Source organism: Oncorhynchus masou, chromosome 21, assembly GCF_036934945.1.
Source record: "Oncorhynchus masou masou isolate Uvic2021 chromosome 21, UVic_Omas_1.1, whole genome shotgun sequence".
NCBI lineage: Eukaryota > Metazoa > Chordata > Actinopteri > Salmoniformes > Salmonidae > Oncorhynchus > Oncorhynchus masou.
This window is the reverse complement of record NC_088232.1, coordinates 8,272,164-8,416,342: the sequence shown is the minus strand read 5'-3', so window position 1 is coordinate 8,416,342 and position 144,179 is coordinate 8,272,164. Positions and strand designations below refer to the sequence as shown.

At 44.0% G+C, this 144,179-nt stretch overlaps 4 protein-coding genes and 1 pseudogene across 6 annotated transcripts; 4 read left to right on the top strand and 1 right to left on the bottom strand.

The window, feature by feature from the left end:
- The first annotated feature begins 32,016 nt into the window (after positions 1–32,016).
- On the top strand, positions 32,017–87,550 carry LOC135508574 (sorbin and SH3 domain-containing protein 2-like). Its single transcript, XM_064928848.1, has 27 exons — positions 32,017–32,334; positions 32,675–32,994; positions 38,804–38,859; positions 40,515–40,604; positions 46,455–46,481; positions 46,721–46,842; positions 47,516–48,160; positions 48,547–48,975; positions 49,780–49,909; positions 53,022–53,182; positions 54,254–54,320; positions 56,722–56,775; positions 57,049–57,259; positions 57,540–57,654; positions 63,803–63,886; positions 65,686–65,742; positions 67,684–67,736; positions 68,914–69,062; positions 71,313–73,150; positions 76,617–76,697; positions 77,148–77,245; positions 78,080–78,194; positions 78,715–78,843; positions 79,018–79,218; positions 82,874–82,911; positions 83,604–83,710; positions 85,091–87,550. The coding sequence occupies exons 1-27, from the start codon at positions 32,017–32,019 to the stop codon at positions 85,150–85,152; spliced, it is 5,757 nt and encodes a 1,918-aa protein (XP_064784920.1). The 3' UTR covers positions 85,153–87,550.
- On the top strand, positions 79,234–82,858 carry LOC135507771 (histone-lysine N-methyltransferase 2D-like). The gene has a single exon (XM_064927407.1). The coding sequence runs from the start codon at positions 79,746–79,748 to the stop codon at positions 80,955–80,957; it is 1,212 nt and encodes a 403-aa protein (XP_064783479.1). The 5' UTR covers positions 79,234–79,745; the 3' UTR covers positions 80,958–82,858.
- Positions 87,551–88,959: 1,409 nt separating the features above from the next.
- Positions 88,960–111,212, top strand: LOC135507770 (PDZ and LIM domain protein 3-like). 3 transcript variants are annotated; one of them, XM_064927405.1, is made up of 8 exons: positions 88,960–89,928; positions 94,263–94,414; positions 95,256–95,340; positions 95,494–95,681; positions 105,651–105,778; positions 109,122–109,233; positions 109,405–109,438; positions 110,826–110,988. In XM_064927405.1, the coding sequence occupies exons 1-8, from the start codon at positions 89,836–89,838 to the stop codon at positions 110,889–110,891; spliced, it is 858 nt and encodes a 285-aa protein (XP_064783477.1). In that variant the 5' UTR covers positions 88,960–89,835; the 3' UTR covers positions 110,892–110,988. The 3 variants fall into 3 exon arrangements, with proteins under 3 accessions (XP_064783477.1, XP_064783476.1, XP_064783478.1); XM_064927404.1 differs by lacking the exon at positions 109,405–109,438 and having other exon boundaries at positions 88,963–89,928; positions 110,826–111,212; XM_064927406.1 differs by lacking the exons at positions 88,960–89,928; positions 109,405–109,438 and adding an exon at positions 92,442–92,548 and having other exon boundaries at positions 110,826–111,212.
- On the top strand, positions 106,999–107,709 carry LOC135508559 (4-galactosyl-N-acetylglucosaminide 3-alpha-L-fucosyltransferase 9-like; annotated as a pseudogene).
- A 20,299-nt stretch (positions 111,213–131,511) lies between the features above and the next one.
- On the bottom strand, positions 131,512–132,615 carry LOC135507321 (neuropeptide Y receptor type 2-like). The gene has a single exon (XM_064926885.1). The coding sequence runs from the start codon at positions 132,613–132,615 to the stop codon at positions 131,512–131,514; it is 1,104 nt and encodes a 367-aa protein (XP_064782957.1).
- Between the last annotated feature and the right edge of the window lie 11,564 nt (positions 132,616–144,179).

Sequence of the window (144,179 nt, the reverse complement as noted above, 5' to 3'; positions counted from 1 at the left end):
ACCTCATGCCTTTTGCACACATTGTATATAGACTCTCCTTTTTTTGTCTACTGTGTTATTGACTTGTTAATTGTTTACTCCATGTGTAACGCTGTGTTGTCTGTTCACACTGCTATGCTTTATCTTGGCCAGGTCGCAGTTGTAAATGAGAACTTGTTCTCAACTAGCCTACCTGGTTAAATAAAGGTGAAATAAAATAAATAAAAAATGAGTTAACAAGTTGAATTTATATGCGGTAGCACAAAAGAAATGACTTGTTTGACGTTGATGGCCTATTCAGTTGGTGAAATGAATGCTGTCACATAGAACAGCTGGACTGGCATGTAGGCTATTTACGTCCGCTGTAATACTGTAGTCTCTTGTCACAGCCGCTGTGTCACAGACATACGGTAGCTCAGTGAGCTCACTCATGCCCAGAGTTGACATCCCAGATCTGACGGGAAATGTTCCAGGCTTGAATCCCTTTTTTTTTACTGTAACTCGGTCCCACCCACAAATAACGGGATGATGTAATGAGGAAAAGTGAAAGGCCGGTAGTAACTTCCTGTTGTCTGTCTCGTCAATTAGTTAGACACGCACGTACAAGCACACACTCATTTCAATGCCTCTCTTCCGGCTCAATTAAAAAAAAAGAATATTGTGTAATGTTTGGTAGCAGGTTAGAGCGTTGGTCCTGTAACCGAAAGGTTGCTGAATCGAATCCCCGAGCTGACAAGGTAAAAATATGACGTTCTGCACTTGATCAAGGCTGTTCCTCGAGCGCCGACGATGTGCAGGTCGATTTAAGGCAGGCCCCCGCACATCTCTGATTCAGAGGGGTTGGTTTAAATGCAGAAGACACATTTCAGTTTAGGGCATTCAGTTGTACAACTGACTAGGTATCCCTCCTTTTCTTTCCTAATGCTATCACTACGGGGAACCGCATACCGTGTCTGAGTGTACCTGAGAGAAAGTCTAGGGTGTGTGTGTGTGTGTGTGTGTTTGCAGAAGTGTTAGTGTGTGGGTTTGTGTGTAATTCTGGAAGTAGTTGTGTGCAATTTGGAAACTACTTTGTAACATGTGTGAACAAGAGATAAATCCAACCGTGTCCAATGAAACTCATAATGGGAATCAACAGTTGGCAACTTGGCATTTGAATGGATGTCACTGAGACGAGCCAATATACATTCCGGAGGGACGGCTTAAATGTTACCATACGTTAATGGGACAATCATCGCATTTTCACTTGATTGATGGTGTTACGGTGTCCTGCCTCTACAGCTATGTGGCTGCACCTGCTTACCTGCTAGTTCGAGTTACTGAGTGAGAGCAGAGGGGAGTGGTGCAGGATCTTGGCGGGCCATCTGGGATTTGGAGAATGCCATACGGTTTCTGTCGACAGTACTGAACGGGCCGCACAGTCGCTCTCGCTCTTGTTTTCGCTCACTCTGTTTTGTTCCCCCGTCTCTCCAGCTCTCTTCCTTTTCTATTTAACCTGCTTGCCCATTCACTCTTCCTTTGTCTCTCTCTCTTTCTCTCTCTTTCTCTCTCTCTCGCGCTTTAGAAGAAGAGCTGATGGCGTGGCTCAAGTGGTCTGTCTTTGAAATGCTTGCCTGGACTGTTTCTCAAGAACCCTTTTTTGATAAAAAGGCTGTGGAGCATATTTGCTGATCTCCAATACAGCAACTGGATGACCTTTTATTCAGGTGCACTGTAGTATTCCCATGCCAGTTTTCCACAGAAACGTTCATCTTAGTAAACCCTTCCAACTATCTACCGTGTTTGCCATCAGTTTACATTTTAATTTGAGTCGTTCTGCGGACGCTCCTACTTACAATGATTTACTCAGTGAATTTAACTTAAAGTAAGTAAAACGACTACATGTCGCGGTAATTGCGAATTCTTCAAAATGATGGAGAAGTTGGAAGGTTGCATGCCATGGACTCTATGGCTTCCCTCAGAGTAAGCAGCTCAGAGTTGCCCTTTTGCCCTGAGCCTGATTAGCTATAGTGGGATTACATAGTCACACAAGGCTAGATCAGTGGAGAATGGCCTCTTGTATGTTTTTTAAATAGTCATAGTGTTCTTAGTTTGAATTTGTGTCGCTGTTTTCCATTTAATGTTCAGTGTTTTTGACGTGGACCCCAGGAAGAATGGCTGCTGCTTCCTCAACAGCTAATGGGAATCCAAATAAGAATCCTAACGGGCTGCATTCTGTTCCAAAAGGAGATGGGATGCAATTTGAGAGCCTATAGTGTGACAGAGGAAGCAGGAAGAAGGGATCCGTCCAATCAGCTGTAGACATCTGCAGTGTGTATCCAATGGAGGGCAATTCCACGGAAATAGAATTGCGCTGAAACTCAGATTGTTCACTTAAAATCTATGCCAACCCATTAATGTCAAAGTTTAACACACCATACAACTCAATGCAATTTTTTAAACAATTTCCCCAACATTTTATAAAAACACATTTACTTGAAGGACTGTGCAGATGCAAAGAATTTAATTAAATCTCTGTTTTATTTGTACGTGTTTTCCAAAAACGTTACGAAATATCTTCTCTGATTTAAAGATTCAAAGATGTCTGCAGAAAGAATGCGTTGTCAGTTATGACATGACACCTTGACTTTGAAAAAAATCTCTTTTTGATTATTGAACTACAGTAAGTGAAGTGGATTTACACCCGGTAACAGAATTATGGTAACGGAATTTCATCATGGGTTCCTGATCTGTGCTACACAGAAATGCATAATTATGAATGTCTTTCTCTTCATGGTGATGTATCCTAAATAGACGCACAAATGTGTAAATGTGCAATATCTTCCTTTTCATATTTGGGTATTATTCAACACAATCGCTATTATTTTAATGAGCCCTGCCCCTAAACAAGACCAACTTTGATTGATCCGGGTCGGACCAAATCTGAAACTAACATCGATGTCTATGTCTGGACATCAAAGTACATCACAGTAGAATACAGTACATTAGTGTACTCGACTCTAGTGTGGTCTACTGTGTACTTAACTGTACTGTACTATACTCTACTTTTTTGTACTTTAACGAGCTGAAAGACGATGGACAGAGTTTACCAATGATGATGCGCAACGATATGTCAAGTGGGGAGGGTGTGTTCTACTAAGCTATATCGCCTTACTGCTAATAGCCCATAGAAACGCTTTGAATAACATTCACTACATGGAACAACAGATGGTCTCCCTCCCCAAAAAATATTTGAAAGGAAGTTTGTTCAGAAAACATATTTTTTGGCATGTATTTAACCCCCTATTTTTGGCACTAAATAGTCTCCATATATTCTTCCATTCACTTTTTTCAGCTGTTACCGAGGGAGGGGCCTTCTACGACGGCCTGTGCGTGTCCTAGAGCGAAACAACAGTATGTACAGTACCAGTCAAATGTTGACACACCTACTCAGTCCAAGGTTTTTCTTTATTTTTACTATTTTCTGCATTGTAGAATAAACCCCATGGGACCGCGTAGCCGTCATACCGCTCAGAAAGGAGATGCGTTCGGTCTCCTCGATTTGTTCTGTCTCCTTGATATTACGTACTTTGGTGTGAAAAGTGCAAATCAATCCCAGAACGACAGCAAAGGACCTTTTTGGAGAAATGTCCTCTGGTCTGGTGAAACAAAAATATAACTGTTTGGCCATAATGACCATTGTTATGTTTGGAGGAAAAAGGGGGATGCTTGCAAGCCTAAGAACACCATCCTAACCGTGACGCACGGGGGTGGCAGCATCATGTTGTGGGGGTGCTTTGCTGTAGGAGGGACTGGTGCACTTCACAAAATAGATGGCATCATGAGGAAGAAAAATTATGTGGATATATTGAAGCAACATCTCAAGACCTCAGTCAGGAAGTTAAAGCTTGGTCACAAATGGGTCTTCCAAATGGACCATGACCCCAAGCATACTTCCAAAGTTATGGCTTAAGGACAACAAAGTCAAGGTATTGGAGTGGCCATCACAAAGCCCTGACCTCAATCCTGTAGAAGTTTTGTGGGCAGAACTGAAAAAGCGTGTGCGAGCAAGGAGGCCTACAAACCAGACTGTTACATCAGCTCTGTCCAGAAGGAATGGGCCGAGATTCACCCAACATATTGTGGGAAGCTTGTGGAAGGCTACCTGAAAAGTTTGACCCAAGTTAAACAATTTTAAATGCAATGCTACCAAATGCTAATTGAGTGTATGTAAACTTCTGACCCCAATGGGAATGTGATGAAAGACATAAAAGCTGAAATAAATGATTCTCTCTCTTATTCTAACATTTCACATTCTTAAAATAAAGTGGTGATCCTAACTGACCTAAGACGCATCATTTTTTTACGAGGATTAAATGTCAGGAATTGTGAAACTGAGTTTAAATGCATTTGGCTAAGGTTTATGTAAACTTCCGACTTCAACTGTTCAATCAATCAGATGTGTTTATGAAGCCCTTTTTACGTCAGCAGATGTCAAAGTGCTACACAGAAACCCAGCCTAAAACCCCAAACAGCAAGCAATGCAGATGTACAATAGAAGCACGGTGACTAGGAAAAGATTCCCTAGAAAGGCAGGAACCTAGGAAGAAACCTAGAGAGGAACCAGGCTCTGACGGGTAGAGATTATAAATATACATAGCTATTAAGGCCAGATTGTTCTTCAAGATGTTCATAGATGACCAGCAGGGTCAATAATAGTCACAGTGGTTGTCGAGGGTGAAACGGGTAAGAACCTCAGGAGTAAATGTCAGGTGGCTTTTCATAGCCAAGCATTCAGAGGTCGAGATGGTAGAGAGGGAGTCGAAAACAACGGGTCCGGGACACGGTAGCACGTCTGGTGAACAGGTCAGGCTTCCCTAGCTGCAGGTAGAACAGTTGAAACTGAAGCAGAAGCACGACCAGGTGGGCTGGGGACAACCAGGGGTCGTCAGGCCAGGTAGTCCTGAGGCATTCTTGGGCTCAGGTTCTCCCGGAGAGGAGGGGGAGAGAATTAGAGCGAGCGTACTTAAATTCACACAGGACACCGGATAAGACATGATAGTTCACCAGATATAACAGACTGACCTAGCCCCCCGACACAGACTATTGCAGCATAGATACTGGAGTCTGAGACAGGGGTGGGTCGGGGGACACGGTGGCCCCGTCTGACGATACCCCCGGACAAGGCCAACCAGGCGGGATGTAAACCTACCCACCTTGCCAAGGCACAGCTTCCACACCACAAGAAGGATATCAACAGACCACCGACTTACTACACTGAGACAAGGCTGAGTATAGCCCACAAAGATCTCCTCCACTGCACGAGCCTGATAGGGGCACAAACCTGGACCGGAAGATCATGTCTGTTACTCAACCCACTCAAGTGACGTACCCCTCCAAGGGACTTGCATAGAAGAGCACTAGAAAGCCAGTGACTCAGCCCCTGTAATGGGGTCAGAAGCAGAGAATCCCAGAGGGGAGCCAGCCAGACAGAGACCGCAAGGGCAGTTCGTCGCCATTCACCTTCTCACCCCTGGGCCAGATTACACTTACTCATCAGACCTACTGAAGAGATGAGTTTTCAGTAAAGATTTAAAGGTCGAGACAGAGTCTGCGTGTCTCACATGGATAGGCAGATCATTCCGTAAAAATGTAGTTCTATCGGAGAAAGCCTGCCCTGCCTCCAGCTGTTTGCTTATAAATTCTAGGGACCATAAGGCCTGTGTCTTTTGACCATGGCATACGTGGAGGTATGTACTGCAGGACCAAATCAGAGAGAAGATAGGTAGGAGCAAGCCCGTGTAATGCTTTGTAGGTTAGCAATAAAACCTTGATATCAGCCCTTGCCTTAATTAATTAACAGGAAGCCAATGTAGAGAGGCTAGTACTCAAATATTTGGTTCTACTCAAATATTTTGGTTCTAGTCAGGATTCTAGCAGCCGTGTGTAGCTCTAATTGATTTTTTTTTTGTGCTTTATCCGGGTAGCCAGAGATTAGAGCATTGCAGTAGTCTAATCTGGAAGTGACAAAAGCATGGACTAGGTTTTATGCATCATTTTTTTAAGCTGACCTTAGAATAGTTTTGATATGTTTGTCAAAAGAGGGTCCAGAGTAGTTTTATTTGAGATGACTGTACAACCATTAATTGTCAGATCCAACAGCAGATCTCTTTGTTTCTTGGGACCTGGAACTAGCATCTCTGTTTTGTCTTTTAAAGTAAAACATTTGCAGCCATCCACTTACTTATGTCTGAAACACAGGCGTCCAGGGTAGACCTAAACTGTGTTGTCTGCATAGCAATGAAAGTTGACATTGTGTTTCCGAATGACATCCCCAAGAAGTAGAATATATAGTGAAACAGTTGTCCTAAAACGGAGCCTTGAGGAACACAAACTTACAATTGATTTGTCAATGGACAAACAATCCACAGAGAGAAACCGATATCTTTCTGACAGATAAGATCTAAACCAGGCAAGAACTTGTCTGTGTAGACCAATTAGGGCTTCTAATCTCTCCCCCCAAAATTGGTGATCAATGCTAACCTACAAAGCATTACATGGGCTTGCTCCTACCCATCTCTCAGAGCAGCACAAAGGTCTAGGAGCATGTGAACAGATGCAGAGCCTTGGTCTGACACCATTAAAAGGTAATTTACCACCTTCACGAGTGCAGTCTCAGTGCTATGATGGGGTCTAAAACCAGACTGACTTTTTTTGTATACATTATTTGTCTTCAGGAAGGCAGTGAGTTTCTGCTTTGAAAACATTTTTTTGAGAGGAATGGGAGATTTAATATAGGCCTATTTTTAATTTTATTTTTTTAATTCATATTAAAAATTCAAAAAACAGTTTTATTATACATTTTCTGGGCTTTTTCAAGAGAGGCTTTATTACTGCCGCTTTTCGTGAGTTTGGTACACATCCGGTGGATAGAGAGCCATTTATTATGTTCAACATAGGAGGGCCAAACACAGGAAGTATCTTTTTCAGTAGTTTAGTTGGATTAGGGTCCAGTATGCAGCTTGATGGTTTAGAGGCCATGACTTTTTTTTCATGAATGTGTCAAGCAATACAGGATTTTAAAAAACGTGAGTGTCCGTAATCTGCTTTCTAATGATCATGATGATTTCCGTTGAAGAAGTTCATGAATTTATCACTGCTGAAGTGAAAGCAATCCTCTCTTGTTGAATTCTGCTTTTTAGTTAGCTTTGCAACAGTATTCTCATTCTCCTCAATTAGTTTGGAAAAATAGGATGATGGAGCAGCAGTGAGGGCTCTTCGATACTGCACGGTACTGTCTTTCCAAGTTAGTAGGAAGACTTCCAGTTTGGTGTGGCGTCATTTCCCTTCCAATTTCCTGGACGTTCGCTTCAGGGCTCGGGTATTTTCTGTATACCAGGGACCAAATGTCTTTGTTTTTAAGGGTGCTTCTGCATCTAGAGTATTACACAAGGTTAAAGTAAGATCCTCAATTAGTTTGTTAAATGAGTTTTGTACTCTGACGTCCTTGGGTAGGTGGAGGGAGTCTGGAAGGGCATCTTGGAATCTTTGGGTTGTCCGAGAATTGATGATCCTTGGTTGGGGTCTGAGCAGATTATTTGTTTATGATTGCAAACGTAATAGAATGGTGGTCTGAGGCCAGGATTATGAGGATAAACATTTACATCCAGAATATTTCTTCCACGGGACAAAACTAGATCCAGGGTATGTCTGGAAATGATTCCATCCAGAGACATGTTGGACAAAGCCCGCTGAGTTGATGATAGCTCCGAAATCCTTTTGGAGTGGGTCTGTGGACTTTTCCACGTGAATATTAGTCACCAAAAATTACAATATTATCTGCCAAGGCTACAAGGTCCGATTTGAAAACTCTGTGAACTCTGTGGGGAACGCTGTATATGGGCCAGGAGGCCTGTAAACAGTAGCTTTAAAAAGTATACACACACACACACACACACTGAGTGTACAAAACACTAGGAACTCCTTCCTAATAAAGGGTCCTGTGTGGCTCAGTCGGTAGAGCATGGCGCTTGCAACGCCAAGCGTCGTGGGTTCGATTCCCACTGGGGCCACCCATATGCAAAGTAGTGGCCCCAGCCGATTTGTAAGTCGCTTTGGACAAAAGCGTCTGCTAATTGGGATATATATTGCGTTGCACCGCTTTTTGACCTCAAATCTTATTTTCACTAGGCAAGTCAGTTAAGAACAAATTCTTATTTTCAATGACAGCCTAGGAACAGTGGGTTAACTGCCTGTTCAGGGGCAGAACGACAGATTTGTACCTTGTCAGCTCGGGGAATTGAACTTGCAACCTTTCGGTTACTAGTCCAACACTCTAACCACTAGCCTACCCTGCCGCCCCAACAGCCTCAATTCATCGGGCGTGGACTCTACAAGGTGTTGAAAGCATTCCACAAGGATGCTGGCCGATGTTGACTCCAATGCTTCCCACAGTTCTGTCAAGTTGGCTGGATGTCCTTTGGGTGGTGGACCATTCTCGATACAAACGGGAAACTGTTGTGAGTGTGATACCCAGCAGCGTTGCAGTTCTTGACACACTCAAACCGGTGTGCCTGGCACCTACTACTATACCCTGTTTTAAAGACACTTAAGTCTTTTGTTTTTCCCCATTCACCCTCTGAATGGCACACACACACACAATCCATGGCTCAATTGTCTCGAGGCTTAAAAATCCTTTAACTCGTCTCCTCCACTTCATCTACACTGATTTGAAGTGAATTTAACAGGTGACACCAATAATGGGTTACAGCTCAGTGTGCCTCAGTGTATATGCCTTCATTAAAAAATATAAAAAATATATGTATATACTCTTAGCTTTCATTCGGGCCCAATTTCATATGCTCCTATGATCTTCAAGTTGGTGCTCATGGGTCCTTTTACATGGACTTGACCTGTATAAGGAAGTCCCACCTCTGAGTTTCTTGTGACAAAGGACCCAATTGACCTTTACCCTCAGGCAGCGGGATATGACACGTTGTGTGTGTCCCCCAAATGGCACACTATTCATCAGGCTATGGTCGAAAGTAGTACACTATATAGGGGTTATGGTGTCATTTGGGAGCCGGGCGCTATTTTCACAGCTTCAAGAGGGGTCGATTTCACCGGAAGACCAAGCAGATTTTCTCTGTGTGAAAGAGGGCACACAATAGCTTTTTCTCTCTACATGTAGCAGGACTATTGTGCTTTCCTGAAGTGCTACAGTGGGATTACAGTTGGTTTCATTTGCCCCCCCCCCTCTCTAGAAACAGCTATTGCTGAGTCAAGAAAATCCTCTAACGCTTTAGGCAGCTGTAGAATATTCTAGATATCAACACAAAGTACTGAAAGCTTAAGCCTGCAGTGTTTCAATTGTCTGAGTTCTTTCTGAGGTTATTGAATGTACGAAGCCTAAGTTTCTTTTATAAGACCGTTTTCAAAGTGTCAAACCAGCTACTCCCTTTCCGGGTCTCGTTTGTTTATGTCCCGTTTTGTTGCATGCAGATGAAAAGTGCAGTGATTCATGGGGGTCAAAGGTCAAGCTCTCTCTGAAAAGGCACGGTGGTGGTGCCCCTCTAGCCCCGGTCCAAGGCTTGTTCCTCTGACCTTTCTGTGGGCACGGGGTAGGCGGCGAAAGTGAGCCGTAAAGATTACGGAGGAGGAAAGTATTAATGATAATCCGACATCCGTTTCGCTCTTCTTCTCGCTCTTTCTCTCTCGCTTTCTTTCTCTCTCCTCTCCTCTTTCTCTCTGTGTATTCTATTTCTGCGATGACACACACTACTGGACGGTGTACCAGCTGCGAGAGTAGTTTGCGCCAACGCCTCTGCAATAGGTGCCGGTATGGCGGAACTGGCATTTGGCGGAACTACCATATGTAGAGGAAGTAAGTGCTACACACACCACCCGTGCCACACCCATCCTAAATGTCATGCCACCCTCCCTCTCTCTGGCTTTTCCTCTTTCCCTTCCTTGCTTCTGTCTCTCCCGGGTTTGATGAGAGGTGTAGCGCTAAAGAAAGCCTCCCGTCTCTAAACCCTGCACCAGTCAAGTATGTGTAAATCCCGGGGTTGACACGTCCTAAGCCAAAATGCCAGAGCGCCCCCGCCAACAGTTTGGATCCTGTTACCGGGCAGAATGCGAGGGAAGTAGTGAGCGTGGGTGCCCGATTGGCTGCCGGGCGAGGAGAATAATGTTCCCACTTATGACATCCATCTCCCAACACTTCAAGTCCCAAAACTTTGAAGGTTCAGGCTCAACAGTGAGATGCAGTTTATTTTATATGTGAAGGGTATGTCAACTTTAGCCATAGCCTATGTTGAATTCTATTTGGGGCCATTAATCTTATAGTGCTGTATCTAACCTTCACATGGCAAAGGTCACACAGCCTACTACTGTATACTGTAGCTCTATATGTGATTTAACTTAGGCCTAGTTTATGTTCTGTTAACCATGGCAACTCATTAACAGGCTATTATAACAGGTTTTATATAAGCAGCCTACCAGGTCAGTGTTCCTCGTTATCCATAGATGACATATATTAAGCCAACCATAGAGTAATTATATTTGTATGAAGCAAACCACCCGAAAATAAACATGTCACTGGCTTAAGGTTATTTTCTGGGATGTTTGCTAGTGGGGTGAAATATAGGCCTAGGGCCCTGTTTAAAAAAATATATTTTTGGTCCATCCCTAAACCGAGGTTGTATGTGCCCCAAATGGCACTCTATTCCAAGGAGAATGCATTACTTTGACCAGAGCCCTATAGGAAGTACACTCTCTATAGGGAATAGTGTCATTTGGTCCACAGACATCGTGTCACTGTAATTTGTGTTTACCCTGCTCCTCTGCTTTTTATAACTTGTCACTTACTTAGCTGGGAATGGCTGGACCCATATTGGTGCTGATAATGGATTGAGTGTTGAAATCAGGCCAGTGGGACGATGTTGACGTGCCCAGTCGAGTCCTGATTGGCTCGTGTGTGCGCGTGTGTGCGCCAGCTTCTCGTCTCTGGTACTTTAATGAGATAATTCCAGAGGTGTTTGTGCACCATAGTTGGTTAATACTCTATTAATTTATCAATATCTGTATTACTGAAGTCTCTACCTAAACAGCAATCAGCGAAAAGGCCCAATTTGTGTTTAAATGCTGTAAGACGAGTCAGTACCAGGGTGGATGAAAACATCCCATTTATCTCTCTTTGTGACTAGATCTGAAATGGAACAGACTGGAAATCACTCTCCTTCTGGCCCTCAGAATAACAGACAGAATGACAGACCGCACATTTTTAGGTCCATGATCGGTCTGAATATCCCCCCCCCCCCAAGGTTACATCATTAGCACATGTCAATTCTCAGCTGGTGAGATACCGCAGCTATCCCCGGCACGTGTTCGATCGCCGGTTTTTAGCGCTGCCAGTTGCCGCTTAATCATGACAGCTGACGCCCCAATCGCTGTGGTCCTCAAAGTCTCCGGCTTAGAAGGGGACTACCTCAGTGGCAGGAGACGTTATCATGTCGTCAGCGCTGCTTGTTTCCATGGTGGCCGTCAGTACCTTTTTAGAGGGGATTTGAGCGTTACCACTTCATCATTGGCAGGGTGACAGAGGGACTCAGACTGTGCTGATCCGGGACGGGCAGCTGGCTGAATCGATGCTCCATTTACCATTTCGTCACACTGCATTGTTGCTGGACATGCAGTTGGATGAGAGTTTCTCTGGGCCTTCTTGTTAGCACTGCGCTAGCGGTTCAACTGTTGCTAGCTCTATTGCTAGGACTTAGTTTGTTGTTAGAATCAGTTAGCATCAGGTTGTTGTTGTTGTCACAGTTTGCGGTTGACTTGTTGCTAGCTCCATTGCAAGGAGTTAGCTCGATGCTAATGGATACTAACAACAAGCTAACTAGTTGAAAGTATTGGCAAAGACGGCACAGTATGAAGACAGGCAGAAACTGCTTCTCGTGACATTGGCTAGCTAAGCTCATGTACAGAAACACGTCATCAGGTCTAACGGTCGTTTCGCGCTCCGAACCGCGCTTGTTCATGCCATCTAATCAAATGCACTCCTTTTGATATGAAGTTGTTTTGGACTAAAATGAAAGTGTCCGTTTGTCACTTTCACAAAGTTGGAGTAATAACACGTTCAATTACTTGAAGACGTTGGCTCCAATCTAGGTTGTGCCTTTTTTAGATTTTGAGAAAATGAACAACTTAAGAACTTTCAAACCACAAACTCCATCTGTTTGGTTTGCTTGACAAATGTTCCCGGAAGTCTTGAGTTGTTGCGCAACTGGTATTAGTTAGCATCACGTCAGTTTGTTAGCATCAGAATCATTTAAACACCTATTCGATTAACAGTGAGTTCTGTGTCTCAAAGCATGTGGATGACCAAAATACTTCAGGTTGCATGACCGTAACTTTATAATTATGCAAATATACCTTTTGTGAAATGAAGTTAGTCCATGTTTTGTACGGTACCTTGACATGCGAGTCGTCATATTTATAGCTCAATAATACATATGTTAAGTAATGTTCGGAAGTTATCTATACAGACCGTTGGCCATATTTTTAATGCAAGAAAAACTTATAGCAGTGGATGGAGCTCAACATGTTTTTTCTCTCACATCACAGATAGGGAAAGCATTGTCCTCATCTCTCTAACAACATGAGAAACTCCATTTATCTTAGCAACGTTCAGTGGGAACCACGGAATAGGCACTGTGCTGTATGTCAATGTGCCTTTCTGTAAACCGCAGACCTCACAACCAAAGTAGCTCTTGTGGTTGGCAATTATAGGAGTCACCCAAGATCCACAAGAAAAGGGAGTGGTTGTCCACAGCAGTTTCTGTAGGCATGTATGCTATGGAAGCAAAATGGCAACAAGTGAAACATCTCTCTCTCCATTCGGCTATTTCCTTGAAAGCTTCCTCATTTCCTTCATGGCCACCGATTTTGAAATTACTTATCTTGATGAAAGCAATTAATTGAAAAACCTATCCAGTCTTGTCATCTATCTGTTTTGATTGGAAGGTAGGAAATGAAGCCATGTGTTATATTGGCACGAAGCCCATGAGAGAGCACTTTAGTGTGAGCTGGTGGAGTTTACCGAAGTTGAGGTAATGAATTGAGGCTCGTCCACGATGGCGAACTCCTTTTTCTTAAATATGTTGAATAATTTATCAGTATTGGTTACCGCATCAGTGACCACCAGTGAGTTTTTAATTTGACTCATCCATTCGGGTTCATTAAAGGAACTTAATAAACATCTCGGGGACCAAGCGGATGAAGCTTATGTTATGTTGTGTGTATGTCCCTTGCTGCATCTATTTGTGTCTGTCTGGTTTACCGCTGCGTTTAGAGAGGTGGAAGTTGTCCAGTAGCTAGCTGTGTTACAGCATGGTACGACCAGCCTCTAAATGCAAGGTGAATATAGCTCTGGTTACATCACTTGCCTGCGACGAGCTGGTCGGGATAGGGTGGAAGGGAGGGTGTGTCTGTGTGTGAGCTTAATGTTTATGCCCGCGCGGATCATCACACTGAGCCTGGCCAACTTTTCTGACAGATGATCAAACTGTCAACAGCAGAGAGCAAAAGCTTGTGAACGGCATGTTCCATCAACCATTCAGAGACTGCACGGACTATATCAAATGTGGCTTGTTGCTCAACTTCATTTCTGTACAGAAACTCCACTTTTAAATGGCCCTCAACAAGTGAATGGCACGGACGTAGCCGTTCAAATGGCGACGCTGGGGAGAGATGGTTACCGCTGACGCCTCGTTCCACGCAGTCTACCCATTCCGGCCCCCTTCTCCTCCTATCCATTTTTCTTTTTTTACTGTGCTGCTGATCTGGCCAGAGGAATTCCTGTCTGCTACAGCACTGCTGGTGTAGCTCATGCCTGGGATGGGGAGGTGTGTGTGTGTGTGTGTGTGTGTGTGTGTGTGTGTGTGTGTGTGTGTGGGGAGGCTGTACATGCGTGGTATTTATCTATGTATGTATATTCAGAAGCAGGTTCTGTCACTTTATCCACCCCCCATACACATTCCCACACACTCTGACCCCCCCCCTACTCTAGGGGTAACTTTCCAGTCCTGTAGTTGCAGCATGTCTGTGTCTCAAAATAGGGCTATCTCATCACTGCTTCACCTAAACAGGGGGCTCTCTCTCTTTAACTCTGTTTTCTCTTCTCTCTGTTGCATCTGTGTGCTTCCCAGGAACGAACAGACTAGACTCTGGATTTAAAGCCTGAGGTGGAGTGTGGAATTGTGATCGCCGATGTCCGTCTAACCCAAATAAGTCTCCCTGCTTTTTGATTTTTATGACGGTAAGATTTGTTTTTGGGGCACTCTTGCACTTGCTGTCTGTAAATGAAAGGTCATGGGTTTTGCTGTGTTTGCAGGTGTAATGTCAGTCAGAGTAGGCTTTGTTTGAATGGACATGCCTCACAAAACATAGGCAGTCAAGCACTTGCATATTAGTGGACTGGATGTATGATATTGATAACAATAAGTTGTCATCAAATCAACAATGAGGGGCAAATGTGAATGGAATAGTCCAGCAGTAATTATTTGCACTCCAAAAGTATGAATAATTAATTAAGGAGTGATAAACAAGTGTTTATTTTACTTTTTTTATAAAGTTTATTTGCTTTGTTTAGTTTTGCGTTATAGTATTTGATTTGGGTAATTTATTGTTTTTGATTGAGAACTTGTACCTTTTTTTTCTTCTTTTTTTGTGATATGATTAGATTGGCTACTATTTGTCTGTTGGAACAGAACAGTACCACTACATCGCAGCACTACACCATAGCCAAACCCAACAGTGGACAGGACAAAAATGGTTTCAATGAGTTTTTTTTTCTCCCTAACCTCAAAAAAACAGTATTCCGCTTTCATTTGGAACACGGAAACGTCAAACCCAAACCAGGCTCTTCAAATAACCTACAATACAGGCACAAAGACAATACGTTGCTTGCATTTTCACTTCTAACATCTTGGCTGCCTGTCAAAATGATGTATGGCCTTTAGTGCTTTTGCCTCTGCAATCTTGTCAATGCTCATCATGTTTACACAGCCTCACTGGTCCTGTGCCACTTGGCTGTCTTGAACCCTGATGTGTCATCATATTGCAAATGCAACATGGCTAAAATAATGAAAGAGAGGGACAATGGGGGGGAAGATGGAGGTAGTGGGATGGATTTAATTTTGTGTCGTACCAGGAAGACTTCCATAACTCTCCAATTTGAACCCATATTGAAAGCGAACCCAAACCAACCAATTCCCCAAACCCTCCCCTGCTTTTCTCTCCATCTCCTCTCTCCCTCTCCTACTTCATTCTACCCTTAACTTCCACAGAGTGCATAAACACCAGATCCTTTTAATTTTTCCCTCCCTCTACAATGATCTGTCCATTAGGCTAGTCTCTGAGGTGTTGTGGAATGCCACCTTGATCTCCCCCACCACCACCACCACCACTTGAGTCCACACACACATGCAAAGCGTGAGAGAGAGCATGCAGCTCGCTTGGCCCTTGTTTCCCCTGACCTCACACACACACACACCCACACACACACACACACAGACAGGGACACTTTGTTGCATGCCCAATGGCAAATGGGAGGGAGACATTTTTACCCCTGCAGGGTTGTGTACGCACAGTGATCAATCGATATGGCGTTAATGGATGGAATGTGGTTCAGTTTTATTTAGAGGCAAAGGATGTCAGTTTAGTTCAGGAAGAAGAGGGCTTGACTGACAAATAGCCAAGAGGGCTCAGTTGAAGTATTTGCAGATGTATCATTAGTTAGGTTGAAAAATGTAGAAGATAAATGTGTCTGGTTTGGCAACTCATGTTTCTTTTTTTCATCTTCCTCATACCATCCAGTTTAGGGTAATTTGTTAAAAAGGCCCTGTCGTACGCAAGGACAAAAGATCTTCCAAAGATTGCTTTGCAGCGAGCAGTGAAAAACAAGCCTCTTGAGTTACAATGCCGTGTAAGAATGTGAAACTCGGCAATCACGAATGCAAAGATACAATTATGCGTGCATACCGAACCACACGCGTACAAACACATGCACGCTCACACACAAGCACGCACACGGAGGTTAGCAAAAACACCCACAAGTGCAACAGCACACACAATAACACACACATTTTCAGGACTATGTAATGTCTGCCATTGCTTACCCGTTAGCTGGGAGAGTAGTGTGTCAGGGTTGTGTCACAGCTAAACTCTTTAGGCCTGTTGCTATTTGATGACGGCGATGAAAATAGACGTAGGTTTGTCTGTAACAAGAGCCCAAATCACCAGGAGGGCACTTAAAAGTATTATTCTGGTACACGGAATAAAAAGATTGAGACTGCTACCAAAACAAGGGCTCTCCAATCCAACTCCACACACCAAGAGTTTGTCTTTGACATTCTTTACATTTCAAACCTTTTGACTTTGTCACCTTTCCAAGATACTTTGACCTCTGGGTCTATAAACTTTGTTTGCACCGGTGACCTTTTTTGATCCATGTGCCCTACGACCTCACTGTGAAATGTTGAAGTGGGAGGAAGTTGCCTAATTGCTCCTGGATAAGACCATTTACTAACGGACTAGAATGTAAACGCAAATAGTTCTCTCCCTGCTCCAGACCCCCTCCGGAGCCCCCTGGAAGGCAAAAGACCCTGTCTAAGGGTCACTCGCCCTTGTATAAATACCCCCTTATCATCCTACTACCCGTAGTTCACCCTGCTCTTGTGTAATTCAGTAGATCTATGGGGAGTTAATACCATTGTTAGCTACAGCTCATCGAATAATTAAATAATGGTCTGTTGTCATCTACTTTTTAAAATCGTGCCTGTCTAGTAGCCTGATGGTAGGCTAGGTCAATATCAATGTTATATCCAACATGTATTCATTGAGTGGTGTAATTCCTTAGACACTCCGCTAAATTTTTCCTTTGCAAGGATGCAGGGGACGCTGTCCCCCTTTTGCAGTTGAAGGACAATTGTCTTAGCATGACATCACCCCTCCTGGTTCGTTCCTGCAGATAGACGCATTCACCTTCAAAAACCTTTAGCATTAGCGATGTACCATTAGCATTCTCTGCACTGGAAGGGAAATTCTCTTTGCGATAGCTGCTTCACCCCTCATTCCACTTTCTTGCAGATGGCCATCTTCACCTTCAAAACAATTAGCAGTTAGCTATTATCATTATTATTCAGCATTAGCATTGAGCCTGCCTGAATAATGATCCTCTCTACACCGAAAGGGCATTTCCTTCAGCACGAGGCTAGCTGCTTCACTCTTACCACCACATTCTCTCTGCCTTCAAACTCATTAGCAGTTAGTGTTAGCATTAGCATAGGAGTGGTTTTAGAACAATGAGGCTCTCTCGCCTGCTGTCCAAAGACTCTGCAAGTCCCCTGTGGGGCTTTTCAGCTCTTCGCACGTCACGAAAGGTCTTCTTTCCAAGGCTAAACACCCAATTAACAGACGGTGCACTCGCTCCCAACTCCCCCGCAACGTCTGTCTCCTCCGCCCCGCCTAGCCGCGAATAGGAAAGGTCAAGCCTATTAAATGGATGTCAGGTCGGATTCACAGAGATTGAAAGACAGTATAGAGGCCCTCGCCAAGGCTTTTTTAGTTGCAGAGCTGAAGTACTGCGGTTTTCTTTTCTACCTAGTTGCTCACCACAATGGATTGATTCATGTCACGATTAGAAGTGTGGAGAAGGAACACCGGCAGTGTTTGGGGCTCGGCCCTCCAATCATGGAGTCGAAAAGCTCTGCGCCCTATGCCCTCCTAGAACTTTAGAACCTAGTATCCTTCTTAGCAGTGGCCCGTTTTTAGGACCCTTCTCAGATGCTTAGCAGTGACTTTTCACTGATTTGACTTACCAACCGTGGCCTGTCAGTGGCCTGCTGTTTTACAGAGAAAGTCTCCATAAAGGGACTGTCTGGCAGGGCAGATAACGAAACTGCTTTAACAGTTAGTCAGCCCTGCACTGTGTCGCACAGAGGGATCGAAGGTCCTGTCGCATTACACAAGATGGCTTGAAAATGAAAAGTGTGGCTTTGGCTATTGTATCTGAAATCAACTGTTTTTGCCATGTCTACAGCATTCCGGTAGACGATTCCACGAGACTCCATAGTGATGTCACATGGTGCCACGTCTGCCAGGTCTATTCATCAGGTTATGCAATATGGACGTGGTGGCCTGTGGACAGACAGTCCTTCAGTAGAATAAAGATGTGTGCTGAAATACCGCCGCTGACGAGGCTCCTCCACCGTGGCCACACAGACATGCACGCACACACCCAAACACACACACACACACACACACAGTCCTGCCAGACTGCAGACTTTGTAGATCTATAGAGATTGAGAAACTGACAGGACCACAGATAGACAGGTGAACAGAATGACAGAGATGGGCAGACAGAACAACAGAAAGAGTGCCAAATTGAGCCAGACCTATAGGCAGTCCTTTCACTCCAGGCTACCTTGACTTGTTTACCACCATCTACATTTCCACACAATGGTAGAGAACCGCATTTTGAATTCAGACAAATTACTCATGTGATAAATACCTACTTTTCTGATGAACCGGTTCTGTCTTGTTTTGGATAGCGGTCCATCTCTACACTGCAATTGCTTCCCATTAGCGCTGACAGTTAATCGCTATGGCCGTGTCCCAGTGGTGTAGAGGAGACAGCTGCAGCAACTCTTGAGGTATTGTTCACTGCTATAGGACCTTCCTGCCGTACAGCTTACACAACGCTACCATGCTAATCGTAGCTGGCGCGAATACCGTCGCCAATGCTAATTCCCTTTCTCTGTTTCTCCCTGTCTCTATTTCCGTCTCTCGTTCTGTCTTTTACTCTGTCGCTTTGCCCCCTCTCCCCCTTTCCTGCCTCACTCTGTCTCCCTCTTCACTCTTCTAATCCTCATCCTGCTCCTCCACAGTTTTCTACTGCTGCCCTATAACAATAACAGTAGCACAGTGACCCACACTGGACAGAAGCAACATCGCAGGTTGTCACATCATATTGCCCCCCCCCCCCCAGCCACAACGCACAGAGCAGGGCCTTGTGTTGCATTAGCTTACATTAGCGCTCTCAGGGCAGTGGCTATTGCTCAATGATCTGACACAACCCTGCTGGACAACACAGGGCTCTGTTGTTGCCTCGGACCCAGTATGGGTAGTGGGCACGAGGGGGTCAGCGTATTGTGTGTGTGTCCCCCCAATCCCGGGAACATTTGTTCACACAGAGGGGGGTTCACTAATGGGTGGAGAGGTTGAAGAAACAGATGCCAGGTAACAGGGAGATATTATTATGATTTACAACTGTTAAGTCCAGTGGAGGGCCTGTTGGGGATCAAATGTGATATGGGGTCTACTTTAGTACTGTACAACAGTACTAAAAGCCTTCTAAATAATATGATAATTCTGGGAAAAGGTACTCTAGAGTTGCCTATCAGGCCAGGAAAAATACTGGGGCATCTGTACTTTACTATTTATATTTTTGACAACTTTTACTTCACTACATTCCTAAAGAAAAATTATGTACTTTTTACTCCATACATTTTCCCTGACACCCAAAAGTACTCTTAAATTCAACCAATTGGACATGATTTGGAAAGGCGCACACCTGTCTATATAAGGTCCCACATTGCATGTCAAAGCAAAAACCAAGGCATGAGGACGAAGGGATTGTCAGTAGAGCTCTGGGACAGAATACTGTCGAGGCACAGATGGGGAAGGGTAGCAAAAAATGTCTGCAGCATTGAAGGTCCCCAAGAACACAGGTGCCTCCATCATTCATAAATGGAAAAGGTTTGAAACCACCAAGACTCTTCCTAGAGCTGGCTGCCCGGGCAAACTGAGCAATTGGGGAAGAGTGGCCTTGGTCAGGGAGGTGACCAAGAACCCAATGGTCACTGACAGAGCTGCAGAGTTCCTATGTGGAAATGGGAGAACCTTCCAGAAGGACAACCATGTCTGCAGCACTCCACCAGTCAGGTCTTCATGGTAGATCGGCCAGACGGAAGCCACTCCTCAGTAAAAGGCACATGAGAGCCCTCTTGGAGTTTGCCAGAAGGCACATAAAGGTCTATCAGACCATGAGAAACAAGATTCTCTGGTCTGATGAAACCAAGATTGAACTCCTTTTAGCCAGAATGTCAAGCGTTTTGTCTGGAGGAAACCTGGCACCGTCCCTATGGTGAATCATGGTGGTGGCAGCATCATATTGTGGGGATGTTTTTCAGGGGCTGGGAGACTAGTCAGGATCGAGGGAAAGATGAACCTGCTCTAGATCGCTCAGGATCTCGGACTGGGGCGACGGTTTACCTTCCAACGGGACAACGACCCTGAGCACACAGCCAAGACAACGCAGGAATGGCTTTGGGACAAGTCTCTGAATGTCCTTGAGTGGCTCAGCCAGAGCCCGGACTTGAACCTGATCGAACATCTCTGGAGAGACCAGAAATAGCTGTGCAGCGATGCTCCCATCCAACCTGACAGACCTAGAGAGGATCTACAGAGAACAATGGGATAAACTCCCCAAATACAGGGGTGCCAAGCTTGTAGTGTCATACCCAAGAAGACTCTTGGCTGTAATCACTGCCAAAGGTGCTTCAACAAAGTATTGATTTAAAGGCTCTGAATACCTATGTAAATGTTCTATTTCTGTAAAAAAATAAAAATATTGACCTGTTTTTCCTTTTATAATTTATTTTTTTAAATCAGTTTTCATAACAAGGCTGTAATGTAACAAAATATGGAAAAAGTCAAGGGGTCTGAATACTTTCCGAATGCACTGTATCTGATATATATGAAGGAAATCCACTGGCAGCCATTTGAATGACATGCTTTAATTGATGGGCACATTTTAATTTACAAATTGCGCGACTGCTTTGTCCTGCTGTTACGGTCACTGGTCCTAGATAAGATGTTACTCTTAGCGAATGTGTTCAATGTGTGGACAACAGTGGGTTTTACTGACCTTGGATCAGTTAATAAGAAACTGTTATAATCCCAGATTACAACCCACATTTTCATCCATTTCCTTCTCAGCAGTTGTTCTGTACAGCAGTGGAGCTTTTGTGTTTTACTTTGTTTATTGTTTTGGGTTTATCTGATTTCATTTCAAAGCTTAATGGGAATCGTGCTTTTGCTCGGACAATACCACTTAGAAGTGCCGGACCAAAATACCCACATCTAAAACCACAATTAGAGCTTTTAAAAGTATTGTGTTTTGTTCATTGTTTTGGGTTTATTGGATTTTGTTTCAAAGTTGAATGCAAATCATGCTTTTGCTCCAGACAACACTGCTTTGAAGTAACGCACCTAAATACCCGCAGCTAAAACCCCAAGCAACCCATAAAATGGACCGTATCCACCAATGGCATACCAGCCTTCTCAAGCTCTTATTTTGTTTCCCAGGCGTCTCTCTTCCTCTGCCACCGGCCGTAGCTCCCCACATATTTCCCAGAAAAATACACTATAAAATAACTTGGCCCCAATTCTGTTAATTGTGGGAGAGTGTAATTGTGGATTGTATCCTTTTTTTCCGCGGCGTTGAAGTGTCCCGTCGGCATTCGGTCAATTTTAAGGGGAGACTCAGACTCCATGTCTTGACTGAGATGAACTCTGGACTTGACAGACATTCCTTTGCTTTTACATGTCTTTTACATTTACCTCAGGATATTGCACTAAGTCAAACTCTATTATTGTCCAAACATTTTTCACAGACAGTTTAAGTAATTCTTTATGCGTGCTTAAAAATAGACCAAACCAAAAAAAAAAAAGTCTATCGGCTGCATTTTTTGGCGTGCGTCTTTAAATAGCCCTTCCCCCCGCATCCTTAGGACTTGCTTACATCTTGCTAGAGTGTGTGTCTGAGTGGGCACTGTGGGGTCATGACCCCTTGTAGATGAGAACATAGTCAGCTTATCTAACACCGGCTGTCCGAGTCGCTCATGTGTCTGCGTACACACACACTCATGCATGCTGTATGAATTCAAACAGTCAGGCCATGTTCACCAACTAACCTGAACTGACACACACACACAAACAGGAACCTTCCATGTACACTAACCAACCTGAAAACACACACACTCCTCTTTTAAAACACTATGTTTGAATGTGTGTGTACGTGCATGTGACCGCGTGTGTATCAAGGAACACAGAGATCGAAACCACTATCTGTGCCTGGTATTTTTCAATGGCAAACATTCTGCTTGCCTGTTTTTATATGAACATTTCACTGAGCGTAACTGCAGTGTTATTACCTTGGTCACGGACAGTGACGAACGTCAAACCGCATATAGCATGTCTCTTTTGCATCCATTATTTAATCAGGCCTTTCCACTAAAATACACCAACCAGCTCCTTTGAGATATAACCATAGCTTCTAATACGATTTAGATCTTCAATCTGAAAAATCTGTATGAGGGAGAAGTTGGAGACTCTTCCCCCCCTGAGATCTTCCTTGGCGTATAAGGGTACGTCCCAAATGGCGCCCTAGTTGCTGTTAGTGCAGGACTTTTGACCAGGGCCAATAGGTGGTATTTGGGACATACCCCAAGTCTGTTTCCAGTGTACTTCCCTTTATATTTACTGTCACTGAGTGATGCTCGCGGATGGCGCTTAGTGTCATTTTCTGCTCTGCTATGATTTTTTTTTACCTCTGGGCTTCAGCCAAGTCCATTATATCCCACTCTGTCATATTAGCTGTGACAAGAGGGCCTGTCTTGATTTCCATTAAAGTCAGCTATTTTAAAAACTGCATTCCGCTCGCTTAAATGCGTTTCAGAGGGGCCGTCTAAAGCATCTGCGATCGCTCTCTCTTACTCAAATAAATTGTGTGGCCACTTAAGTTTTGTTGAGGTCATCATTATTATAGCACTAGCTCCGACGGTTTGGAAAAGTGCCAAGTCATCGGGGGAGGAGGAGGAGAGGGAGAACCACAAATGGCCACAGAGAACGCTTTAATAGTCACCTCTCTCTCCCAGGTTATCAGCATACGCTGACGAAGACTCTCTAAAGTGGAGAATGTTGAGAGGACGCTCTTTGTTTACATCCCTGTTAGGGAGCATTTCTCCTTCGCCAAGATAATCCATCCACCTGACAGGTGTGGCATATCAAGATGCTGATTTAAACAGCATGGTCATTACACAGGTACACTGTGTGCTGGGGACAATAAATTGCCACTCTGAAATGTACAATTTTGTCACGCAATGCCATAGATGTCTCAAGTTTTGAGGGAGCGTGCAATTGGTATGTTGACTGCAGGAATGTCCACCAAGATGTTACCAGATAATTTAATGTTAATTTCTCTACCATAAGCCACATCTAACGACGTTTTAGAGAATTCGGTAGTACGTCAAACCGGCCCCACAAGCACAGTGTCACCACGCCAGCCCAGGAACTCCACATTTGGCTTCTTTACCTGTAGGATTGTCTGAGACCAGCCTTCCGGACAGCTGATGAAACTGAGGTGCTGGGCTGGGCCTTGCTCCCAAGTGGGTTGGGCCTATGCCCTCACAGGCCCACCCATTGCTGCGCCCCTGCCCAGTCATGTGAAATCCATAGATTATGCCTAATGAGTTTTTCAGTTGACGGATTTCCTTACATGAGCTGTAACTCAGTAAACCATTGGAATTGTTTGAAAAAAATACTGAACAAAATGTATTTTTAGTGATTATATTCCAGAGGTCTCCACCAACACCTAAATTACAATCTACGGATAAACCACAGTGACCCAATAAAATACACTGCTCAAAAAAATAAAGGGAACACTTAAACAACACAATGTAACTCCAAGTCAATCACACTTCTGTGAAATCAAACTGTCCACTTAGGAAGCAACACTGACAATAAATGTCACATGCTGTTGTGCAAATGGCATAGACAACAGGTGGCAATTATAGGCAATTAGCAAGACACTCCCAATAAAGGAGTGGTTCTTACAGGTGGGGACCACAGACCACTTCTCAGTTCCTATGCTTCCTGGCTGATGTTTTGGTCACTTTTGAATGCTGGTGGTGCTTTCACCATAGTGGTAGCATGAGACGGAGTCTACAACTCACAAGTGGCTCAGGTAGTGCAGCTCATCCAGGATGGCACATCAATGCGAGCTGTGGCAAGAAGGTTTGCTGTGTCTGTCAGCGTAGTGTCCAGAGCATGGAGGCGCTACCAGGAGACAGGCCAGTACAGCAGGAGACGTGGAGGAGGCCGTAGGAGGGCAACAACCCAGCAGCAGGACCGCTACCTCCACCTTTGTGCAAGGAGGAGCAATGCCATAGCCCTGCAAAATGACCTCCAGCAGGCCAGAAATGTGCATGTGTCTGCTCAAAAAGTCAGAAACAGACTCCATGAGGGTGGTATGAGGGCCCAGGTGTCCACAGGTGGGGGTTGTGCTTACAGCCCAACACTGTGCAGGACGTTTGGCATTTGCCAAAGAACACCAAGATTGGCAAATTCGCCACTGGCGCCCTGTGCTCTTCACAGATGAAAGCAGGTTCACACTGAGCACGTGACAGATGTGACAGAGTCTGGAGACGCCGTGGAGAACGTTCTGCTGCCTGCAACATCCTCCAGCATGACCGGTTTGGCGGTGGGTCGGTCATTGTGTTGGTTGGCATTTCTTTGGGGGGCTGCACAGCCCTCCATGTGCTCGCCAGAGGTAGCCTGACTGCCATTAGGTACCGAGATGAGATCCTCAGACCCCTTGTGAGACTATATGCTGGTGCGGTTGGCCCTGGGTTCCTCCTAATGCAAGACAATGCTAGACCTCGTGGCTGGAGTGTGTCAGCAGTTCCTGCAAGAGGACGGCATTGATGCTATGGACTGGCCCGCCCGTTCCCCAGACCTGAATCCAATTGAGCACATCTGGGACATCATGTCTCGCTCCATCCACCAACGCCACGTTGCACCACAGACTGTCCAGGAGTTGGCGGATGCTTTAGTCCAGGTCTGGGAGGAGATCCCTCAGCAGACCATCCGCCACCTCATCAGGAGCATGCCCAGGGGTTGTAGGGAGGTCATACAGGCACGTGGAGGCCACACACACTACTGAGCCTCATTTGGACTTGTTTTAAGGACATTACATCAAAGTTGGATCAGCCTGTAGTGTGGTTTTCCACTTTTAATTTTGAGTGTGACTCCAAATCCAGACCTCCATGGGTTGATAAATTTTGATTTCCATTGATAATTTGTTGTCAGCACATTCAACTATGTAAAGAAAAAAGTATGTAATAAGAATATTTCATTCATTCAGATCTAGGATGTTATTTTAGTGTTCCCTTTATTTTTTTGAGCAGTGTATAACAGCTCTAGGCAAATCTCAACATGTTTTTAGGGCTTGAAAATGGAGAGGTAGAAGGGAATACTACTACTTTGAGATTTCGAGTTCCTCCTCTCCAGGCTTTCTGTTCGGTATTACCCACAGATTCTGCCGTTAGCTCAGTTTACTTTGACTCTTGGGGGAGGATTCAATAAATTGCAAAGCCGAGAACTGAATAAAGTATGGAAAAAGTATTTTCCCACATGGAGTTTAAGGAAATGCATAATTTATCTGTACTGAGCTTCTACATCAGGCTCAGATAGAATTGCCTTTTATATCATTCTAAACATCTGTGGTATAAAAAGAGTGGCGTTACGCTCATAACATACTCGGTGGTACCAGAAGTGTCAGCTGGATATGATTCGTAGGCCTACCCCAGACGTTTTAGTCGAAATTAGATTTTACTCTGTCCTCTAAGGGCACGGGGGTATGGGAGTTGCGCATAGTGCTGCTATACCAATAGACTTCTGAATGTTATGAGTTTTCCCTCAAGAACAAGCCAACAGAATAACCAGAGAAATTAAAAAAATTGACTAATATTTATGAGCTGGAGTCTGGCATTTTATGTCTGAACTTTGGGAAGGAACTACAGTCCCATTGCTTGCCCCGATGCACAATTGGAAGTTATTATGGACATTAATTTTAGTTGTCAACATTTTGATAGTGGCTCGTTGTGCACAGCAGGTCCCTTGATAGGAGGTTTACTGATTTTATTGGTGTCCCTAGGACTGGTGCTGTGAATCTTTATAGAAATATAACATTGTGCCATAACCTTCAGTAAATCATAAACCAAAACTTAATCCCCCATCTTGATTCAGAGCATCTATTTTCTTAAGGCTACAAAAGGTCACTCAAATTTTAAAACTGAAGTAAGTCCCACTTTAACTGAAAACTGTGCAGTGTCAATCAGCTGATATTGTGCCATCCTAGACTCATGACTAATCCACTGTTTTAATACCATTAATCATATTACATTATGGAACAGGCATCATTTCTTATCAGATCATAATTTTGTGTATTCCCCCCCCCCCCCTCAGATTCCTTATGGACTTTATCTAGATCTGTAAGAGTCTGATGGTTATCCGACTGAAATAAACCACCTGCTCTGAGGGTCTTCTTAATCCAGGATGATTCACAATGGTTTCATGCTCACAATGCCTAATTACCATCTCTAATGGCTTGTTTCACATCCACTTTTGTAAGTGTGAAATGCCTTCTAAGCAATGTTCCCTCTAAGCTGTGCAGCTCCCCCGGGACTGAAGAAGCAGAAGAAATATCATCCCGCACAGAGAAGTACGAGATTCAACTTTCTAGAGTTTTCCCCATTTTTAGTTAACACTATCAACTTTTCCCTTGACTGTGGGAATTGTGATAGAATCAACGCAATATTAGCCACTTTCAATGCAACATACAGAAACGAAACAAACTAGGCAAGACAATTTCTTCCCAATTTTGTGATATCCAATTGTCCCATCACTGCAACTCCCGTAGGACTCGGGAGAGGCCAAGGTAGAGAGCTGTACGTCCTCTGAAACACAACCCTGCCAAGCCGCACTGCTTTTTGACAAACTGCTCGGTTAACCCGGAAGCCAGCCACCCCAATGTTAATTGTTTCCTTTGACACAACTGGCGACCATGTCAGCGTACATGTGCCCAGCCCGTCACAGGAGTCGCTAGAGCACGATGGGGTAAGGAAGTCCAGACCGGCCAAACCCTCCTTTAACCCGAATGACGCTGGGCCAATTGTGCACCGCCTCACGGATCTCCAGGTCGCGGCCCGGCCGCAACGCAGCCCAGGTTCAAACCCAGGTCTGCAGTGACGCAGACCGCAGCGCCACTCGGGAGGCATGCAATTCTTATTAGTATGCAAAACTAACTATGCAAGAGATTTTGCTGGAGGCAGACTACATCGGAGTAGGATTCTATTGCATTGACAGGCACCACTCAGGCCCGTACTCTACACAGACCAGTGCGCCATAACCAATCAGAGCTGTAGTAGGCCTATATGCATCTGTGCCATTCACTTTGAACTGGACTGTGTTTACAGCATGAGCGGTTGTGAGTAGATGTGCTTGTTTTGAGATCAGAGCAAGAGCTGTGTGTAGCCACGTGCGTTCATATCCTTTGCTAGTTAGTGAGTTATTAGCCCAGTAATAGATAATTTGTAGTCCGTAATGGGGGAATGATTTGCTTCTTACAAGAGCACAAAACGTGTACATTTCTAGACATCTTTGAAAAGTGAGTCAGCTGAAGAGCTTTTTTTGTCTTTAAAAGGGCAGTGTTGTATTTTGAGACAGGCTTGAATAAGCTAAGTAGCCAATAGGCAAAGGGTGGCATTTGTCTGATACTCTGTAATAATGGTATGGGAATAATAATGCGTTTTATTTTGTAAAGGGGTTTCTTGCATCAAACGAGAACATTTTCGGTCACCTCCTTGTCTGAAGGATAAGAGGATAAACAGGTTAATTTCAAGCCCCTGCATGTGTTTTTTTTTTCATTGAACACCACACATTGTTTGCTACTGTAGGCTGAATGAACAGCTTTTTACATGTTATGGGATGCATTTTCTCCATTGTTTTTGACGGTAGGCCACTCTGGTAAGCCTACATTATGATCATCCACGGTAGCGTACTTGAATTAAAGCGGGTACAGCCTCAGTGTTCGTAAGTAAACGCACACTGAAAGTTGCACAGAATTTTCACAACGTTCAAGTTTGCGCTCAGCAGGCACAGATTAAGCCTAGTCCAGGACAACAAAAAAACAACATTATTATTGATGGAATTTCGATGCCCTAGCATTACGCAGATGATTCAAATAGTCAAAGTTTAATGAGTTGGTTATCTGAAACAGCTGTGTCGTGCTAGGACAGAAAAACTAGACATGCACCCAGGGGGGTCCTCAGGGCTAAGGGGCCGGTTTCACAGATCAAGTCTAGTCCTGGAAATTCCATTTAGAATGTATTATTTATGTTGTCCTGGACTAGGCATAATCTGTGTCTCGGGAAACCGGACCAAAACATTCAGAGTAATAGAGTAAGGGGTCCATTTTGAAATTGGGTAGGAAACTGCAAAAGCTGTGCGTTTTGTCAAGACCTACTAGCGTATGTAGTCAAATGCGCGCATCACCTTGGACGAAGGCGTCTTGTGTAATGAAATCCCCCGCCACCCTCAGGAGGCCAAACGGAGAGGGCTAGGATGTTCTAAACTTCACGCAGTCTTTTTCTGAATGTCACCGTGTTTCATTGGGATGTTTTTGTTTCTCTCAGCAATGTCGCGAGTGGTGTCAGAATTACGTCTCGAGACACGCAACGCCACCTTTTTTACAATCCCAGGATCTCAAATAGACCTCTCGTCCTCACTCTAAACTCATCCCAGCTATAGACCACTGATACCTAACACTACGGCTAATCCTGTGCTCCAACTTCTTCACGTGTGTGCGTGTGTGTGTGTGACTGCGTACGCCGACGCTCCGAGCGGTGTGATGCATTGGGCATCCAAGAAGCTCGGAGGTTCACAAAATGTTGCAGTGAGCTCCATCACATTGTTTGTTGGGGCGTCAAAGATCAGCGGCGTGCTGGAGTGTCTTCCTCTTCATGAGAAGTGCACAGAAGAACTGCACGGGTGCTCGTCGACGCAAAGTGAAGAGATTGTATAGTGATGACCCAGCAGAAATGTAACACCGAGGCTGAGCATAACTTTTCACTGCATTGATTCAAAGTTAAGTGGCCATTGCAGTGGCATAGATAGGCACAATTCAACCATGGTAGTCTCATGATATGGATGTAATAGTTTAGACATTGTATGCATTCATACATGTAATAAGGAGCTCTGGTGAGAGCGTCAAGCAGTGACCGGCCATTCACTCTCCAATTGTATTCTCCCTTATCCGACCTCTTTTTATCCTCTCATCCGCCTTCCTCGTTTCCTGTTCTATAAATTATTATTCCGTTGATATGCGGCAACTGGCTTGTCTGGGGATTCATCAGGTGCTGGCAACTAATACCTCGTAAACAGCGCCGCTGCACCTGCTGATTTTTTAATCACAGCAGTACGTGCCAGGCTTCAATATTTACAGCCGCTGTCACAACCGTCCCCATGACCATCTGATACGAGGACTGACTTGTTTTTATAGGCATTAAAGCTTCAGACATTCGAATGGCTCCATGCTGATTCTCTGGTCAGGGGGACTCGGTGGAATTGCAGTTGGAGATGGAGCTCGGTGTGGAAAGAAATTTTAGGTGTACCTGCGTATTCCCAGATTCCAATTGGACACAAGTTGTGAATTATAATTGTTCTCTCAGTCAACTTGCTTTGTGAAATAATATAGGACCCAAGTTTCTAAAGTGTTATTTGGTTTTTGCTGAACAAGTTTGAATATCACTCATTTGAAAGGGAGGATCCAGTGTCCCACCATAACACTTCCCCCGTGGGCCGTGGTGGCCACAGCTGCTGTGTCGCCGCTGGTCTGTCCCCCGGAAACATGATCCTTTCTGCCCCTGGCCCTGGTTTGGATGGCGACAAGCCATGACGCCAGCCCCGGGATTTACCCCAATGTATGTAGCTGTGTGAGATTACTAAATGGACAGACAACTAGCCATTGTATAGCAGAATTTAGCATCTATCGTTGGCGCTCTATAGAAACCCTTCAGAGTGTTGGCCCCTTGACTAACACCACCAACACTGGCTGTTGGCAAGACGTACGGCTTGTGTTTTTAAAAGTCAATAGAGTCCTAAGTGCTTCTCTTGCACATTCTTTAAAACGGAGAGATGAATATTCCAGTTCGCCGTCCAATTAGAGGTGGCCCCGGTTGTTCGATGGGCTTTATCGGCTGCCTGTCAGCCTTCTAAAAGGACCCACAAACGGTACATTCTGTTTTTTAGGCATTAAATGATTTGAGTCTACCCTTTTTTGTTTGAATCCATCCATGATGGTGCATTTGGGATGAATGCTTAAGATCGTTCTATTTCCTGTCCCGTCCATGTGAGATACGTGTCTCGATGGCAGACCTGGCATGGTGTGTCCACTAAGCTGTAGGCGTGTCTACACATGGCTTCATCCCGTGTGTCATGTGGGTTTGGTTACCTGACGACAACCATGTCAGAGGAGACGCTGTTTCGGTAGCTTTTAGTTAAACGTCACTTGTGGGAGCAGCAAACAAGCGGTGTGTGTGTGTGTGTGTGGACATGTCACTTTAGAAAAAGGTTATCTCCTCACCCTCTGCGACGTTCTGAAAACACAGGAACGTGAAGGCAATGTGGAGGATGCCTGCTATAGTAAGTTGCTTTCACCTGTCCAGTTCTTTAATGCCAGTGCAGATATGGAGGCCATCTTTGGTGTATTGAGATGCAAACCATGTCCTCCTGGCTCCTGCCTCCTGCCATAACCAGAATGCAACATAGTCCTCAGCTTCCTGCTGTTCTCAACCTCCCAGTTCCATTTTCACCTGCTGTATATTTATCCACCCTTGCCTATTTTCAATGCTGCATAGGAGACTAAGTGGTTTTCCATGTACTGGCTGCCAGGAAAGGATTGTGGGTAATGGGTAGTGGTGTAACGGACCGTAGTTGATCTGTGCGGATCACCCCCACATGGTTCACGCATGTGAACCGCAGATCAATTGCATAGTTTAACCATCATAGTGTGAAATGGTCTTACTGCCGCTGATACTTTTTAAAGGGATTGTTCCCTAAATCTCGACTCCGAGTTGCAGTGAAAAGGTAAAGACAAGACCGATGCTGTGTTTTACTCTGAAGGTTGATTTTTATTATTATTATTTTTAAAGCAGTTGAATCCCAATGAATCAATCCTGGATGCTCACGTTGGAAAAAGCTTAAGGAGAAAAAAGTAGTGACGGCCATGGCTGGCGGAGGAGCTGAAGAACTGGAAAAAGCCTCCCGCTTCATTTAAGTCTCATGCATGAGAGCATTTCGGCTTCCTTGTCAAATATAATGATGGAGGAAGGGTGGTGGACAACACCATTACGGTGTGTAGTCATTCTGCCACAAGAAAGCAGCGTGATCATGGATATACATCGAGCGTGGCCACACATTTTTAAAGCATCATCACTTTGCTGCAGAATCAGACCGGGCTGAAGCCATCACCAAATCTATTGGGATGTTTATCGCTGCAGACATGAGGCCATACTCTGTTGTGGAAAACGAAAGGGTTTCAAAATATGGTTGAAAGTGCTTGAGCCACGCTACGAAATCACCTCGCCTACCCACTTCAGTATGGAGATCGTGCCAGAACTTTATGAACAGGAAAATATCATAAATTGTCAAACTATCCCAGGCATCCTCTACATGACTGTGACTACTCACTACACCACAGAGGAGGTGGGAGATGCGAAGTCCGGTGCTGCAGACACTCCCCCCTCGGAGTCACACAGGCACAAATCTGGTGGAGGTACTGCTAGGAGAGCAGTAGCAGAGTGGAAGCTAGAGAAGTCCAATATCAATATCCCAATCACCACAGATACTGCCAAGAACCAAGTAAAGGCAGTGATAGAGGCTGGACTGGGGCCACAGATAGCTTGCTTTGCACATGTGATCAATGTAGCATCCCAAAGGGGAATCTCAGGTAACCAGAAGGACCGCCTCCTTGGGAGGATCAGGAAGGTGGTTTCCTTTTTCCACCGAAGCACAACAGCCGCTCATGTGCTTTAAGACCAAGCAAGAAATGTTAGAGCTACCGACCCACAAGCTCATACACAATGTCACAACAGCATGGAACTCCATGTGGAGAGCTATCTTGAGCAGCAGGCAGCTGTATACTCTGCATTGATAGACGAGACCCTGGAGAAATATCAAGACATTGTCATCTTGTCTGATGATGACGCCAAAGTGGCAGAGGAGGTCCTCCAGGTGCTCAAACGCCTCAAAACGGTTACAAGCCTGTTGAGCACTGAAACTGCACTGTCTGCGATCCTACCTCTGAAAACAAGGATTCTACAATCCAAGGCCCCAAGTGAGGACGACAGCACCATCACTAGAGATGTCAAGGCTGCCATTAGAGAGGACCTGAACCCCAGATACCCCCCTAACGTACAGGACTACATTCATAGATCTACTGCACTGGATCCAAGGTTCAAGTCCCTGTCTCACCTAGACCCTGCCCTATACCGGAGGACATAGTGATCTCACCACTGAGATTGTGGCCACTGAATAGGTAAAGAAAAAGTAAGAGTGTTACTCTTTTTACTTAAAATATATTAAAATGAAAATGACTTAAAATATACTGCAGTCTAATCTTAGTCTATGCTATTGCTATTAGAATCATTTTTTAAATTTGTAATAATAATGGCTTTTTATTAAATGTTATTTCCACAATTAGAATTCTATGAACATAAATAGTTTAGTTAGATCAAGTCATTTCTTTCTGCAGGGTCAAGCCACAGAGCCGACAGGAGCAGACTCGGAGGCATGTCCCCCACAAAATAATTTGTCCATGAAGGAGCTTTGCCGGGAGACCTTTGTGTGCAAGGACACTGGCAAGACGTTTGCCAACACCATCAAAGAGGAGGCATCCTACAAGGCAGCAAGCGGCATTCCAGTGGACGGTGATCCACTGGCATGGTGGAAAAGCAATGAGTGTAAATACACTCACATTGCCATGATGGCTAGAGGCTACCTGGCTGTGCCTGGCACTTCAGCTCCCAGCGAGAGGGTGTTCTCCACGGCAGGGGACATAGTGACTGCAAAGAGGTCGACCCTCTCCCCAGAGAATGTAGACATTAAAAAAAATATATATATAATTTGAAGTTATAAGCTCAGGTCTGCTTTGCTTGGCCTTTTTTAATATATTTTTTAATGATGTGGACACAGGCAATTTTTGCATTCACAATTGTTCAAAGGAAGGTTACGTGCCTCATATTGCACTTTAATTTAACAATTGAGTATTGAATTTTTTATTTTAAGATTTTATTTAAACATTGAAAAGTTCCTTGCTTTGTTTTCTTTATTAAGTAATAAAAGGAAAGCAAAGTTATTTGTCTCCCTTTTTTTTGTTTTTTCATGCTGATCCCGAAAAATGATCCGATCTGTGACTCAAAACTGTGATCCGAACCGTGAGTTTTGTGATCCGTTGCTCCACTAGTAATGGGCATTTCCATCTAAAAGGACCCATGAGCACCAATGTGTCAAATGAAAGCTAAGAGTCATTATATTTTAGAAATTAAGGCATATACTGTGTGTATACATACATACATACATACATACATACATACATACATACAGTTGAAGTCGGAAGTTTACATACACTTAGGTTGGAGTCATTAAAACTTGTAAACTTCTGACATACTGTACATAGAGTTGAAGTTAACAAACTATAGATTTGGCAAGTCGGTTAGGTCATCTACTTTGTATGGCACAAGTCATTTTTCCAACCATTGTTTACAGACAGATTATTTCACTTAATTCACTGTATCACAATTCCAGTGGGTCAGAATTTTTACATACACTAAGTTGACTGCCTTTAAACAGCTTGGAAAATACCAGAAAATTATGTCATGGCTTTAGAAGATTCTGATATGCTAATTGACATAATCTGAGTCAATTGGAGGTGTACCTGTGGATGTATTTCAAGGTCTACCTTCAAACTCGCTTTGCTTGACATCATGGGAAATCAAAACAAATCAGCCAAGACCTCAGAAAAAAATTGTAGACCTCCACAAGTCTGGATCATCCTTGGGAGCAATTTCCAAATGCCTGAAGCTACCACGTTCATCTGTACAAACAATAGTACGCAAGTATAAACACCATGGGACCACGCAGCCGTCATACTGCTCAGGAAGGAGACGCGTTCTGTCCTAGATATGAACGTACTTTGGTGCGAAAAGTGCAAATCAATCCCAGAACAACAGCGAAGGACCTTGTGAAGATGCTGGAGGAAACCGGTACAACAGTATCTATATCCACAGTAAAACGAGTCCTATATCGACACAACCTGAAAGCCCGCTCGGCAAGGAAGAAGCCACTGCTCCAAATCCGCCATAAAAAAGCCAGACTACGGTTTGCAACTGTACATGGGGACAAAGATCATACTTTTTGGAGAAATGTCCTCTGGTCAGATGAAACAAAAATAGAAATGTTTGGCCATAATGACCATCGTCATGGAGGAAAAAGAGGGAGGCTTGCAAGCCAAAGAACACATTCCCAACTGTGAAGCACGGGGGTGGCAGCATCATGTTGTGGGGGTGCTTTGCTGCAGGAGGGACTGGTGCACTTCACAAAATAGATGGCATCATGAGGATGTAAAATTATGTGGATATATTGAAGCAACAACTCAAGACATCAGTCAGGATGTTAAAGCTTGGTGGGAAATGGGTCTTCCAAATGGACAATGACCCCAAGCATACTTCCAAAGTTGTGCAAAATGGCTTAAGGACAACAAAGTCAAGGTATTGGAGTGGCCATCACAAAGCCCTGACCTCAATCCTATAGAAAATGTGTGGGCAGAACTGAAAAAGCTTGTGCGAGCAAGGAGGCCTACAAACCAGACTCCGCTACACCAGCTTTGTCAGGAGGAATGGGCCAAAATTCACCCAACCAAAATGTTTTGCGGCCTTGCTGTAGGTTGTAGAGGGAGGAATCCACTGAATCCCCCTGAACAAAAGGCTCTGTGTGTGTCTGAGGGAAGCTTGTGGAAGGCTACCCGTAACGTTTGACCCCATTTAAACTATTTAAAGGCAATGCTACCAAATGCTAATTGAGTGTATGTAAACTTCTGACCCACTAGGAATGTGATGAAAGAAATAAAAGCTGGAATAAATCATTCTCTACTATTATTCTGACATTTTCACATTCTTAAAATAAAGTGTTGATCCTAAATGACCTAAGACAGTAAAAATCCCCAATGATAAAATGTAAGGAATTGTGAAAAACTGAGTTTAAATGTATTTGGCTAAGGTGTATGTAATCTTCTGACTTCAACTGTACTTGTCAAACGTTTGGACACCTACTCATTCCAGGGTTTTTCTTTGTTTGTACTGTTTTCTACATTGAAGAATAATAGTGAAGACATCAACTATGAAATAACACATATGGAATTGTGTAGTAACCAAAAAAGTGTTAAACAAATGAAAATATATTCGTTCAAATAGCCACCCTTTGCCTTGATGACAGCTTTGCACACTTGGTATTCTCTCAACCAGTTTCATGAGGTAGTCATCTGGAATGCATGTTAAGTTAATTTGTGGAATTTCTTTCCTTATTGTGTTTAAGCTAATCTGTTGTGTTGTGGGGAGGGGGGGTATACAGAAGATAGCCCTATTTGGTAAAAGACCAAGTCCAAATTTTGTCAAGAACAGCTCAAATAAGCAAAGAGAAACGACAGACCATTCATTACTTTAAGACATGATGGTCAGTCAATCCGGAAAATTTCAAGAACTTTGAAAGTTTCTTCAAATGCAGTCGCAAAAACCATCAAGCGTTATGATGAAATTGGCTCTCATGAGGACCGCCACAGGAATGGAATACCCAGAGTTACCTCTGCTTCAGAGGATACGTTCATTAGAGTTACCAACCAGAAGTTGCAGCCCAAATAATATCTTCCCAGAGTTCAAGTAACAGACATCTCAACATCAACTGTTCAGAGGAGACTGCGTGAATCAGAACTTCATGGTCGAATTGCTGCAAAGAAACTACTATAGAAGGACACTAATAAGAAGAGACTTGCTTGGGCCAAGAAACATGAGCAATGGTGTCCTTTAGAGTATGCAAAGCTGTCTAGGAAAAGGGTAGCTATTTCAAGGAAATAAATCAAATATATTTTGATTTGTTTAACACAATTCTGTGCCCTCTGCCTAGTAACATCTCTCTGTGGCTAACCTAATCATTTGTGTCACAACTGCTAACTTGTGCATTTGTAAACAAACCGTTTACAAGGCTTGTAACTTAATGTATTACTGTGCGTTGCCTTTTGTTTAGCTTCTGTGTGACCATGTTTTATTGTAAATGGTTGGCTAGAAATAATGGTGTGATGGTGTTTTCTAGTAGTACTTCTCAACTCTGGTTTAGGGGTACCCTCGACGTTGCAAATTTTTGTTCTAACCCAGCACTAACACGTTCTCATTTAAACTAATAGAGGGTCTGGGTGAATAGTTAAGTCGCTGAATTATGCGTTTGTCATAAAGCATTTACAAATTATATTCTTCCAGAATCAATTGGTAAACAGGCCTATCATTATAGGCCCGTATATATATTTAAAAAAAAATGTATTACAGAAATCTAATTTCATTAAGTATTCACACCCCTGAGTCAATACTTTGTAGAAGCACCTTTGGCAGCGATTGCAGCTGTGAGTCTTTCTGGGAAAGAGCTTTGCATGCCTAGATTGTACAATATTAGCCCATTTTTGTTATTTTTGAAAATTCTTCAAGCTCTGTCAAGTTAATTTGTTAATCATTGCTAGACAACCATTTACAAGTCTTTAACTTGAGATTTTCAAGCAGATTTTCAATCAACATTTTTAACTAGTGAATTTCAAGCATTCAATGTCGTTTCCTCTCCAGCAACTCAGTTAGGAAGAATGCCTGCATATTTGTAGTGACTGGGTGGATTGATACACCATCCAAAGCCTACAGTAATGAATAACTTCACCATGCTCAAAGGGATATTCAGCGTCTTATTAAAAAAAATATAGAATATTCACATCTACCAATCGGTGCCCTTCTTTGCAAGGCATTGAAATATCTTGCTGGTCTTTGGATTAATCTGTGTTTTGAAATTCACTACTCGATTTGAGGCACCTTTTTTATAGATCAATTTTATGTGGGTTACAGAGATGGGGTAGTCATTCAAAAATCATGTTGACCACTATTACTTAACACTGAATGAGTCCATGCAACAACTTATGCAATTTAAGCACATTTCTTTACTCCTGAGCTTATTGAGGCCTAACAAAGGTGTTGAATATTTATTGACTGAAGACATTTCAGCTTTTCAATTAAAAAAAAAATACATTTCTAAAATGTTCGACAAACAGGTTTCCACTTTGACATTTATGGATTAGTGTAAAGGTGTGTGAATACTTTCTGAAGGCACCGTCCTTATATACACACACGCAGTAAACATGTACACAAACATACCAAGGCCTGGACTTTCCAACGGGGCCCTTTTCCATATCAATCATGGACAAGAGTATTTTTAGAGCTGATTCATCACCCATCATGTACAGCATTAAGGAATTACATTTGGTGTATGTTTGGTACGGGTACATACGGTACAGTTAAGTAGCTGTATTGTTGGCCTGTAGCATTTATCAGTTCCTTATCATGACGTTATGCCAGTGTGACAGCGCGGACATTGAGTGACATAAAAAAAACGAACATAGCAGACACTCGAAGGGAATATCTCAAAACAAAGGTGATATTTTGCTCCATATCTTAAGAGATTTTCGGGGGAAGATTGTTGTAAGTTGGAAAATGGCCTCATTTTAAAAGTAAGGTTAGCTTTGTTTCCAGTTTACAGCGAGGCAGGGAGGATGCATTAAGACGTGCCAGATCTGAGGTACACTAATTGATTTTGATTCGCCCGTCAGCCGCGAGCTCATCGCTCCACAAGTGAACCCGTTTGTCCCTCTGTTTGGCGCTCTGTCCTAACGAGTCATGTATCTGTAGATCTAACTCGTGACAGAGCCCTTGTGCTCAGTGAAGCAGGAAGTCGGTTTTCTTAGGCCATCACACAAAAGACCATACTATGTGTAGCCTATAATATTATGCAATATTTATAGATTAGTTGTTTTATAAATTCAGTTATCCATGTATAATATATTTTCAGTGCTTCAAGTTTAATTTATATTATCATCCACATAGTTGCACAAATTAATGGATATTTATTTTATTACCTCCAATAAATTCATGTAAAAATGTTTTTTTAAGTTTGCGTGTTATGTCCCCTGGGAAATAGCTGCACAACTCAAGGGGGTTTCCTCATACAATATAGATTAAAGGAAGGAAAATGTCAAATGTCAAATGTTTCACATTCCACAACTACATGCTTGTGATACTCAATTCTAGGAGCTACTCTGCAGAGATGCAGCTACCCTAGCTACTGTATGACTGTTAGGACTGGTGTCCAACCGAGCAGTAATCCACCTGATTTCAGAAGTCAAGAGAACGACAAACAAACAAGAATGAATGTTCATTTTAGGCTACGAGTCGTGTTGAGCCTGGCACAAAACTGGGGCAATGTTAATTCTGCTGCCCTTAACACCAATGGGAGGAATGCATGTTGGAACTATTTGAGGAAATGAGGTCTGTTTTTACAACCGCACTACTTTTTGTAGTCAATGTCCCCCTTTAAGAGACTTTTTTTTTAGTTTGAGTCACTCAAGTTATTTCTGATGGAGAACTTTTTGAGGTACAGTACATGTATTATCCACATTGTCCATTTCACATGGCATGACGAGCTGAATTGCACCAGGTAATGTGAAAGAGAAGTATGATTTCTGTTTCATCTGAGGGCTTTACAGTGGGCAATAATCTAACCGCTGTCTCTGACTCCTTTTCTCCAGGAAAGTGTACCCAGCGGCGGTAGAACTGTTAGGAGAACTCTTCAACATGAATACAGGTATGTGATGGGCCTGTTTTTAAACCCCACGCAACACACGCGCGCACACACATTAGGATGTTGACCTCAAGGCATTGCGCATATCCGTGTCCGTTGACATTTTGCCAGCTGTTGAGTACTGCTTGCTGCCGGAGTTGCTTAGCTATGTCATCGGTTTCCTTTCTTTTTTTCCCAACCAACTCTCATTTCATTTCAAGATTCAGATTGAGGCAAGTTCGCAACAGATCTCTTATTTTTATATTTTGTTTTTTTATAATAAATGATCTGTTTGAAGACTTTTAGAGCCGTTAAGAGTATCGGCATCTTGTTAGCATTAGCCTAGCATTCAGAAAAGCTTTGAATGAAGGGCGGCCGATTCCAGCCTTGATCAATGAAACGTATAGAGCAAGGGTAGCCAGCCTTCCTCCTGGAGAGCTACTCTCCTGCAGGGTTTCACTCCGACCCTGCTCTAACAAACCCAACCCTCCCAATCAGCTGCTCATAGGACCTTGTGTTACAACAGGGTTGAAGCAAACCCCCCCCCCCATCCAACAGCTCTCCAGGAGGAGTGACGGCCCCCCCTGCTCTATAATGTAGATGCATAGAGGCATTACACACATTCCATTGCTTTATGATCTACTTATACACCCACGTAATTCCTCTCATTCATAAATCGGCCTTTAATTCATAAATCGGCCTCTAAAGCTCCATCTTAAACTTGGCCCGTATCCCAAAATGTATAGAGTGTTTCATTACAGTAGCTATGATGACAAATCCTTCACTTGGTGTTAATACACTCCTACGCCGTCTGTTACTCTGCCAATGAAAGTCTGGATTTGTTCCTGCTATGGCAATTGTTCACAGCACAAGACCTATCGAGGTGCCAATAGCCTCCGCGCAATCTAGAATGCTCTTATCAAGTCCGCCAGGCATATGCCCTCATTAAGTTTCCATGACATTGCAATCAGAGCTTTGCTCCAGCTTTGGTTAATGTTTACATCACCAGTTATTGAGTCACTGAACATCCCACAGTGTTTGCCAACAGAACGTTGCCTTCGAAATGGCAGGGTGCGCTGAAACGTTTTGCATGCAGAGTGATTCTGTGCCCTCTTGGAGAAGTAAACAGCGTTTCATTACTCCCACGTCGATGACCAAGCAAGCATGAACGTTGATCTGCGCTGAGGTCATAGTTCATATGAAGTAGGAAGGGGGACTTTTAATTACTGTGTGTTTTACTGCATGCCTGAATCGACCAGAATGTAAACAAACACACAATCGGTTAAGAGAGGTTTTGGTGGTGATTGTTATAGAATCTCTCCTTTATAGTTTTCGTTCTATTCAGTATTGACAACCTAAGAGTGTAGACACATAGACAATCAGTCAGCGATATGACATCACAGTGGGCAACTTCCTGCTGACAGCCAAACAACAACACTGTGTATAATGGCATAGGATACTATGACGTATGTCAGTACAGACTATTCCCTCCATCCATCCCGACATGAGCCGTCATCCTCCTCCCGTCCCCCATTGCTTATGAGAATGGAGCCGTTGTAATGCATGTGCTTTGCCTTCTCTTTCCTGGGGGGCCTTTGGCTTGTGCGTGCGTGTGTGTGTGTGTGGGTGTGTGTGTGCGCTGCTTTCTGCTGCTGTGGCTGCTGGCTGTGCCTTCTCAGATAGCGGAGGACACACTCGCAAAAGCACCGCCTTGCTAGTCACCCGCTCCCACATGAAACGGGTCCAGAGTGTCCCGAATCTGGCTACAGGTACTAACACACACACCTTATACACACCACTGTCACACACACACACTCACACACACACACACACACACCTAATACACACCACTGACACACACACACTCACACACACACACACCTAATTCACACCACTGTCACACACACATACACACTACTGTCACACACACACACACCTAATACACACCACTGTCACACACACACACCTAATACACACCACTGTCACACACACACACACACACACACACACACACACACACACACACACACACACACACACACACACACACCTAATACACACCACTGTCACACACACACACCAACAAAACACAACCCTTATGCCTAACACACATACACAGGCCTGTACAAACGATCATTGAGTCACACTGATGTTGATGGGGGTAAGTGAAGGCCATGCTAACACAGTCAATCAGTGCAACTTTTGACGATGCGCAAATAAGACATGCAGTGCATTTGGGAAGGATTCATACCACTTGACTCTTTCCACATTTTTGTTACGTTACAGCCTTATTCTAAAATTGATTAAATATATATTTTTTCTCATCAATCTACACACAATATCCCATAATGACGAAGCGAAAACAGGTTTTTAGAATGTTTTTATTTTTTTTGCAAATGTATAAAAAATATGAAACTCGAAATTGAGCTCAGGTGCATCCTGTTTCCATTGATTGTCCTTGATGTTTCTACAACTTGGTTGGAGTCCACCTGTGGTAAATTCAATTGATTGGATATGATTTGCAAAGGCAAACACCTGTTCGTAGAGCTCCGAGACAGGATTGTGTCGAGGCACAGATCTGGGGAAGGGTACAAAAACATTTCTGCAGCATTAAGGTCCCCAAGAACAGTGGCCTCCATCATTCTTAAATGAAAAAAGTTAGGAACCACCTAGAGCTGGCCACCCGACCAAACTGAGCAATTGGGGGAGAATGGCCTTGGTCAGTGATTTAACCAAGAACCCAATGGTCACTCTTGACAGAGCTCCAGAGTTCCTCTATGGTAATGGGAGAACCAATCAGGCCTTTATGGCAAAGTGGCCAGACGGAAGCCGGAGTTTGCCAACAGGCACCTAAAGGACTATCAGACCATGGGAAATCAGATTATCTGGTCTGATGAAACCAAGATTGAACTCTTTGGCCTTGATGCCAAATGTCACGTCTGAAGGAAACCTGGCACCATCCCTACGGTGAAGCATGGTGCTGGCAGCATCATCCTTTTGGGGATGTTTTTCAGCAGAATAGACTGGGAGACTTGTCAGGGTTGAGGAAAAGATGAGCGGAGCAAAGTACAGAAAGATCCTTGATGAAAACCTGCTCCAGAGCGCTCAGGACCTCAGACTGAGGTGAAGGTTTATCTTCCAACAAGACAACGACCCTAAGCACTCAGCCAAGACAATGTAGGAGTGGTTTCGTGACAAGTCTCTAAATGTCCTTGAGTGGCCCAGCCGGAATCCGGGCTTAAAATAGCTGTGCAGCGACACTCCCCATCCAACCTGACAGAGCTTGGGAGGATCTGCACAGAAGAATAGGATAAACTCCCCAAATACAGATGTGCCAGGCTTGTAGCGTCATACCCAAGAAGACTCTAGGCTGTAATCGCTGCCAAAGGTGCTTCAACAAAGCACTGAGTAAAGGCTCTGAATAATTATGTAAATGTGATATTTCCATTATTTATTTTTTACATTTGAAAAACCTGTTTTTGCTTTGTCATTATGGGGTATTGTGTGTAGATTGAAGGGGGAATCAATCCATTTTAGAATAAGGCTGTAACGTAACAATGTGGAAAAGGTTGGTGTCTGAATACTTTCCGAATGCACTGTAATTGAGTAAATTACTGTAACAGTAGTTAATTTTGTTAATACTCCATACCATTCTATTTAATAGAGTCCTTCGTGGGGTTTCATGTTCTATCAAGACGTAAAATGGCCACTTTGTTTAAATGTTGTCTTTTCTTCCACCTCATCCCTTCCACCGCCCTGACATCATTCACTTCCTGTTGCTTTCATTTTGTCTTACTCCCTGTGACTACCGTCGTTTGTCATCCTCTGGCACCAGCGTCCTTCTCACGATCTGTCACTCCGTTTCCTCTCCTTTATCCTCTGCTATCACTCAATATCACTCTCTTTTCTTCCCCCTTTGTTCTGTTTTCATTCCTCTGAGGAACTAGATGGTTTGTGTCCGTTTCTCAGAGCTTTGCTGTGATTGGGTAAGACACGGCTCTGTTCGAGTCGAGGGGATTCCCAACGTGCTTTGCAGCGGATGTGTGCACTGTACACGGTTGGGCGTGACCAATTTAGAAATGGTGCTGTGGTGGCTCGAAACCATGGCAACCCCGACTCACTCTTACCCTACATTTTGGCTCTGAGCTTGGATCTAGTGGGAAACAGACAGGGATGTTGTGTGTTTGTCTTTGACTTTAATCTTCATGGACTGACATCTAACACATATTGCTTGTGAGGGTATTGCATAGTCTAAAGCAGGGTTCCCCAACTGGCGGTCTGCGGGCCAAATTTAGCCTGCCAGCAATATTATTAGGACCCCGCAAATTAATTATGATTCTTTTCTTTTAAATAAAGAAGGAAGTTACGCTACCTAAATAATGCTATAGTTACATTTTAACTTCATTCACGAGGTGAGAGAATGAGGATGACAGTCAGCTCATAAAGCAGGTAGCGGACCATTTTGGGGTGCTGAAACGTAAAGCTGCAACCGCAGCGCAATCAATAGGTGAACAGCGCCAGGTGCTGAAAATATAGCAAATTTTAATTTTACAAACGACAAGTCTTTCTTCCGAACCTAGGCCCATATAAAATAACTTAAGTGGGTGAGGTAGGCGATGAGGCTCAACAGCATCTTTCACAAGAACCAAATATATGGCCTAATAGAAGTTTTTCACATTTTTTAAATTAGGCCTATGTACAATTTCAACTGACCAAAAATGTAGCATCCTACATAAAACAATAATTTAAAGATAAAAAAGTTGATGTCTGTATCGGGATAGCCTGCTCCTTTAAGGACAGATCAAACATAAAATACTGTCAGCTTGTGATCTAAATATCTCCAGATAAGCACTCACAATAATGTTACTATTTACAGTCATATAGGCCTCTAAGTTACTTAATGGAAAAAGTTGCATTTCCCCTCAGACACAATCTAGTGGATGTCGGGGTGAGATGGTCTATATTGCGTTCATGGAGGAAAATGAGGGCTCACAGGTGTAAGGCGACCCAAGCATTGTTTGTGCATAGAATGCACGTTTCTTAATTGTGCTGTATTTCTCTGAGCATGCCACTCAAAACTCGGCACTTCTGAGCGCATCCTTGATTTGGCTCGATGTCTGGAATTCAATTGTGTCCTCATTCAGCGAGGGTATCGTTTTCTTAGCAAGAAAGTATAATTCTCCACCTGGGCTTCCTAGGCCACAAGTTTCGTAGGCCACACGTTTCCTAGGCCAAAAGTTTCCTCGGCCACAAGTGTTTCCACCACGTCCATGACTGTTTTTCCTCTTCCTTGTAACTGCAGGTGTAACCTGTTTTAAGTGACAGAATATGTCAGCCCCCCCCAAAAAAAGCTGTGTTGTGTAGCTTGCAGTTAACGCTTCGATGTTTCTGCGTCGGGCCTCTTGTCTGGGGCGGGAAGGCCACTTTGAAGTTCCCATGCTTAGATTCATAATGACGTCTGATATTTTGAATTCTTTGCCAACAGCAACATTTTCATAGCAAATAAGATACAGCTGGCTTGGCATTGGGGGAAAGAAATATGGTAAGATGGTGTGCACGTTCTTCCCCGAACCTTCAATTTTCATTACCAACTTTCTATTGATACTTTTTGAGAGCGACATTTTCTGTTGCTATGGAGCTAATTGTTTCTGAACAAATGTTGACGTCACAAAAAGTAGTGGGCTCTACAGTAGGCCATGTAGACCTATTTGTCCCAACCAATCAACACACAGTGAAATAGACAAAAATTATAATTGAATAGGAGCGTAATCAGATCGAAACCATTGTTAGTCACTGAATGTATTATATACTATGAATTTATTATGTACTATCAGATGTTAAAAATGTTGTTCAATTTGTAATGTAGGCCAATTAATTGTGCTAATATTATAGGCTAATTATGTTCTGTCCCACCAACTTAGCTCAGAAAAAAATTGTCCCGAGGCCAAACCTATTTGACAATCCCTGATCTAAAGGGTGTGGTGACCTAGCATCAAAGTTGGCCTTAATCACTGATACAGGGTCAGATATTATGCCATCCCCAATGACTAAAGCTAGGGTTGAAAGGTACGATAATCTGATTTTAAGCACAACTTGTACCTCAAATCTGCTGTATAGAACAAGTTGACAGATTCAAGTGCGGTCTGCCTCAGGCTGTTCATTTTAGGGACCCAGCTCGCGCTCAGTGGGGGTTGGAAACCACATTTTAATTTCCCTGCCGTGAAAAGTAATAGACCACTCCCCCCCGTTGCTCATGGGTAACGTAGTGAGACATCTTCCCCCGAAAATGCAAGGCAGCGATGACTTCGCACACGACGGCATCAGCTATTACAACATATCCTGTCAACGCGGAATATATCCGGATACCCAGAATTCCCTGTCACCTCCCTGACCCCGACTGTCTCATCCCTCTTTCCATGTATTTCTGATAGCAGTTTAAGAGGTAGGAGACAGCTAACGTAGGCAAGCCTCTTTAGAGTTTTTATTCTGACTTGGTCGGGAGATTCCTTTCTTTTCTGGCTTTGTGTTGTCTTCTCTGTCATCAGTTTCCCACTCTGCTGCTCTCTCCGAAGCCAGCCATAGTCAAACCTATAGGGTTTGAAATAGATTCATTAGTTAGGCTGATGGTACTGTATGTCTGTGTTCAGTAGGCTCCCCCCAACAACAGCAACCTCTCCCCATCTTCTACAGTAGTGTTTCCTAAACCTTTCATTGAGCACTCCCCCCAGTTCCACTTATTTGATCTATTCCAGTACCACAGCTGGTGTGGTAATTAGTTTAGTCCACTGTGCTAGAAGATAAACACATCATACACCATCGTATGCAGCTTGGCTATAATCTATATGGTCAATGTGGTGTTCTCTGATAAAATACATTTAGCGATTGCAATGATTTATTTGGTAACTATAAATATTTGTTAGTTAGTTAGCCGTGTTACTTTGTTTTGGGCCCCGTTGAGTGTATCTAGCTGGTTAGCTGCTGTATGTCCTCTTACCTCTAATAGGTTTATAAATCTGTATTCTATTTGACACTCGCGTTAATAGCAGTTGGGATATGTTGGATCATGTTCAATAGGGCACAGCGCGGCAAAATGTTTTGCAATGGAAAACGAGCATTTTTTAATTCGGAAAAGTTCAGATTGCACCTCCCCGTTTCCCTCTTATTTGTTTCCGTTTGGTGTTGAAAGAACATGACCCTGGTTTCTATCTCTCTTGTGTGCACTGGGTCATAATGTCCTGGCTTTGTCTCGGCTCTATTAGCTTTTGTAAGGGCTGCGTTCAGAAGGGCACAACGTTGCGGAACGTTCAGATGAGGATAGATTGTGTAGAAAACAACATTGGGGAACATTCTGCTAGAAATCGACGGTGTGGAATAGACGTTCCTCTGACAGCACTCCATATGAGCCGTATCCCTTCTACGTGTCATTGAATTGTCCCTTTTTCCTTCCCTAAATTGTTCTTCTCCCCCTCTTTCAGAAGTCTCTCATTCGTCTGCATATGTATTCAAACTACTGAACCCACCATTCCAATGTCTCTTTTGCTGCATATTGACGGGGACCCTGCGTCTCGACATACACACCAAAAGTCACGTTAATGTGTGTGTTTCTTTTCTCCTCGCAGGGAGCGAGTCTCACTCGTCAGATTCAGGTAACTGCAGTTCAACGTGGTCCGTCTTATCTTGACACGACACTCACATCCAATTGATCTTGCGCTATAAGCAGTGAAAAGAGATACATCATGGGTTGGCATCAAGGGGTCTAGTTGTCACGTAGAATTGTATTGTGAGATGTGTGACTGTGACCTGTAATGTGTTGTGTGTGTGTGTGTGTGTGTGTGTGTGTGTGTGTGTGTGTGTGTGTGTGTGTGTGTGTGTGTGTGTGTTCCAGATGCTTGGAGGTCACGCAGCACCGATGGCCTAAGGAACGGCGACGACATCACTTCCTCGTTGGCCGCCAAGGGCTTCCGCAGCGTCAGGCCCAACCTGCAAGACAAGAGGTCCCCCACACAGGTGAATACACACACACACACACTGTGCATTGTTGAATTTCTATACAGCATTTTAAGATGTTTAATCAGTTTAACCAGAGTTTTCACACCACACTGATTGAGTTGAGTGGCAAAGCTATCATTGTTGAATCCGTAGTATTAAAGCATTCTTTATCGGGAAGTTTATAATGTGAATAAATCCGACAGTGTTATTCCTTCATTCCTTCACCACCAGCGCCTCCAGAGAATTTCCCCTGTCAAGTTGTTCTGTTGATTCAAGTTGATAAGTTTATGTTGTTTTCCAGCGGCGATGAAGAGACTAATCAAAGATTCCTTTCTTCCCCCCAGAGGAGTGTGAGTGTGTGTCTGTGTCATTTGGGGATAATAAACGCAGCCAGGAAGCAGTCTGCTCCACCCATCTCTTCAATCTTCTAAAATGATCTCTGTTTGATTTCAGGCCACATTTTTATGATGTTGGCTTTAAAGTGGGAAATAAATCGCACCGCAACCTCATAAAATGTTTACAACGTAGAGAGAGAAAAAACCCTGAATATATATCCGGTCAAGGGTGTATTGGTCTTGTATTTTACTTTAGACTGGATTTTGTCCGTCTCATATCTTTATTTCAATCGTTCCATTGATAAACAATGTTGTTTGTTGCTGTTTTCCTTCTCTGATTCTAATTGGCTGCACAGACTGTCAATCAGGTCCCCCTCCCGCCCCCTAGGAGAGAGATCTACCCCTCCCCCGCCACAGGCGCTATCCCCCCCTTCTACAGCTCCCTCCTAGCCAAGACCCTCGGACACGGGATGCTCGCCCTCTCCAACGAGAAGGCCGTCCTCAAAGAGTCTTACACAGTCAAGAGCACGTCTTCTTACTCCCACCACCAGAGCACAACCACCACTTCTGTACCCCAACCCCAATCTGAACCAGAACTTAACCCCATCCACAGTGTCACCAACAAGGTCAAAGCCTCCACTGCTACTTCCTCCACCACCACCCAGCTTCAGGCTGCAGAGCGCAAGGTGTCCTCCCTCAGACTCACCCCCGTCACCATCCCCGATCCCCCCTCCCACCAGCCCGTCCCCCAGCCTGAGACTCTCACCACATCCCTTCCTCCCCCTAACTTTCCCCCCCGTAGAGACTCCTCCATCGGCCCCCAAAGCCATCACACAGCCTCTCTCTCCGTCCAGATGGCCCCGCGGAGCCCCAAACCATTGGGCTCCAAGGCCCCCACCCTGGAGCCCAAGGCCCCAGCCCCAGCTTCTGACCCTGGGGAGGCCAGGAAGGTGAAAGGCCCCCCTCCAGTTCCACCTCGACCGGCCGAAGCGAATGTGCTGGTACTATAACTGAGTTCCAGTTTCCTAATCAACCTCTCTCAACAGCACCACAGTGGTTTGTCAGGCACAAGCAACCAACCAGACTAACTGTGATTGTGCGTTTGTTTGTGTGTTTGTCAGGGGGTTGGCCAGATTTAGAGCACAGTGTGTTTTCTTCAGTGTCAATATCTTCAAACACTGTGATTGCACTAATCCTCTTACCCCACAATGAAGGTAACAACAGTCTGCGCACTATAATGCAGTGCGAATAAAACAGCACATCATTTTATGTCACACACAGTATCACTTCCTGCCCTGTTTGGACCATCCAACCATGCACAGCCGCATCATTAAACTCTCTCCCTCTCCCTTTCTTCCTCCTACATAACCCCCTTCCATCCTACCAGGGCTCGCCTCCTCACCCCTGCTCCCCCGACCACAGCGCCCGGCGCTCCCCTTACAACCACCACAGCGCCGACTACCTGGCGGGCCTAAAAGCCCTGTTGCCCACTCCGTACGTCCCGTCCCCATATGCCACATTGGAGCGCGGCGGGGGGGACCGAATGGACAAAATTGGCGTAGTCGGCGGTGTTAGCATTAGCATGGTTAGTGCTGGAGGAGGTATGGGGGGCAGGTCACCCTCGCTCTCCCCCGTGACAGTGTCAGCGCTCAGCCAGTATTCGTCCTCCACGGCAGGCCTCCTGGAGGAGCTCCAGATCTGCAGCCTGGACTCCCCCGGCGTGTCTCCCTCACCCTCGCCCACCCTCAGCCACATGTCGTCCACCACGGACCCCGACGAGGCGCCGCCGCTAACCTCCGCCGCTGCTGCCACTAACGTAACTATTCCCCCCCCCCCCCCACAACGTCGCTAACTACTGGCTACACCAAGGAAGCTTGAGTCCCCACCCCCCCAACCTCCAAAACTGTTCCACACCCAAACAATATCGTGTTTACAAGCTCCTCCAACTAATCCACTGACCCGTTTTGAGTGAGGCGCTCTTGTATGCCCTACCCCACTGTCCCACTGTCATAACATCACCCTTTGCACTCTTCTGATGGTTTAGTCTAACAACGTCTTGATGCGTCGTTATCCCACCTTAGCGTGTCTTTTTTGTGTGTTTCTCACATAACACAAATGTGAGGATTTGTCCAACTGTCCTTAACCTTTAGGTACAACAACTTCTTTCCTATGCCTGTTAAGTATTTTTTTTTCATTGTGGGATTTTTGATTGTGGGTCTTTCAATGTGACAAGGATTTGACACCAGCTTTTACGTGTCGTTTCTAACCAATAATGAAACACCTGATTTTTGAAGTAAGCCCATGTTGTTGACGTCCGACTACTCCACTGCTTCTTTTTTAACTAACCTGTTGTGTTTTCTCTGATGCAGCACACTTTTCCAATACTGTCTGTTGCACTCCTCTCATAACAATCACAGTCTACTCGTATAACCATTTTAGTCTTACTGGTAAAACGTATTGTTATTACAGACTAATCAATTCTCAGTACAGAGTCTTAACCAGCTGATAACATTATGTGGGTGTCTGTCCCATCAAGTTTTGACCACTATAAATGTTTCTTGTAAATGGGAGTGCACTGTTTTTACCATCCTGATTCGGATGCCCCCCCCCCCCCCTCCAGGGCCAAGCTATTCAAGTGGCAATGAATGGAGGTGCGCCCCACCCCCAGAGACCGTCCTCACCCCCGGCCTACCCCCCTCTCCCCGCCTCGTTCAGCCCAGGAGGGGTTCACGTGCAGAGTCGGAACGCAGGTGAGAGTGGGGATCCCGACCGTGTCAGCCTGGGCTAATTTATTTTCTATATTTTTTTGTACGCAGGCAACTGCCCTGCAGTTAACCACAATGCCATATTACTGAGTCTACCTTTAACAAAATAATGAACACAGAGTAAGGCTTGACGACCACGACTTAACCAAGCACTCTTACGCTAAGAACGATCCTGAACCACCATGTACGCCTCCACACACAGTGTGCCAATTGATAGCCGGTATTCAGATTTCTATGACTTTACACGTCATCAGGCTACTGTGGTGATTTGTTTCAACTCATACTTTCACTTTGTTCTGATATTGATCCCCTCACTCTTACTACCGCCCAGAAATAATGGCCCTTTTTAATGCACTTCAAAGCAGATTTTATTTGTCACATACACATGGTTAGCAGATGTTAATGCGAGTGTAGCAAAATGCTTGTGCTTCTGGTTCCGACAATGCAGTAATAACCAACAAGTAATCTAACTAACAATTCCAAAACTACTGTCTTATACACAAGTGTAAGGGGATAAAGAATATGTACATAAAGATATATGAAAGAGTGATGGTACAGAGCAGCATAGGCAAGATACAGTAGATGGTATCGAGTACAGTATATACATATGAGATGAGTATGTAAACAGTGGCATAGTTAAAGTGGCTAGTGATAAATGTATTACATAAAGATGCAGTAGATGATATAGAGTACAGTATATACGTATACATATGAGATGAATAATGTAGGGTATGTAAACATTATATTAGGTACCATTGTTTAAAGTGGCTAGTGATATATTTTACAGAATTTCCCATCAATTCCCATTATTAAAGTGGCTGGAGTTGAGTCAGTGTGTTGGCAGCAGCCACTCAATGTTAGTGGTTGCTGTTTAACAGTCTGATGGCCTTGAGATAGAAGCTGTTTTTCAGTCTCTCGGTCCCAGCTTTGATGCACCTGCACTGACCTCGCCTTCTGAATGATAGCGGGGTGAACAGGCAGTGGCTCGGGTGGTTGTTGTCCTTGATGATCTTTATGGCCTTCCTGTAACATCGGGTGGTGTAGGTGTCCTGGAGGGCAGGTAGTTTGCCCCCGGGGGATGCGTTGTGCAGACCTCACTACCCTCTGGAGAGCCTTGCGGTTGTGGGCGGAGCAGTTGCCGTACCAGGAGGTGATACAGCCCGCCAGGATGCTCTCGATTGAGCATCTGTAGAAGTTTGTGAGTGCTTTTGGTGACAAGCCGAATTTCTTCAGCCTCCTGAGGTTGACCAAGGGTCTCGAGTTTGATGACGAGCTTGGAGGGTACTATGGTGTTAAATGCCGAGCTGTAGTCGATGAACAGCATTCTCACATAGGTATTCCTCTTGTCCAGATGGGTTAGGGCAGTGTGCAGTGTGGTTGAGATTGCATCGTCTGTGGACCTATTTGGGCGGTAAGCAAATTGGAGTGGGTCTAGGGTGTCAGGTAGAGTAGAGGTGATATGGTCCTTGACTAGTCTCTCAAAGCACTTCATGATGACGGAAGTGAGTGCTACGGGGCGGTAGTCGTTTAGCTCAGTTACCTTAGCTTTCTTGGGAACAGGAACAATGGTGGCCCTCTTGAAGCATGTGGGAACAGCAGACTGGTATAGGGATTGATTGAATATGTCCGTAAACACACCAGCCAGCTGGTCTGCGCATGCTCTGAGGGCGCGGCTGGGGATGCTGTCTGGGCCTGCAGCCTTGCGAGGGTTAACACGTTTAAATGTTTTACTCACCTCGGCTGCAGTGAAGGAGAGTCCGCATGTTTCCGTTGCAGGCCGTGTCAGTGGCACTGTATTGTCCTCAAAGCGGGCAAAAAAGTGATTTAGTCTGCCTGGGAGCAAGACATCCTGGTCCGTGACTGGGCTGGTTTTCTTTTTGTAGTCCGTGATTGATTGTAGACCCTGCCACATACCTCTTGTGTCTGAGCCGTTGAATTGAGATTCTACTTTGTCTCTATACTGACGCTTAGCTTGTTTGATAGCCTTGCGGAGGGAATAGCTGCACTGTTTGTAATCGGTCATGTTTCCAGTCACCTTGTCTAGTTAGTTGATGTAATGGGGACTATTGTTGTTTGCAGAATATGATGTATTTACACCTATTAGAGGCAGAAGGGAAGTACTCGATAGGGGAACACAATGGAAAATGAATTGCTGACAAAGTGGACCTGGCAGTGGGAATATGCTTATCCGGGCATAATTCACATCGGTGTTGCACATCCCTACGTTTACTGTGATGTACCGTATACACACTGGGTGTACGAAATGTTAGGAACCGCTTTCTCTTTCCATGACACAGACTGGCCAGGTGACAGCTATGGTCCCTTATTGATGTCACTTGTTAAATTCACTTCAATCAGTATAGATGAATGGAAGGAGACAGGTTAAAGAAGGATTTTTAAGCCTTGAGGCAATCGAGACATGGATTGTGTGTGTGTGTGTCAATCAGGGGTTGAATGTGCAAGCTAACAGATGTATGTACCTTTGAACGGGGTGTGGTAGTAGGTGCCATGCGCACCGGTTTGAGTGTGTCAAGAACTGCAATGCTGCTGGGTTTTTCACTCAACAGTTTCCAGTGTGTATCAAGAATGGTCCACCACCCAAAGGACATCAAGCCAACTTGACACAACTGTGGGAAGCATTGGAGTCAACATTGGACAGCATCCCTGTGGGAACGCTTTCGCCACCTTGTATATTCCCTTCCCCCGAGGAATTGAGGCGCGCAACTTTAGGAAGGTGTTCGTAATGTTTGGCATACTCAGTGGATATCTCTAATAAACTGTTTCACCACTACTGTGAAGGGATTATCCAACATTGTAGATGAGAGGGGATGTGTGTGTGTGTGTGTGTGTGTGTGTGTGTGTGTGTGTGTGTGTGTGTGTGTGTGTGTGTGTGTGTGTGTGTGTGTGTGTGTGTGTGTGTGTGTGTGTGTGTGTGTGTGTGTGTGTGTGTGTGTTTGTGTTTTCTGGGCCAGCCCATCCAAATCACTCACATCAGTTCACCCTCCTCTCTTCCATCTTCCATCCCTCTATTCATCCCTTTTTTCCCCTCCTCTTCTCTCCCCCTGAACACACTGCACTACACACACACACCATACAGAAGGTTCAGAGTCGGTGATGTCGGGCCACACCAGCATGAGCAGCACGGTGCCCATCGCCCGCTTTTCAGAGGAGGAGAAGAGGGTGTCGGTCATCAAGGCGCCCCACTATGAGGGCATCGGCCCCGTGGATGACACGGGCATCCCCATCGCCATTCGCACGGTGAGGCGTGGACACACAGGCAGTCATACACACGACAAGACAAGTGGGGGGGGGAAACACATTTTAAGAAGGCTTAGAAAGTTCTGTTTCATTTCAGTTGGGATGGTTTTCGCTTCAGAGCAGTAAGCCTATATTTCATATCTTGTGGTTGTTGACGGTGGCTCTGTCCCACACGGCACCCTATTCCCTTTATAGTGCACCACTTTTGACCAGAATCCTATGTGGCCTGGCCAAAAGTAGTGCACTGTATAGGGAATAGGGTGCCATTTGGGATGCACACAATGTGTGTTTCATGACTCACCATTGTGTGGAGCACCTCTGGCCCTGACTAGCCTTGTCTCCTGTCTGATATGTGAGCAGGACCAAGTGGGAGGAATGCTTTTGAGATGTCAGCAGCTTTAGACCTGTTCTTCAGAGCCCTTTCTCTCTCTCGCTCTCTCTCTCTCTCTCTATGTACGCTAGCTGTAATTAGGGACTTAGTCAAAGTCCTCGCTATTGTACTACAGGGCAATGAGCAGCCTATCTCTCTCTCTGTGTGTGTGTGTGTGTGTGTGCCCACATCCAAGTGTGTCTGTGTATGTATCTCAGCCGTGTATAAGAGTGCTTCAGACACTAGTCAACACTATTGAGAGGCTGTGGATACTGGCAGAGGAGAGGGAGAGAGACCAAAACAGATAGTCAGAGAGAGAGAGACAGATGCTGTGTGGCAAATATTTATGGCCCCTCGCTGGTAACCATGGTATTAGTGGAGGTGTAGCCAAGCTTGGGCCGTCTGGGTACGTCTGTTCAAACACACACACACACTCTGGACTAGAAATAGACACTTTTCTGCCTAGTCACGTTTGCGGTGGTGGTCAATGTTATGGACTTGCCATGAGATGAACTTCCCCCGTCAGCCGATGACACATGACCGAGTGTGGGACAAGCAAAAAAAACACGTGGCTATTGACACAGACTTCTCCTTGTTCTGTCAGTCTATCGAGCCGTCTGTCCGCCCCATATGCCTGCCGACGTGTCCGTCTGTCCGTAGCCTCCATTTGATTTGTGATTTTGTTTTCCCTCTCCCCACAGACGGTGGATAGGCCGAAGGACTGGTACAAGACCATGTTCAAGCAGATCCACATGGTTCACAAAGCAGGTGGGCAGAAGTGCACTAGACTGGAGGAGACAGTACAGTGTGTCCATTGCAGTATGTACGGTCAAATCCCACTTCATTTGTCCCATGTGCCTAATACAATACCGTGAAATGCTTACTTTACGGTCTGTCTTTCCTTGCTGTTCACCAAGATTGGTCAAACACCTGGGCTGTGTGTGTGTGTGTGTGTGTGTGTGTGTGTGTGTGTGTGTGTGTGTGTGTGTGTGTATGCAAGCATCATGTGTGTACACTATATATACAAAAGTATGTGGGACAACTCTTCAAATTAGTGGATTCGGCTATTTCAGCCGCACCCGTTGCTGACAGGTGTATAGAATTGAGCACATAGCCATGCAATCTCCATAGACAAACATTGGCAGTAGAATGGCCCCATACTGAAGAGCTCGGCGACTTTCTACATGGCACCGTCATAGGATGCCACCTTTCCAACAAGTCAGTTTGTCAAATTTATGCCCTGCTAGAGCTGCCCCGGTCAACTGTAAGTGCTGTTGTTGTGAAGTGGAAACGTCTAGGAGCAACAATGTCTCAGCCGCGAAGTGGTAATCCAAACAAGCTCACAGAACGGGACCGCCGAGTGCTGAAACGCGTTTAAACAGTCTGTCCTCGGTTGCAACACTCATTAAACGAGTTCCAAACTGCCATCGGAAGCAACGGAAGAACTGTTCGTCGGGAGCTTGATGAAATGGGTTTCCGTGGCCGAGCAGCCGCACACAAGCATAAGATCACTATGCGCAATGCCAAACATCGACCGGATTGGTGTAAAGTTCTGTGGAGTGATGAATCACGTTCCACCGTCTGGCAGTCCGACGGCCGAATCTTGGTTTGGGTGATGCCAGGAGAACGCCAGGACAGCGGAGTCAATCACCACCTTCCGGAGACACCTGAAACCCCACCTCTTCAAGGAATACCTAGGATAGGATAAGTAATCCTGGACTAGAAATAATCTGGACTAGAAATAGACACTTTTCTGCCTAGTCACGTTTGCGGTGGTGGTCAATGTTATGGACTTGCCATGAGATGAACTTCCCCCGTCAGCCGATGACACATGACCGAGTGTAATCCTTCTCACCACCCCCCCCCCCCTTAATGATTTAGATGCACTATTGTAAAGTGGCTGTTCCACTGGATGTCAGAAGGTGAATTCACCAATTTGTAAGTCGCTCTGGATAAGAGCGTCTGCTAAATGACTTAAATGTAAATGTAAATGTAAATGAGAACGCTACCTGCCCCAATGCATAGTGCCAACTGAAGTTTGGTGGAGGAGGAATAACGGTCTGGGGCTGTTTCTTCATAGTTCGGGCACCTTAGTTCCAGTGAATAGAAAATCTTAACACTACAGCATATAATGACATTCTAGACGGTTCTCTACTTCCAACTTTGTGGCAAGGGCCTTTCCTGTTTCAGCATGACAATGCCCTCCTGCACAAATCGAGGTCCATACAAAAATGGTTTGTTGAGATCAGTGTGGAAGAAGTTGACTGGCTTTGAGCTCTACTCCATCGAACATTGTTGGGATTAATTGGAACGCAGACTAGACTGCGAGCCAGGCCTAGTCGCCCAACATCGGTGCCCGACTTCGCTAATGCTCTTGTGGCTGAATGGAAGCAAGTCCCCACAGCAGTGTTCCAACATCTAGTGGAAAGCCTCCCAGAAGAGTGGAGGCAGTTATAGCAGCTCCATATTAATGCCCATCATTTTTGAATGAGATGTTCGACGAGCAGGTGCCCACATATTTTTGGTCATGTAGTGTGTGTGTGGATGGACATGCATGTATTGTGTTTGTTTGTGTGTGTGTGTGTGTGTGGGGGGGGGTTTCTCTCTGTGTGCCCTTGTTGAGCCAGAGCACTACAGCTCCACAGAGCCAGAGCTAATTAGAGCGTGGAAGGGGAGAGACCGAGACGAATACAACGAGAGCAATAGAAAGAGGAAGGAGAGAGAGCGAGGGGGATTGAGTGGGAGAAGCGGTCGACGCGGTCGAACCTACAGATGCACTGCCGCGATCTCTGCTCCGCTGTGTGGGCGTCACCGAATCAAATAGTCAATACAAGGCATATTTGTTCTTAACAAACACACACACACACACACACACACACACACACACACACACACAGCTCATTGTAGTTCTCAAAGGATAACTTCAATAGTCAGCCCTTTGTTCTCCTGGGTCCTTATACGTTGATCTTCAGTATTCACCTTGCTGATAAGCTACCCAGGGAGCCTTAGTTTGCCCACTGAGGTTTTCCCTGAGGCGGGCAGAATATTTCTGCAGTGATGAAAGTAGAGAATCTGTATGTGTGCGCACAAATGGATGCAGGGGAAAGGGTACTCTCAGCAGGGTGTGTGTGTGAGCATGTTGTTCTGCTTACCTTCCGTGTTTCTACAGATGACGACTATGCCGACGCGCGCAACGCCACATACACTGTCATCGGTGACAGCGGTAAGAGTCTCGATCTCTTTTTGACGATTCAAATGTATGCCACTGGTTTGTCACGTTGTCCTGTGTTCAAACAACCGACTTGCAAGAATACTTAGTCTACGACCGCCTCCTCTCTCTTTCTCTTTTCCCTCCCCGTCCTTTCTCTCTCTCCTTCCTCGGTCTCTCTCTCCCCCGCATCCTTTTTCTCTCTCTCTCTCGTTCTCTTCTTCCTCCCCCTTTTTCTCTCTCTTCCCTCCCCGTCCTTTCTCTGTTATCTCCCCCCCCTCCCCCTAGACACACATGGTCAGTCCTCCAACCCCACCATGGCGTACCCTCCCCCCAGGACACAAACGTACCGGCCCCTGGCCAAGAGCCCGTCGGGCAGCGGAAGCCCCGGGACCTTTAGGGAGCCCTCCCCCGTGCCTCCGCCACCCCCGCCCATGCCCTCCCTCCTCCAGCTGAGGTCCAGAGACAGCGACCGGGAGCGAGACTCGCCCGACACCATGTAAGCCACACCACGGTCTGGTTTCTCTTTCGCTTGGTCCGAGACCAATGGCTAGCTAGTCTTCATCTTAGGCGTAGACTTAGGCCTAGTCTGCAATGTAGGCCTAGACATGTGCCTTGGACCCAGGCTTAGTCCTTACCTAGGTCTAGTGCCTTGACACCCTCAAACCCTTAGGGGTTACCTTAGCCCTAGAGCCTATACCTAGGCTAGTGGTGCGCCTTTGGCATCATCTTAAACTAGGTCCAAGATCACACTGATGTCTTTATTTATTTATTGCCAGGAATCAGTGGGGCCCTCCCGATAGGAAAGTGGACACTAGAAAGTACCGCGCTGAACCCCGGAGTATCTTTGAGTACGAGCCTGGGAAATCATCTGCTCTGGAGCAGGAGAGGCCGGTGAGTGCCCAAAAGCACGTCTGTCACATTTTTTTTTTTTTAATTAGCTTACATCAGGGTGTCAAACTCAATTCCTGGAGGGCCGTGTGTTTTGCTGTTTTTTTTGTTGTCATTCCCATTCAATTGGTGTCCAATTAGACTGCCGGACATAAATGAATTCATCCGACAACCAGGTGAGGGGAGTTCCTAACTAATCAACGGTCTTAACTGATCAATCAACTACAAGGGAGGAGCGAAAACCCGCTGACGCTCAGCCCTCCAGGAATTCAGTTTGACACCCCTGGCCTACATTGTCATTATCCAAGCCATTTAAAACTCCATTACCCATAATCACCCTCTACACCATCCTTGGTTCCTAATAAGTGAGTGATCTCCAACTCTCGGTCTTGGAGAACTCAATGGATGTGTAGGATTTTGTTCCTGCCCAGCGTGAATACACCCGATTCCAGATAGTAAGGTCCAGAGTGTATCAGAGATGTGTTTAGAGCTGGGTTGGAACAAAACCCTCTACACACAAAGGCTCTGTCTACAGGAACAGAGTCGGAGACCCCTGACCTCCGCTCTAGGAAGAAGCCTTTAGAGGTACTGTACCTGAACCATTAGAGGGATCAACACATTTCTATGATGTGTTCTGAAGTGGTCCAACTTACTGCTATTTTGGGCGGATATGCTTGTTAAGGTTGAGTAGGGAAGCAATTATATAATAGTTAGATTTTTAAGAAATTTTAAGAAATTTTGCACATTTCTTTACAGCCTTATTTTTAAATGGTTGAAATCATTATTTTCCACTCATCAATCTACACGAAATACCCCATAATGACAAAGCGAAAACAAGTTTTGAAACTCGAAATTGAGCTCGGGTGCATCCTGTTTCGATTGATCATCCTTGAGATGTTTCTACAACTTGATTGGAGTCCACCTGGGGGTAAATTCAAATGATTGGACATGATTTCTCTACAGTTGACAGTGCAGGTCAGAGCAAAAACCAAGCCATGAGGTTGAAGGAATTGTCCGTAGAGCTCTGAGACAGGATTGTGTTCGAGGCACAGATCTGGGGTAGGGTACCAAAACATTTCTGCAGCATTGAATGTCCCCAAGAACACAGTGGCCTCCATAATTCTTAAATAGAAGAAGTTTGAAACCGCCAAGACTATTCCTAGAGCTGGCCTCCCGGCCAAACTGAGCAATCGGGGGAGAAGGGCCTTGGTCAGGGAGGTGACCAAGAACCCGATGGTAACTCTGACAGAGTTCCTCTGTGGAGATGAGAGAACCTTCCAGAAGAACAACCATCTCTGGTCACTCCACCAATCAGGCTTTTATGGTAAAAGGCACATGACAGACGACTTGGAGTTTGCCAAAAGGCACCTAAAGGAATCTCAGACCATGAGAAACAACATTCTCTGGTCTGATGAAACCAAGATTGAACACTTTGAATGCCAAGTGTCACGTCTGGAGGACACCGAAGGGTTGGTGCCAGGTTAAGCATGGTGGTGGCAGCATCATGCTGTGGGGATGTTTTTCACTGGCAGGGACTGGGAGACTAGTCAGGGTCAAAGGAAAGATGAACTGAGCAAAGTACAGAGATCCTTGACGAAAACCTGCTCCAAAGTACTCAGGACCTCAGATAAGGGCGAAGGTTCATCTTCCAACAGGACAGCGACCCTAAGCACACAGCCAAGACAACGCAGGAGTGGCTTCGGGACAAGTCTCAATGTCCTTGATTGGCCCAGCCAGAGGCCGGACTTGAACCCAATCGAACGTTTCTGGGGAGACCTGAAAATAGCTGTGCAGTAACACTCCCCAACCAACCTGACCGAGCTTGAGAGGATTTGCAGAGACGAATGGGAGAAACTCCCCAAATACAGGTGTGCCAATCTTGTATTTCATTTTTTATTTCACCTTTATTTAACCAGGTAGGCTAGTTGAAAACAAGTTCTCATTTACAACTGCGACCTGGCCAAGATAACGCAAAGCAGTGAGACACAAACAACAACAGAGTTCCACATGGAATAAACAAAAGTACAGTCAATAACACAATAGAAGAAAGTAAATGTATAGTATGTGCAGTTGTAGTGTCATACCCAAGAAGACGCAAAGGCTGTAATGGCAGCCAAAGGTGCTTCAACAAAGTTCTGAGTAAAGTGTCTGAATAGTTATGTAAATGTCATAGTTCCATTTTTATTTTTTATTTTGAATTTGCCAAAAAATGTATTGCTTTGTCATTATGGGGTATTGTGTGTAGATTGATTAGTAAAAAACGAACAATTTAATTAATTTTACAATAAGGCTGTAACGTAACAAAATGTGGGAAAAGTCTAGGGGTCTGAAGGCTTTCCGAAGGCACTGTAGGCCTAGAAGCAAGCTTTATATTTAGATTTTCATAAATTGTACCCATTTTAATTTATTCAACAGACGGTGTTCTGTATCACTTAATCACCTTCCTGATGCTGTGAAACGAAAGCGGAGGTGTTGTGCCCAAATAAAGCAATTGTGTAGGCTCGAAGCAAAGGGAGATAATGTCTCGATGCGTTTTACAGTGGAGATCAAGTGAATGAATTGGCTGGCTGGGCTTGATATGGTACAGTGGATGCACAGGGATTTCTCAGATGGAACAGAAAGCGAGATGCCCTTTTTTTTGGCGTCAAAGGTTTACCCGTGTCGAACTGTTTGTTTAGTATGCCTTAGAACGCGTCTCAGCCAATCACAATGCTAGTTTTGACAAACCCGTTGTTGAATGTAGTTTTTGTATAATTTCTCTAGGGTTTCCTCATAAAGCAGTTCAGTGACCTTTAACAAAAATCAAAGGGGCCGCAAAGGGTTGGAATCTTCTTCACACTCCGTCTGTCTGTCACACATTGGTAAAGCTCCGCCTTATCTCAGTTCACTGGTCACGATGGCAACACCCACCCGTAGCACGCGCTCCAGCAGGTGTATCTCACTGATCATCCCTAAAGCCAACACATCATTTGGCCCACCTTTCGTTCCAGTTCTCTGCTGCCTGTGACTGGAACGAATTGCAAAAATCGCTGAAGTTGGAGACTTTTATCTCCCTCACCAACTTCAAATATCTCGTAGACGTGGGTCACCCAGCGAGGGCTGGGGCTCAGCTGAGACAGCTGGTAAAAGGCACCATGAAGTAGCCAGGGGGGCTGGTTGACCTCTGTAGACCTCTGGTGCTCTACTTTCTTCTGGGCACGGCCCACATAGAGCCGCCTCCCATTCAGCTCCTTCCTATTCATTTTATGGACCACCTAAAGGAGGTCAGATTTACTCCAATTAGACAGAGAGGTATCAGTGAGACTACACTCCCCTCCACAGTGCAGTTCACCTCTTCCTGAGCTAAAGTAGCTGATTTGCAAGTCCAATACACAATGCACTTCCAAGATCGCCAATAAAAGTGGGCAGCCTTTTCCCCCAGCAGCTCATAAACTACATTTCCCAGGAGACAGTGGGGGTGGTAAATGTCACAGCCAAGCCTGCAGTGTGCTGGGCACTGCAGTGAATCACCCCTCTGCTCCAAGGTAAACCTCAATGAGAGTGACTGAGGAATAAGCCCCAGGACTGGCGTGTAGGAGACGTTCTAGCTGTAAGTCCTTCAGGAGAGGAGGTGGGAGAGCGAGAGTTTCTGTATGTTCAGTTAAGGTGAGTTTTTGCTCCAGGTATAAGAGTGAACTTTAATATTAAGCTCAGAGTACAGAGTATTGAGCAGAGTACACGGTGAAGGTTTAAATTAGACTTTGAGAAAGAATCCAGCCAAGTAATTTATTAACAGTTAAACCAATGTTACTTTTATTTTTACCTCACTTACTCAGGGCCACGCTTAGCAGGATGAAGTGGTGTGCAACGTTTAATTCAATGGATATGGTGCTGTTTCTGAACAATCAGTCGAATGTTGTGATTGTCATTTCCCAGAGGGCGATTTTGTGATTGTCATTTCCCAGAGGGCGATTTTGTATGATGTGCTGCACAAGTTTGGATTTCAGAATGGTCATAACCATATTGATCAGGCCACCCGCCGCCACACCGACCAAACGAGAGCAAACGAACCTCGGAAAACGGTTGAAGAACGGAGCACTCTGCGTTTTGCGCTCAACCGGGGCGCGTTCAGCAGGACCTAACATTTTGGAATGTTCTAATAGGAATATGCTTTGTAGAGCAAACATGACTCTCTGACATGTAGAATAAGGAATCACGTTGGCTCTGTTCATGGGATTTCTATCTGAAACGTTTGATCACGTTCGGCCACTGAATGTGGCCCCAGTGTGCCAAAATGAACCAGAGTTGTGTCGGGCTTTATGACAGGAAGATATTGCCCTCTGCTGTAGTAGTTTAAACATTACAACACTTTTTTTATGCTCTGGTTTGGTGTTTTATAGTGAGCGACTGGTGAGGAGAGCGTGTGTGTTGTCACACACTAAATCAAATGTATTTATATAGCCCTTCGTACATCCGCTGATATCTCAAAGTGCTGTACAGAAACCCAGCCTAAAACCCCCAAACAGCAAGCAATGCAGGTGTAGAAGCGCGGTGGCTAGGAAAAACTCCCTAGAAAGGCCAGAACCTAGGAAGAAACCGAGAGAGGAACCAGGCTATGAGGAGTGGCCAGTCCTCTTCTGGCTGTGCCGGTTGGAGATTATAACAACGTGGCCAAGATGTTCAAATGCTCATAAATGACCAGCATGGTCAAATAGTAATAATCACAGTAGTTGTCGAGGGTGCAGCAAGTCAGCAGTTGGCTTTTCATAGCCGATCATTAAGAGTATCTCTACCACTCCTGCTGTCTCTAGAGAGTTGAAAACAGCAGGTCTGGGACAGGTAGCACGTCCGGTGAACAGGTCAGGATTCCATAGCGCAGGCAGACAGTTGAAACTGGAGCAGCAGCATGGCCAGGTGGATGGGGACAGCAAGAAGTCATCATGCCAGGTAGTCCTGAGGCATGTTCCTAGGGCTCAGGTCCTCCGAGATAATTAGAGAGAGCATACTTAAATTCACACAGGACAAGACAGGAGAAGTACCCCAGATATAACAAACTGACCCTAGCCCCCCGACACAAACTACTGCAGCATAAATACTGGAGGCTGAAACAGGAGGGGTCAGGAGACACTGTGGCCCTATCCGATGATACCCCCAGACAGGGCCAAACGGGAAGGATATAACCTCACCTCACTTTGCCAAAGCACAGCCCCCACACCACTACAGGGATATCTTCAACCACCAACTTACCATCCTGAGACAAGGCCGAATATAGCCCACAAAGATCTCCGCCACGGCACAACCCAAGGGGGGGGCGCCAACCCAGACAGGAAGATCACATCAGTGACTCAACCCACTCAAGTGACGCACCCCTCCTAGGGATGGCATGAAAGAGCACCAGTAAAACAGTGACTCAGCCCCTGTAATAGGGTGAGAGGCAGAGAATCCCAGTGAAAAGAGGGGAACCGGCCAGGCAGAGATAGCAAGGGCAGTTTGTTGCTCCAGACCCTTTCCGTTCACCTTCACACTCCTGGGCCAGACTACACTCATTCATATGACCCACTGAAGAGATGATTCTTCAGTAAAGACTTAAAGGTTGAGACCAAGTCTGCGTCTCTCACATGGGTAGGCAGACTATTCCATAAAAATGGAGCTCTGTAGGAGAAAGCCCTGCCTCCAGCTGTTTGCTTAGAAATTCTAGGGACAATTAGGAGGCCTACGTCTTGTGACCATAGAGTATGTGTAGGTATGTACGGCAGGACCAAATCAGAGAGATAGGTAGGAGCAAGCCCATGTAATGCTTTGTAGGTTAGCAGTAAAACCTTAATCAGCCCTTGCCTAAACAGGAAGCCAGTGTTGGGAGGCTAGCACTGGAGTAATATGATCACATTTTGGTTCTAGTCAAGATTCTAGCAGCCGTATTTAGCACTAACTTAAGTTTATGGGGGGAGGGGGGGGGTGTAATGGTGTGTGCCCTGGTTAGCAACACTGCTTTTGTCTCTTTACCCTGGTGTTAAACTCTCCATCTGGACCCACCCTTCTTTACCCATCAGCCCCTGCAGCTTTGTGCTGCACACCCAATCCTAACCATGAGATCCATATTTCTCTCTGTGCTTTCTGTTCCTCCTCTCTCTCCCTCCCTCCTTCTTTCTCTGTCACCCTCCACTCTCTCCAGACCTATAAGCTAAACCCAGATGACATAGATTTAGAGAACGAGCCTTGGTATAAGTTCTTCTCCGAGCTGGAGTTCGGCCGTCCGGTAAGTGAGGGTCCGTAACTCCCACCTCGGCACCCCCCCGCCTTAGGTATACCCCACCCACCCCACTCCCCTCTACCTGTTCAGTCTTCACCCCACTGTAGCTGGGTGGGAACAATGTAGTCCAGGAATCGTCCAACTCTCGGACTGGAGAGCTAGTGGGTATTCAGGCTTTTGTTCCAGCCCAGCAGTAACACACCTGAATCACACGAAAGGCTGTTTGTTTTATTTCGCAACGCAGCACTTAACGCATAATCGGTCTTCAGTCTGGACAGAGACTGGGCCTGAATCAGGCGTGTTCGTGCTGAGTTGGAACAAAGGCCTGTGCGCCAGTAGCTCTCTAGGAGCTTGAGTCTGGGGGTCCTTCCTGTTGTAGTTGCTTCGGCATGCTGTTGGGTGCTGTGTGCTCTGGCAAGTTGCCTGTTGTGTGCAGCTCCTTGTGACTGGTCTGCTTGCGTCTCTGAGTCTTGGTGAATTGGTTTTGCATAGTGTGGCTGTCTCGTTATCAGCTGGCCCTGCGGCACATTGAAAACTCAAAAACACTGCAAAACAAAACGGAAGTCCCAAATTAATATGGATTGGTCCTTTTTTTAATCACAAAAATTGTCCTACAAAGGGGGGGGACCTCTTTTCCTACATTGTATAATTTGCTATTTTTTGCGAACAAAATGCAGGTTCTTTTGCAGTGTGTGCTTACCGCTGTTGATAAGCTCGTGGAGCGGTAGAACTGAGCAGAACCGAGATCAATCGAAACGACATGCTAAAATCCACAAATGAATCCCCAGCATCTGGTCAGAGCGTCGTTCTGCACCGTTCTTCATGCTCCTCTTGTATGTTGCAGCTTTGTGTGGTTTCTTTCTGTTTGCTCGTTTAGACATTTTGGTTCCTACCTCTTCTCCTGAAGTGTCAACTCGTTCACTCCTCCTAAACGTTAGGCAACCTAAGGGATTAATGGTATTGGATTGGTTTAAACTTGGGCTGGATTGAGTTCCCGTGTTCCACCATATTCCTTGCCCCGTCCCATTCCTTTGGAAATCCACGAGAGTAAGTGTACAAGTGCACAATTTTTGGGGGAGTAGGGCGAGAAACACTCTGTTTGTTCTAAGTCGGTCTTGTTATGTCGAGGGAAATTTACTTTATTCGGAATGTTCAGCTAGAAATATGCAGTCTAGAAAAGACACGACTCTGATGTCATGCAGAATAAGGAACGCCCAGGTTTCTGTACCACATTTCCATCTGTAACATTATTTATGTTGCACTCTGACCCTACACAACATAGAAAAGGTTCCTTAATGCGCATGGCTGGAGGTTAGTTTTGAGAGGGTTGGTTCCACCAACGTCATGTTTTAGCTCGTCTGTCTTCACAACCGAATCACTGCGCTGTAGTGCATATATGCCCTTTCACTCTGCTTTCTGCCTCTTTGCTCTCACAATCTGCATGTCTGTGTGTGCTCGCGCGTGCGTGTTGCTTCGTGGTTATGGGTTTGTAGATGTGCCTAGCAGTAGTGAGTGCGTGTTGGAGCTCACATAATGTACTAGGTGTGTTCAAATTGGCTTAATCATAACTGCAATGTGTGTTAGTGTGCAGTGTGTGTGTGTGTGTGTGTGTGTGTGTGTGTGTGTGCGTGCAGCGTGTCTGAAACTCGTCAGTCTTCAGTTCCTCTGTGCTCTAACGGATGTCACTTTCCTCTCTCCGCCTCGTCTTCTCTCCCCCATGACGCCACTGCCTCTCCTCCACCACTCCATCTTCACCTCCTCCTCCTCCTCCTCCTCTTCCTCCTCACCGCTGCTTGGGGCTCAAGCCTCCTAAAAAACGGCTGGATTATAATCCAGACATCTGCTCTGGCCGACTCACCGAGGTAAACATTGGCATTCATCAGCATTGTGGGATTGGGAGGATTGGGTGGGAGTTGAATAGCCTGGTTCCAGAAAAGTCTGTGCTGTTGTGCCAACTCCTTGTCACGCCAAACTCGTTAGGCATGACGAAGGCTGCAAAATCCTACTGACTTCCCCAAAATTCCAGTTTTCCAGAAATCCTGGATGGAAGATTCCTGGAATATCGAGGGAAGAAGCAGGAAATCCGGGGAATCCTCTAACCAGGATTTCTGGAAAAATAGGGAATTTGGGGAAAGAGACTGGAATTTTGCAACCCTTGGCACGGCAATTCCATAAGGAGTTTAACGCAAACCTTGCTAATCAACTGCAGTCTTAAATTGCTTTGTTACTGATCACCTACATGTTGTGTGATTTGGATGAAAACCACCACGCTTACTGTGACTATACATTTTATTAGGCCACCTTACGTCGACACAGGCACAATATGTACCTACATTGTAATTACACTATACCTATGTCACTAGAGGACTGATGGGGACAGTTGTCACCATGTATAGTACACCATAGCAGGACATGTTCATATTTCAGCATCCATATCAGTCATATATCAGTCATTAGTCATCTCTTTATTGCATCTTCAACTGCCTGTATTTACAATGGCCTCTCTGCTAGTGACTCAATTCAGTGTGTTTATTACTAGGTATATACCGGCTGGTTCGAGCCCTGATTGGTGATTGTCAGTTCTAATTACATTTGTAACCGGTTTATAATGGCAATAAAGCACCTCAGGGGTTTGTGGTATATGGCCAATATACCACGGCTAAGGGCTGTGTCCAGACACTCCGCGTTGTGTGGTGCATAAGAACAGCCCCAAGCCGTGGTATAATGGCCATATAGCACACCTCCTCGGGCCTTATGTCTTCATTATAAATGGGGTGGTTTGAGCCCTGAATGCTGATTGGCTGACAGCCGTGGTATATCAGACGCTATACCACGGGTATGACAAAACATGTATTTTTACTGCTTTAATTACATTGGTAACCAGTTAATAATAGCAATAAGGCACCTTGGGGGTTTATATACCAGCATACCACGGCTAAGGGCCGTGTCCAGGCACTCCGCGATGTGTTGTGCCCAAGAACAGCACTTAGCCGTGGTCTATTGGCCATATACAACACCACCTCGTGCCTTATTGCTTTAAATATAACAGCATAAACAGTACTGCACTTGTGCATTTCCAATATACTCGTGAAAAACTTACTCTAATCATGATGTCTATCAATTTATCTATCTCTCTCTCGCTATATCGCAATCAAATTGATCTGTTGACAGCTTATTATTGATGTGACTCAAGACTGTATGAATTATAAAGGTTGCTGTCAACCCATGTATATCATGTCAGATGTAAAGCTCATATTTGAATAGGTCCTCTTTGGGATTCAATATGTATCTGCTGATCTAGGGTCGGTTTTCCTGTTGGAATCAAAACGAATAAGATGATATGGACAGAGAGGACCTGATCCTCGATCAGCACAGGGCTCAGGTCTGTCGTTTTATGCTTTGTTACCACATGGAGCCATTCCAATGATCCAAAGAGTCCATTTCGGGTCTTCCGGGGGCGCGTCTTCGTCTCAAAGCGTGAAGGAGCTCCTCTCTCGCTCTCCCCTTTTAGTGCTTCACTTCACTCGTGCCTTTCTCCCTCCTTAAAGAACCCCTCAAACAGACCAAGGTCAGAGTTCAACAGAATCAGCGGTCACTGCTCTCAGCGCCACCGGTAGGCCCATCCGAGCTTCCATACACACGCCATGTGGAACCTACCTCCGTCATGCCGTCAGCCGGGGGAGCGTTTTGAGCGTGGCGAGCTGAGCATTGTGTGTACCACCGCCGCCTCCTCCTCCACCAGTCTTTGTCCGTGCGGCGCTCACTCTTCCTCTCCCTCCCTTTTGTTGTCTGCCCTCTTCCAGACGTCGCTGTACTTCACTCCCACTGCTGACCGGGTTCCAGAGAGGCCGGCGAGGTGAGTCTTCAATTCTCTCTCTCTCTTATTCTCTGCACCCCTCTCTCTCTCTCTCCCCCCTCCTCCCTCTCGCTCTTTCTTTCACCCCATCAGTAGGCCGTGTAGCAGTGCGGCGTCCCAAACTCTCACTCTCTCTCTCTCTCTCTCTCTCTCTCTCTCTCTCTCTCTCTCTCTCTCATATTATCTCCTTCACAAGGACACTCAGTGTTTTTGTAGCTCTGTTGATTGAACATACGTCGTTGTGGGTTTGTGTCAATGTGTGTGTGACGGTGACTCTCCCCACACACACCCTGCATACATTATCCACTCAGCCTATTGATTCTGTCCTTCAACCCTGTCCCCCTTCTCCTCCCCCTTCCTCCCCTCTTCCTCCCATTCCCTTTCACCGATGCTAGGCTTAATCTGTTCGATTGGCTCCGAGTGAATGGAATGGTTGAAAAGAGGATGTTATTCGTGGAAGGCTGACTGGGATTCTATTCTGTGTAGTTGAAAGGCTAGTAGCCTGTTTAACCCAAACTAGAAGTCATGATCTAAAGGGCTTTTAAAAAAAACAAAATATTGACAGGGCAGTTGAGAGTTCGATTGGGAGAGGTTTACATATAGGAAAGGCACAGCCAGTCGGCCGAACCCGGGGCTCGACTCTCTCGTCGCCAGTGGTCATGTGTAGTCCGGAGTCGGTGCAGGTTCTAGGGCATTTTTAAGGAGCAATAGCGGTCGTTCTCCATCATCCTATTGCGAATTGAATTGACGGGGATGACGTTTTCACGAAATAGTCAAGTTCAAAAACGTAGTTTTGTTCTTTTTAATGGTCTATTTTTTCCTGCTTTCTTTTGTTCCTTGTTAAGGGTCTCTTTGTTGATCCACAAAAGGGTGACGTTATTATACCAGAGGGAATTGTAACCCAGGATATTATATGAACTGGGTCAAAGGAACCATCTGTAATTTTTCCTTGAATTGAAATAGTAATTGAGGTGTGAGAGTAGTTGGCGTACATTTCCCAACGTATTTTGTTTTGTTCCAAACAAAGTGGTGGGGCTGAAACTCGGGCCCCGTTCGAATTATTGGAGAACTTACTTCCTCCCTTGAAGTAGTAACTGATTTAGAAATAATGACTGAACAGGTGAGAAACTGTGGAATGTGGCTTTAAAACCGCATGTTCTATCACTTTGTGTTCCAGTGACTACAGGAAGAGGAGGAAGTCGGAGCCTTCGGGTGACCAGGGCAAGAACCAGGTCTCCCCAAAACAACTGGACCCTTACAGAGGCAGCAGCACACTGAGGAAACCAGCCACACGCTCCTCCCCCTCCTCCCCCTGCAGAGCCAAAGGTACACAACACACACACACACAAAGGCAAGCAGAGAGACGTATGTGCACGCACACTCACGCATAAATAGGCATATACACACATACACACACTCACGCATAAATAGGCATATACACACATACACACACTCACGCATAAATAGGCATATACACACATGCACACACTGGATCCCTATAGAGGCTGCACCCTGAGGAAACCGGCCATGAATGAGAAACCCATAAAAGACACGCACACACTCAATACAATCAACCTTCCTCTCTTCCGATGTGTAAGCACTCTCACACACACACACACACACACACACACACACACACACACACACACACACACTCAATACAATCAACCTTCCTCTCTTCCGATGTGTAAGCACTCTCACACACACACACACACACACACACACACACACATACACACACACACACACACACACACACACACACACACACACACACACACACTCAATACAATCAACCTTCCTCTCTTCCGATGTGTAAGCACTCTCAAACGCACACACTCAAAAACACACAAACTCAATATTAACAACCTCTCCCTTGCAGATGTACAAGCATTCATAAACACACGCTCGCACATATATATATATATATATATATATATATATATATATACACACACACACACACACACACACACACACACACACACACACACACACACACACACACACACACACACACACACATTCTCTGTGCTCACTCGCTCTATGCCCGACAGCAAACAGACTATACACAAGCCCACTGAGAGACAATTCTCCTCACGCGATGCTGAGGGCCTCTTCCAGGTCAAGGAGCATCCAACCCAGTCTAAATAGCCTTGTGTTGACACTGTAAACAAACGACCATGTTCCACGAGCTAATGGGAACGTTCTAACTCAGTGTTTCTCAGTCCAATTCAGGGGTGCACATTTTTGTCCTAGCCCAGCGCTAACATTCCAGTGTTTTAATTGCTATATTGTAATTACTTAGCCACCATGGCCTATTTATTGCCTTACCTCTCTTATCCTACCTCATTTCCACATGCTGTTTATAGATTTTCCTACTGTATTATTGACTACGTTTTGTTTATTCCATGTGTAACTCTGTTGTATGTGTCAAACTGTTTTGCTTTATCTTGGCCAGGTCGCAGTTGCAAATGAGCACTTGTTCTCAACTGGCCCACCTGGTTAAATAAAGGTGAAATCAATCAAAAATAAAAAATTAACATAGCCAATGGAAGAAACCTGCTAGGATTACAGGCTAACGCTAACACATGCCACAAACAAATCGACATATCAAGTCAACGTATAACCACGCCGTTGATTAGTCGAGTCTGGTGTGTGATTACGGGGCTGGAGCAAAAATGTGAACCCCCCCACCAAATAAAGTCTGTTGTGTGGTGTCTAATTCAGTTCATTATGTTCACAGGTTTTGTCTCTCATAGTGTGGTGACAACAGAAAAGATTAAAACAGTTGTCGTCTTTTTGTTATCTGCCTTTGTCGGTTGTACATCTGTTTCTGTTGCGTATACACTGTTCAAAGCATTAAGAACACCTTCCTAATATTGAGTTGCCAGCCCCCTTTTGTCCTCAGAAAAGCCTCAATTCGTCGGGGGAATGGACTCTACGAGATGACGAAAAGTATTCCACAGGGATGCTGGCCCATGTTGACTCCAATGCTTCCCACAGTCGTGTCAAGTTGTCTGGATGTCTTCTGGGTGGTGGACCATTCTTGATACGCACGGGAAACTGTTGAGTGTGAAAACCCCAGCAGCGTTGCAGTGTCTTGCCCCTCTGAATGGCACACATACACAATCCATGTCTCAAGGCTTAAAAATCCTTCTTTAACCTGTCTGCTCCCCTTCATCAACACTGATTGAAGTGGATTTAACAAGGGACCTCAATAAGGGATCATAGCGTTCACCTGGATCAGTCGTCATAGAAAGAGCAGGTGTTCTTAATGTTTTGTGCACTGTATCGTGAAAAGGATGTGAGATGTGTAATTGTAAATCTCTCCGTCTCTCTCCACCATTGCGCTCTGTGATTGGTACAATGGAACTGATGTTCAAGTGCTCCGTTTTAGCTTCTCTCTCGTTCTCACCCCCCTCTCCACCATTGCATGATGAAGGCTACAGTATGTTCAAGTGCTCTGTTATGGCGTCCATTTCGCCCTCTCTCTTTATCTCTATTCCTCTCATTCTCTTCCTCTCCTCTTTTCCTCTCTACCACGCTGCTCTGGTGTATGGAATTGTCTGAAAGGTGGGGACGCGTGCGACATGACCTGCTCCCCCCGTTTGAGCTCTTCCCCGGGCCCGTGCCTCCGCTCCCCTCTCTCCCCCGTGCCCTCCAACCTCGCCCACGATGTCGACGGTGCCAACCCGGGGGCTGCCTCCTCGCCCCTCAAGCGCGTCACCTGCTTCAAGAAAGGCTGGCAGACGCGGCGGCAGGACGCCGAGACATGGAGCAGCGCCGGAGACGCGCCGCCTGTAAAGCTGAGGTCGCGTAGCTGTGACAACCTGCTCAACGACGGGCACCCGGGCGGCACCGGCGGGCACAAGGCTACCCGTTCGGAGAGTGCAGGGTCACTGGTATTCGACAACCCGTTGCAGCAAACCGCATCGTCCTCTACCCGCTCCTTGCCTCGCCCGCACCGGCGACGTGCCCACGACGCGCCAGGCTTCCTGAAGCTCTACCGCAAGATGCACCACATCGACCGCGCCCAACTGCTGCCATCTGACGTGATCCGCTCGGTCCGTGTCCGCATCCTGGAGCTGGAGCGCCAGCCGCACCTCTTCCCCCGAAAACTCTCCCCCTGGGGGCCGTCGTGGGGTCTGGAGGTCCCTCGCGATACGGTGCCAACGCGCATCTCCACATACGAGCAACTCATCCAGAAGTCCAAGTCGATGCCCGATTTGGGAGATAGCGAAGTTCCGTCTGGCGCAACCACGCCCGGCGGGTCATCGTCCCGCGCCAGTAGTAGCGGGGGAGGAGGCGGCGGGGGCAGAGAGACACCCGGGTACCCCAAACGGCGTTTCTCCATTGAGTCTCTGCTAGAGGAGGACATTAACAATGGGAACGGGACGTCCCATCACGCTCACCAGGGGGCGAGGAGCCCGCCCGAGGGTCAGCCCCGCCTTGACCCCCACAATTTCCCCGACCCCCTCATATATCGACGGGCCGCTGTCCCGGGGGCCGAGTACTCTGAGTCGGAGCAGGATGTAGCCGCCTCAGACCTCAGTGACTTTGTCCAAGTTGAAGGATCCTCCTTCTGCAGCGAGAGCGACTTTGACCACTGCTCGCTCACCTCGTCAGTCGAGAGCTTCTACGGCCCCTCCTCCCACAACCACCACAGCCACCGCCACAGCCACCACAAACCTAGTCATCAGTCTCTCGGTCAGGGTCAGGGCTACCAGCACCGTCACCTCATCAGCTCGTGTAAAGGACACTGCCCGGCCTCCAACACCCGCTTCACCACCATGCTGCGCCACGAGCGGGAGCGGGCCCGACAGGAGCTCCGGCAGAAACCCCCCCAGGCACAGCAAACCAGACACGGGGGAAGGGGAAGGAGCGGAGGGGACCACCATGCTCTACCCCCCTCGTCCCAAGCAGCCCAAACCCAGCAGGGGATGTCCAAGCTGGCCTTCCTCGTCAGTCCTGTGCCTTTCCGGAGGAAAAAGGGTGATTCTCCACCCACTTCGAGACGAAGTAGTGGAGAGCGAAGTACCAGGCCCAAGTCTAAAGAAGCAGTCTATGAAGCTTTGGATGCGGCCTTGAGGGATATCTACGAACACATCCAAGCGGAGCGAGGCCGGAGCGGCGCTAGGCAACCAGACGATAGCGTCCTCCGGAGGCTACTGGCTGAGATCCTCCCGGATGTGCCCGAGAGGAGCTCCTCGTTACAGGGGCAGAGGGGGAGCCGCAAGGGGGGTCCCTCCTCGAGCTCCTTGTACCCCGACGGGAGTCCAGCGGTGTACTGCTCGTCGCCGCGGGTACAGTCGCCGCTAAGTGCCTGTTACAGTCGTCATACCGACGCCTCCAATAATGACAACTATGGAGAGGAGCCAGGCAACGGCAATGCAGGTGGAGCATACACACACGCACACACACGCACACACGCACACATACATACATACATACATACATACATACATACATACATACATACATACATACATACATACATACATACATACATACAGTGGAGCAAAAAAGTATTTAGTCAGCCACCAATTGTGCAAGTTCTCCTACTTAAAAAGATGAGAGGCCTTTTTATCATAGGTACACTTCAACTATGACAGACAAAATGAGAAGAAAACCAGAAAATTGCATTGTTGGATTTTTAATGAATTTATTTGCAAGTTATGGTGGAAAATAAGTATTTGGTCACCTACAAACAAGCAAGATTTCTGGCTCTCACAGACCTGTAACTTCTTCTTTAAGAGGCTCCTCTGGCCTCCACTCATTACCTGTATTAGTGGCACCTGTTTGAACTTGTTATCAGTATAAAAGACACCTGTCCACAACCTCAAACAGTCACACTCCAAACTCCACTATGGCCAAGACCAAAGAGCTGTCAAAGGACACCAGAAACAAAATTGTAGACATGCACAATCCCAGAACCACACCACACGGGGGGACCTAGTGAATGACCTGCAGAGAGCTGGGACCAAAGTAACAAAGCCTACCATCAGTAACACACTACGCCGCCAGGGACTCAAATCCTGCAGTGCCAAACGTGTCCCCCTGCTTAAGCCAGTACATGTCCAGGCCTGTCTGAAGTTTGCATTTGGATGATCCAGAAGAAGATTGGGAGAATGTCATATGAACACAAAATAGAACTTTTTGTTAACTCAACTCGTCGTGTTTGGAGGACAAAGAATGCTGAGTTGCATCCAAAGAACACCATACCTACTGTGAAGCATGGGGGTGGAAACATCATGCTTTGGGGCTGTTTGTCTGCAAAGGGACCAGGACGACTGATCCGTGTAAAGGAAAGAATGAATGGGGCCATGTATCGTGAGATTTTGAGTGAAAACCTCCTTCCATCAGCAAGGGCATTGAAGATGAAACGTGGCTGGGTCTTTCAGCATGACAATGATCCCTAACATACCGCCCGGGCAACAAAAGAGTGGCTTCGTAAGAAGCATTTCAAGTCCTGGAGTGGCCTAGCCAGTCTCCAGATCTCAACTCCATAGAAAATCTTTGGAGGGAGTAAAAGTCCGTGTTGCCCAGCAACAGCCCCAAAACACCACTGCTCTAGAGGAGATCTGCATGGAGGAATGGGCCAAAATACCAGCAACAGTGTGTGAACCTTGTGAAGACTTACAGAAAACGTTTGACCTCTGTCATTGCCAACAAAGGGTATATAACAAAGTATTGAGAAACTTTTGTTTTTGACCAAATACTTATTTTCCACCATAATTTGCAAATAAATTCATTAAAAATCCTACAATGTGATTTTCTGGATTTTTTTTTCTCATTTTGTCTGTCATAGTTGAAGTGTACCTATGATGATAATTACAGGCCTCTTTCATCTTTTTAAGTGGGAGAACTTGCACAATTGGTGGCTGACTAAATACTTTTTTGCCCCACTGTACATACATACATACATACACACATACACACAGTACACACATACATACACACAGTACACACACCAGCCCTTAGTCCCTCTCCCTCCTCAACTCCCCCAGTACTGCCTGCCTGTGACCACCTCCCTCCTTCCAGTCACTGTGCTCCAACAATGGGCCAATGAACAGAGCTGAGGTTAAAGAAGCCCTGTTCCTATTGGCTCATCCTCAAGACACCCAGGGACCGCATGTTTCCTCTTCATTCCCTTATATGGTTAAATGATGTTGTTGTTGACTGTATTTGGTCCCCTATCATTTTGAGATGTATTGGTCCATCCATGACTAGGTTTAGTTGTGTTATTGCTGGCGCAGATCTCTTTTTGCTACTTGATTCTCAGTTGTTGTTTTTGCTGTATCGTTTCCCTCCCCTTTATGTGCCTTGTTATGTTGAACCACTTGTATTTATGATTTTGTTATGGATGGTTTATCAATTGGATTGATGTATTTTTGAAATGTACCGTGAGCTCAAAGTATTGGGACAGTGACACCATTTCAGCTGTTTTTGGCTCTGTGGGCTCCAGCACTTTGGCTTTGAAATGACACAATGACTCGCGGGTTAGTCCTTAAGAGTCACCCGTGCGTCAGTCGAAGTAACATAATACAAGAAATCGTTTGGTTTCAGCTGGAGATATTGCGCGGACTGCATCTCCATCCACCGCGTCCTCTGACAGTATGTCGGCCTTCCACATCTGCCGTGGAAGGTGGCTGAGCTACAGCCGTGTTCGTCAGACCATGAGACATCCTGATATGGCCGATTTTTATCAATTGGATAATTATATTTTTGGAATGTCCAGCGATTTTTTTTTTTTTTTTTTTTTTTCACTTGTCCCTGTCCCAATACTTTTGGAGCTCACTGTATGTGCTTGCTGGTTGAAATGACTTATCCTTCTGTTCTCTTCTGTTCAAATGTTCTGTTCCGGTTCTGTGACGTGCATGCTTTTCCTTTCAATCATACTGTTCTACGCTATCCAATCATACTGTTCTACGCTATCCAATCATACAGTTCTACGCTATCCAATCATATTGTTCTACGCTATCCAATCATACTGTTCTACGCTATCCAATCATACTGTTCTACGCTATCCAATCATACTGTTCTACGCTATCCAATCATACTGTTCTACGCTATCCAATCATATTGTTCTACGCTATCCAATCATACTGTTCTACGCTATCCAATCATATTGTTCTACGCTATCCAATCATACTGTTCTACGCTATCCAATCATACTGTTCAACGCTATCCAATCATACTGTTCTACGCTATCCAATCATACTGTTCTACGCTATCCAATCATACTGTTCTACGCTATCCAATCATACTGTTCTACGCTATCCAATCATACTGTTCTACGCTATCCAATCATACTGTTCTACGCTATCCAATCATACTGTTCTACGCTATCCAAACCATGTGTTTTCCCCCGAAAAGGAAATAAAATGCATTTTAATTCATTCATTATTTGATTTAGTCATTTCCTGCCCGACACTCATTTCCTGGATGACGTCACTACCCTGAATGATATCATTGCCCATTACGTATACCAACGTGGTTTGCTCAGGGAGGCCGCAACGCTACAGAACGCTAAGACATAGAATATATTGAGTAGAACAGACTTTTAATCGTGGAGAATAGACAATTGTGTCAATTCTGTAATGTTGCATGTCCACCTGCAGCGTTCTGCACACTTCACCCGTCTGAATCCTCCCATGGGAAATGTAACGAATAGAGCCAACATTGATGTTCTGCATAAAAGACGATCGTGTCAGTTTCTGCACAATGCATTTCTATCTGAGCATGCTGTAACGGTTTCGCCCTTCTGAACGTGCCTCCCGGCGCCGCTGTGCATGTGTCGTCCCATCGCCATGGTAACACTGTTTTGTTGACCCTGATGATAACCCCTGACCCCTGTGCTGTTCCCCCCTCACAGAGCAGGATGCCTCCAGGGGGTACAGCACAACCACCAGCGACGGGGGAGGGGGGCAGACCAGACGAGTCACCCCGGACAGAGAGGTAGCCAAACCAGAACTTTGATTTTCCAGACTAACTTTGAGGCCCCAATAGCCGAGTGGTGAATGAGACTTGGAAGTATAGCATCGCGAGACCTAGCTAAACCAGTACATTCCAGTGTTTCCCATAGATTATTTATTTACCCGTGCTGGGCACATTAAATCTGCAACATCTTCAATTGAATCCACATTCTTTTAGGTGGGGTCCAAAGAGCTAGACACCCCGTCTATCCAATTCTAGGGGAAACACTGGTACTCCTATTTAGAAGATGTATTTTATTTTGAACAGGCTGCTGTTTTTCTTCTCTACCTAGTTGTTGATTGATTCAATAAGAATCATTTCACTGCCCTGATAAGCTTGACATGTCAACATAATTGTATCATATCTGGTAACACAAGACTGCTCTCTCCCCTTTCTCTATATACCTCCCTCTCTCATCTCTCATCTTCATAGGTCTCCCATAAGCAGATGACCCAACTCATTCTCTTCTCTCTCCTCCATCAGAAACAGCCTGCCAGAGCTATATATGACTTTAAGGCACAGACTGCTAAGTGAGTAGAGTGGCTGAATGCAATTGAAATGCACGTGTGGCGAGGAGCTGCAGGGTTCCTTGGCATGTGCTGCACTGGTTTGGAAGCATGTAGGCTGGGCACGCGCGGCGCTTGAAACAAGACGATCCGCATTTTTCTTTGAGGGGGCCAAAGTTAACCGCAGTTATGGGCAATGACCTCATTCGTTATCTCCAGCCCATTCCAGTGTCTACAAGTGAAAATTGGGATTTATGTTTTTTTTTTTTTTTTTTTATCAAAAAAGATAAATTGGTTTTCTAAACGTACAAAATTGCTTGGTTCACATACTGTACTATAGACACTTGTATGGTGCAGTGGGTAAATAATTGTAGGTTAAAAAGCAGTGACTTGCTTACCTTCACATGTTTAATCATTTCCCTACTTTGAAAAGGCGTGCATGGACGAGTGTTGCTGCCATTGCTCTTCATACTAAAATGGTGCTTGGCTAGTCTCTAGGACATCCCGCTTGCCTCCCACAATGTTTCCGGCTTAACAAGCCTCGGGTTTGGGCTCGAGACTAGTTCCTGGCTGGTTAACAATGTCACAATGACGATTCCGTATGACTCAATGCGTGTTCCCTTTATAACACAGTGCTGCCAACACCAGGGTTTTGGGTTTAATTCCTGCGTGGGCTACATATAATCAATACATGTCATTGGTTGCCGGTTTACCAGACACAGACCAAGCCCAGTCCTGGACTGAAAAGCAATTTCAATAGAGATCCTTTTGGTTCAGGACTATGCTTCGACTGGGAAACCGGCCCATGGAGACAGGTGGTTTGGGGGTTTAAGAAGCGTCTTGTGACTGTTGTTTCAGAGAGCTGACGTTCAAGAAGGGCGACGCGGTCAACATCATCAGACAGATCGACAGCAACTGGTACGAGGGAGAGCACCGCGGACGACTGGGCATCTTCCCCATCTCCTACATAGAGGTAGAGCACATAGAGTGTGTGTGGGGTAAAAGAGAAGCGGGATACCTAGTCGGTTGCACAACTGAATGCATTCAACTGAAATGTCTTCGGCATTTAACCCCAACCCATCTGAATCAGTTCCGGAGAGGAGGAGTTGTTGTTGTTGGGGGTTAACAGCCTTGCTGAAGGCAGATTTTTCCACCTTGTTGTCTCTGGGGATTTGAACCAGTGACCTTTCGGCTACTGGCCCAACACTCTTAACTGCTAGGCTACCTGCCGCCTACCTGTGTTTGTGTTTCAGATGATAATGATTGTGTGTGTGTGTGTGTGTGTGTGTGTTTCAGATGATAATGATTATGTTTGTGTGTGTGTGTTTCAGATGATAATGATTATGTTTGTGTGTGTGTTTCAGATGATAATGATTGTGTGTGTGTGTGTTATCACCCAGTTTGCAGTTGAATTGATTACTTCTCTGACCTTTGCTTTCCTCTATCGCTTTCTCCAAACACACACACATACACACACACACACACACACACAGAAGATGCTGTTGCCAGAGAAACAGCAGCCGATTAGGCCTCCTCCACCAGCACACGTCAAAAAGATTGGGGAGGGGGTGGCCCGTTACAACTTCAACGCTGACACTAACGTGGAACTGTCGCTCCGCAAGGTAAGGAGTGTGTGTGTGTGTGCACAAATTTGTGCTTGTTGGTGTGATTTGTGCATGGTTCAATGTGCATGTCTGTTCACTGAAGTGTCTTAAATTCCCGTGTTTGCCTGCGTTGACATGCACATATATCTGTGCGTCGGTCCATGTGTGTTCACCTGCGTATACAACCTGCAGGGTGAGCGGGTAATCTTGCTGAGACAGGTGGACCAGAACTGGTACGAGGGGAAGATCCCAGACACCAACAAGCAGGGCATCTTCCCCGTGGCCTACATAGACATCGTCAAACGCTCGCCATCCAAGAGCCCCGCCCCCCCCCACCACCCAGACCCACACGGCTACCCCAGCAACAGGACACCGGGCTCCACGCCCGCCAAGGTAGGGACAGAAGAAGAATGCTTTTATTGGTCCATAAAAGACTGTAAATGTTGTCTTCTGCTCCAGTATACAGTATACATACACACATTCGGCTGCAGAGGCTGAAGCAGAGGGGAGCCACAGTGCAGCGCCCAATGAGCAAGTCACTTGTTACAGTATTTAGTCACCAGTGGAGGCTGGAGAAAGGGGGGATGGCTCATGGTAATGGCTGGAACATGTGTTTTGATAGGGTTCTGTTCTACCTATTACAATGAGCCCATCCTCTGATTTTCAAAGTTACTCCAGCCACATGTTATCTGGTGCAGGATGAAGTTGCCTTTTAGATGCTGATCTTGGGTCAGTTTTGCATTTATTTACAGTCCCTCCTTGTCCACAGGCTGCTTTCACGGTAAGGAAACAAATACCCAAATATGTCAAAATATCCGTACTATCCCTTTAACAGAGAGGCTTCACACAAGTGGACCCAGACGCATGTAGAACATTTTGAGCCTGGTGAAATATGTTCATGTGCTAGAGCATGAAATGAGATGGGGAGAGGGTACTGTTGGGTTTGGATGGCAGAGGGACGAGCAGTGTGGGCGAGTTTGTGTGCATCTCCTCTTTCCCTCAGTCCCTCACACCTTCTCCACTCCTGGTGTGTAAGTTTCCTCTTTTATACCCCTCTCTCTCTCTCTCTCCCTCTGGAGCCATTCGACAGCTCTCCCACCCCCCTTTACCTCCATCACCACCATCCTCCTCGCTCCACGCCCCCCTCCCCGCACACCCCTCCTCCTGTGAAGACCCGCTGTCTGCAGGCCGCCGCCGGCGAGTGGCTCGCCCTCGGCCCCCCCTCCTCCGATAGCCCCATATCACCCACGCCGTACCCCATCCCCACGAGCCCCCTCCCTTTCCTGGAAGCTCAAGAACGGAGGGCCACCCCTCCCGCACCGCCCAAACGAGGGCTCACCCCTCCACCCCGAAATGCATCCAGTCGTCTCGCTGCCTCCATCCCGGCTGTCAAGCAGTGGCTGTTTGACTTAGACTTCTCCCCCTCAGTCCCTCCTTTCTCTCCGCCCCCTCCTCCTGACTCCTCCTCTCCCTCCGCCTCCCCCGTGCTTGACTCCTTGCTGGGATACCTCGAAGAGAGGGGCCTGAGAGACAGTGAACAGAATGAACGACTGTCCCTAGCAGGCAGAGGGGGATTCTTCTGCGCTGAACCCGAGCCGGCGGACACTCCCGCAGGTTTGTTGCCATGGTACAGGCCAAGTACTCAGCCAGTATCCCTAGAACTAGAAACAGAACCCCTGTCTCTTCAGCAGCAAGTGGAAGATCCCTATGATCAGTTGTTGTCTATGTTCCTGGATCAGCCCATGTATGACAAAGACGGGAGGGAGGTTCTCAGGCCGGCCGTGGAACCCCCACACGTGGCACTGACCAACGAATCACAGAGCAGGGTTAGCCTCGAGATGGAGTTTCATAGGCCCGTGACTGCACAGCCCATGTCCATCACGCAGGACAGCCAATCAAAAAGGGTGAATAGGAGGACGGCAGGTTCTCAGAGGCCGATGACATTGTACATTGAGGAAGAGGAGGAAGCTATAGGAGGGGAAGAAGAGGAGGAGGAAGAAGAAAGGAACATTGATGTAGACTGTGGTACTATAACTGTCCACAGAGAGGGACTGAAAACAGAGGTAGCGCATGATGTGTGGACCAGGTTTCAGACTAAGTTGAAGCATACGCACATGCTTGCTAACACCTAACCCGAGCCAATTCCAAGCAGTTTTACACAGTTTGATAATACATTTAAGATGTACTTATTATAATTAAAAATACATGGTTAACCAGGGCTTGGATATATGGAGGCTTTTCAGTCATAAAATGGAATTGACCCTAAAGCCCTGTAGTTTCACATCTTGCCTTTTCCGGTCTCATTTTACTTTGTTATGCGGAACAATGCTTCGTTAATGAACCTACATTTTGGAATGGTGATTCAGCTCGAGGTTTGACGCTGGGTGTGATTGGTGTCACCTTTTCCTTCCCTTCCCAGGCTGATGCCCGCTGTCACAGCACTTTGTGCAACCCGGCACAGTTAGAGCCCATCACCCTCCTCCCTCCCCCGTCTCTCCTCCCTCCTCACCATCCCCTGCTTTTTACTCTGCCTCACAACCAGCTGAAGCCCTGGCTATCTCTTCTTCCTCTCCAACACTGTCCCGTCTTTCTCCCCCAATCCCCCTCTCCTCCTCGCCACAGATTGTGCCACCCTGCTCTCCTCCCTCCACTTCCCTCATCTCTCCCGCTTACCTCTCCTCTCCTTCACCCTCCTCTCCACTTCTCACCTCTCCGCCTCCCACCACCTCACCCCTCCCTACCTCCCGCCCATCCTCTACTCCTCCTCCCCCCACTTCTCCCACCCCTCTTGCTTCCTCCCTTTTGGCCTCACATCAACCCATCCCACCCCTGGTCTCCCCTGCTCCCCCCCATCCCTCTCCTCCGACCTCCCCCATCCCTGATGCACAACAGGCGCTCCCTTCCTCCTCTTCTCCTCCTCCTCCTCCTCTCTCTTCCTCTCACTCCCCTCCACTCGTACCCTTTCCAGAGCCCAGGTCCCCTAAGATCAAGGTAAAAAAAAAGACACTGCAGGTGCTCATATTGTGTTACAACAACTTATAAGAAACGCTAACTCAAATGAACCCTGACGGACTGTGTGTATGTGTGTGTTGTGCCCTAATACATTTGATTTACTCACCTGTTGGACCAGTGAAGTGTGTGTGTGTCGCTGTGTGATAACAATGCGTAAATTAGCAGCATGTTGGACGTCTGGTTGCAGATGCCCATAAGCTCAGTGTATGCCAGTGTTAATATGAGAGAGTGCCAGTGTGTGTACCCAGGCTAGCTTCTTTTAGATGTATTGTGTGTAGCCTATAAGAGGTGGTATAAATCACCTATGCTGAATAAACGGTGTATGCCTTTGTATGCATGGGAAGACCGCCCTTGCCTAAAGCATGAGTGGCTCAGGAGTTTGCAACCGAAGTGTCTTTGTGTCAAATGACAACGTATTCCCTATAGAATGCACTAACCTTTACCTTTGTAACAAAAAATGGCGCATTATATAGGGAATAGGGTGTCCTTCGGGACAATACCAGTGATTCGCTGTGGTCAAAATGCCTGCTCTTGTTCTTTCTGAAAATGGAGGCTGACGGCCGTCTGTCTTGTTGTTGTCGCATTTCTGGTTCTTTCAGCCTCCTTTTAAGCACGACCTCCTCGCGGTCGACGGTAAACCCCCCCGTAGCCCCGTCGCGACCCGAAGGTCCTGTCTGTCGCCTGTTAGAGGTCGAAGGGTAGGGGCGTGACACTAGCAGCTGTGCATTGTGGGGAATGTAGTCTTTGTTCTCTAATAAATACCCTGTTGGCTACCCCTGGATTTCAGTGCATGATATTGTTGGACCACATTGTAGTGCATTTGTTTCTTCGTGGGGGATTGAGCAATGAGATGGGGTGTGTTTTTGTTAAGGTGTGGATACGGGGGTTTATTTGATTCTGTTCTCATCTGAAAGGGAAATGGAGCCAAAATGATAAGTGTGACTCTCCAAAGCAGTGGATTTATATCACCATATCAACTGTTTGTCACACTGTACTTATTTCTCTCTCTCCCTCTGTCTCTCTGTCTCTGTCTCAGAGGTTTGTGCAGGATTCGCTCCATGGTGGAGGAGACCTGTAAGTAACAGTAGAATCTCAAATCAAATCTTATTTGTCACATACACAGATGTTAATGCGAGTGTAGTGAAATGCTTGTGCTTCTAGTTCTGACAATGCAGTAATAACCAACGAGTAATCTAACCTAACAATTCCACAACTACTACCTTAAAGAGATAAAGAATATGCACATAAAGATATATGAATGAGTGATGGTACAGAACGGCAATAGCAAGATGCAGTAGATGGTATCGAGTACAGTATATACATATAAGATGAGTAATGTAGGGTAGGTGAACATAAAAGTGGCAAATTTTAAAGTGGCTAGTGATACATGTACCTCAATCATTGACACAACCATATTCTTATCATAGGACTGTAACTATGTTGGTTAATATTTCCATGGTTGTGGCCCCATCGGTCGTTCTAGTAATCATATCTTCAGCAACATCATCTCTGATGTTCTATGTTACATTTATTTCATTTGTAGTCTGGTATGATCTGTCAGCATAGCCCCCTTGTCATTTGTACAATCAGCATTATCATCAACATACATTTGACCTGACACTCTCTTTATTCAGAGCAATTAGGGTTAAGTGCTCAAGGGCACATTTTTTTCCACATAGTTGTCTCTGGGATTCGAACCAGCGACCTTTCGGTTACTGGTCCAATGAACCGCTAGGCTAACTGCCTATTGGTTGTGTCCCCCCCAGGTTCCAGGCCCTGTACAACTATCTGCCCCGTAACGAGGACGAGCTGGAGCTGAAGGAGGGGGACATCGTGGATGTCATGGAGAAGTGCGACGACGGCTGGTTTGTCGGTAAGAGAGAAGAATAAATACTTCACCTTTTCCTCACAGAATCGCAGTACTTGATTGTTAAAAAGCAAAGCTGTTGTCTATCCAGTCATGACAGAAGATCGGAAATAGTTTCAAGGTTAAGGAGGATCGAAGGGTGCACGCTCTGGTAGGCTGTAGTAGAGGGTTCTTCAACCCTGTCCCTAGAGAGCTACCCTCCTGTAGGTTTTTGCTCCAACCCCAGTCGTGCCTAACCTGATTCATCTCATCAACCAGCTGATTATTAGAATCAGGTGTGCTAGATTAGGATTGGAGTGAACCTAGAGGACGGTAGCTCTGCAGGAACAGGGTTAGAGAGCCCTGCAAGTTTGTAGATTTGCAGCAGTGGATACTGAATCGCATTTATGTTCAACTTGTACCTCACTCTGACCAATAGGTGGTGCTCGAGTTCCTTGTGTGATCGACTGCCTGTGGCCTGAGTGCAACACACTTCAGCTCCATCCTGAAACAACCGCTAGCCTGTAGGCACTTGGAGCGTACATCTTAAAGACTTGAATAAGGATAAGAAATGTGGTAATGGTCCCACCTTGCCCTCTAATTTGGCAAGCAGGAATTTCTGCCACATTACTTAGCTCTATGCAGTCCTTTCAGATTTACAAATGCCTAGGAACTATGGGGAAGTGCCTAGGGAGTAGGGGCTAGGGGAATTCCCTAGGGGTTAGGGGAAGTGTCTAGGGATTAGGGGCTAGGGGAAGTGCCTAGGGAGTAGGAGTTGTTTCAGAACAGGGCCTTCCTCTCCCACTCTGAAATGTCCACCTAATCCATTTTGACCACTCAGCCAGATACCAAGCGGTGATATTATCCACTAAAGACTGGTTGCACTGAGAATTAATTTGACCCCTCAATTCTAGGTCCTTGTATTTCCTTCCTTCCTCAAAGTCCAGCCATGTTGCAATGGGATTTTTGGGGGGCCTCTGTGAAATCTTACAATTAGCTCAACGAGATCTTTCATTTCCTGATTTGGATGTTGATTACATTGCAGTCTGGTAGGAATGCTGCTAACTACACAGACAGCTTCTGAAAAATAAACTATGGTTTGAATGTACAGTCTTGGGTTTATTTTAACGGTGCAGGGAATCATTTGTGTTTTTTGCAATATTTGAATAAACAATTTAATACAGCAATTCTTTGGATAGTTCCCTCTGCATAGAAGAACCACTGAAATTCTAGAATCAATCACTTCTAGTGGGCTACAGTATGTAAACGGACACCTTTCATTGTTTATTATTATCCTTTATTAAACACATTCTCTTTTACAATTACGACCTATAATGATGTTTTAATGTCACCGTGGCTGTCTACATAGTGGAAAATTGGCATCTCTGTTTTTGTGTTTTTAAAAAGGGACTTCCCGACGGAGCAAGCAGTTTGGAACCTTTCCAGGAAACTACGTCAAGAAACTGTAATGATGAATCCGGTCCACCCCCGCACCCTCCTTACTTGGACCCTTCCATCTCTAGCACAATCCATATTGGACACAACCAACCCGGAGTAAAGTTGCCCCCAGACACTGATTTGGGTCAGTTTTGCACATTCCCCACCAATGGTTAATTAAGGTTAAGATTGGGGGAGGTGGAGCTGACCCTAGGATGACCCCACTACGTCAAGTCATCCAAGAAGCCTTGCTCAAGCATGTGCGACAACGTCACAAAAAAATATTTTGTTTTAGCTCTAACTAGCCAACTCTAAAGGAGACTATTCCACTATTTAAACGATTATTTTCTAAATGATCGAGAAGCGGTAGAAGAAGATCCATACTTTTGAATTCCTTTCACCTCAGATACTGAAGGAAGGGTAGCCAAACAAGATGGCCACCTTTAAATGTTGACATCTGCTTTTATTTGATTTATTAGATATATCTTAACCCAGTAATGTAATAACTTGCATTGATAAGTTGATTGTGTAACATTCAGAAAGGTCAAATATGGTAAAGATAAGAGTTAAGAGATGCCAAGTAAACTGCCACTCAGGATTGCCTTGACATCATGTCAGCCATCTTGGCTTTGGACATGTTTTTTTTCTTCCCCTTTTTCCTCAGTGTTAAATCAATAGAGAACCCTGGTTAGTATTTTCAGAGCAGTATAGGACATTGCAACACATTTCAATGTTTAATCCTTTGGCAAATGCTCTTATCCACAGCAGCATTCAATAAGCAACATGAAACAACCACAGCGTTATTAGTAAAAAATCTTCTTCATAAATGTTATACACCAACACAGGAACACTCACCTATTTCCCTAGTGAAAATGATGACAGCACGATACCCAAAAGTGTTGCTGGATACCAGGGGATATGGTAAGATATGTTTGGAGGCAAATGCATTGATATTGAAAGTATATAAATACATTTGCAGAGCCTTCTATTTGCACCAGAAGGCTCTGGATATCTGCCTTCTATGGGCCTACAGTCAATTCCAGTTTCTCATTGTATAGTGTTTGCAAACTCCTATATGGGCGAGCTATTTCAAATGTGGAAGTGGCAATCGTCGATATTTTATTTTGTTAGCCCTTCTGTTTGAACAATTACAGTACATTTTGTACTTTAGATGGGAAATAATATTTATAGATTTGGGATTGTATTGATCGATGGACTTGGCGGTTTATCCTTATTCTCACTTGAAATGTATGAGTACACTACGGATTTTACAAGTGAGAGCTAGATTGGATTGTCGATAGGGCTTTAGGAGTTTGATACCGTTGGAAAAACATATGCAAAAGGAACCCGTTTTCCCACTTTTCTTGTATGTGAAGATATTTATAGTTGGAAAAGTATTGAATATTGATAGGACGTCATTTAGATGTCTCCGTCCGTAAATATAACTTTGGATAGAGCAACATAAGTTTCTCAGCTTACTTTGTGTACTTTCTTCTAGTTGAAGTGGCCTAAGGTAAAGTGTGCTTTTGGCTCATTTCAACCACAGCAAAATCCTCTTGCCATCTTTAAGATAACGAGACAATAGCCTACATTTGTTCCCAGTCAAGTCTGACATTTACTTTTGTCAATATACAACAAACCTTCAGGTGTCAATAACACAAGCCTCCTTTTTGAAATGGTGTTATTTTATTCTATGACGAGGTTTTCTTTAAGATCGCTGTTGAATAGTGTATTAGGAATGACTTAGCTAATGTTGTCGCCACATTCATTGCCTTTGTCCAAATGGGATGTTTTACTTCACTCTAAATGAATATAATCAGATAAGCGGCGTAATTTGAATTATACAGTTATGTTCCTGGCGTTGTTTTTTTTCTCTAGATCATTCTGACGGTGACCTTTTTACTGTCCGGAATGAATGAAACGATTAGTGTCAATGCAATAGCTTGTTACAATGTATTTGAATAACATTTGTTAGGCATACTTTTTGTGTTCAATGAATGTGATTTTTAAGAATTTATTTTGCCTTTTTTTCGTGTGTAAATGAGTATGTATTCACATAGGAAGGACACTGGGGTCAGAACAATTGTTTAAGCACCTTAATATGTAATTACTTTATTTTTGGGGCCTGTCTTCGGTTGCTTTTGTTCTCGTTTATTTTTCTCACCATCCCCTTTTCATTCACCCTTCCCTGGGTCGTGTTCATTAGGGACCAAACAGAAGAAAGCTGACTACCTGGATATGTCAAATAAGAAATGCAAATGTTCGTGTTCTGTTGCAAACGTTTCCCGTTGCTATCCCTAATGAACACCACCCTGGCATGTGGGAGCACTGCGTGTCTGTTGGTGCTGATGTTTTTTGTACGTCTTTTGTATGGAGCTGTAAATCGATGACATGATCCACTGCTTTATAAACTCTTATTTTCTCACCCACCATCCGTTTGGGTTGCCTTTTCTCTCACTTTTTCACACCACCTTTTCCTACATCCACCTCAATCGCCCCAAACAGCCATACAGTATGCAAAAAAATAATATATATATTTGTAGTGGGTTCCACTACTTTAAGGTGCTCTTTATGACAGGTACCTTAATGTAAAGTGGTACCTTGTAGTGTTATAAGGGATACCCGCTCTGGAGAACAAAATGGAGTATAAGGGAATGTACGTTACCCGTAATTGAATGAGGATAGAATGTAATGTTTTAAATATTTCTAGTCTGCCTTTGCTACCACTTTCGGGGACTTTAAAGGTTTTGGACTGAAGACGTGGGCTTTTGGAGGATCCCGTCTCACATTGGAGTTGTGCATATTGAATCAGAAAGGGGTGCTACAAGTGCAGATTCTTAGGCTTGTCCGAATGTGAACTCAAGTGGATGCATTGCAATGACATTCTTATTACAAGTCTTTCTACCAGTCTTTCTGCTTTCATTTGACGTTTTCTGGGTACTATATTCCTAATAAATTCTGCCTGATAATTTCTGTATTATTCCCTCTTTGGAAAGTCCGGTAACAGGCGGACTCATTTTCTCACTGGTGTGACGTGGTTATACAGTAGTTATGTTCTGGTGTGGTCCACATAGGAATGAATGACTGTATGCAATTAAGCTGTATGTATCCACACACAAAACACACAACAAAAACATTTGCCCCAGGATACTTCAACAGGTGACGATCAGGGAGGATAAAGACAAAGGAGCCCTCGGTTGCTGGGTGAATCTGATAGGTTTATTGACGGGACAAACAAACAAAAGGCTTATGTTTTCGGCATAACTCGTCTCCCATCGGAGCCTTTTGTATAAGCTGGGCTGTAGCGCGTTTGGGTATACCTTTTGTTCTATCGGTAAACTGTGTATATTCCAGGAAAGGTTCAAGTTCACGCTGCCCCAATATGTTTTGGACTGTATAGTTGGACCAAGACATTTTCAAGTATTCTATGTGAAGTAGGTACGTATTTGGAGACGTGTGTGTACACTCTTTCTACAGACACGCACCATCCCAGACATCCTTTATTTGTGTAGGAGTCGGTTCCTTCCTAAAAACCTGCCCCCATGGCAACTGTACAAACAAACCCGGACTGATACGTCTTGAGGGAGGTATGTTAGCCATTTCAGGAGATCGACGCCGAAGGGAGAATGAACGACATTAAATGTCATCATAATTGGGCTTGTTTTTTTTAAATGGCCATCCATTGTTTTGATTGGCTTTCTTTCTCCCCATAGACGTTATGAAAACAGACTTTATGCACAGAGGGAGGGCTGACAATTTTATAATAGGTTAGCTTGTCTTGCTTCAATGTTTACTGTGCGTTTACATTGTTGTCATGCACATATACACATAAGAACTGCTTGTGTTTTGACGGATGACTTAATTGCATTAGATATTTTTGTAACGGTTTCTGTTAGGAGTGCGAGAGATTAAGAAAAATTGCCTCCACTAATGGTTATTCAAACGCCTCCGACCTCGTTTCTGTCAAACACTCACGAGAGAGAGCGTGTGTGAGTGAAACGTTAAGAATGGAGATTGTTTCGTGTCCACATCACACAAACAGAAAAATAACGAGAGATCTCAAATTATATGAAGAGTGCTCTGGGACCGCTAAAGATCAATAGGCCCTGCGCGAGGAGCTGCGCCTGCAGACCAAATAAGGGCAGGAGCAGCCGGACAAGAGCGTCAGCCAGAGTGCGGAGTGGGGGACCCAGTCAGGCTCCGAGGCAACCCGGGGACGAGGAGAGACGAGTGGGCCGCACGCTCACAGACACTGGCCTACCTCCACTCTTCCCCTGGATGTTCATAGGCATACAGGTGGAGCAAGAGAGCGAGACGAAGCTGGGGAAGGATGACGCAACATGAGTTGGCTGAGTTCAAGTGTAACAGGTACAGTATCGTGTTCAGAAAGAGGGAAAGAGCTGCTACGTCCGAGAAGGAGGGGGAGAGAGAAAGTGATAGAGCGAGACCAAACAGAAGTAAAGGAGCACGGGAGTAAGTGTTGCCAGCCAAAAGAGGAAAAAAGAGCGAGAGAGGGAGAAATGCCTCTGGTCCTGAGTCGGGGCCAATGACTTCACTCAGGGGGTGGGGTCCCCCCTCCACCACTACCCCTCCGCGAGTTTAAAAGGGTACACGAGTAAGTAGTCCCGCTGCTCTGTTTCTGAGAATCCGGCTGTTTTGGGGACACAAACACCAGTGTACTTCCAGCTACAGAGACGAGGGACAGAGAGGGGGACATGCCACTGGATGTTGTCCTAAATGGCCCGGCCCCGTGGGGGTTCCGACTGACAGGCGGCAAGGACTTCAACCAGCCCCTCACTATCTCCAGGGTAAGAGAGTGTACCTGATACGTTTAGACTGAGAATACTGACAATGGGTGGGGGATTGTGTGTTTACAGTATGTTTTGCATGTGTGATGTGTGCTCGAGCATCTTTTGAGTGAGCCTGGTGCCAGGTGTTTGTGTGGGTGAGAAGGAGGCAGTAGTAGGGAGGTGTGTGTTTGTCTTCCTACAGAGAACACAAATGGTCAGATTATACTCAACCGTTCCACCATTGTATTCTGTGTGTAGGGGATTATGTTGATCCGCTCTGTTTTAGCCCCCCCCCCCCCCCCACTTCTCTCTCTTACTGCCGCCGGAGTACTTGGCTCACCTTCCCTTTAACCTCTCGTCCCAGTCAACTAGCTGCGCTAGGATGAGAAACAGCAAGGAGGAGCTCTTTGTATTCAACCAGACTGACCACAGAGTAACGCTGCCAAAAGTCTGCGTCCCAAATGGCAGCATGCAGTATGCACTCCTTTTGACCCGGGCCCATAGAAATCTCTTCAAAAGTAGTTCACCAAAAAAGGGAATAGGAGGCCATTTGGACACACACACACAGCCTCAGCCATTCCCTAACAGCCTTAGATACATACAGTGAAAGACCACTGGATTGTGAATATGTGTTTTAGGGTTGTGTTAAACCATGATACAGCAGGGATCTTTCTTATGTGGTGGAAGGCTGCGCGGCTGGGGGAACACACACACACACACACACGTATGTGCGTGCTCACACACACCCGTGTTTCAGTAAATATCTGCAGCTCAGTTGGAAATAGCTGTTTGCATCATCTACTAGGATACACACACAGCAGCTGATTGAACGCAGGCTGCTGGGAATGGGTTAATAGCTGGCGACCAAAGTGCAGCCTCCTGGGTAGGCATCTAGCTGGAGTTATTCAGAGAATGCCCTTCATTTTGCTCAAGTTAAGACATTCAACTGTAGGTGTGTGAGATCATCATCATGTGTTTGTGTTAACATTGTGTGTGTGCTTGTATGTGTTTCTCTGTCTGTGTGTGTGTGTGTGTGTGTGTGTGTGTGTGTGTAGTTTTGTATTTTAACTTTGGCAAGGGTGTGTGTGTGTGTAACCATAGGAGTATCAGTAATCCCTGTCGTGTGTCTAAATTTAGGCCTGGCACCAGGGCCGGGAGCTAAAAGAGTTACCGGTGAGATCTGTGAATCATCGGCCCCTGATGGTCACTACACACCTGTTGTGTGAGCAGAGAACCCGCAAGCTGATGAAGGGGAGGGAGGCTGGCGAGAGGGAAGGGTCAAAACTGTGGTCTCGACCATGATGTCAGACAAGTGTTTATTATTAAACACCTTTTCAAAGGCACCGTAGGTAGCTGGTGCCCCTAACCACAGATCTAGGGTCAGATTACCGTATCTCCAAGCCTAACCTTAACCATCAGGGGGATGAAGTACAATCTGACTCCGTTCGTTGTTTTTCAATCTTTCTCCTCGATTGATTTAAATCCTCTCATGTACCCTTGACCCTGTACGTTTGTGCCTTTTTGTATGTCCACGTATTCCCTTCACAATCCACCCACTAGACCAGCTCTCATCTTTACTCCTAACCTCTCACACAGCAGTCGTTGATCGAAAGCTTCTTAAACCCTCTCCACGTGGTCTTACGAGCTCTCGTTTGAGGGGCTGTTCACTTGCAATGAGATTTAGCCACTGTCACATTCCTCTCGCTCGCAGAGCTTGAAACCTCGACCTTGTCTCGGGGATGTCTTCCCAGGCTGTTTTTTGTTTAAAAAAAACATCCCCTTCTTCGGTTGATTTTTGTTTCCAAGTAAAAGCGTAAAACAAAACATTTATTAATTGACGTCCATTGCCCGGGTTCCAGTAAACGAGGGAATCCAGGACGGATGACGAGTGATGTTTAAATTAGCTGCGGCCGTGCATGTTTGGCTGGGACTGGAAGCGGAGTAGGGAAGAAACTAGGGGTTGTGTTCAGTGGTGTGTGTGTGTGTGTGTGTGTGTGTGTGTGTGTGTGTGTGTGTGTGTACTGCATAGCAAAATGAAAATGAGGGCTTCTTATTGGACAAGTTATGGTCGTAGCTCCCTGTTTCAAACCATTGCTTTCTCCTTCCCGAACACAACCCAGGGGTCCATCCATGCAGGAAACTTTTGGAGCCGCTCCCAATTCGCCTCCTTGCCCTCATTTTGGCCCTAACCCTTCAATGTCTGCAGATCTGAAGAGCCTGGATGGGTTTCAGTGTAATGGAGGACCTTTCCACCGTATTGATTTCACCTTACAGATCTGCAAACATAAAAAATAAAAATAAAAGGCCAAATGACGGGTTTCGGAGCGATTTGGGACTGACTGTCGGAATGGATAGGAGAGTAGTAAAAATGATGCACGCCACAGGGAGATGCAGATGGTTGTCAAGGAAAATGCCAAAGTTTGAATCGTGTAAATCACTCATGTTCCCTCCGCATCCCGTGACTCTCTCCTCCTGGGTTATTTATAGGCCCGTGATCCAAGCTTCAATGTAACGTCTCCCCTGTGAGAGCTACAACGTTGTGTCTGTGGCGCCTGAAACGCAATATGGTTCTCTTCCACCAGAGAGGAAAACCCCATCGGAGAGAGAGAGCAAATGAGAGAAAGAAATATTGCAAGCGGTGAGAGACAGAGGGAGATACACACACACACACACACACACACACACACACACACACACACACACACACACACACACACACACACACACACACACACACAGAAAGAGAGCATTTGAAGTAAATGGACGAAAAATAGGGATTATTTTGAAGTTAAAACCAGCTACTTTTGAGGTTTTAACTTCAATTGCTCTCTCTCTCTTTCTCTCTCTATATTTTTACTATTCTCTTCCGTATGTAACTCTTTACCACTTATAAAACCCAATCATTTCGACCTGGCTTGTGTCCGTATTCCGTCTGTATACTGTCAGTTGGCAGGACGAAACACGTGTTTACTTCGTCCACACAGAGAGATGGGGGAAATAAACAGTTTGCACGAGCTCAAATACCAGCGAGGGCAAATGACTTTATACGCAGAGAGAGAGGTTTACCTCCTGACTTCATACACAGAGAGGTTTCAACCATGTACTCTGGAGGCCGGGACACTGTCAAGTAGACGGGCTTCTAAAACAAACTGCAAACTCCCAGCAAATGTATATTTCAACTTTTGCAACAAAATTGACTTTTGAGTTGGGAGTTTTGGTATTGCTTCTTAATTGGCATGAACATAAATAGCATATAGTTGTGGGTTGTTGTGCACAAAATCCAGCAACCCTATCAACACAATTGGGTCGTCATAAATATTGCCATAGGGTAATTTCATGAACAACCTTCTCCCAAATCTATATGCAACATTGTGGCAACGAGGTGTTAGGAGGAAATAGAATCGTGCAAATCTATGCTTTTATTAGAGGTTCTATAGACCAGAAGTGCTTAAAGGGAGTCTGCGTCACTAGAAGTGGGCCTACAGTTAACCTAATGGATCAATTAGGCCCAAAGAGGGTTGTTCAACTACAATCAGTCAGATAGATGAGGTGGCATTGATATAGAGCGGGCCAACCTAACTACAGGCGGATGATGAGGTGGCATTGATATAGAGCGGGCCAACCTAACTACAGGCGGATGATGAGGTGGCATTGATATAGAGCGGGCCAACCTAACTACAGGCGGATGATGAGGTGGCATTGATATAGAGCGGGCCAACCTAACTACAGGCGGATGATGATGTGGCACTGATATAGAGCAGGCTACATTGTGTTCATTCATTATGCATACATAGGACAGTACATGCCATTTGATTATGATGAAGGAGAGAGATGGGGAAGTGATGGAGAGTGGGGACAAGGGAGGAAGGGATGGAGATGGTGAGGTAAGAAGGATTATTCCCATGTTGTTTGTGTGACTATGGATCCACACAAATATGGCACACATTTCTGCCTGGCTAATAGTAGATTATTAACAACCATACTGATCTCTCTCCCACTCTTCTCTCTGTCTCCGTCTCTCTCCCTCTCCTCTCTCTGTCTCCGTCTCTCTCTTTCTTTCTCTCTCTCCGCCTCGCTCTGAATAATCAGGTTTTATAAGTTGTACTGAGTTATATATGGGAGAGAATCGTAAAAAATATACCTTGGCAGCAGCCGGGGTTCTCACTTCAAGTTCTCTCTCTCTCTCAGTTCAGTTCACTTTCTAAGTATGAAAAGTGAAGACGTTTGCTTACTTCACCAAAGTAAACGAAGACGACACTAATAACGGCAACCATTATTAGAATAATTTGTGACAATTGAATTAATAATGATCCATCTCTGTCACCCCTCTCGTTTTCTCTCTCTCTGGGCAGATCACTCCGGGCAGTAAGGCGGCGGTGGCCAACCTGTGTCCTGGTGATGTCATCCTGGCCATCGAGGGCATCCCGGCGGAGGACATGATGCACTGTGAGGCCCAGAACAAGATCAAAGACGCCATCTACCAGCTCATTCTCACCGTCCAGAGGTCAGGGGTCACACTGTGGGACACTCACATACCGATACAGACACACGTACACACTCACCTCATACTTACACACACCCTGGAGACATACACGCACACACACCCGCACGCACATTAACATACACACACACACACTGACATGCACACATTGATGCCCATCCCACATACAGTCCTCTCACGTAAACACACACACTGACATGCACACACTTACACGCACAAACTAATACACACACATCTCACATAAACGCACACACACACTAATACTCACGTGCACACACACAGTAATACTCTCACAAACACACATACCCAAATACACACACACCTCTCACATAAAAGCACACACCATACAATAGAGACATGTAAAAACATCAGTGACACAAGTGACTACCAATGGGTGTATCCTATGACACACATAGCTAGTCAAACACACATTCATGTTTGACTATCTACAGAACTTACTGTACTTGATGGGATCCCAAGATCGCTTTAATACCACATAGAACGTTCCATCTTATGTAGAATGTTCCAGAGCTAGAAAAAGACGATTTCATACCCAAGAACACCAAGAAATGAGCTACACACACCCACTCTCTAATACAGACACACTTATACATGCCCACGCACATACTCGCACAAATACTCTTTCATACACACACGCACGCTTTTATACTGTTCACACACCAAAGGAAGTGTATGAAGTTGGGTTTGATTTATGAGTGCTCAGTGTACTGTGTCCCAGCTGCCATGTAAACCAATGTTTGGTCTGTGGTCTTAATCGTTTCACCTGCGGTCGAGGGAGTTGACAGTAAACTCTGTTTGATCATGACCTGTTTCTTGTTCCCAGACCAGAAACCAGGCTATGGTCGCCTCAAGTCACGGAAGACGGGAAAGCCAACCCGTTCAAAATCAACTTGGAGGCTGAGCAACAGGTGAGCGATACCATGAGGATCTAATTAGGGGGAGGGGAGACTGTGTGTGTATTTGTTTTAGTTGTATTTGTGTCTACACCTGTTGGTGTTTGTGTGCGTCAGAAAACATCACATAAGGCCTCCTTGTTTTTTTCTCTCTGGCTCTCCATTCAGGAGTTCAAACCCATTGGTACGGGTCACAACCGCAAGGCCCAGCCCTTTTTAGCTGCAGCTAACATTGACGACCATCGTCAGGTGGTGAGCACAGCCTACAACACCCCCATAGGCCTCTACTCCTCAGGCAACATCCAGGACGCCATGCACGGACAGATGAGGGGCCTGGTCCAGGACAAGCCAGAGGGGTGAGTTGGCTGGCTGGGTTGGTGAGATGGTCGGTGGGTTGATGGGTGGTTGGGTGTCTATCTGTCGTCATGGTGACACCAGTATTGCTGTGTTAGCTTCTACTGTCGTCTTATCTGATAGTTTCTGTTCTAAAACATGTTAAATGTTATGTCAAGGTACTTTAAATATATACAGTGCATTCAGAGGTTATTCAGACCCCTTGACTTTTTCCACATTTTGTTACGTTACAGCCTTATTCTAAAATGGATTACATTATTTTTTCCCCCCTCATCAATCTACACACAATACCCCATAATGACAAAGCAAAAACAGGTTTTTAGAAATGTTCACAAATAAAAAATGGAAATATCTAATTTATATAAGTATTCAGACCCTTAACTCAGTGCTTTGTTGAAGCACCTTTGGCAGCGATTACAGCCTCAAGTCTTTTTGGGACTGACGCTACTAGCTTGACACACCTGTACTTGGGGAGTGTATATATATATATATATATGTATATGTATATATATGTATGTGTGTATGTATATATATGTATGTGTGTATATATATATATATATATATTACACTTTATTGAGACAGTATGGAAATCAGAGGAGGATATAGAGAGTCTTGTATCCTCGTTTTTCAGTTCCCAGGAAGTCATGTGGATCTCATTAGCCTAGCTAGCAGATATATGGGGTGTCACCGCGGTGCATGTATTACCCAAGCACACAGGAATGACTTTTTCCCTGGCTTTAGCAGGATCTGTTTCTGATAGACATAAATCATGCTAGCCGAGGTTCACATCAGCCTACACTGTATAGTTCGGTACAGCGGCTCTTCACTGTTCATATTTTGATCAAGTAGTGCAGTAGAAACTAGAAAGGATACGTTTCAGTAGAAACTTTTGAGTACATGTAATAGTGAGGTCCTGTGACCACAAACTGGTTGAATCAACGTTGTTTCTACCCATATGTATCAATAATGGTCCACACTTGGAGATAAATACATGACAACTACTAGAAATAATAAAACAATATGAAACATCTAAGAAGCCAGGCCTGGTAATTATAGCGTTTTTTGAAAAGGCTTTTGATAAGGAAAGGCTGTATTTAACCTCTTGAAACTCTAGGGGCGCTATATCATTTTTGGATAAAAAGACGTGCCCGTTTTAAGCGCAATATTTTGTCACAAAAAGATGCTCGACTATGCATATAATTGATAGCTTTGGAAAGAAAACACTCTGACGTTTCCAGAACTGCAAAGATATTCTCTGTGCGTGCCCTAGAACGTGAGCTACAGGCAAAACCAAGATGAAACGGCATCCAGGAAATCAGCAGGATTTTTGAGGCTCCGTTTTCCATTGTCTCCTTATATGGCTGTGAATGCGAGAGGAATGAGCCTGTCCTTTCTGTCGTTTCCCCAAGATGTCTGCAGCATTGTGACGTATTTGTAGGCATATCATTGGAAGATTGACCATAAGAGACCACATTTACCAGGTGTCCTGCGCCGAAATTGGTGCGCAAACCTCAGCTGCAAGTATTTTTCCATGGAATTCAGAGAAGAAAGCAGGCTTCCACGAACGATATATCAATGAAGAGATATGTGAAAAAACACCTTGAGGATTGATTCCAAACAACGTTTGCCATGTTTCGGTCGATATTATGGAGTTAATTCGGAAAAAGTTTGACGACGTTGGTGACTGAATTTTCGGTTCGTTTCGGTAGCCAAATGTGATGTACAAAACGGAGCGATTTCTCCTACACAAAGATTCTTTCAGGAAAAACTGAACATTTGCTATGTAACTGAGAGTCTCCTCATTGAAATCATCCGAAGCTCTTCAAAGGTAAATGATTTTATTTATTTGGTTATCTGGTTTTTGTGAAAATGTTGCGTGCTAAATGCTACTCAAAATGCTAAGCTAGCTTAGCAGACTCTTACACAAATTAGTGAATTGCTATGGTTCAAAAGCATATTTTGAAAATCTGAGATGACAGTGTTGTTAAGAAAAGGCTAACCTTGAGAGCAGGCGCATTATTTTCATTTTATTTGCGATTTTCAGAAATCGTTAACGTTACATTATGCTAATGAGCTTGAGGCTATAACTGTATACAGGTTTTTTTCATAGCCAAACGTGAACAAAACGGAGCGATTTGTCCTACACAAATAATATTTTTTGAAAAACTGAACATTTGCTATCTAACTGAGAGTCTCCTCATTGAAAACATCTGAAGTTCTTCAAAGGTAAATGATTTTATTTGAATGATTTTCTTGTTTTTGTGAAAATGTTGCTGGCTGAATTCTAGGCTTATAGCTATGTTAGCAATCAATACTCTTACACAAATGCTTGTTTAGCTATGGTTGAAAAGCATATTTTGAAAATCTGAGATGACAGTGTTGTTAACAAAAGTCTAAGCTTGAGAGCAAATATATTTATTTCATTTCATTTGCGATTTTCATGAATAGTTAACGTTGCGTTATGCTAATGAGCTTGAGGCTATAAATAGAATCCCGGATCCGGGATTGCGCGACGCAACAGGTTAAGTTATAAATGCCTGGATTTTTCAATGTCGGTGATTCTCTTATGAAATGGGTAAAAGTAATGTATAGCAACCCCAGGTGTAAAATGGTAAATAGCGGCTACTTCTCAGAGTTTTGAATTGTCAAGAGGAGTTAAACAAGGGTGTCCGCTTTCACTATATCTATTCGTTATGGTCATCGAAATGCTAGCTATTAAAATCAGATCAAATAACATTAGAGGATTAGAAATCCAAGGCTTAAAAACGAAGGTGTCCATGTATGCCGATGACTCAAGTTTTATATTAAGTCCTCAAGCTACATCCCTGCAATGTCTCATTGAATATCTAGATAACCTTTACGGACTCTCTGGACTAAAACCTAATTACGATAAGTGTACAATTTTACGTATTGGATCTTTAAATAAATACAACTTTTACATTGACCTTGCAGTTTACCTATAAAATGGTCTGAGAGTCAAGTAGACATACTTGGTATTCATATCACAAAATATATAAATGAGATCTCCACGATGAATTTCAATAGAAAACTGCAACCATGGAGAGGGAAATACCTGTCTATTTATGGAAAAAATGCACTGATTAACTCCTTAGTCTTATCTCAGTTTACTTATGGTGCTGCCTACTCCTGATGATTCGTTTTTCAAAACATATAATATTTAGCTTTATCTGGGATGCTAAACCAGACAAGATAAAGCGTGCCTATCTTTAAAATGAGTATGAACTTGCAGGGTTGAGATGATTAAATATCAAAGCACTAAACCTCTCTCTAAAAGCTTTACTTATCCAAAAGTATAACTTTAACCCTAAATGGTTCTCAAGTAGATTACTAAGAAATGCTCATCCATTGTTTAAAAATGACATTTTTGCCTTTGTGCAGATTGCCTTGTGTCATTTTCGATTAATTGAAGAAGAAAAAAAATCCCCCAAACAAGCATTACAAAGCTGGCTACAATTTAAATTTCATCCCCCTGAAAAAATATTATGGCTGAACTCAGATGTACTGGTTGATAAAATACATGTATTTATGGAAAAGATGTTTGAAAATGTTGTTTTTAAATTATATTGTAAATTGGAATGGTTATCATAATTATATGGGAAGGTCTGCTCAATCCAAGATTACAACCAAATTATTACAGCATTACCCCCAAAATGGAGGAGGCAGGCTGCAGCGGGAGGAGGTAGGGAACTGGTCTGTCTGCCCAATATAAAGGATCAAAACTGGCAGAGGAATAAAAATAGCATAAATAGGAAAGTATACCAGTTTCATTTGAGGACCAGGATGTTGACAGCTGTGCCATACAGATTGGAAAATAGTTGAAGATATTTTTGATGTATGGATTCTATGGTACAGGGTGTATGAGTTGATATATAAAACGAAGCAAGATTCAATACTTGTGCTTTTCAGCTCACATTATTGTACAGAATTCTTGCCACCAACAAAATGTTGAATATTTGGAACATCAAATCATCGTAGCTCTGCAGATTTTGTTGTGAGGATACAGAATCAATAGACCATTTGTTTTGGTATTGTTTTTGCGTGTTTCTGGTCTCAGGCTCAGGAATGGCTGAAAGTGTGTAACATTGTTTTTTTTTAATCCCTAGAAATAGTATTGTTCGGAGACCGGGTCAGTCAATTACTGATATACTAATATCTCAGTAACAGTATTTATCTTCAACTCGCAATCTGTGGATTCTATGTTAAATATCACAGCTTAGTTGAACGATATATGGTGTGTAGAAATCCAAAGAGGGTGGCGAGCAGAGATACGTGGGATGGGCTGAGGGTTGGGATGTGGAGTTGGAGACAAGAAGGAGTTGAGTTGCTGGGTGGGGGGATATAATGACGGTCAAATATAAAAGTAAAACAATAAAGTCCAAACAAAACAAAAAGTCAGTTTGAATGACCCTGAGGGGCAGTGTTCTTACAGCTAATGCATGTTTACCTGAGGCGGATGCCGCGCAGGTGTTTGTTCACATGCATATACACACACTCTCATTCAAATACACAAACGTGCACATACACAGACACAGGTAAATAGTGCCATACATGTACTCAAACATATTCAGTTGGCATATTTTGTTGTCCTTGATGTCTTCTGTTTTTTGTGTTGTTGTTTTCCGTTTGTTCGTGCATTGGCGGGGGGGGGGTGTAATAATTAAATTATTCTTGGGGAGGGTGTCTCGGATGGTTGAGGGGCAGCTCTTGGGGAACTGTGGGGGGTATCTTGGAGGGCTGGTGGACTGGCGATTGGGAGCTTGGCCGGTGGCTGATAGGTCGCTGGTTCTGGTCCCCGTTTTTGACCTTGTGGGAGATCTATCAACGTGCCCTTGAGCAGGGCGTTGGCGCTGGTTCCTTCTGTGGGTCACTCTGGATGGGAGTCTGTTAGATGACTGAATGAGGAGGAGATGTTGAGCTGATTCATTGCAAGTAGATTGAATATAAAACATACAATGTAAAAAATATAACATACAATGTAAAAAATATATTTATACACAGTATTTCAGTGGAGGCTGGTGACTTAGAAAATTGAGGAGGATGGGGGACCTCCAGTATAGGCACGGAACACACAGAGACCACAAAATGTGTTTAAAAAAATCATCAGAGACGAATTATTTTAACCTAAAGACATTTATAGTACAATATTATGAGGGATGAGAAGGCTACTTACAGTGTTGAAAAGGGGACCACGGCAGTGATTGCATGAGGGTATGAAGCATGAGTTGAGTTGTTCAGAGGCTTGACCAGTGCAGGAGGACAGGATATTACTGAGAAGACAAAAAAACCACAAGACACTACACAGGTAGACAAAAGAGCTAAGAATGAGTTAGTCCAAGCAAGGAGTAAGATCTTTGATGTGTTAATGGCATCGTGTATGTGATTGACTCTACATACACTAATGAGAGGGAATTGATAGGGGTACTCACAGTGCTTGGAAGGGAAACATTCAATGTGCCAGTGGATGAGAGGGCACATGAGACATCATGTAACCCAAGAAACGTTCCTGAATAAAGCCCTGATCATCCACATACCTGACGATAACTGACAGCTGCAAGCAGAATGGTGGCACCATAGGGCCCAGAGCAGTGGAGCAACTTTTACCCCCTAGGGCCTGGAGTTTTTCCTTATATGTTAACCTAACTAGGAAAACTCTGGACGTTATAAGGTATGACAATTAATAATAAGTTGTAAAAAGGTTTTATATGGGCTATGATGGGAGCTGTTTTTCTTAATCAAGTCACATGGTTTAAAAAAAAAAATGTATTTAGACTAGATTAGGAGGGGGATTTTCTCTACACAGACACAGACAACAACTGATGCATGTTTGCATCATGCAGGCCTATGCAACTGTAGGCCTATACAAATGACTCGCATCTGCCATCACTATTATGTTGATTGATTCATTCCAGTGAATCATTTTGGATGCAAAACGTATAGGCAACCTAGCCAGCCCAATTTTGAATATAATCAACATGTTAACACTTTCACAATTTCTCCTGACACACATATGGACTATAAATACATAACGCTACCAATTAGTTTACCCTGACCAGATGGACAGGGCTCATGGACTGTATGCAGCTGCTCTAATTAGTAGCCTACAGTTGATCAGACAGAACAAGTATTGTATTCAACCCATTCAGCAGATACCATACAGCATGTCAGATTTCTAATGTTTAGGCGTAGCCTGGGATGCTGAGACATTTATGTCATGAGTTTTTGCTTGTCTGTCCGGAGTGATTATGTGTTATCATCTTTGCTAAAAAAAATACCGGAGGAAAGTGCAAAGCCTACTTGAGCGCAGTGCTGTGCCAACCTCTCTCTTTTAATCTAACTTTTGATGGATGATGCAATGGAAGCTATCAAATCATTCGGAGTTGTTTTGGAAATCTCAGAAAAGATGTTCAGCATGTAAAGAACCGTAACATGCATTTAAAGGCGGATTGATAATAGGCTCCCTGTTAACCAGCTTTACATGTGATGCCAGTTGGTATTGAACGCCCTCACCTTTTCATCCTTCTCCATGAAAATGATCTCAGGCAGAGGTCGACCCTCGTTTTTAATTCGCACCTTTTCCGTGTACCCCAAAGAATGAAAGGTTTTTTATAACAAAAGTCCGACATTTTCGGCAGCGTTGGCCCTTCTACCATTCTGGTGGAGAAAATTGCACACTCGCGCTGGTAGCTAGCTAGCAAGGCAAATTTAAATACATTGCACTAACTGGACACAAAAATAAAGTTCTAAACCCAAGAAAACAATGTATAATATACCTCATCCATCTCCTGCATTTTGAAAAAACTCATCTGAATTGAATAATGTCACAAAAATGCTCAACTATCACTCTTCACTCTTAATCTCTATCCAACAATGTCACCAAGCTTCTCAACACATAGAACCCCCATAATGCTCTGTGGCACAATTCCAATACAACAAACTAGGTTCATTATCTGATCCTACATCTATGATCGGATGGACACGATGTCAGTTCATACTGCAAAAGCTTTGATTGGTTGGAGGACATCCTCCGGAAGTGGTCATAATTACCATGTATGTCTATGGAAGGGAGTGAGGCCTACGAGCCTCCTATATCTTGTATTGAAGTTAATCTAGCCAGAGGAGGATGGACGCTATCTTTCCTCCGGCTACACCATGCTGCAAGCACAGACAGTGCTGTTGAAGTTACTGTAGACCTTCATCGCAAAACAGTATTTTTTAACCAATTATTTGGTGATATATGAATATAATTTCTTTTCTTTTTTAATGTTGTACTATTTTTATATTTATGACATTTTACTGAGGAGGATGGTCCCTTCCCTTCCTCCTGAGGAGCCTCCACTTATATATATATATATATATATATATACACCCTACATACTTCTCTTTATTTTCTGGTTAGAGCCAGATTGCGCTGTTCTGTGAAAGGAGTAATACACAGCGTTGTACGAGATCTTCGGTTTCTTGGCAATTTCTCACATGGAATAGCCTTGATTTCTCAGAACAAGAAAAGACTGACGAGTTTCAGAAGAAAGTTCTTAGGTTCTGGCCGTTTTGAGCTTGTAATCGATCCCACAAATGCTGATGCTCCAGATACTCAACTGGTCTAAAGAAGGCCAGTTTTATTGCTTCTTTAATCAGTACAACTGTTTTCAGCGGTGCTAACAAAATTGCAAAAGGGTTTTCTAATGATCAATTAGCCTTTTGAAATGCTAAACTTGGATTGGCTAACACAACGTGCCATTGAAACACAGTAGTGATGTTTGCTGATAATGGGCCTTTGTACACCTACAGTTGAAGTTGTAAGTTTACATACACCTTAGCCAAATACATTTAAACTCAGTTTTTCACAATTCCTGACATTTAATCCTTGTAAAAATTCCCTGTCTTAGGTCAGTTAGGATCACCACTTTATTTTAAGATTGCGAAATGTCAGAATAATAGATCTGAGAATAATTTATTTCAGCTTTTATTTCTTTCATCACATTCCCAGTTGGTCAGAAGTTTACATACACTCAATTAGTATTTGTTAGTAGCATTGCCTTTTAAATTGCTTTACTTGGGTCAAACATTTTGGGTAGCCTTCCAACAATAAGTTGGGTGAATTTTGGCCCATTCCTCCTGACAGCCTCCTTGCCTTCACACGCTTTATCAGTTCTGCCCACAAATGTTCTATAGCATTGAGGTCCGGGCTATGTGATGGCCACTCCAATACCTTGACTTTCTTGTGCCATTTTCCACAACTTTCTAAGTATGCTTGGGGTCATTGTCCATTTGGAAGAACCATTCGCAACCAAGCCTTAAAAGGCACAATCAACTTAGTGTATGTAAACTTCTGACCCACTGGAATTGTGATACAGTGAATTATATGTGAAAAAATTGTTGGAAAAATTACTTGTCATGCACAAAGCAGATGTCCTACCTGACTTGCCAAAACTATAGTTTGTTAACAGGAAATCTGTGGAGTGGTTGAAAAACAAGTTTTAATGACTCCAACCTAAGTGTATGTAAACTTCCGACTTCAACTGTATGTAGATGTTCCATTAGAAATCAGCCGTTTCCAGCTACAATAGTCATTTGCAACATTAACAATGTCTCCACTGTATTCTGATCAATTTGATGTTATTTTAATGGACAGAATGTGTTTTTCTTTCAAGAATAAGGACATTTCTACATGACCCCAAACTTTTGAATGGTAGTGCATATAGAAAAGAATGGCCCACCACCCAAAGGACATCCAGCCAACTTGACACAACTGTGGGAAGCATTGGAGTCAACATGGGCCAGCATCCCTGTGGAACGCTTTCGACACCTTGTAGAGTCCACGCCCGATAAATTGAGGCTGTTCTGAGGGCAAAAGGGGTGCAACTCAATATTAGGAAGGTGTTCTTAATGTCTGGTACACTCAGTGTATATATACATATATAGCGTATTCAATCCATGTGTGGTATTATTGGCCTGTAGATCTCTTTCAGCAAATTCTGGTTAGATGACTTGGTGTTCTGACTATGGGTGGTGGCTATAAAAAGAGCTGTGTATACGAAAGGCGTCTGCACACTCATGCTTCTTCACCCCATGTCATCTCTAACCTCCTCTCTCCATTCTCTCCGTTCTCCTCCCATCCATTCTTCCTCTCTGATTTTCCCTCTCTTCACTTCCTTTTATGGATGTCTGCTGATGCCTGTGTTATGTGTGTCTCTGTCAGACCTGAGTTCAAATACTATTTGAAATCTTTCAAGTACTTTGAGCGCAAATACTTCTAGCCTGCCTGGAGTACCACATGGGTGGGTTTTGCCATTGTGGGACTATTTTATTGGTCCATTAAGCCAGGAAAGCTCAATAAAGCACTAAAAACAGTATTTGGAAATTATTTCAAATAGTATTTGACCCCAGGTCTGGTCTCTGTAATGTCTGGCGGGCCTCCTTTTGACCTGATGCAGCCTGTGATAACCAAAAGCCTCAGGGCCCTGGAGTGAGAGTGCCCCAGCTGGCAGGCATCATTTCCCCCTATGACTTACAGCCCGTCCCTAAACCTGGAGCTGGGGAGTTCTGGACCCCCAGGCCTCAATACGACTCTGATGTTAAATCTGATATGGAGGATAGTGTTGTTATGACTACACTGGTGTCTGCTGGGGCAGATGAACAGTGCTTTCCATGGTAGCCGCAGATCTCGGATGGAACAGGTGCAGCCGATGTCGACTTAAAGCAGCCCCTGGCACATCTCTAATTCAGAGGGGTTGGGTTAAAAATGGAAGACACATTTCAGTTGAACACATCCATTTGTACAACTGACTAGGTATCCCCCTTTCCCTTTTTTTTCTCCATCTCCACAAAATGTGAGATATTTTTGTGTGTGTTTGTGTGTGCTGCATCTGTTAATGCTCACCTCTTTGTGTATGTGTATATATTTTTGCTCATCTCTGTGTGTGTGTGTGTGTGTGTTTCCCTCCCTGCAGTAGCAAGACGCTGACCTCCATCGAGGAGTCTGATGTGTACCGCATGCTCCTGAAAGACCAGGAGGAGCCCCAGGAGCCCCGGCAATCAGGTTCCTTCAAGGCCCTGCAGGACTTTGTCGACAGCGACGGTCAGTTCTCCATTAAGTAACTTCCCTTTCATTATGATATGGGTGGGAAATGATATCATCATTCAGTGTGGATTCCAGGCTATAATGCTGCAGTCCCACACTCAAGAAGAGCTTCACGGTTGCATATAATAATGTATTCTTTCTCAATGAGACACATCAAGGACAAACCTGTTGGTGTTCAAGTCGTCGTCAGTGTGGGTGAGCTCTCTACCGCTCACTCACTTCAAGACCTATAGTTTAATTAACACGTCTAGCTATCAACATCGCATACATTTTGACCCCAAAAACTATTGGAAAGAGCCACCATCAAAATGAAGATATCACTTGAAATCAGTATTTTGTTGGGCATTCATTTTATAAGACAAAGTACAGGGAGATAATTCAGAATTCACATTGTTCTGATCTTGAAAAGTGCGTACACAAGGAGTGAACTCTATATACAAATGAATTAGTAGTGAACAGATTACATGTCTAGGCTTTGGCTCAGCAGGCTAACACGGTCACTTTGTGTGGTACTGATGTGCTAGATAAGGCCTATGAACAAAAATGTGGCATATAAAGAAGCTGATTAAATAGCATGATCATTACACAGATGCACCTTGTGCTGGGGGCAATAAAAGGCCACTCTAAAATGTGCAGTTATGTCATACAACACAATGCCACAGATGTCTCAAGTTGAGGTAGAGTGCAATTGGCATGCCGACTGTCCACCAGAGCTGTTGCCAGAGAATTGAATGTTAATTTCTCTACCATAAGCCACCTCCAAAGTCGTTTTAGAGAATTTGTCAGTACGTCCAATCGGCCTCACAACCGCAGACCACATGTATGGCGTTGTGTGGGCGAGCGGTTTGCTGATGGTGATGGCGGGGTTATGGAATGGGCAGGCATAAACTACGGACTACGAAGACCAACGTGGGTCTGCGTTAACATAGAAGTCAGTTCTATTTCTGACGCAGATCGCACTGCAAGTCCTGCCTCTCCCATCTCCTCATTGGTTATACCCACGTGGGTGACTGAAAGACGAAATAGGTCGGTGGCCAATCGCAATATAAAGTCAAGAGAAGAAAAAGCCTGAAAGGAGGAGAGATGACTTGGAACGATTCGGTTGACCGTTTTATGTGTGGATTAATTAATACAATTTGTTCATAGTTTGTTTTGATATTTTAACCTGGGTGTCGTGATCGCATTTGGTGTGGGGGGACAAAATACATTTATGCACGATGGCGCAAACACGCAGCCGGTTTGGGTTCCGGGTAGTGCGACAAAATGAATTAACAACCATGAAGACTGAGACAGATTTTATGCTGTCCAAGAAAGATAAATTAGTCTGCTGGATTGTGAGCAATAATAACCCTTACACAGGGACGTCAGTCCGAGAAAAATATTGTCAGGAGCAGTAACCCGTTTCGGCACTGCTTTTTCGGGCAGTTGTTTGAAAAGCACAGTATTACTCGACCATCGCCAGCTGCAAGTTCTACCTCTCGTCCGAGAATTCAATCTACAGAGACTACATCACGGAAAAGGTGAATGGACCACTCGTGGCAGGAACTGTACCAATAGTATTGGGCCCGTCTAGACAGAACTACGAAGACTTTCTTCCTGCGGATTCCTTTATACATATCAATGACTTCCCGGATGCAAAGGCACTGGCGGACTTCCTCCTCCAATTGGACAAGAACGTTGATGCGTACATGAGCTACTTCATGTGGAGGCGGTACCTCAAGGCCACGCCCCACCTGGTGAAACACTATGAAGAGATCATTCAACCCATCTGTTGTGCCTTTGAACACATGGCAAAAGATGAGAGAGATTGTATTGTCCATGACCTCTACAATACTTTTTGGGGGTTGAGACATTTTCCATTAGCTCTTGATTTTAACAGATCAGAGGAGGATGGTGGGCTGAGATATAGGAGGTCGGGCTCATCGTAATTTCCAGAATGGAATGAGCCCGTTTTATCCAGCCACCACTGGAATATATGCATAGTTTAATGTGGCGACCACTAGCGACCCACCTTGACAACATCCGGTGAAATTGCAGAGCGCCAAATATTTTTACATAAATATATATATATATATATATATATATACACACACACACACACACACACACACACACACACACACACACACACACACACACACACACACATATATATATATACACAAAGCACAAAGTAATAAAATGTTTTGGGCTTGCTTGTTTTGCATGTTATTTTGGCATTAATACGTAGCACATATCAGTTTACAAACAATGTAAAAAAAACAAGTTCAAAAAAATATATCATTGAGTTAATAAATCTTCTTTTTTTGTTTTTTCGAGTGAAGCGGCTCCAAAATGCAGATGATTCAGCCTAGCTCAGTGCTTTCTGCGGTGGTGGTGTGAGCCAGCAGAAAATAGGAGCATTGCGCCGTGATTGGCTCAGTGTTCTGTCAAAACAGGTGGTGGTACTCTGCCCCACCTACCCTGAATGACAGATCGCCACTGTGTATTGCACTGTTGTTTGGGGGGGGTGGGGGGGGTTCAATGCTGGTGAATATACAGGAAGTGTGCAATAGATTGAGATGATGTATCCGTGCATGCAATATACTCTGCTACGGTGTCATCATAAGATACTGTGCTATGGTGATATCATCAAAATACTGTGCTAAGATGTCATCATCAATATACTCTGCTATGGTGTCATCATCAATATACTTTGCTATGGTGTCATCATCAATATACTTTGCTACGGTGTCATCACATACTGTGCTATGGTGATATCATCAAAATACTGTGCTATGGTGTCATCATCAATATACTGTGCTATGGCGTCATCATCAAGCTTTAACTCTCTGATTCAGAGGGGTTGGGTTAAATGCGGAAGACACATTTCAGTTGAAGGCATTCAGTTGTACAACTGACTAGGTATCCCTTTTCCCCCCCAATATACTGTGCTATGGTGATATCATCAATGTACTGTGCTATGGTGTCATCATCAATATACTGTGCTATGGTGTCATCATCAATATACTGTGCTATGGTGACATCATCAATATACTGTGCAGTGGTGATATCAATATACTGTGCTATGGTGACATCATCAATATACTGTGCTATGGTGACATATCTGTGACAATATACAGTATAGGTCGCTAACGCTCTGCTCCTTTTTGTATTTCAATATTAAAATAATTTAATATCCTTCAATTACGGTATGCTCCTAATTTTAATAATTTGCTTGTGACTTGTGTTCTGTGTCACAAATGGTAACCTATTCTCTATGTACTGTATTGACCAGCTCGAAGTAGAGAAATATATAAGGATTAGGGTACCAATAGTGTGTGTCCCATGTGTTGTCCAGGCACTCGCCCCATGGTGACGAGGACAGTGAGAGCGCCCATGACTAAGCCACCGCCGCCCACAGGAAACCTGCAGAAACTGCCCCTGTGTGACAAGTGTGGAAACGGCATTGTGTGAGTACTTCGAAGACGAAGCTGCTCTGAGAATGTCATATGAAAAGTTGGTACTGAGTTGCACCCATTTCTTTCAATACTTATTATAATAAGAAGAGTTATAGCCTGAAATCCAGAACCTGTTTTGAGATGACATTCCACTCCTTTTATTCTGTGTCATTCCAAACACAGGAGGCTGCTGAGGGGAGGACGGCTCATAATAAAGGTGGGAACGGAGCGAATGAAATAGCATTAAACACGTTTGATGTCTTTGATACCATTCCAGCTGTTACCATGAGCCAGTCCTCCCCAATTAAGGTGCCACCAATCTCCTGTGTTGCCGAACAGTGTCTTTCTTCTACAGAGAGTTTGCGTAGTTGTGTTGATCAAAAGTGTTTGGTCAGACAAGGAGTGGCAAGGAGTATAATGATAACAGAAACAAACTGGTACCCAAGCCAGAAGAGTTACACCTTAAAAGTTCTGCCAAAAACTATTTGCCCCTTAAAGGTCCAATGTAGCCATTAAAAAAAAAAATCAATTAAATACCTTACTTTGATTGTTTTCAATTAAAATAGTCGAAATAAACTCTAAGCAAAGAGCAATTTCTCCAGAAAAATATTTTTGTGGACTATCTGGTAGTGGTTTGCGTGGGGAGGGGAAAACTAGCTGTTATTGGCAGATAGGTTTGGAACTCTGTTATTGGTGATGTCACCAGGCCAAAACTCCATCACACGAAAACAGGCTGATATTTCAGGCAGTCTTTTTAAATAGCTCTTACACTAAAAGGGCATTATCATAATTCTCCCAATTTGACAGGATTATTCCAACGTCATAGTGTAGAAATGTACACTACCGTTCAAAAGTTTGGGGTCACTTAGAAATGTCCTTGTTTTTGAAAGAAAAGCTTCTTTTTTTTGTCCATTTAAAATAACATCAAATTGATCAGCAATACAGTGTAGACATTGTTAATGTTGCAATTTACTATTGTAGCTGGAAACGGCAATTTCTCGAATGGAATAGCCTTTGTTTCTCAGAACAACAATAGACTGACGAGTTTCAGAAGAAAGTCCTTTGTTCCTGGCCATTTTGAACCTTTAATCGAACTGATGCTCCAGATAATCAACTAGACTAAAGAAGGCCAGTTTTATTGCTTCTTTAATCAGGACAACAGTTTTCAGCTGTGCAACATAATTGCAAAAGGGTTTTCTAATGATCAATTAGCCTTTTTAAAATGATAAACTTGGATTAGCTAACACAACGTGCCATTGGAACACAGGAGTGATGGTTGCTGATAATGGGCCTCTGTACACCTATGTAGATATTCCATAAAAGAATCCGCTGTTTCCAGCTACAGTAGTCATTTACAAAATTAACCAACTAAATATTAGGAAGGTGTTCATAATGTTTGGTATACTCAGTGTACTTTGAGTGGTTAGATGAGGTAGGCAGCACTCTCCCAAATCATTGATGTACTTTTGTAATCTGGCAACCCCGCTCCAGCTTCCCCTCCCCCAATCCTAACCATTAGTGGGGGTAATGCTAAACTGACCCAAAATCAGCATCAGCGGTAACTTCAGCCTACTCCTGTTGTTACCTCTGTTGTTCTTCTATAGGGGCACAGTGGTGAAAGCGAGAGACAAGTTCCGCCACCCTTGCTGCTTCGTGTGCACCGACTGTGACGTCAACCTTAAACAGAAGGGCTACTTCTTCGTGGAGGGTCAACTGTACTGCGAGACCCACGCTCGAGCCCGAACAAGACCCCCGGAGGGCCATGACCTTGTCACTGCTTTCCCCTCGGCATAGGACCCTCACACACATGCACCATCCTTAAAATTCTGTCTGCCAGTGAGGCACCATTGATTGTAACTGTTTGTATCTGTGTTCTCCTGTGTTCTATTGTCTGTTTGCTTTATTTTGCACAAATCCTGACAGTGCATTTGTTTGAATACACTTACATGTATACTATTCTCTTACTTCAAATAAAGGGTTTTTTGACTCCATGTTGTGGAAATGCCTCATTGTCTTTCTCTCCATCCCTTTCCTGAGCTGGCTGGCCGACTGACTGATAGGCGGACACTAGATGAAGTGCTGGCACGTCAGTGTCACAGAGGGCACTGAGAGTCTCTCAAGGGGGATGACGACGAGGAGCTGTGAATGTGCCACCTTCCCCGTGTCAGCTGTTATTCCTCACAGGGTGTCAAGGCATAAAGGGTACTGTCTGTTTACGACCTGGGATTTGGCGAGCGTCAGTGAATGAGTTGTAAGGTCAGCAAGTGTTTGGGTGACAACTGAAAGGGATGAACGCGAGGACGGGCAAATGTGATTAGACAAAAACTAGTGAGATAAAGATGTAAAAAAAACATCTCTTCTAACAGTTGAGCTTGTCATATAACTACTATGTGCATGAGCGGATCATTGTTGCTGAAGTGAAGTGAACCTAATCCATGTCACTCGCCAACATTATTTGAACCTTTATCTCGAGGAGACTATACTTTCCCCGAGTGTTAAGTGGCCATCCCAACAGCTGTGTGGGTGAAGAAATGAATGGATATGAGGAAGTAGTCTGAAAAGACACGTTGGTCCTGGATGTGTAAATTAAACCACAGTAACAGTCAATGACATTTTGTTTTGCGTGTTCTATCAAAAAAAAGTTATGTTATGAGGTAAGTTGACAGTGATGTGGCCTATATCCCTCCACCAGGTGTGAGAGGCCTATAAAACAGGGCCTGGCTCCAATTAGCACCCCAAAGACCCCAGCTAAATACCCTCAGCCCTTTGGCCCAGTGAATCAGACACTGATACATTTTCTTTCTCTGAATACTGTATCTTGTGTGACTTTTGTAGGTAACTTTTCAATTTCCACACATTTAGGTGGGCTCAAGTGTCACGTTCCTCTTTTTCTTGATAATGCCAGATGTTTTCTCAGTGGGCCAAAACATTATAGACATTTGACATGGTGAGATCACAGGTAAGTTGATCCCGTTGTAATAGGAAAAGGGTACCTTGCCAAGAGTCTGTATTACAACATGGTATAAGGGTGAGTGGTGGTACACGATACAACAGCCCAGTTGTCCATGAAACGTTGTAAATAGGCCTACTATAGAACAAGATTTAATATCTTCAGATATTTCTGAAGACGATACTAAGTCTATTTATAGATACATGACTTGTTAATTAAAGTGGCAAAAGGCTCACAAACCCCCCAAAATTGAAAAGTGTGTAAAAAAAAAAAAAGTGTGAAAGAACTGTTGATGACTACATCCAATCAGAGTTTAGCTCAAATTTGAGGGACATCGGAATTCCGGTTACCATGGTAACCTTACACTGATTTACTAGGAAGAACGGAGTTTAGCAAATCTTGTAACGAATTAACTACGATTATGAATTTTCATTTTGAACGTGTCATGTAGCTACACGCAAACGGAGTTTCTGCGGAGGGTAAGTTATGAATTATTTACCGTTTGACCATGTTTTACTGTAACGGTAGCTAATTAGCTAGCCAGCAACGCCTGGCTTTGGCAAGCTACAGTAGCTAGCTAGCTACAGTCGCCTTGTAGGTAGCTGGCTTTTTAGCCCAGACATTTTGCTAGCCTTGAATTTTGAAATGAGAGGTCTAGATGGAACAATATCTAAACGATCCTAAATGTAATGACATTTAAGCCCTGCTCATTAATGTTTTAGGTTCCTGTCATATCAGGGCCATTTCGGTTCAGGATCCAAACGTGCTGCAAACTGGCAATCACCCCAGAGATCAGCATGAGAAGACGAAGCTCCTGCACACCTGAGGCCCCCCTGTCTCCAAGAGAAGACAACGAGGTTGAATGTTAATAATGACGACATATCATGTTCTGCATTTGAACTAGGCATTTTTTTATGAAATGGCATTGCTCAATGATTGTTATACAGAATATAGACTAGGCTTTCCTGATGAAAGACTACTTGGAGACTAGGCTAATAAAGAATGTCTGCTGAATATGTAACATAAACTCACCCCATTCCGTACAAATGTGTGCACCCTCAACATTCAAACGAGGCTTGAAAGAAAACTAATGGGACTGTAGCGACTGTGTTGAAGTCAAAATTGGGTGTGTGAACTATGTTTCTATTCAAGCGTTGATAGACATGGTAACGGCTCTATAGTATTTGAGAAAAGTTGAAAAAACTGACCCTCCGTTACATCTTGACGTGTCATGTCGTAACGTACAGCAAGCATAAAGCAACAATTTGTCTTACAATCTCTCCACCACGTGTAGCACTTCTATCATCCTTTAAAAACAAATAATGGACAGTGACGGGTAAGGGGGGGATACCTAGTCATATTTTGCGTCATCATTGCATGCGATCATCATTCTCAAAGCCGCTGTTTACTTCTAAGATCACTTTAGCACCGCCCTAAAAACCTGATTCAAGTTTGACACAAACCTTCAAATAGGTATATAATGACACATTATATAAACACTTTATAGTGTTTTATTTACATTTTAGAGGCGATATGTTGGACAGATCAAGTGAAATTTTCCCACATAACATCTCTCACTATCACGCATTAGTTTTGCTTCCCCACCTGCCATTTTTTTTAAATCCCCGATGGGGCTCATTGCATGCTTGAATTATGCAGAAACAGGCAGCGTTTAGGTCATGTAATTGATTCTGTTGGAAAGGGGAGAAATTGTGCTTTACAATGGTACTGACATTACAGTTGATCTGGAAGTATTACGTTTTTGGGGCTCTAAAATAAGGGCAAATGTACGGACCAGGGTGATGTACGAGTTTATGTGAGTTTACGTTACAGTTGAAGTCAGAAGTTCACATTACAGTTAGGTTGAAGTCATTAAAACTCGTTTTTCAACCACTCCACAAATGTCTTGTTAACAAACTATAGTTTTGGCAAGTCGATTAGGACATCTACTTTGTGCTTGACACAAATACATTTTCCAACAATTGTTTACAGACAGATTAATTCACTTATAATTCACTGTATCACAAATCCAGTGGGTCAGAAGTTTACATGCACTAAGTTGACTGTGTCTTTAAACAGCTTGGAAAATTCCAGAAAATTATGTCATGGCTTTAGAAGCTTCAGATAGGTTAATTGACATAATGTGAGTCAATTGGAGGTGTACCTGTGGCTGTATTTCAAGGCCTACCTTCAAACTCAGTGACTCTTTGCTTAACATCATGGGAAAATCTAAAGAAATCAGCCAAGACCCCAGAAAAATAAATTGTAGACCTCCACAAGTCTGGTTCATCCTTCAATCAATTCTAGAACAATAGCAAAGGACCTTGTGAAGATGCTGGAGGAAACGTGTACAAAATAATCTATTTCCATTGTAAAACGAGTCCTATATCGACATAACCTGAAAGGCCGCTCAGCAAGGAAGGAGCCACTGCTCCAAAACCACCATAAAAAGGCCAGCCTACGGTTTGCAACTGCACATGGGGACAAAGATTGTAATTTGTGGAGAAATGTCCTCTGGTCTGATGAAACAAAAATAGTTGTTTGGCCATAATGACCATCGTTATGTTTGGAGGAAAAAGGGGGAGGCTTGCAAGCCGAGGGAACACCATCCCAACCGTGAAGCACAAGGGGTGTCAGCATCATGTTGTGGGGGTGCTTTGCTGCAGGAGGGACTGGTGCACATCACAAAATAAGTGGGATCATGAAGAGGCAGGGAAATTATGTAGATATATTGAAGCAACATCTCAAGACATCAGTCAGGAAGTTAAAGCTTGGTCGCAAATTAGTCTCCCAAATGGACAATGACCCCAAGCATACTTCCAAAGTTGTGGCAAAATGGCTTAAGGATAACAAAGTCAAGGTATTGGAGTGGCCATCACAAAGCCCTGACCTAAATCCTATAGAATATTTGTGGGCAGAACTGAAAAGCAAGGAGACCAACAAACCTGACTCCGTTACACCAGCTCTGTCAAGAGGAAGGGGCCAAAATTCACCCAACTTATTGTGGGAAGCTTGTGGAAGGCTACCTGAAACGTTTGACCCAAGTTAAACCATTTAAAGGCAAATACTAATTGAGTGTATGTGAACTTCTGACCCACTGGGAATGTGATGATAGAAATAAAGCTGAAATAAATAATTCTCAACTATTATTCTGACATTTGACATTCTTAAAATAAAGTGGTGATCCTAACTGACCTAAAACAGGGATTTTTTTTACTAGGATTAAATGTCAGAAATTGTGAAACTGAGTTTAAATGTATTTGGCTAAGGTGTATGTAAACTTCAGACTTCATCTATATGTACAAATCCGTGTTAAACCCACAAGAATATTGTATTATTGACTATATGGTTCATGGTTAAATGAAAGCAACACGGCTCTCACTCATTCCTTGCACTCGTTTCAGAATGAGTGGACCACACCAGTTTCACAGCATGTGAAGAAAACGCAGCCTCTTCTTCATAACTGTAACAGCAAATCAGGGATATCTTCAGAAAAGTTGAACAATGTTTCATTGATGAAAGAAACAAATGAATCAGAGATGCATGGAGCATCCTACAGGCATTCACAGAGGGCTTTCGACTCTGACTGCTCCCCGAGACGTAGTGGCTCAGGAGACCGAGCTCTCGGAGCAGATTACAAATCTGAGATGATATTCGATTTGGAGAATACAGTGGACAGACTGAAAAATGCTCTGGTATCACTGGAGGAGGACAACCTCAGCCTCAACAAGAAGATAAGAGAAAACATGGCAGAAGACCGCCCATTTTCGACCAATCACAATGTCTCAGGCTCAACGAGTGGCAACAATTCACAGAAAATGCCTGGTGGTCACACTCACAGTCCCACCTCCAAACTCATTACGCACCCTATCACTTTCAACATGGCCAAAACATACCCAGAAAGTCAGAGGCAAGATACACCATCCAAGATCGAGGAGACTAGGATTAGAGAGATGCTCAAAATGGAGAGCCTGTCCTTGGAAGACAGGTGTGTTTACTTGGAGAAAGAGAAACAGGACTTGCAGAGGAAGCTGCAGAAGACAGAGGACTACTGCAAAGATTGCGTCCGCGAGCTTAAGAGGATCCTCCCAAAGTATGAGGACCTCAAAGCCTCGAATAAAACTCTGGATAAGCTCAACAAGCAGCAGGCTGCAGAGAACCACAGGCTTGTCGATGCCCTTGAGGCCGGGAGCCAGGCAGGGGAGAGATCCAGGGATCACTGCATGGCTCAGGAGCCTAAAGAAGGTGGTAGTGACAACAAGGTGCGGGTTCAACTGGAGAGGGCCAACAATCTCTGCACCCAGCTTACCCAGGAGAAGGGGCAGCTGGAGGACCGGATGGCCTCGCTGGCAAGGGAGGTCAGCCACCTCACGAATGAGCTGGATATGAGCTGGCCCGAGCTCCATCGGCTGGGGGCCAGGAGGAGAAGCTCCCTTGAGGGGAGCACAACTAGGGACGGCAGCACTCCGGCCTCGTCGGGCAGAAAACACCCGGCCGAACGCATCCTGGACAGCGTAGGGAGAGAGCTCAAGGCCACGTCGGGCGCCATGGCCCATCTCAAAGAGGAGAACAAGACACTACGAGAGAACCTCAAACAGAGCGTCAAGAGGGGCGAGGAGGCAGAGGACGGAGCCAAGCAGCTGAGGGAAGAACAGGCCATATTGGAAAGCTGCCTGCTCACGGTGCAGAAGGAGAAAGACCTGCTTCAGCTGGAGGTGCGGCAGCTCCACCAGGAGTACATCGAGCTCAGCAGTAGCATCTCGCTGCAGCTGAGAGAGAGGAGCCCCGTCGCCAGTACCAGGATATTAGCAGGGTCACATGTAGTGACTGATGGTAGTGATAGTGGAGCCAGGCAGCAAGAGAGTCCAAGGCAGCCTCTGAACAGCAGCCCTATTACCAGAGAAATGCTGGATGGCCCTGTAGGTAAGGTTAAAAAGAGTGCATTTTTACAGTTTGTCATTTAATTCAGGTGTATTGAATAGGTTATTCATTTTCACTCAAGGTCATTCCGAATGCAAAATAATGTTTGAACATCTAGCTACTGTGTCTTTTGTATACGATTATTAGAGACATCGCCACTAGTCGTCCTGGAGCTCATAACTACAGTGGGGCAAAAAGTATTTAGTCAGCCACCAATTGTGCAAGTTCTCCCACTTAAAAAGAGAGAGGCCTGTAATTTTCATCATAGGTACACTTCAACTATGACAGACAAAATAAGAAAAGAAAATCCAGAAAATCACATTGTAGGATATTCAATGAATTTATTTGCAAATTATGGTGGAAAATAAGTATTTGGTCACCTACAAACAAGCAAGATTTCTGGCTCTCACAGACCTGTAACTTCTTCTTTAAGAGGCTCCTCTGGCCTCCACTCGTTACCTGTATTAGTGGCACCTGTTTGAACTTGTTATCAGTATAAAAGACACCTGTCCACAACCTCAAAAAGTCACACTCCAAACTCCACTATGGCCAAGACCAAAGAGCTGTCAAAGGACACCAGAAACAAAATTGTAGACATGCACCAGGCTGGGAAGACTGAATCTGTAATAGGTAAGCAGCTTGGTTTGAAGAAATCAACTGTGGGAGCAATTATTAGGAAATGGAAGACATACAAGACCACTGATAATCTCCCTCGATCTGGGGCTCCAAGCAAGATCTCACCCCGTGGGGTCAAAATGATCACAAGAACGGTGAGCAAAAATCCCAGAACCACACCACACAGAGGGACCTAGTGAATGACCTGCAGAGAGCTGGGACCAAAGTAACAAAGCCTACCATCAGTAACACACTACGCCGCCAGGGACTCAAATCCTGCAGTGCCAAACGTGTCCCCCTGCTTAAGCCAGTACATGTCCAGGCCTGTCTGAAGTTTGCTAGAGAGCATTTGGATGATCCAGAAGAAGATTGGGAGAATGTCATATGGTCAGATGAAAACAAAATAGAACTTTTTGTTAAAACTCAACTTGTCGTGTTTGGAGGACAAAGAATGCTGAGTTGCATCCAAAGAACACCATACCTACTGTGAAGCATGGGGGTGGAAACATCATGCTTTGGGGCTGTTTTTCTGCAAAGGGACCAGGACGACTGATCCTTTTAAAGGAAAGAATGAATGGGGCCATGTATCGTGAGATTTTGAGTGGAAACCTCCTTCCATCAGCAAGGGCATTGAAGATGAAACGTGGCTGGGTCTTTCAGCATGACAATGATCCCAAACACACCGCCCGGGCAACGAAGGAGTGGCTTCGTAAGAAGCATTTCAAGGTCCTGGAGTGGCCGAGCCAGTCTCCAGATCTCAACCCCATAGAAAATCTTTGGAGAGAGTTGAAAGTCCGTGTTGCCCATCAACAGCCCCCAAAAATCACTGCTCTAGAGGAGATCTGCATGGAGGAATGGGCCAAAATACCAGCAACAGTGTGTGAAAAACCTTGTGAAGACTTACAGAAAACGTTTGACCTCTGTCATTGCCAACAAAGGGTATATAACAAAGTATTGAGATAAACTTCTGTTATTGACCAAATACTTATTTTCCACCATAATTTGCAAATAAATTCATTAAAAATCCTACAATGTGATTTTATGGATTTTCTTTCTCTCATTTTGTCTGTCATAGTTGAAGTGTACCTATGATGAAAATTACAGGCCTCTCATCTTTTTAAGTGGGAGAACTTGCACAATTGGTGGCTGACTAAATACTTTTTTGCCCCACTGTATGTCTTGAAAGACTTCTTCTTTCTTCTTCTTTGGACTGTGTAGGCAGAGAGGCAATTGTTCATATAAGGAAGCGTTTCGAGGAGGAGGAGCAGAGAGCCCAGAGGTACAAAAACATCATCAATCAGAATGAATGAGGCTGAAGCTGGATTAGTGGGCCAGGCAGACTGGATGTTGACCTCTACCTCCCATACCACGAGGGGTCAGGAGAGGTGAAGCATACTGTAGCCTACCGTAGAGCTCTTTGCATCACTTTACCAACAATATGCCCTTCACAAGGTCATGTACCGTATGCACTGTACAGATTTTAATTCTCTGATTATATTATGCTTTTCAAAATATTTTGTCAGTGTTATTTATCATTTATAATAGTTTTTAGATAAATGGCATGTCAAGGCAATTTGTGGCTAGGGCCGGGACGATACAAGTATTACGATACTCGTTAGTAATGTTGCAGGAAAACAAAACACAAAGCGGATTTAACTTCTTTAGGAAAACAGCCCTAATGTTGGAAACAAACATCGTTATCCAGAGTCACAATTTCTTTCTTTTTTAAGCTAAAGCACACAATATTTTACATATGTGGGGATCTTAACAGTCGTAACAGTGGAATTGGGAGGTTAGATGACTATATAAATTATATTAATGAAATTCCATCGCGTGTTGCTTTGGATGACTTTGTTAGTCATCATGGGGAAACCCTATTAGAATTCCTTCGAGACTCTAAAATGTATATCATTAATGGAAGGATATTCCCCTTAAGCGATAACTTTACATCCATATCAGGCAAAGAAAAAGCTGTGGTGGACTATATAGTTACCCTCCACAACTGTCTCCAAACTTGTTTGTAATTTAAGGTGTTACCCCCACAGATGGTTGTAGAATGTGGATGTTTTGACTTAATTGGAGAGAGAAAAGTAGACTTCCTGATCATTCTCTTTTATTTATGATATTTTCTGTTGGCCACGAACTCTGATGTTACACAGGTACTTAAGGAATGGGAGAAGGTTTGCTAGTTTGTTCTCGGGTAATGAAAATTGGGCATATTTGGAGGAAGAATTGTGTAAAGACATGTTCCCTGAGAACTAAAATGGAAAATACAATGTTAGAACCCTCTTATGCAGTACCAGTCAAAAGCTTGGACAGACCTACTCATTTTTCTTTATTTTGACTATTTTCTACATTGTAGAATAATAGTGAAGACATCAACACTATGATATAACACATATGGAATCATGTAATAGCCAAAAAAGTGTGAAACGAAGTCAAAATATATTTTATATTTGATATTCTTCAAAGTAGCCACCCTTTGCATTGATGACTTTGATGGCTTTGCACACTCTTGGCATTTTCTCATCCAGCTTTACCTGGAGTGCTTTTCCAACAGTCTTGAAGGAGTTCCCACATCTGATGCACCACTCCATCACTCTCCTTGGTCAAATAGCCCTTACACAGCCTGGAGGTATGTCATTGTCCTGTTGAAAAACAAATGATGGGAAAGCGAATTGCTGCAGAATGCTGTGGTAGCCATGCTGGTTAAGTGTGCCTTGAATTCTAAATCAATCACAGACAGTGTCACCAGAAAAGCACCATAACACCTCCTCCCCCATGCTTCACAGTGGGAACCACAAATGTGGAGAACCTCCATTCACCTACTCTGCTTCTCACAAAGATACGACGGTTAGAACCAAAAATCGCAAATTTGGAGTCATCAGACCAAAGGACGGATTTCCACCGGTCTAATGTCCATTGCTCGTGTTTCTTGGCCCAAGCAAGTCTCTTCTTATTATTGGTGTCCTTTAGTAGTGGTTTCTTTGCAGCAAATTGACCATGAAGGCCTGATTCACACAGTCTCCTCGGAACAGTTGATGTTGAGATGTGTCTGTTACTTGATCTCTGTGAAGCATGTATTTGGGCTGCAATTTCTGAGGCTGGTAACTCTAATTAATTTATGCTCTGCAGCAGAGGTAACTCTGGGTCTTCCTTTGCTGTGGCAGTCCTCATGAGAGCCAGTTTCATCATAGCGCTTGATAGTTTTTGCATCTGAAATTTTCTGTGACTGAAATTGACTGACCTTCATGTCTTAAAGTAATGATGCACTGTCGTTTCTCTTTGCTTATTTGAGCTGTTCTTGCCATAATATGGACTTGGCCTTTTACCAATAGGGCTATCTTCTGTATACCACCCCTACCTTATCACAACACATCACTGATTGTCTCAAATGCATCAAGAATGAAAGAAACTCCACAAATGAACTTTTAACAGGGGACACCAGTTAATTGAAATGCATTCCAGGTGACTACCTCATGAAGCTAGTTGAGAGAATGTGCAAAGCTGTCATCAAGATAAAGGGTGGCTACTTTGAAGAATCTCAAAAATAAAAAATATATTTTGATTTGTTTAACACTTTTTTGCTTACTAAACTTGTATGAACATAACAAGATTCAACAACTGAGAAATCAACTGAACAAATTCCACAGATATCTGACGAACAGAAGGGGAATAATGTGTCCCTGAACAAAGGTGGGGGTCAAAATCAAAAGTAACAGTCAGTATCTGGTGTGGCCACCAGCTGCATTAAATACTGCAGTGCATCTCCTACTCATGTACAGCATCAGATTTGCCTGTTCTTGCTGTGAGATGTTACCCCACTCTTCCACCAAGGCACATGCAAGTTCCCGGACATTTCTGGGGGAAATGGCCCTAGTCCTCACAGTCCGATCCAACAGGTCCCAGACGTGCTCAATGGGATTGAGATCCGGGCTTTTAGCTAGCCATGGCAGAACACTGACATTCCTGTCTTGCAGGAAATCACACACAGAACGAGTAGTATGGCTGGTGGCATTGTCATGCTGGAGGGTCATGTCAGAATGAGGATGTCTTCCCTGTAACGCACAGCGTTGAGATTGCCTGCAATGACAACAAGCTCAGTCCGATGATGCTGTGACACACCACCTCAGACCATGACGGACCCTCCACCTCCAAATCGTTCCCGCTCCAGAGTACAGGCCTCGGTGTAACGCTCATCCCTTCTACGATAAACGCAAATCCGACCATCACCCCTGATGAGACAAAACCGCGACTCGTCAATGAAGAGTACTTTTTGCCAACCCTGTCTGGCAAGCAACGGTGGGTTTATGCCCATAGGTGACGTTGTTGCCGGTGATGTCTGGTAGGACATGCCTTTCAACAGGCCTACATGCCCTCAGTCCAGCCTCTCTCAGCCTATTGCGGACAGTCTGAGCACTGATGGAGGGATTGTGCGTTCCTGGTGTAACTCGGGCAGTGGTTGTTGCCATCTTGTACCTGTCCCACAGGTGTGATGTTCGGATGTACCGACCCTGTGCAGGTGTTGTTACACGTGGTCTACCACTGCAAGGACGATCAGCTGTCCATCCTGTCTCCCTGTAGTGCTGTCTTAGGCGTCTCACAGTACGGACATTGCAATTGCCCTGGCTACATCTGCAATTCTCGTGCCTCGTTGCAGCATGCCTAAGGCACGTTCACGCAGATGAGCAGGGACCCTGGGCATCTTTCTTTTGGTGTTTTTCAGAGTCAGTAGAAAGGCCTCTTTAGTGTCCTAAGTTTTCATAACTGTGACCTTAATTATCTTTGAAAGACAGGGTCCTGAAAATGGGACTTTTTTTGTTTTGTTGCTGAGTTATGATATGATTCCATATGTGGTATTACATAGTTTTGATGTCTTCATTATTGTTCTACAATGAAAAAATAGTAAAAATAAAGAAAATCCCTTGAATTAGTATGTTTGTCCAAACTTTTGACTGCTACTGTATGTAACCCATACTTAAATGAGGAGCGGTCTGTGGCAGAAGTTAAGGTTATTGACGCTGCAAAAAATGGGAAAGCGTTTGGCATTGATGAACTGCCTAAGGAAGTTTTAAAATCCCCTAAATTAATTGACGTCTTTCATGATTTGCTCCAAATTTGTTTTGAGTACATTATACTGCCATCCACTTTACATAAGTCTATATTGAATCCCATTCCCAAATCTTCAAAAAATGACCTGAGCGTGCCACTGAACAATAGAGGTATAATTTATCAACCGTACTTAATAAACTTATATTCATCCATCCTCAACAATAATGACCTTTTGGAGGATCAGAACATTCTGGTGGAAGAACAAAATGTTTTATGTAAATCCAGAGCCTGTATAGATAATATCTTCTCTGTCTGTACAGTAATCAGAAATAGATTACACGAAGAGAAGCCTACTTTTGCATTTCATTGATTTCCAGAAAGCTTTTGATTTTGTAAATAGGGATATCTCAGCCTATAGTTGGTTAACCTCTTGAATCTCCCCATCCCGGATCGTGACTAAAGCCTCAGGCTCATTAGCATAACGCAACGTTAACGATTTCTGAAAATCGCAAATAAAATTAAAATAATGCGCCTGCTCTCAAGCTTAGCCTTTTCTTAACAACACTGTCATCTCAGATTTTCAAAATATGCTTTTGAACCATAGCAATTGACTAATTTGTGTAAGAGTATGCTAAGCTAGCTTAGCATTTTGAGTAGCATTTAGCACGCAACATTTTCACAAAAACCAGATAACCAAATAAATAAAATCATTTACCTTTGAAGAGCTTCAGATGTTTTCAATGAGGAGACTCTCAGTTACATACCAAATGCGCAGTTTTTCCTGAAAGCGTCTGTATGTAGGAGAAATCGCTCCGTTTTGTACATCACATTTGGCTACCGAAACGAACCGAAAATTCAGTCACCTACAACGTCAAACTTTTTCCGAATTAACTCCATAATATCGACCGAAACATGGCAAACGTTGTTTGGAATCAATCCTCAAGGTGTTTTTTCACATATCTCTTCATTGATATATCGTTCGTGGAAGCCTGCATTCTTCTATAAATTCCATGGAAAAATACTTGCATCTGACTTTTGCGCACCAATTTCGGCACAGGACACCGGGTGGACACCTGGTAAATGTGGTCTCTTATGGTCAATCTTCCAAAGATATGACTACAAATACGTCACAATGCTGCAGACACCTTGGGGAAACGACAGAAAGGGCAGACTTACTCCTCTCGCATTCACAGCCATATAAGGAGACAATGGAAAACAGAGCCTCAAAAATCCTGCTCATTTCCTGGATGCCGTCTCATCTTGGTTTTGCCTGAAGCTCACGTTCTAGGGCACGCACAGAAAATATCTTTACAGTTCTGGACACATCAGAGTGTTTTCTTTCGAAAGCTATCAATTATATGCATAGTCGAGCATCTTTTTGTGACAAAATATCTTGTTTAAAACGGGAACGTTTTTCATCCAAAAATGAAATTGCGCCCCTAGAGTTTCAACAGGTTAATGACCGGGGTTGATGGGAAATTTGATCACGTTATCCACAGTCTCTTCACAAAGTACCAATTGCTTGTGTGCGTGTTAATTAATCTCGTACAGATTGGTTTCCCACAACCTCGGGTATAAAACAAGGAGACGCCTTATCACCGACTTTGTTTGCTATGTTTATAAATGATTTGGCAAAAGAAATTAAACAGTTAAATATTGGAGTAAGATATGATGATGAAATGCTAAGTATCTTTTTGTATGCTGATGATATTATTTTGATGGCAGAAACAGAACAAGACCTGCAGAACATGTTATTAGTCTGTTGGTGTAAAAGATGGAGACTCATGATCAACCAGACAAAAACACAGATAATGACTTTTAGAAACCAGGTACTAAGAGAAGTGTTTTTCAGTTTCTTTCTTGAGTTTACTAGCAATTATAAATATTTTGGAATTTTTATTGATGAACATTTTACCTTTCTACACGGACCATCTGCCCTGGCCGACTCAGCGAGTAGAGCTCTTGGGGGAGTTATAGGAAAAACAAAACCACTGAAAGATATTGGTTACGCTGCGTATTCTAAACTGTATTAGACATGCGTGTGTCCTGTTCTGGACTATTCAGCAGGAGTGTGGGGTGCTAAGAGGTATTTTAAAATGAACATGTCCATAACAGAGCTGTGCATTACTTTTTAGGTGTCCACACGTGCACTGGGAACCCTGTGAGGTGAGATGGAAGGCATGCATGGTGAGACTTTGGAATAGACTTAGATATGCCAACTGCCAGAATAGCTCGGAGCATGGAGATACTATAGACGTTTTTCAGTGGGATCTATCCATAGGGGGAGCCTGGGCAACTGAAACATCTGACCTTTTTCAACAGTCTGACTGTGAACATCTGTACCAAAACCAAATTAAGGGAGACATAGATATGATGCAATATGGGAGAAAAAATATGGGTGGAGGAGATTAATTATAGACCCAAATTGAGAACCTTTTGTTAAATTAACGGTGAATTTGTTTGTGAGAGAGATATATTATGTATAACCTACCTAAAAGCAAGAGATTGCTATGTGCACAGGTAATATCAGGGATATTGCCTCTGCGTATTGAAACAGGTAAGGTCAGGGATATTGCCTCTGCGTATTGAAACAGGTAAGATCAGGGATATTGCCTCTGCGTACTGAAACAGGTCCGATCAGGGATATTGCCTCTGCTTATTGAAACAGGTAAGGTCAGGGATATTGCTTCTGCGTACTGAAACAGGTCAGATCAGGGACATTGTCTCTGCTTATTGAAACAGGTCAGATCAGGGATATTGTCTGCTTATTTAAACAGGTATTGTGGTGAAATGGAAGAGGAAGACTGTAACTACTGTGACCTCGAAGAAATAGAGAATGAAACTCATTTGATCCTCTATTGCCCTTTCTACCACAACTTATTCCAGAAAGCACACCAGATATACCTTGGCATGGCATTATGTGGCTGAGCGATGAGGATAAACTGAATGCTTTTTTGTCCATTGTGTATTTACGTTTGCGGAATATTTAGGGAAAGTCTGGAATAAAAGAAAAAGGGCTACCTATAATTAAATTGTAAAAAATATTCAGCTTCTATGTGGTAAATGCACGTGTGTATAAAGATCGTGTATAGGCTTGTCTGGCCCTCGCTTCATACTCTTTGGCTGGCCCTCGCTTCATACTCGTCGCCAAACCCACTGGCTCCATGTTATCTACAAGACCCTGCTAGGTAAAGTCCCCCCTTATCTCAGCTCGCTGGTCACCATAGCATCTCCCACCTGTAGCACACGCTCCAGCAGGTATATCTCTAGTCACCCCCAAAACCAATTCTTTCTTTGGCCGCCTCTCCTTCCAGTTCTCTGCTGCCAATGACTGGAACGAACTACAAAAAGCACTGAAACTGGAAACACTTATCTCCTTCACTAGCTTTAAGCACCAACTGTCAGAGCAGCTCACAGATTACTGCACCTGTACATAGCCCACCTATATTTTAGCCCAAACAACTACCTCTTTCCCTACTGTATTTTATTTATTTATTTATTTTGCTCCTTTGCACCCCGTTATTTTTATTTCTACTTTGCACATTCTTCCATTGCAAATTTACCATTCCAGTGTTTTACTTGGTATATTGTATTTACTTTGCCACCATGGCCTTTTTTTGCCTATCCCTCCCTTATCTCACCTCATTTGCTCACATCGTATATAGACTTATACTGTATTATTGACTGTATGTTTGTTTTGCTCCATGTGTAATTCTGTCGTTGTATGTGTCGAACTGCTTTGCTTTATCTTGGCCAGGTCGCAATTGTAAATGAGAACTTGTTCTCAACTTGCATACCTGGTTAAATAGAGGTGAAATAAATAAAATAAATAAGAATCTTCTCTTTGTGCCAGACTGGGTTCAAATGCCTTCCATTTCTATGTTATGTAAAAATGCGTATATATACAGTGTGTATGTATGTACATTATTGTACTGCTCTAGAGATATAATTCTTGTTTGGATAACCTTATTTATTATTACATACAGTGCCTTGCGAAAGAATTCGGCCCCCTTGAACTTTGCGACCTTTTGCCACATTTCAGGCTTCAAACATAAAGATATAAAACTATATTTTTTTGTGAAGAATCAACAACAAGTGGGACACAATCATGAAGTGGAACGACATTTATTGGATATTTCAAACTTTTTTAACAAATCAAAAACTGAAAAATTGGGCGTGCAAAATTATTCAGCCCCTTTACTTTCAGTCCAGCAAACTCTCTCCAGAAGTTCAGTGAGGATCTCTGAATGATCCAATGTTGACCTAAATGACTAATGATGATAAATACAATCCACCTGTGTGTAATCAAGTCTCAGTATAAATGCACCTGCACTGTGATAGTCTCAGAGGTCCGTTAAAAGCGCAGATAGCATCATGAAGAACAAGGAACACGCCAGGCAGGTCCGAGATACTGTTGTGAAGAAGTTTAAAGCCGGATTTGGATACAAAAAGATTTCCCAAGCTTTAAACATTCCAAGGAGCACTGTGCAAGCGATAATATTGAAATGGAAGGAGTATCAGACCACTGCAAATCTACCAAGACCTGGCCGTCCCTCTAAACTTTCAGCTCATACAAGGAGAATACTGATCAGAGATGCAGCCAAGAGGCCCATGATTACTCTGGATGAACTGCAGAGATCTACAGCTGAGGTGGGAGACTCTGTCCATAGGACAACAATCAGTCGTATTTTGCTCAAATCTGGCCTTTATGGAAGAGTGGCAAGAAGAAAGCCATTTCTTAAAGATATCCATAAAAAGTGTTGTTTAAAGTTTGCCACAAGCCACCTGGGAGACACACCAAACATGTGGAAGAAGGAGCTCTGGTCAGATGAAACCAAAATTGAACTTTTTGGCAACAATGCAAAACGTTATGTTTGGCGTAAAAGCAACACAGCTCATCACAATGAACACACCATCCCCACTGTCAAACATGGTGGTGGCAGCATCATGGTTTGGGCCTGCTTTTCTTCAGCAGGGACAGGGAAGATGGTTAAAATTGATGGGAAGATGGATGGAGCCAAATACAGGACCATTCTGGAAGAAGGTGTTGGCCAAGTCAAAGTCCAGACCTGAATCCAATCGAGAATCTGTGGAAAGAACTGAAAACTGCTGTTCACAAATGCTCTCCATCCAACCTCACTGAGCTCGAGCTGTTTTGCAAGGAGGAATGGGAAAAAAATTCAGTCTCTCGATGTGCAAAACTGATAGAGACATACCCCAAGCGACTTACAGCTGTAATCGCAGCAAAAGGTGGCGCTACAAAGTATTAACTTAAGGGGCTGAATAATTTTGCACGCCCAATTTTTCAGTTTTTGATTTGTTAATAAAGTTTGAAATATCCAATAAATGTTGTTCCACTTCATGATTGTGTCCCACTTGTTGTTGATTCTTCACAAAAAAATACAGTTTTATATCTTTATGTTTGAAGCCTGAAATGTGGCAAAAGGGGGCCGAATACTTTCGCAAGGCACTGTATAGATTTGTACTTGACATTTTTTCACTCTTTATGCGATGCGCAATGCAGAGAACACTAGAAGAAGAATTAGCATTTTATTACCACGGTGAATTATTGTAATGTTTGTTTATGTGTCACTTAATCCCATAAGGGACGGTTGCCAATTGGCGATTCGACACACAAATAAAATGTAATTCATTCATTCATACAGAAGTTTTTCAAAGGACCAAAGAGATTGATCTGCCTCATGTTTGAATTTTTGCCATCTAAAAAATATTGCGATACGGGTATCATCCCGGCTCTATTTGTGGCTGGGGTGCAGCCCATGCCCCATGTAGTTTCAGTTGGAGAAGGTAAGGATATTTTTGGACAGTGAGGGGAGTTGTTGTATCCAGTTGTTGTTGAGCCACCTCTCTATTAGGATCTATTAGACCTCAAAAAAAAAATGGTTTAACCAAACATTGAAGGGGTCCACACAGTTTATGTTGGTGGTAGTATGTAGTCTGCTGTATGCACCATTCATACTAACACAGCTAATAAGCATGCACTGGACGTTACAATCCAGTTGGCGAGGTTTTACATTGGATTCCCTTGTTTATAGTCAGGCCTAGCATCAGTGTTTGCTGTCTTGCACCCAAAGACCCAATAAGTCCGATGGAAACCCACCCGTTGAGTCAACACTTTATTTGGATAGTCTGTAGAACATCTACATCATGTCAACTAACTATCTACTAACCTTAACCCTAGCCCTAATCTTAACCCTTACCCTAACCGTAGCCCTAGCAAGCAGTTGCTTATCAGTAGATTGATTGTTGATAGTATAAGATGGACTATCCAAGTAAAGTGTGACCCCCCCCCCACCCCCTTTAAATTCTTATGGTTACACAGATGGCAGGTGAGCACATTGTCCCTCTGTATACCCTGCTAGCCATGCCATGTCAATCAGTGGAGGGCTTTGTGGGACTGTACGACTCATGACTCACATCTCATCATGTCTTGAGGCTTTCATTCTTGTCCGTTACCCGTCTGCCTGGCAGAAAGACAGTTGTAAGGTGTTGTTGTCATCAGGACACTTATACTTAGCTACTCCTGCCAACTTTAGTCTATTTAGTCATTTCAGAAAGTAACAACCCCCATTGTTTGACAGAATCAATACTAATTTCTCTGATGTGTCCCGGAAATTTTTGACCTTCAGGCATGAATTCTTTCAGTGATGTAACTGATACTGTTATTTCATGCTACGGTCAGCATGTGATGTCATCAAATACTTAAACTTTTTTTTTTTATCTGTCATGAGAAAATGTCAAATGGGCCTTTTGATATTGATGCTGTTTTCACATATACTCATACTAGCCTATGACTCCCATTCTGTCCATGGGTTCATCAACTTTGACTTCAAAATGTTACATGGGTGGAGAGCCGAGCAGTAAGTCATCAACTTCACTGTTTGCACCCTAATGTAATTCCATGGTGAACAGAGACCGAATCAAAAGGGAAATGACATGCGTCTTAAACCCCGTTGCTCATGTCCTCCAGACTTGATTTAGAACGGGGGCAGCTCCCCCAGGTCCGCTCTCTGTAAGCTGCAGGTCGATAACTTTCGACAGCCTGATAAACCGTTATTGGCTTACGTGCTGAAAGGCCCATGAATGAGTTACTAAAAACAGGCATTGAACCGATCCCCCGCAATACAACAGTGGTGATGGACTAAGAAACAGGAAGAAAGGGCAGCCTCTTAAATGATCCAGAAATATAGTGAGGACATACACTATCGGTAAGTAGACAGTTTGCTGCCACTAAAGGCGAGGGAGGGGATCCGGATCTCTCGTGGACTGTCTAATAATATAGCGTATATATATTAGTTTGTGCCAGAGCTGCAACACACATTGAGTGTACAAAACATTAGGACCACCTTCCTAATATTGAGTTGCACCCCCTTTTTTCCCCTCAGAACAGTCTCAAATTGGTCGGGGCATGGACTCTAGTAGTTGTCGAAAGCGTTCCACAGGGAGGCTGTCCTATGTTGACTTCAATGCTTCCCACAGTTGTGTCAAGTTGGCTGGGAGTTCTTTGGGTGGTGGACCACTCTTGATAGCATTGCAGTTCTTGACACACTCAAACCGGTGCGCATGGCACCTACTACCATACCTCGTTCAAAAGCACTTAAATGTTTTGTCTTGCCCATTCAACATCTGAATGGCACACACACAATCCTTGTCTCAGTTGTCTCATGGCTTAAAAATACTTCTTTAACCTGCCTCCTTCCATTCATCTTTCCTGATTGAAGTGAATTTAACAAGTGACATCAATAAGGGATCATAGCATTCACCTGGATTCACCAGGTCCAAAAGGCTCCTTAACAGCTTCTACCCCCAAGCCGTAAGACTGCTGAACAATTAATCAAATGGCCACCCGTACATTTTACATTGACCCCCCTCCCATTGTTTTTACACTGCAGCTACTCGCTGTTTATTAGCTGTGCATAGTCACTTGACCCCAACCTACATGAACAAACGACCTCGACTAACCTGTACCTCGGCACATTGACTCGGTACCGGCACCCCCTGTATATAGCCTCGTTATTGTTATACAACTTTGTGTTACTTTTGATTTTTTACTTTAGTTTATTTAGTAAATATTCTCTTAACTCTTTCTTGAACTGCATTGTTGGTTAAGGGCTTGTAAGTAAGCATTTCACGGTAAGGTCTATATACCTGTTGTATTCGGCTCATGTGACAAATAAAATTGATTTGATTTGAATTTGGAAATGTCAGCACTTAAATTGATTAGTCAGTTTGTCATTCCATGCTGAGTTTACAACTATTAGGTGTCAGTAAATGACAACCTGCCTTATGAACTAATGTGTTGTTTTACACCTCAGCTTGTGATTAAAGCACATCTAACAAAATAAGGAATCCATTTGGAAAGAAAAATACCTGAACATTAATTATCAACATAATTTACTATGGTAGCATTCACAAAGGCAATGTAACATTTTCGTCCCACAATCAGCATTTAAATATCAACACTTGCATGTGGCCAAAATAGTTTGTTGTAAGAAGCATGTCAAAACAGCAAGTTTTAAACAGCAGTTTCAAAAGCTCTTAAATGTCAATGGCACAATTCAGCAATGCATTTGGCACTTGCATGAAATTGATCATTTACACATTTTGAACACACTTGGTTCTTCACTGAACCTTTTGACAATAGACAAATGTAAAAAAGCTAAATGTTTTATCCATAATTCACTCTTACAGTAGGTTGCACAGAACAGACATCATCAGTTGATATGATGAATTCAGACTTTAGTCGCTTTGAAATCTGTATCGCTCATGTCTTTTTCCCTCAGTGTCTTTCTGCTCATGATGTTCCTCGACCCAGAATTGACAGGTTGGCTGCACTTACACACAGACAGAAACGCAGCCCGGTAGTTGTTGTTCATCCACCCATAGAGGATAGGGTTGACGAAGGTCGAGCACATGGCCACGATGTGGAACATGGTGAAAAGCAGCTTGAAGTCTTTCATTTCCAAGACACTGTTGTCAATGTCAATGGCCAGCTGGAAGGCATGGAGAGGCAGCCAGCTCACTGCAAACACCACCACCACGATCACCAGCATCTTAGTGGTCTTCCTCTTGCGCTGGTGGCGGTTGTTCCTCCCTGCCGGACTCACGTGGTTCTTCAGCTTACTCCAGATGCGGATGTAAGCGAAGGAGTTGATGGCCAGCGGCAGGCAGTACTGGAGCAGGAGCATGGAGATACTATAGATGGTCCCGTCCATGCCGCTCCCTGGCCACTTTTCCGTGCAAACCTGAATGGACTGCTCGGGCGAAAGGTCAAACGTCCCGTACTCCCGGAAGATGGCGAGCGGGCTGGCCAGGACTGCGCTTATGGCCCACGTCATGATGATGACAGCGGCGCACATTTCCTTGGACATCTTGGTCTCCAGGTGGTAGACGATGCTCCGGTGGCGGTCCAGGGCGATGATGTTGAGCGTGATGGTGGAAACGTGCACGGCCATGCCTTGGGAGAAGGGCAGCATGAAGCACAATGCCTGGCCAAACCTCCACTCCCCATGGAGAGTATTGATCAAAGTAAAGGGCAAACATAGAGTATTCACTAGCAGATCCGCCACAGCCAGGTTCACGATGAAAAAATTGGTGACGGTGTGCAGAGTTTTGAACTTGTACACCACGTATATCACCAGGGAGTTTCCGATGACTCCGAACAGTATGATGGTGCTGTAAGCCAAGATGAGGATCACTTGCACTCCCACCAGCTTGGTGCGGTCCTCCAGGTCTGGAAAGTTGTTGTTGCGGCAGTTTGAGAATTCACAAGCAAGTCTAGAAGAATTCGCCCAATCCTCCATTGGAGTTATGTTTACTTGACTTTCAGCATCCATTGGTATCGTTCCCCTCCGGGCCTCAAAAATTCTGCAACAAAGAGGAGGGAGGTCATTTTGACAGAGGACGTACATTTGTTTAAAAACATTTTTAAAGCTTCTTGCCTGCTCATATTTTAGACTGCAGTGAATGATGTCATTGACCCTTGTACAAGCTGCTAGCCTCGTGTGAGGCATACCTGTGACATATACATACAATATCTTCCGCAACATCGAGGGCAGGGCAAAGACATGAGCTGGGCCTATCACAGTGATTCATCGGACTCCAGAGACTAGTTGAATTTCGCAGCCGGAGACTAGTTAAATTTCGCAGCATATAAATAACAATCGTTCCAACAACCTTTTTTCAATTTTTTTCTCTCACCCCCAAGCCACTGAATAAAATATGACTTGTGTTCTCACTCGGTTGTTTTACAGCACATTGTAATAAGGATCACCTGACAAACCTAGTTTGTCTCAATACTGTATATATTTATAGATTTGATATTTTACCTTTTATTTTACCAGGTAAGATTAAATATCTATTCGACAAGAGACACCTGGATAACATAGCAATACACAAAATGTCAGATACATTTACAACATAACACACAAAGCACTGCATTTAAAAAACATACATTTACACATTGAGCATGCAAGATGCTTTGAGGAGGTGTGGCGCATCTAGGGTTGAAAACATTGATATCCCCCCACTTCACTTTAAACCATAGGGTAAAAACTATCTTTAAATTCATTCAAAGAGACGAGCTCCTGCAATTTCATGCCCTTTTATAGCTTGTTCCAAGTAGAAGGGGATGAACTGTAACTTTTTTTTTTTACCAGCTTTATATGGGCCTTAACACGGTCAACAAAACACAGTCATGTTATTGTAGCTGTAAAGGCGATATAGCTGTAAATACGATTACCTACACTGCTGCAGGGGATTGCTCTTCCTGTATCATACTGTTGCACTTTGATGATCAACCGCTATAGGTTTAAATACACTATATATAAATAAATAAAAATATGTGAACAAATTAGGGGATTTGGCTATTTCAGCCACACCCGTTGCTGACTGGTGTATAAAATCAAGCACACAGGCTTGCAATCCCCATAGACAAACATTGGCAGTAGAATGGCCTTACTGAAGAGCTCAGTGACTTTCAACAAACAATTTCAACAAACGACACCTTTCCAACAAGTCAGTTTGCAAACATTTTTGCCCTGCTAGAGCTGCCCCGGTCAACTGTAAGTACTGTTATTGTAAATTAGAAACATCCAGGACCAGCAACGGCTCAGCCGCAAAGTGGTAGGCGACACAAGCTTACAGAACGGGACTGCCGAGTACTGAAGCGCGTAAAAATCATCTGTCCTCCCTCGGGTGCAACACTCACTACCGAGTTCCAAACTTCCTCTGGAAGCAACGCCAGCACAATAAATGTTCGTCGGGAGCTTCATGAAATGGGTTTCCATGGCCGAGCAGCCTCACACAAGCCTAAGATCAGCATTCGCAATGCCAATCGTCGGCTGGAGTGGTGTAAAGCTTGCCGCTATTGGACTCTGGAGCAGTGGAAACGCATTCTCTGTAGTGATGAATCACGTTTCACCATCGGGCAGTCTGACGGACTAATCTTGTTTTGGTGGATGCCAGGAAAACATTACCTGCCCCAATGCATAGTGCCAACGGTAAAGTTTGGTGGAGGAGGAATAATGGTATGGGGCTGTTTTTCATGCTTCTGGCTAGGCCCCTTTGTTCCAGTGAATGGAAATCTTAACGCTATATCATATAATGACATTCTAGACAATTCTGTGCTTCCAACTTTGTGGCAACAGTTTGGGGAAGGCCCTTTCCTGTTTCAGCATGACAATTCCCCCGTGCACAAAGCGAGGTCCATACAGAAATTGTTTGTCAAGATCGATGTGGAAGAACTTGACTGGCCTGCACAGAGCCCTGACCTATACCACATCGAACACCTTTGGGATTAATTGGAACACAGACTGCAAACCAGGCCTAATCGCCCAACATCAGTGCCCGACCTCACTAATGCTCTTGTGGCTGAATGGAAGCAAGTCCCCACAGCATTGTTTCAGCATCTAGTGAAAAGCCTTCACAGAAGAGTGGATGCTGTTATAGCAGCAAAGGGGGGGATCAACTCCATATTAATGCCCGTGATTTTGGAATGAGATGTTCGACAAGCAGGTGTCCACATACTTTTGGTAATTGAGTGTAGATGTAAATGGACTATCAAATTATGTATAGCCTGCATGGGAAACATATGGAAAATCATAAAACAAATCTCAGTGAAAACCCGAAGGTAGTAGTAGCCTGTAACCAGTATTTGTCACTCTTATTGTTCCGAGATCATGTCTTGTTTGTGGTAATCATAGTGTAGCCTATCATTGATAAGTGTCTAAATTGGGATGCAGTGACTGTACAGTAACATGCTATACATGATGTCAGAGCTCAGGTTTTCCGCTTCACAGTGCTGTATGGGTTTTGACTGACAGCCGTTATAAACTTCAGCGTGCGACAAGAAGATGCCCTCGTCCTAATTGGGCTACTTTTGCACATTTGTTGTTCTCTGAGTGAGGGAAATGCTGTAAATTGAGAGGAGCCGATGTGTTATGAAAGACAAGACTTTGAGGATTATAATAAATACCCATGATGTCATACAAGCAAACCACACCCATGAATCCATATGTGCAGTTCACATTTCCATATTTGAGAACTCGTGTCATTTACAGAATTAACGTTTTATGGTGGCTATGTTCAATCCACAGTTACAAGGATGATATGCGTTTAACCCTGGATTGGCTTGAAGAGAATGAGCCTATGTTTGTTGTATTGTGAAAAGCAAGCTTTCAAATGATGCCCATCTGATGGTGGGGGGCACAGATCTGTGTTCCAAACAAACAAAAAACTACATGTGTGCTTGCTTCAGTTCCTCAGTGGCAAAGCTAGGAGAGCTCAAAAAAAGCATCTCATAGTTGAAGGCTCTTTCCTTGAGTCAAGTGCCTTGAAATTAACTAGGAGCTGTGCACAGTTTGAAGTGGTGTGTGGCCACTTGCAGACACCAGTTAAACCTCTCACTCAAACCCTTGTAATCGTTTAATGCACTGAATGTTCTTATTATGTTACTGAATGTATCCAGAGTACTTTCAGATTTTGCTATTGACAAATGCTGTGAAAAGTACAGTGAAGTTAAAATGCACATCAAATCCAAAGTGTAATGTTTGGATTCAGTCTTGTGTCACGTGAACTGTTGTGACCTCAACCTTTTTGGTCTGGTAGTTTTGCCATAATCTCCAACATGTTATCTTTCAATTGCTACCTTGGTCATGCATAAGCAAGCTTTTTATAGTTATTTTGTTAGAAACATTTCAAATGTTGCCCTATCCACATGGGCCCATTTCCCGAGTGTAAGGGGCATTAATGAGCAGCATGTCCTGGTGTCTGTAAATAAGAATTTGTTCTTATGACCTATTCTTAGGATCTGCTGACCTGCCTGTTAAAATAAAGGTTATATTAATATCAATTCATTTCATTTTGGGAGTGAACGTGGGATTTTAAACAGTCCTGCATGAATACTTTTTGGCCGACAACATTTAATTGTCACTTGTTCCCATTCCCATGTCAATTCATAATAGCACATTACTTGGAACTCATACCAAACATTCATATTGCTTCCTGTGACAACTGAATCAGAATGAAGAGTAATGATAAAGAGTTGATATACTGGCATCCTGCATGGTATACCAAGAAATAGACTAAGTCTACTTTGGAAGTCTACTTTGGAAATCATTCACAACATTTTTTTTCAAATGATTATGAGGAATTCATGTCTCACGTCATAGGCATTTTACGACGTTCCTACTTCAATTGCATTCGTCTACAACCTACAGAAGGTTCGAAAATATGACATAAGAAATCTTTCATGGCACTGATCCCCCCCCCCTTAGATTACAAGTTGGGGATGCTGTAGATGTGATATCAATATTATAGTTGTAGCCTACAGAAAATATCTAGCATTAAATAGGCAATACATTTGATTGAATTCTTAACTAAACATCATATTTTTCCATCAGCATGTAGCTGCTATAGAATAATCCACTCACCTTGATCCGCAACAGACGCATTCGTTATACTTCAGATGGTACCCCTTTTTGTCAAAACATTCTTTTGAAAGGTTCTCATCAGCTTATTAGTATTTTCAAATTAACATTAAATAATTCCCTATATTCAAGTTGCAGCATTTTTTTTAAATCACCACATGTCCTAGATATCAATACATTTTATTGTATCGCACGTCAAGTAGTAGACATATCTAGGAAACTAGACAACAAGCGGCTGACTAACTGAACGGTGATATATATTGGCAAAACTCCCCCGCTTTTTTTCTACGAGGAATGTGCGCAACAAGAGAAGAGCGCAGCGCACGCTGTGGACTCCTGTCTTGAAAGGAGCGCATCTTATGTGTGGCCAGTTTCGAGAGGGAGGCGGAGATGATGAAGCGCTCTGAATGACAGTATTACCCTGACAGAAATAAACATTGCCTCAAGGGAGAAAGGCTATGCCTTATAAATGATTTCGGATCCATTTCCAGTTCAAACAAACAAGACACCAAAAGATATCCCGGGGGTAAGCTACCTGGGTCATTCCACGAAATGAGGCCCTTTTGCGTTGCTTTAATATTTTAAGTAGACATTGTGCAGTCATATTGAATTTATATTATGATATTAAATTAAGTGCCCTTTTATATAGACTACATGGAATTTGGTTGTACCAGTTTTTGTCAAATACAGTTATTTTGAATGGTTCTTAGCAACTTATCAGTATTTCTGTATGTAGTTCTGTTCTTGAGCTGTTCTTGTCTAATTATGTTCTGTATTATGTTATGTTTTGTGTGGTCCCCAGGAAGAGTAGCTGCTGCTTTTGCAACAGCTAACAGGAATCCTAATAAAATACCAAATATATCAGTCTTTTAACATGAATTTAGCTTCTTATGACTGGGGGCAGTATTGAGTAGCTTGGATGAATAAGGTGCCCAGAGTAAACTGCCTGCTACTCAGTCCCAGTAGCTAAGTGCATATTATTAGTATATTTGGATAGAAAACACTCTGAAGTTTCTAAAACTGTTTGAATGATGTCTGTGAGTATAACAGAACTCATATGGCAGGCGGCAACCTGGGAAAAAACCCAACCAGGAATTGGGAAATCTGAGGTTTGTACGTTTGCCGATCCAATATACAGTGTCTACAGTGTCATATTGCACTTCCCAAGGCTTCCACTAGATGTCAGCAGTCTTGTTTGATGTTCCTACTGTGAAGGATGAGGGAATAAGAGCTGATTGAGTCAGGGCTCTGGCAGAGTGCCACAAGCTCACTCTGGCGCGCCCCCGTGAGAGTTACCTGCGTTCCATCGCATTTCTACAGACAAAGGAATTCTCAGGTTGAAACATTATTGAAGATTTATGTTAAAAACACCCTAAAGATTGATTCTATACATCGTTTGACTTGTTTCTACGAACTGTAATGGAACTTTTTGACTTTTTGTTTGGCCTGCGCGTCATCAATTTGGATTTTGGAACTAAACGTGCGAACAAAAAGGAGGTATTTGGACATAAATTATGGACGTTATCGAACAAAACAAATATTAATTGTGGAACTGGGATTCCTGGGAGTGCATTCTGATGAAGATCATCAAAGGTAAGTGAATATTTATAATGCTATTTCTGACTTCTGTTGATTCCACAACATGGCGGGTACCTGTATGGCTTGTTTTTGTGTCTGAGTGCTGTACTCAGTTTATTGCATGGTGTGCTTTTTCCGTAAAGTTTTTTTGAAATCTGACACAGCGGTTGCATTAAGGAGAAGTTTATCTACAGTTCCATGTAAAACACATCTCTTATCAATGTTTATTATGAGTATTTCTGTAAATTGATGTGGCTTTCTGCAAAATCACCGGATGTTTTGGAGGCAAAACATTACTGAACATAACGCGCCAATGTAAACTAAGATTTTTGCATATAAATATGAACTTTATCGGAAAAAAACATACATGTATTGTGTAACATGAAGTCCTATGAGTGTCATCTGATGAAGATCATCAAAGGTTAGTGATTCATTTTATCTCTATTTATGCTTTTTGTGACTCCTCTCTTTGGCTGTAAAAATGGCTGTGTTTTTCTGTGACTAGGTACTGACCTAACATAATCCGATGGTGTGCTTTCATCATAAAGCCTTTTTGAAATCGGACACTGTGGTGGGATTAACAACAAGTTTATGTTTAAAATGCTGTAAAATACTTGTATGTTTGAGGAATTTTAATTATGACATTTCTGTTGGCGCCCTGCACTTTCACTGCCCTTTTTCAAGTTACAGCATTTTGTCTGTGATATCAACACATATTTATTGTATTGTACATAGACATATTTAGGAAGCTACACACCAAGCCGCTAACTAACTGATTGGAGATCACAAAGAGGTAGGCGCGCAACAAGACGAGCATGCTGTGGACTCCTTTGAAGGAGCGCATATTCTGTGGACAGTTTCAAGAGAGCGAGGGAGGGGGAGATTATATGAAACGCGCTAATGACAGAGAGGGGGCGTAACCCTGACAAATACATTAAGGGTTAAGCGTGTTCTATTAAAACCTCTTGAAACTCTGGGGGCGCAATTTCATTTTTGGATGAAAAACGTTCCCGTTTTAAACAAGATATTTTGTCACAAAAGGATGCTCGACTATGCATATAATTGATAGCTTTGGAAAGAAAACTCTCTGAATTTTCCAGAACTGCAAAGATATTGTCTGTGGGTGCCCTAGAACGGGAGCTACAGGCAAAACCAAGATGAAACGGCAACCAGGAAATCAGCAGGATTTTTGAGGCTCCGTTTTCCATTGTCTCCTTATATGGCTGTGAATGGGAGAGGAATGAGCCTGCCCTTTCTGTCGTTTCCCCAAGGTGTCTGCAGCATTGTGACGTATTTGTAGGCATATCATTGGAAGATTGACCATAAGAGACTCCATTTTCCAGGTGTCCGCCCAGTGTCCTCCGTCGAAATTGGTGCGTCATTTTCAGCTGCTGGTATTTTTACATGCGATTCTGAGGGGAAAGCAGGCTTCCACGAACTGCATATCAATGAAGAGATATGTGAAAAAACACCTTGAGGATTGATTCTAAACAACGTTTGCCATGTTTCGGTCGATATTATGGAGTTAATTTGGAAAAAGTTTGACGTTTTGGTGACTGAATTTTCGGTTCGTTTCGGTAGCCAAATGTGATGTACAAAACGGAGCGATTTCTCCTACACAAAGATTCTTTCAGGAAAAACTGAACATTTGCTATGTAACTGAGAGTCTCCTCATTGAAAACACCCGAAGCTCTTCAAAGGTAAATGATTTTATTTATTTGGTTATCTGGTTTTTGTGAAAATGCTGCGTGCTAAATGCTACGCAAAATGCTAAGCTAGCTTGCAATACTCTTACACAAATGATTGATTTGCTATGGTTCAAAAGCATATTTTGAAAATTTGAGATGACAGTGTTGTTAAGAAAAGGCTAAGCTTGAGAGCAGGCGCATTATTTTCATTTTATTTGCGATTTTCAGAAATCGTTAACGTTGCGTTATGCTAATGAGCCTGAGGCTTTATTCACGATCCAGGATCCGGGATGGGGAGTATCAAGAGGTTAATCTCGCCTGGGAGCCCATGTAGGTGTGTTTTACACTGGCTGAAAGTTGATTGCATTTGATTTGGAACTGGGCTGCCTTCCAGGCATGAGCCAGGAGCCCAGTTCTGTCTGATGCAGGGTTCTTGCATCATGAAAATCCTGGAAAAGTCATGGAATTTTAAAATGGCGTTTCCCAGGCCTGGGAAAGTTTTGGAAAATGATCGAATCTGAAAAGTAATGGAAATTAATTTCATAATTTCTCATAATGTATTTTATTTAGCCACGGTTTTAAAATATTTAATCAAATAAAATGCAACATATCAGCCAGGATCAGAATAACACTAGTGCATCTATTTGAGCATATCACCTGCATAGTGCCAGACTGACTAGTGGGTAGTTGCTCAAGGAGAGAGAGCGAGTCGGACATTACAGCAGCAGGTTGGCCGAGCCTATAAAATATGATAGAGAACAGATGAACTAGGTAGCCAATTCAAAACATATATTGTAACCTCTGGTTAACTGTTTAGCTATTATTAGCATGTATTAATGTTTTCATCATGTTCCAAAAAACGTTCCACCAATACTCATGAATAAGGTCATAATAAGTTGATTTACTTTTTTGAACGATTCATATGATTAATTTACACAATTATTTTTGACTAAACTAAGCATTCACTTCACCATTGTATCAGTTGGGTTTCGGTTCAATCGCCGCGGTGGACATGAATTTTAGGAAAAAACATTGGATGTAGCCTTTCTTTTTGAATATGGGCCTTCAAAACTTGTTTTGTACAGTGCCTTCAGAAAGTATTCAGTATTCTAAAATGGATTAAATAACAAAACATCCTCAGCAATTTACACACAATACCCCATAAGGACAAAGTGAAAACAGGTTTTTAGAAATGGTTGCAAATATATTAATCATAAAAAACAGATATCACATTTACGACCATGAGGTCGAATAAATTGTCCGTAGAGCTCTGAGACAGGATTGTGTCGAGGCACAGATCTGGGGAATGGTACCAAAAATGTCTGCAGCATTGAAGGTCCACAAGAACACAATGGCCATCATTCTTAAATGGAAGAAGTTTGGAACCACCAAGACTCATCCTAAAGCTGGCCGCCCGGCCAAACTAAGCAATCGGGGAAGAAGGGCCTTGGTCAGGGAGGTGACCAAGAAACCGATTGTGAATTTGACAGAGCTCTAGAGTTTCTCTGTGGAGATGGATGAACCTTCCAGAAGGACAACCATCTCTGCAGAACTCCACCAATCAGCCCTTTATGGTAGACTGGCCAGACAGAAGCCACTCCTCAGTAAAATGCACATGACAGCCCGCTTGGAGTTTTCCAAAAGGCGCCTAAAGACTTGACACAAATTCTTTGGTCTGATTGAACCAAGATTGAACTCTTTGGCCTGAATGCCAAGCGTCACGTCTGGAGGAAGTCTGGCACCATCCCTACCGTGAAGCATGGTGGTGGCAGCATCATGATGTGGGGATGTTTTTCAGCAGCAGGGACTGGGAGACTAGTCAGGATCGAGGCAGATGAACAGAGCAAAGTACAGAGAGATCATTGATGAAAACATGCTCCAGAGTGCTCAGGACCTCAGACTGGGGCGAAGCTTCACCTTTCAACAGGACAGCGATCTTAAGCACACAGCCAAGACAACGTAGGAGTGGCTTCGGGACAAGTCTCGTAATGTCCTTGAGTGGCCCAGCCAGAGCCCAGGCTTGAACTGAATTGGACATCTCAGGAGAGACTATGCTCCCCATCCAACCTGACAGAGCTTGAGAGGATCTGCAGAGAACAATGGGAGAAACTCAAAAAATACTGGTGTGCCAAGCTTGTAGCGTCATACCCAAGAAGACTCGCGGCTGTAATCGCTGCCAAAGGTGTTTCAGCAAGTACTGAGTAAAGGGTCTGAATACTTACGTGAATGTGATATTTCAGTTTATTTGTAAGAAATTAGCAGAAATAAAAATGTTTTCTCATCCATTTCCAGTTCAAACACACACATTGAAACTCAGACTCGTAGTACGACAACGTCACGGCTAATATCATCCAGAAGATATGCCTGAGGTAAACTACCTGTTGCAAGTTATCAGCATGCAATCGGATTTGTTTTTTAAAGCAGCTAAGGGCTGCGTTGATGCAACCGTCATCTAAATCAAATCATGTTGTATTCGTCATATGCGTCGCCGACAACAGGTGTGGACTGACAGTGAAATGCTTACTTACGGGGCCCTTCCCAACAATGCAGAGAAGGAAAATGGTGAAATAATAGAAAAGTAATAACAGATACACAATGAGTAACAATAACTTGGCTCTATACAATGGGTACCAGTACCGAGTCAATGTGCAGGGGTACGAGGTAATTGAGGTAGATATGTGCATATAACCAGGAATAAAGTGACAGATCGTAAACAGTAGCAGAAGCGCATGTGATGCTTCAAAAACGGTCAATGCAGATAGTTAAATAGCTACCCGGACTAACTATTTAGCAGTCTTATAACTTGGGGGTAGAAGCTTTTCAGGGTCCTGTTGGTTCCAGAATTGGTGAATCGGTACCGCTTGCTGTGCGGTAGCAGAGAGAACAGTCTGACTTGAAGTCTTTGGCAATTTTTAGGGGCCTTCCTCTGACACCGCCTGGTATAGAGGTCCTGGATGGCAGGGAGCTCAGCCTCTGGGCCATACGCATTACCCTCTTTAGTGCTTTTTGGTCAAATGCCAAGCGGTGATGTAGCCAGTCAAGATGCTCTCAATGGTGCAGCTGTATAACTTGGCAGGCCACATCCAGTAGGCCCGTGTCACTGAGTAGCTCACGGCTGTTGTTTCAAATCAAATTTGATTTGTCAGACGTGTTCAGCAGATGTTATTGCGGCTGTACCGAAATGCTTGTTTTCCCCATGTAATCTGGGATAGTTTGCCAGCCCTGCCACATAAGATCTCAAAGTTGACATTAGGTGTTTGTAATCTAAATAGCCTACAACATAGAAGTTTGCAAAGTCAAATGATATATAATATTGTCTGTTTTTATTTAACACCCATTTTTATAATTTCCCATTCTGCTCTGAATGTGCCTCTATGGACCGGTACTGATGTGAAAGCCACTGCTGAGTCTGCACGGTTCCTCCGTAGGCTACTGACAGGAAATGCAATAATCAGGAGACAATGAGACTTTCACAAAGGGAAACCATGGAGTTGATCCATATCAGGCCGTGCCGCAGGTAATTGCGCCTCTTGTTCTGTTGCCACCATTATGGTTCAAGACCTCACGTGGCCTCAAATTAAGTTAGTCTGCCAAGCCTCCTTATAGCCAAAGCCCTTGGTACTAATACGCAGATGGTTAAATAATGACACAAACCATGAAGTGATGAATAAATGGGGCATACTGAGAGCTTCAGCACTTCAAGGCAATTATAACATGTATTAGAGCCCATAGGCTCTGGCAAATTCCTCTGACTGGCTTGCAAATCACTCAAACAAGTACACGTGGTTGTTGACCTCGTTTTAAAGTCAATGTCAACTTGCGAGCAAGAAGCCCCATTGTCTCATTTTAAAATCAAAAAATTCCCAGAAGACTTACAGGTCTTAGCCAGAATTTGTATGAAATCCCCCTAAACAAACAGGCTAGAGTAGAAACCTTGGCTAACACAAGCCTGTACATTGTAATATAAAGTGGTATTCTGAAACACCTCTCAGATATGGCCACAGTCTGTAAAAGGAGAGCTCTTCTGCACCTTCAGGGCAGGCCAGTCAGGCAGATGCTGCAAACCACAAACAAGTTAACTAAGTTTCCTTGTAATTTAGCAACAATTGTGTCAATCTGACTTATCCAGGGTTCTCCAACCCTGTTTTTGGAGAGCTGTCATGTAGATTTTGTGAAAAATAACTTGGCTATGCCCAATGTTTGTTA

Coding starts and splice junctions, on each gene's coding strand:
- LOC135507770 (XM_064927404.1), top strand. CDS start 89,836: ATGCCACTGGATGTTGTCCTAAATGGCCCGGCCCCGTGGGGGTTCCGA. Junction 94,415..95,255: donor CTCATTCTCACCGTCCAGAG/GTCAGGGGTCAC, acceptor TCTTGTTCCCAG/ACCAGAAACCAGGCTATGGT. Junction 95,341..95,493: donor ACTTGGAGGCTGAGCAACAG/GTGAGCGATACC, acceptor CTCTCCATTCAG/GAGTTCAAACCCATTGGTAC.
- LOC135507771 (XM_064927407.1), top strand. CDS start 79,746: ATGGGGAGAGGGTACTGTTGGGTTTGGATGGCAGAGGGACGAGCAGTG.
- LOC135508574 (XM_064928848.1), top strand. CDS start 32,017: ATGGAACTCCATGTGGAGAGCTATCTTGAGCAGCAGGCAGCTGTATAC. Junction 78,844..79,017: donor TGGAACTGTCGCTCCGCAAG/GTAAGGAGTGTG, acceptor TACAACCTGCAG/GGTGAGCGGGTAATCTTGCT. Junction 83,711..85,090: donor CGACGACGGCTGGTTTGTCG/GTAAGAGAGAAG, acceptor GTTTTTAAAAAG/GGACTTCCCGACGGAGCAAG.
- LOC135507321 (XM_064926885.1), bottom strand. CDS start 132,615: ATGGATGCTGAAAGTCAAGTAAACATAACTCCAATGGAGGATTGGGCG.